This window comes from Eschscholzia californica, unplaced genomic scaffold (genome assembly GCF_041429995.1).
Source record: "Eschscholzia californica isolate CP2 unplaced genomic scaffold, dmEscCali1.0.p SCAF_3, whole genome shotgun sequence".
NCBI classification, from domain to species: Eukaryota; Viridiplantae; Streptophyta; class Magnoliopsida; order Ranunculales; family Papaveraceae; genus Eschscholzia; species Eschscholzia californica.
The window spans coordinates 52,568,516-52,712,694 of NW_028238420.1; the positions used below are offsets into that span (position 1 = coordinate 52,568,516).

Genomic DNA, 144,179 nt, shown 5'->3' on the forward strand with positions numbered 1-144,179 from the left:
AAAAAACTTGTGATGAAGAAGACAATAATATTTTTGTAGTCCAACAAGAACAATTTGTTCAACACAAACGTCAATTTTTTTCTAGACAAACAATATTTTGTTCGAGACAAACTGTTCGTGAGGAAAAACAGTTTTTGTTCAATACAAACTATTGTTTGCTTGGCACAAACTTTCTTTTCCCCAATACAAATTATTGTTTTCTCGATACAAACTGTTGGGCTAATGAGACAAACATGTTACCCGGAAAAGAATGATAACAGAAAAAAGTAATAATAACGAACAAGCAACAATTTGTTCAAGACAAACATCAAATTATTCAAGACAAATTAGCAGTTTATTTAAAACAAGCAATAATATGTTCAAGGCAAACAACTACTGTTAGTTCCATATAAACTGTTATGTGCACGTTACGATATGTTGATTGTTCAATAGAAACTATAGGGCTAATGGGATAAAATGTTACTTAGAATGAAAAAGAAAAAAAATAATAATTAAAAAGCAATAGTTTGTTCAAGGCAAACAATAGTTTGTTCATGCAAACAACAATTTGTTTGGTAGACAAACAGATTTTTTAATTTCGACACAAGTAGGAAAGAAACTATTTTTGTGATAAATAGAAAAATACGTTTTTTTTTTAGAGAATTCGACGACGATTTACGTTAGTCGCTACACGCCATTGATACATCATGAAGATGTGATAAGCACGACAACCGCCTAATTTAAACCATATGTGAAAGATGCCTAAAGTCCAACAACATGAAAGACGACTAAAACCCGACAAATTACTACATTATTTACTATATTTATAGCCTAAATTACATGGATAAGCAAATTGTTTCCACCTTGACTCGATCCCACGACCTCATGGGCTTAAGAGGGGTGTCCAACCACTGCACCAAAGACTGGTGGGGTGATAAATATGTTTTGATAATAACTTTTTGGTAAAAGAACAGACAAATACAAAAAGATGCTTCAGAAATTACAAAAAAAACAACAGTAAAAATGACAAAAAATATGTTAGAAAAAACAACAAAAACGTCTGAAAAATAAAATCAGTAAACGAAAAACAGTAAACACTGGAAGGAAATGTGACTAGGATAAATGTTATAGTACATTTGGAATTTTTTTGGTCATTACCTGTTTGTTTTGTCCATCTAATCTGCTATCGCGAAGGAGTGACTCACGTTGGGGCCGGCACGTGCCCTCACTACTCCGAGTTATGAGTCTAAGTTGGTCCAAAGATTTTGGGGACTTTTTCGTTAAAATAAAAGTAATTACTAAATTTAAACAGAAATCAATATTGCTCAATGGTGCCAGGTTTAGTTGTTCCCCATGTATGTTATGATCTGATTCCAATCATCCTATTCTTTTAGGTTTTTTTGATTAATTCGATTTCATAAGTTTAAAGACACTTCTATTTAGTATTAAAAGTGCCTCAGTCCTTCACAAACTTCCTCTCAAGGGGAGGCGCCATTAACTTTTACAAGGGGACTTCAAAATACTCCGTACAAAAAAGATCATTGGTACTTATTATTTGAGAGTGTTGCTTAACATATAAAGATCATTGGTTTGAACGACACATTATATATCTTTTTAGCAATTTGAATTTATAACTAATTTCTGTAGAGTTTCGTAATGGGGAAATGATAGAGTGACTTAGAAATTAGTACTTAGAGGGTGACATATTTCCTCATTTAGAAACAAAAGCGGTCCCCACCATAGTCAAACTTTGAAAAAACCTTGTCTTTTAGTGATTCCACATCAGCTGGGCATTAAAATGCCCAAAAAACTGGGCACTCTAGCATCTCCCTTCGTAATGAAGCTCCGCGAATCGTCATTGACGATGGTATTCTTTTTTGTTGTTTAATGTAATTGTGCTCCTAGGCCTGCCACTGCCTGTCGCCTCTGTAAATAAATACATTTGTATGGGTGTGTTGGTGAAAACACATTATTTTTCACCTATTGGGGTAACAAACGTTATTATTTTTTATGCATGTTCTAGGTAAAAAATTAGTCAAATAATGTGTTAAAAAAATTAGTCAAATTCTAATGGATGAGCTTTCCTTACGGAAAAATCAAGCTGTAATTCAAAGATTGGTGAAGCAATAAGATGATTTTTTGGCTCTCCACATAGTCGAAAAAACTCTGCAATGATGTCCCGGAGCATTACCAAAGCGTACATCACCGGTTCAAAATTGTGGTACGAAATCTTTTATGTCGCCAATAAATAGAAAAACAAAAGGGTAAAAGAGACTTGAAATGAAATTTCATTTGTATATTACATGAATATATTTATTTTATCTTATAAGTTACAATAGAAAAATTTGGCAATCTACCGATGTTTAATTAGTATTTGAAAGAATGAAAAAGAAATCCCATATAAAACTATTCGTACAACTTGTAATGTAGACGAGGGGTGAGGATGAGATCAAGAGGCGATGCTTTGTGGTTCACGTGTCCTTCTGGGCTCTCCGTTAGATCCACATTTTCTTCGTTTAGAGTATTCAAATCGTATCCGTGGATGAGGCGAGCAAGTACTAAATGCATGAATTGTAGTGCGAACGACACCCCAGGGCACACCCTTCGTCCTGCTCCAAATGGTAGCAACTCAAAATGCTGACCTCCAACATCTATATCCGCATTCTCGGACAGAAATCTTTCGGGTCTAAATTCTGTTGGATCAACCCATACATTTGGGTCTCGTTGCAACTTCCACACATTCACTAGCAACCTCGTCCCACCTTTGACATGGAACCCGCCGATCTCACAGTCCTCCTTAGTGTCGCGTTCGAGAAGAGTACCTAACGGGTACATTCTCATCGTTTCCTTAACGATAGCATTCATGTATACTAAATTCTTTAAATCTGAATCTTCAACTTGTCTGGCCTTTCCTACTATTGCATCTAACTCTTCTCGAGCTTTCTTCAAAGCATGGCGATTGTTCATTAATAAAGAAATGATCCATGTTAGACTTACAGCAGTAGTGTCTGTTCCACCCATAATCATTGCTAGGCAAGTAGCTTTAATGACAGTATCGGCATCGTGACCAGACAACTTGCTCTCGTTGGCAATTGACAACATAACATCCATGAAATCTTGCTCGCTTTCAGCAACTGAGTTCTTCTTCTTCCGATGCTCTTCCAACCAGTTCTCAAGGATTGCGTCTACCTTCTTGGCGTTTTGTTTCATGGCACTCAAGTTCCCTTGAAAGATGTCCAAGAAACCAAGTAAAGGAGCAAAATCCGAGAACATAGACAAGCTAGCGAGACGTAAGAGCTCATCCATGACCTTCTTGTAATGGATAGCTTCCTCCTCACCCTGCACAATCTTAGACCCAAAGTTTTGTCTCCCCACAATTACCCTCATCACCACGTTGTTCGACACCTCTTCGAACCATTTCTTCATATCGATCAAAATAGGAGCTGATCCACTTGGATTCTTACACTGGTCGTATAAGGATTTGAAGCAGACGTTTACCTCCGAGGCTCTTACGTCCTTGATGGCTTGGAGACGATGGTTGGATAGAAGTTTAAGAGTGGATATCTTTCTAATCTCACGCCAAAAAGGACCGTAAGGTGTAAAGGCAACCGACTCATTATCGTAAGTCATGAGTTGAAAAGCTTTAGTGGAAGGACGGTTAGAGAAGAGGGTATCGTTGGTAGTGAAACATTCTTTAACGATACGGGTATCACTCACAACTAGTGTTGTGTGTTTACCGAACTTCATCCTGAAGGCTGAGCCATACTTGTCAGCCATGGCAGCTAGCATTTTATGAGGCAATTCACCAGAACCAAAGAGATGGAGATGACCCAGAACCGGCCAAGCACCCGTTGCTATGGGTGCTGTCCTAATCTTCTTATTTTTAAGAGTACTTCTTGAAGAAAAGAGATTGTAGAGGAAAACAAAGGCAATAATAGAAGCAATGGAAAATGGAACCCAATAAGCAAGCATGAAGGAATCCATGTTTTTTCTTCTTCTTTTAGTACTGATATCTGTACCAATAACTGTAAGGAATTTGGAAGATTTAGAGGTTTTCTGTTTTGTTTGGAAATGTGAAATTTGGTTTCATTTATAGAGGGAGTGAGGGAGAGAGAGACAGAGTGACTGAGGTAGAACCCATTTGAGCTTCCCAGCAAATAACCCATATACTATTTTAATAAGGTCAAAGTTGGCAGGTCATCCAAGTGGACATTAATGACTTAATACCTCACTCAGTCTCCTCTTACTTACTTTACCAATTAATTTGTATCAATAACTTGAGACTGATTCAAAGTTTGAAGATCCCATTGTTGTATAATATTGATATTGCAACATTAGTTTTATCTTGGTCGAAACTTTGCAAAACGGTGACCAAGAGTCTAACTCAGAAGTCAATGTAGTCTAGTTTGACTAGATACTACACTCAGCTTTTCTTTTGAAATTAATTATATCAAGGTAAAGACTACACGAACAACAATTGTTTTCATCGCTTCTATATATGTTCTCATAACGCTTCTAAGTGAGGAATGAAATTTCAATTTCGGTGAAAATTTCGGTCAGTCGAAGAGTGAAAACATTTTGTTGAAATGTTTCGGCCTGTGAGAAAATTTCTAAATTTGTGAAAGTGATAGAAATATGATGCAATTGTGCATAACAAGTCTCCTTAACCATAATTAAGCATAAAATAATTAAATTGAGAGGCTAACTTGAATTATATTCAGTAAAATAGTTAGTTAGGGACCTAATTTGCAATAAAATAGTTAGTTTAGGGGGTTAAATTGTATTATTTAACATTAATAACACTAAAACAGTAAATTAGGAGCCTAATTTACAAAAAATAGTTAATTGTGGGCTAATAAAATATAAAATACTTGTTTATTAGTAAAAATAATCTTGCCTTAAGATAACCCTCATACCCTAAGATCCCAAAACATCAACCCTTACCGACTATAGAAGAGAAGAAACTCCAGAAAAACAGAAGATGTGAGAAGATTTGGTCAAGAAAGATAGAACAAATGAACAGAAAACATGAATCCAACTCAATTTCTTTTAAAAAATCTCTCATTTTCTGTTTCATTTTGTCAGACTTCAACTCAATTTCGAATCTTTCAAATTCAACTCAATTTCTTTCAAGTATTTGGTTGTCATTGTTACCATCTTTTGACTCCATACTTGAAAAACAAGTAGGACCCGAATATAAAAGTATTTATTGTGTTTACTTAGGAAATTGCGGTGATATTAATGACTAACGTAGATCGTAGTTGATTTCTCGAAAAAAAAATGGCAGTTGAAACAAAAATTATTTCACCAAATGGTAGTCCCGCTAGTTTTATTCACGAATGTGGTTGGTGTCTTCATTTAACAAAATTACCCTTTCGTTTGTTCTATTTCTTCTCCACCTCTTTCTCTTTCAGTTTTTCTGTTCTTCTTCCATCAATTAAGAGAACCAACTTGATTACAAAAAGAGTATGAACATCACTTTTCTTAATTTCTTCAAGCCACAAATGATACATATTAGAAGTTTTTCGATGAAGATCGATATAAAGAGATAAACGATATGGATGATATCTTTAAATTCTTAAGTGGACCGTTTCTTTCACTGGATTGTATAAACTGAGAAAAAACTTGTGATGAAGAAGACAATAATATTTTTGTAGTCCAACAAGAACAATTTGTTCAACACAAACGTCAGTTTTTTTCAAGACAAACAATATTTTGTTCGAGACAAACTGTTCGTGAGGAAAAACAGTTTTTGTTCAATACAAACTATTGTTTGCTTGACACAAACTTTCTTTTCCCCAATACAAATTATTGTTTTCTCGATACAAACTGTTGGCTAATGAGACAAACATGTTGCCCGGAAAAGAATGATAACAGAAAAAAGTAATAATAACGAACAAGCAACAATTTGTTCAAGACAAACATCAAATTAGCAGTTTATTTAAAACAAGCAATAATATGTTCAAGGCAAACAACTACTGTTAGTTCCATATAAACTGTTATACGTTACGATATGTTGATTGTTCAATAGAAACTATAGGGCTAATGGGATAAAATGTTACTTAGAATGAAAAAGAAAAAAAATAATAATTAAAAAGCAATAGTTTGTTCAAGGCAAACAATAGTTTGTTCATGCAAACAACAATTTGTTTGGTAGACAAACAAATTTTTTAATTTCGACACAAGTAGGAAAGAAACTATTTTTGTGACAAATAGAAAAATACGTTTTTTTTTTTAGAGAATTCGACGACGATTTACGTTAGTCGCTACACGCCATTGATACATCATGAAGATGTGATAAGCACGACAACCGCCTAATTTAAACCATATGTGAAAGATGCCTAAAGTCCAACAACATGAAAGACGACTAAAACCCGACAAATTATTACTCCCTCTGTCTCAAATTAAGAGACCCAGACCTAAAATCCTTCAAAATTTTCACGTATTTTTTCTTCCACTTATACCCTCATTTAATGTTCAGATTTGTGTGATTCTTTTTTTAGACTAAATCTAAAATGAATTTCTTTACCGAAAATAGGTGGAGGAAAATTGGATTTCAATTTAATGGTCAAATTATTTTGGGTAGCAGTATAAATTGTTCCTAATATTAGATGGTATTTTTATTTTAAATTGGATGGTATTTTTTCTTCCAAGTTAGATTGTTACCAATAATCAAGCAAATACAAATAGACTTCTATAGAATTCCTCCATTGACACAAATAATTTCACAAAAAAATTGTTGAAACTTGAAATTTTTTTTGGAGGTAAATTTAGATCCAACTTAGATTTAAATTTTTTGGAGGTAAAATTTGGTTGAAACTTAAATTTTGTTTTTGAGAGTAAAATTAGATTTAATCAATCAAAAAGTATGCCGCCAAAACTTGATTTAGACAAAGAATACAAAAATTTGAGCTCTATATATGTCATGACTTTCATCTTCATACACAGTGTACCCTTTAGCTAGAGTAATTTTTTGTTTACCAAACTAGAAATTCAAGTCCATACTTTCTAAATCTCTTTAGTTCTCGATGTCCGATCTCCACTTGAATCCCTCTAACTTTGGTTCTAAGAAAAAAGTTTCAAATCATGAACAAAATATTCATAGTAAAAAAAAATTAAGTAAGTATTCTTAGTTAAGTAATTTTGATTATTTACCTTTTTGGTTGTTGGCCAATATATATTTGAGCACAAACGTGTAATATAGAGATAAAGGGTAATGTTGGAAATTTAATGAATTTTATATGATAAAAAGGGAAATGGGACTCTTATTTTGAGACAAACCAAAAGGGAAACTGGGTCTCTTAATTTGAGACGGAGGGAGTACATTATTTACTATATTTATAGCCTAAATTACATGGATAAGCAAATTGTTTCCACCTTGACTTGATCCCACGACCTCATGGGCTTAAGAGGGGTGTCCAACCACTGCACCAAAGACTGGTGGGGTGATAAATATGTTTTGATAATAACTTTTTGGTAAAAGAACAGACAAATACAAAAAGATGCTTCAGAAATTACAAAAAAAACAACAGTAAAAATGACAAAAAATATGTTAGAAAAAACAACAAAAACGTCTGAAAAATAAAATCAGTAAACGAAAAACAGTAAACACTGGAAGGAAATGTGACTAGGATAAATGTTATTGTCCATTTGGAATTTTTTTGGTCATTACCTGTTTGTTTTGTCCATCTAATCTGCTATCGCGAAGGAGTGACTCACGTTGGGGCCGGCACGTGCCCTCACTACTCCGAGTTAAGAGTCTAAGTTGGTCCAAAGATTTTGGGGACTTTTTTCGTTAAAATAAAAGTAATTACTAAATTTAACCAGAAATCAATATTGCTCAATGGTGCCAGGTTTAGTTGTTCCCCATGTATGTTATGATCTGAATCCAATCATCCTATTCTTTTAGGTTTTTTTTATTAATTCGATTTCATAAGTTTAAAGACACTTCTATTTAGTATTAAAAGTGCCTCAGTCCTTCACAAACTTCCTCTCAAGGGGAGGCACCATTAACTTTTACAAGGGGACTTCAAAATACTCCGTACAAAAAAGATCATTGGTACTTATTATTTGAGAGTGTTGCTTAACATATAAAGATCATTGGTTTGAACGACACATTATATATCTTTTTAGCAATTTGAATTTATAACTAATTTCTATAGAGTTTCGTAATGGGGAAATGATAGAGTGACTTAGAAATTAGTACTTAGAGGGTGACATATTTCCTCATTTAGAAACAAAAGCGGTCCCCACCATAGTCAAACTTTGAAAAAACCTTGTCTTTTAGTGATTCCACGTCAGCTGGGCATTAAAATGCCCAAAAAACTGGGCACTCTAGCATCTCCCTTCGTAATGAAGCTCTCCGAATCGTCATTGACGATGGTATTCTTTTTTGTTGTTTAATGTAATTGTGTTCCTAGGCCTGCCCCTGCCTGTCGCCTCTGTAAATAAATACATTTGTATGGGTGTGTTGGTGAAAACACATTATTTTTCACCTATTGGGGTAACAAACATTATTATTTTTTATGCATGTTCTAGGTAAAAAATTAGTCAAATAATGTCTTAAAAAGAATTAGTCAAATTCTAATGGATGAACTTTCCTTACGGAAAAATCAAGCTGTAATTCAAAGATTGGTGAAGCAATAAGATGATTTTTTGGCTCTCCACATAGTCGAAAAAACTCTGCAATGATGTCCCGGAGCATTACCAAAGCGTACATCACCGGTTCAAAATTGTGGTACGAAATCTTTTATGTCGCCAATAAATAGAAAAACAAAAGGGTAAAAGAGACTTGAAATGAAATTTCATTTGTATATTACATGAATATATTTATTTTATCTTATAAGTTACAATAGAAAAATTTGGCAATCTACCGATGTTTAATTAGTATTTGAAAGAATGAAAAAGAAATCTCATATAAAACTATTCGTACAACTTGTAATGTAGACGAGGGGTGAGGATGAGATCAAGAGGCGATGCTTTGTGGTTCACGTGTCCTTCTGGGCTCTCCGTTAGATCCACATTTTCTTCGTTTAGAGTATTCAAATCGTATCCATGGATGAGGCGAGCTGATGAGACATGAAACATGTCTCATTTGAATCTCTTAACTCGGGTTAGTTAGTCCAGTTCGAGCAGTTACTCTGATGATTTGTTTGATTTTCTTTCTCAGGTCTCATTTACGGATTTCGATGCAAAAACATCGTGATAAAGACATATTTGAGGGCATTTTGGTCATTTTAATGACAAGGGTATTCTGGTCAATATTAGTGTTCATGTGAAAGTAGAGTCCAATACGAATCCAACGACGAAAACGGGAGTCGAATTGGAGTCCGGATCCGAAAGATAATCCAAGTCAAAGTTTTGTTCAAAATAAATTGACCAAGAACAAAGTGAGCCACGTGTTGACAACTAGCATGGAGAATCGGACGATCATTGGCGCATGTGGTATGCTGTCGGGATGTTTAGGAAGGTACTTGGGTGTGTTTTGGGACAACACTAGGCGCAAGATTCAGTACTTCCGAGCGCAAGATATTACCGTGTCCGGGAGATCATCTTGTCAAATCGAACGGCTTCTAAGTTTGCGACCCACATGCCTCCATCCGAGATAGTGCTGTCTCTTTATTTCATAGGCTTCAATGCACCGTATCAGTCTATCTTGACAGGAAACAAAAAAAGAGAAAGGAGGAAAGAAGAGAGAGAGAGAGGTCGTGAGTTAGAGAGAGAGAGAGAAAGTATTTTTCTTTGATGGAAAGAAAGAAAGGAGATAAACCGAGAAGGGAAAGAGAGATTTCGACTTCACATAGAAATGGAAAGAAGAAGAGAGAAGGAAAGAATGAGACAGAGATGGAAAGTGAACTAGTCAGAGATGGTAAGAGGAAAATAAAGAAGGATTTGGGAATCGGTTTTTCTTCTATTATAACCGAAGGATTAAAGAGAAAAGGGGGGGATACTCGGCTGGGAGACAGAGAAGAACAGTACATCATCATCACAAGAGGAGCTGGGTTTTGGAGTTCGACCATTAACAGAAAACCGAAAGGTTTAGAGAGAGAGAGAAGCTGCTCGGCCATTGTTAGAGCCGAGAGCTAGAGAGAGAGAAGGAGAGTTTGAATTTTCTTCTGTCTTTGTTTCTTTTTCGCATTTTAATTCTTCTGATTCCTATCTTAGTGAGAAAGAGAGAGAATTGGATTAAGAGAGTTGAGAGAGAGAGAGAGATATTGTAGAGAGAGAAAGATTGAATAAAAATTATAAATCCCCATTATCATCTTCTTCTTCTTCTTTCTTCATCATACTCGGTTATAACTATTAGAGAGTGTTCATAACTTCATTAGAGAGAGAAAGAGAGAAGTTTGGAAAGAAAAATAAGAGAAAACAGAGAAGGAAGAAGAAGAACCAGGGAAGGAAAATTATTTTCTCACCTGGAAATCGTTTCCGGGAAGATGAGAAAATAATTTTCCCTAAGGTTCTGTTTGGCTGCGCAGAAGAAAAAAAAAAAGCGAAAAAAGGTGTTTTCTTCTCCGAATCTTTTTCTTTCTTTAATGTTATTAATTTTTATCTCTCCCACCATGAATATGATCTCTTTAGTTATGAGTAACTAATTTATCTAATCTAGGGTTTCGATGAAATTATGATTTTGTGTAAATTTTCACTTAATATCTTAGTATTTTGATAAGCAACTCATGCATTGATTTTCCATAAATTCTCATGAATTCTTCTTCATTTATGTTTCCGAGTTGATTAGTCATATTTAGATAATCTCTTTAATGGCCAATACTCCTTAGTTAATAGGTGAATGTTGAAAACGTGTGTAAATCTTTCATTGTCTCTGCTTCATAAGTCTTGATTCGTCATATTTAGGTTAAGTCCTTTAATGAAGAATACTTGATAGTTGATAGGCAATAGTTAGAGTCGTAGAAAATCAATTATAGTGAGCCATACACGATATAAGATTTAGGTCGATATTTATGCCTAGTTATAATGGATTCAAACCCTAGACTTCCATCTCACTGATTTACTCTCATCGCTATTAATTGCCTTCGTTATTTTAGTATTTTAAGTATTTTATCACAAAGAAAAAAAAACCAATTTCAAGGAAAACCTTATTAGTCATAGGATTTAGAATAGATTAACTTAGTCTCTGAGGAACGAACCGGACTTACCGGAATTATCACTTGACGCCCGTATACTTGCGGGTAGTGACCTATTTAGGAAACTTTCTAGGCCCATCACGAGCAAGTACTAAATGCATGAATTGTAGTGCGAACGACACCCCAGGGCACACCCTTCGTCCTGCTCCAAATGGTAGCAACTCAAAATGCTGACCTCCAACATCTATATCCGCATTCTCGGACAGAAATCTTTCGGGTCTAAATTCTGTTGGATCAACCTGTTAAATTCACGATTATATAATAATCGGAGGTATGGATATAAAGTAAAGACACGATAATTTAACGTGGTTCGGTCGAATACTCAAGACCTACATCCACGGAGAAATAACTCTTTATTAATAATCACCACATACAATTGTATGTGGGTTTGATCGGTTACATTGGTCAGACATAACTCGATGAGTTTGAATCCTAGAACCCTCTCCTATTTATTGATGACTTAGGGTTTAGGGTTTCCTAGTTTCTGATTACTAAACTAGGAAATAATACAAAATCTATCTAATATTACCATTAGATAGTTACAAGAGATATTTTGAATATAAGAAACTAAATCTTCACATATTTTTAATATATCTTCAATATATCTTCAAATATCTTCAATATTCTGAATTCTTCTTGATCGTCGGATCTCGTCTTCTCGATCCGTCACGTACATACACGTATATTATTTCTGCAACTTATCTTGACCGCCAGATCTCCTATTTTCGATCCTCCTTATGTAACGTATCCTATTACCCCCCCGCAAGTTGGAGCACGTAAATTTTGAAGTGTCCGACTTGGAGAGAGAAAAAGGAAATACTTCTTGATTCGTCGTATTCGTCTTCTTGCAACTCTTGGATTATGGATGCGTTGGAAGATGATTGAACGATGATTAAGTCACAACCAAAAGGTTGGTAGTTGCGGTCAAAAAATTGAGCGAAAAATCAATGACAACGAAATTACATGTATTTTTCTCATGTATGTAAAGTTGGTCATTGTATGAAGAAAATGTGAACAACTAAAAAGTTGTGATGATCAATATCTTGTCGTATAAAAAACGTCAAGTAGGAACTTAAGTAATGACAACAAAGTAATGTTGTTTTGTTTAAAATCGACAAGAAATCACTGTCGGAATACCAAAAAAATATTGGATAAGGAACAACCAAAACGATGGTCGACATGAAATTCATTGCCAAAAAAGACAAGATCGCGGATATAATTCCGGAAAAGATAGAGATATTCAATTCGTGAAAGAGATACTTTATTCGTCGAAGATATACTCTATTAGGTGAAAGGAATTTCCAAAAATTGAACTTGGAAATAAATAAAGATTATCATAGACAAAGTATGATATTGAAAATATTACGGGTGAATCCGTGATTAAAAATCAAAATAGAAATATTCTATTTGTCGTAGAAAAAATCCAACATATATTGGTAAGAAATAGAAGTCATCATACCGAATGTATGGTTTTGGAAATGTCACGGATGAATCCGGAAGAGAAATAGATGAAATTAATCTATTTAGTGTCACATATCAAACTAGAAAAGGTGACAAAAGAATTGCGTCACAGATGGATATAAGTGACAGTAGAAAAATGGGTCACAACTATGAATAGTTGGATATAAGTGACAGTAAAGAAATATCTGTCACAAAAAAATTCCGACAGTTGAAACTGTGGCAAAAATTTGTCACACAAAACTGTGGCGAAAAACAAACTGTCACAAATATGTAATTTGGGAAATTAAATTTCTAACAAAGTTAGGGTTTTCCAAAACTGGATTGTCCTAAAACTAGGGTTTCTCAATCTCAAATTAGGAATCAAATTAAACGATAAAATCACATGTAATGTTTATGAGGTTCCTAATCCATGATTGGTATAAGCCATATCAATCAAACTCGGCTAAGAATTACCGTTGATGGATTGGTTTGTAGAGAGAGAAAGTCCCGATAATATGAATTTTCGGGTTATAAAAATGGTTGATTCTTCACCAAATCAAAAGGTAGATCTTTGGTGGTTAGTATATAACGTCCAAATCGATGGAATCAATCGATTGGGAATGAAAATTTCGCCGGCTAATGTCGCCGGAATCGAACCCTCGAGTTTGTCACGGGAAAGAAGAAGCTGCAGCTCGGGTATTGGGTGGTCAAAATTCATTGACTTGGTCAGCGAATTGTAGGAGCTGGTCTCGCGGGTCGGATTAGGGTTATAACTTAGTTCAAATCTGAGTGGACTCAAATCAGATTGGAAAACTGGAATCTGAGTGGACTCAAGGTTATACCTTCGGATTGGAGTCAATCTGAGTGGACTCGGGGATAAGGTGCCGGGTTTTTCTTTGAGTCAAACTTGGTAGGTATCTAAATCAAGTAATCAACTATTCAACTACTCCTAATAAACACAATCCATTGAATCCAAGCAAGTGGGTCTGGCCTCTGGGATGAACACGGTTTATAAGACACTTGAATACAAACGAAATCTGACTAGAGAAGTCTGATTGAAAAAAAAATGATATGGTGTTTGGATCTGACCTATTCCATTTAGTTGAAGCAATGGTCAAATCTAACTTGGACAAGTCTAATTCAAAAAACTAAAGAAATAGTTGAAAAATTATGAAAAGATGTAGACTGACCTTTGAGTTGAAGAAATCAATAAAACAGAAACTCCTTCATGCTTCTATGATGAGTAGAAATAAGTATCCAATAAATTGAAGTCTTCTCTAATACGATGTCGAAGGCCAATGAAACTTTTAATGTAAATCTTAGAAAATTTTCCATGTGGTTGAAAAGTAGAATCGCAATGAAAGAAACTCATTGGAAATAGCGGAAGCAAAAAAAATCGATTAAGCTAGATTGGTAAACCTGCTCATGATACCATGTTAAATTCACGATTATATAATAATCGGAGGTATGGATATAAAGTAAAGACACGATAATTTAACGTGGTTCGGTCGAATACTCAAGACCTACATCCACGGAGAAATAACTCTTTATTAATAATCACCACATACAATTGTATGTGGGTTTGATCGGTTACATTGGTCAGACATAACTCGATGAGTTTGAATCCTAGAACCCTCTCCTATTTATAGATGACTTAGGGTTTAGGGTTTCCTAGTTTCTGATTACTAAACTAGGAAATAATAAAAAATCTATCTAATATTACCATTAGATAGTTACAAGAGATATTCTGAATATAAGAAACTAAATCTTCACATATTTTTAATATATCTTCAATATATCTTCAAATATCTTCAATATTCTGAATTCTTCTTGATCGTCGGATCTCGTCTTCTCGATCCGTCACGTACATACACGTATATTATTTCTGCAACTTATCTTGACCGCCAGATCTCCTATTTTCGATCCTCCTTATGTAACGTATCCTATTACCATACATTTGGGTCTCGTTGCAACTTCCACACATTCACTAGCAACCTCATCCCACCTTTGACATGGAACCCGCCGATCTCACAGTCCTCCTTAGTATCGCGTTCGAGAAGAGTACCTAACGGGTACATTCTCATCGTTTCCTTAACGATAGCATTCATGTATACTAAATTCTTTAAATCTGAATCTTCAACTTGTCTGTCCTTTCCTACTATTGCATCTAACTCTTCTCGAGCTTTCTTCAAAGCATGGCGATTGTTCATTAATAAAGAAATGATCCATGTTAGACTTACAGCAGTAGTGTCTGTTCCACCCATAATCATTGCTAGGCAAGTAGCTTTAATGACAGTATCGGCATCGCGACCAGACAACTTGCTCTCGTTGGCAATTGACAACATAACATCCATGAAATCTTGCTCGCTTTCAGCAACTGAGTTCTTCTTCTTCCGATGCTCTTCCAACCAGTTCTCAAGGATTGCGTCTACCTTCTTGGCGTTTTGTTTCATGGCACTCAAGTTCCCTTGAAAGATGTCCAAGAAACCAAGTAAAGGAGCAAAATCCGAGAACATAGACAAGCTAGCGAGACGTAAGAGCTCATCCATGACCTTCTTGTAATGGATAGCTTCCTCCTCACCCTGCACAATCTTAGACCCAAAGTTTTGTCTCCCCACAATTACCCTCATCACCACGTTGTTCGACACCTCTTCGAACCATTTCTTCATATCGATCAAAATAGGAGCTGATCCACTTGGATTCTTACACTGGTCGTATAAGGTTTTGAAGCAGACGTTTACCTCCGAGGCTCTTACGTCCTTGATGGCTTGGAGACGATGGTTGGATAGAAGTTTAAGAGTGGATATCTTTCTAATCTCACGCCAAAAAGGACCGTAAGGTGTAAAGGCAACCGACTCATTATCGTAAGTCATGAGTTGAAAAGCTTTAGTGGAAGGACGGTTAGAGAAGAGGGTATCGTTGGTAGTGAAACATTCTTTAACGATACGGGTATCACTCACAACTAGTGTTGTGTGTTTACCGAACTTCATCCTGAAGGCTGAGCCATACTTGTCAGCCATGGCAGCTAGCATTTTATGAGGCAATTCACCAGAACCAAAGAGATGGAGATGACCAAGAACCGGCCAAGCACCCGTTGCCATGGGTGCTGTCCTAATCTTCTTATTTTTAAGAGTACTTCTTGAAGAAAAGAGATTGTAGAGGAAAACAAAGGCAATAATAGAAGCAATGGAAAATTGTGAAGAGGTTAGTACCTCTGTGATTAAGAGAGAAAACCGAGAAGAGAGAGAGAGATAGTTGGCCGAGAGAGAGTGATAGAGATAGAGTTAGAGAGAGATTTGAATCTGATTTCTCTTATATTATTTGGTTAAATGATTACAGTATATATAGATGAATACAAGTATTTGAAATTTGAATTATAAGATCTAAACTAAATCTTAACTATATAACTATCTATGACTAAATCAACCGGGTACTCGGGTGGCCGAGTATAGCCGGGCCTTGGAGGATCCGTTGGATCCTAATACTCCCCCTCAAGTTGGAGCGGAAATGGAGAGGACGCCCAACTTGCCAATTAACTTCTGAAACGGATCAGCTCCCAACGGTTTAGTGAAGATGTCTGCAAGTTGATCGGTTGACGGAGTAAACTTTGTTTCAATGGTGTTGTCTTTTAGTTTCTCGCGAACAAAATGGCAATCGATTTCGATATGTTTTGTTCTTTCGTGAAACACCGGGTTATCAGCAATGTGGAGAGTTGCCTTATTATCGCAATGAATCGTCATTGGAGAAGAGTGGTCAAATCCCAGATCTTTGAGAAGATATTTTAACCACTGAAGCTCACATGTAACAGTAGCAAGTGCTCTATATTCGGCTTCAGCCGATGATTTAGCTACCGTTGGTTGTTTCTTGGATTTCCAAGAAAGGGGACTGGAACCAATCATCGTGAAATATCCAGTGGTGGACCTTCTAGTGGTTGGACAACCAGCCCAGTCTGAGTCACAGTAGCCCGAAAGATGAAGGGAACTGGAAGCAGATAAAAAAATGCCTTTATCGAGGGAACCCTTAAGATAGCGGAGGATTCTATGAGCTGCGTCAAGATGAATTTGACTAGGAGATTGCATAAACTGACTTAAATTATTGACTGAGTATGTGATGTCAGGATGTGACAGTAAGATATAATAGTCGACCTATCAGACGACGATAGATGGTGGGGTCAGGCAAAGGATCTCCATCGGTAGGACGGAGATGTGACTTTTGTTCCATCGGAAAAGAGGATGGTTTAGAGGCAGTGAGGCCAGAGTCTTTTAAGATGTCAAGCGCATATTTGCGTTGGCATAAGAAAATTCCTTTAGAAGAACGAGAAACTTCAATACCTAAGAAGTATTGAAGGCGACCAAGATCCTTGAGAGAAAATGTTCGATCAAGGAATTGCTTAAAACTAGAGATCGCAGAATCATTGTTTCCAGTGATGATTATATCATCGACATAGACAAGGACGAAAATAGATGTAGAACCATTAATGAGGGTGAATAAAGAATAGTCGGCTTTAGATTGAAGAAAACCCTTTGAAATCAAAACAGAGGAGAATTTAGAGAACCATTGGCGAGAGGCCTGTTTGAGGCCATACAATGATTTATTTAGACGACACACACGAGACTCCCCCTGAACGGAAAAGCCAGGAGGAAGTTTCATAAAAACTTCTTCATTGAGATCGCCTTGAAGAAAGGCGTTGTTTACATCAAGTTGATGTAAGGACCATCCTTTAATAGCCGCAATGGAAAGGAGGACTCTTACCGTTACCAATTTCGCAACGGGAGCGAAAGTGTCATGATAGTCTAAACCCTCTATTTGGGTATAGCCTTTCGCGACGAGGCGGGCTTTATAACGTTCGATCGAACCGTCAGATTTAAATTTTACTTTATAAACCCATTTGCATCCTATGGGACGTTTATTAGGCGGAAGAGGAACAACAGACCATGTGTTGTTTGATTCGAGAGCCTTGATTTCTTTGGCCATGGCCTCACGCCAATGAGGAAATTTCATTGCATGGGCAAAAGACGTGGGTTCAGATGTAGAAAGAACCGATGACAAGAAGACTCGATGATGGGCAGACAAAGAATTAATAGAGAAATGTCGTTCAAGAGGATAGGGAACGGAACAGATGTAATCCGAGAGATGAGATGGAGGTCTTCGGGTTCGTTGAGACCGAACAAGCTGCTGGACAGGAGCTTCAGCGGTGTCTGCAGACAGAGGATCAACATTAGAGGTGGCGGGGGTGCCTGCAGACATGTCAGTGTCATTAGCCGGGCCCGAAGTAGAAACAGGAGTTGAAGGAGTGTCCCGAGAAGTAGGCTGGACCAGCGTATTAGAGTTGGGCGTGGGAACAGTAAAGTTGGAAGATTCTGAAGGCGCCCTACGTGCAACAGGAGAGTTAGGCACTATAGGCACTATCGGCTGGGAAGAGTGAGTTTCCAGAAGCCGAGTAGAAGGAGTGGTGGCGGAAGTGTGTAATGGTGATGGATATTGAAACGAGGTGTCATCCGAAATGGAGATAAAAGGGCGAGATGAAGAAGAAGTATTATTGTTAGATTTCATGGGGAAAATGTCTTCATGGAATGTGACATCACGAGACGTGAAACAACGACGAGAAATGGGATCGTAAATACGATATCCCTTTTGGCCGTGGGGATAGCCAATGAAGATTCCCGAAGTAGCACGGGAGTCCAATTTAGTTTTTACTAATGGATTACGAGCAAAGGATAAACATCCGAAAACTCTTAAGTGATTTAAATTTGGAGGTGAACCTAAAAGTTTCTCATGAGGTGAGATACCATTGAGAATTGGTGTCGGAAGCTTGTTTATTAGGTAAACCGCCGTAAGAACACACTCTCCCCAAAAGGAGAGAGGTAAATTTGCTTGAATACGAAGGGAACGGGCCACCTCTAAGATATGACGGTGTTTCCGTTCAACCACCCCATTTTGTTGAGGGGTGTATACACATGTACGTTGATGAATAACGCCATGATGATGAAAAAATTGTTGAAGTTCATTGTTGAGAAATTCCGATCCATTATCCGATCGGAATGTTTGAATTTGAGACAAAATGGGAGTTCCATTTTGTGACGTTAAAGTTGAGATTTTTGAATTAAATTGATTGTATACATAATGAAAGAAACGTATAACACACTTGGTAGTCTCCGATTTACAATGAAGAAGAAAAAGCCAAGTGCAACGCGAGAAGTCATCTACGATTGTCAAGAAATAGCGACAACCGGATAGGGAGGGGACCGAGAAGGGTCCCCATAAGTCGACATGAATAAGTTGGAACGGACGAGACGATAAAGATGTGCTAATAGGAAATGGTAATCGGGTATGTTTAGATTGTGGACATACGAAACACGGAGCTTTATTAACATTATTAAACGAAATTGATTTCATACATGGAAGTTTATTACGAAAGTACTTGAAGCGAGAAATAGAAGGATGACCTAATCTATAGTGCCATACATCGAAATTAACATTACTAGCACAATTATTAATCAAAGGAAGAACTAAAGAAATTCGAGGCTCCGTGCGAAGGAAATAGAGTCCATCTCGAGGATCACCAAGTCCAATCGTCGCTTTCGTTACTCGGTCCTGAAAAACACAAGAATCGGAATCAAACGAAACGCGACAATAAAGAGATGATGAGATTTCATATACGGATATTAGATTGAACTGAAATGAAGGTATATGTAATACATTCAATAAATAAAATGATTTTGAGAAATGGACCGAACCGATGTGAAGGACTCGAACACGAGTTCCGTCGGGTAAACGGACAAAATAATCCGGTGGAGCCGGAACATATGTAGAAAAACAAGAGAGGGACGAGAAAATATGCTTTGCTGCCCCGGAATCAATCACCCACGGATTAAAAAAGAGGTTCATACCTGTGAGGTTAATGTTCGGCTCAGGGGTGCCTGTAGACGGAGTTCCAACAGAAGCGTTTCTATTTGATGAGGTGCCTGCAGAGTGGTTGCCTTCAGCAGATCGTTGCTGGGCCAGTAAGTTAAGCAATGATTGGTACTGTTCTGGACTGAGAGAGGTCGCTAAAGGCACCGAAGATGAGCTTCCCATGGTGTCGATGGAGGCAGCAAGTGGACCGGAGTGTTCTTGAGGTCGAGGACGTGGACCATTGCGAGAAGGGTACCCATGTAATTGATAGCAAGTGGAGATGGTGTGACCATGATTCTTGCAATGTTCACAGTAAGGACGAGGCCTCTTGCCTCTTGGTTTGTCAACCCGAGAGTTGCCATTGGAATGACCGACGGCAAGAGCCGCTGATTCTACGCCGGGAAGAGGAGATGAAATAATATGTTGTTGGACTTCCTCTTGTTTTACGAGGGAATGGATTCGTAAAATAGAAGGGAAAGGATCCATCAAGAGAATTTGGCTCCTAATGGCCGAAAAACGATCATGGAGTCCTTGAAGGAACTCCATTGCTCGTTCTTGATTTGAACGTTCCAATATTGACTTACCGTGGCCACAAACGCATGGTTCAATAGCTAATAGAGAGTGTAGCTCATCTTGGAGAGATTTCAATTGAGTAAAGTATGAAGAAACGTCCGAACCATCTTGTTTGAGGTTAGAAATGGCGCGTTTGAGTTGGTAGATTTTCGGAGCATTAGTTTGGAAAAAACGATCATGCAAGTTTTTCCAAATGTCCGCAGCACTTTCATCATAAAGTATTGAAGAACGAATATCAGTAGCAACCGAATTCATGATCCAACTAGCAACAAGGTCGTTGCATCGTTCCCGTGAATGAATGTCGGTTGGAGATGAAGGCTTGGGAATGGAACCGTCCACAAAACCCAACTTATCTTTGGCTCGAAGTGCCATTTTCATGGCACGAGCCCATGATGAATAATTATCTCCAGAGAGAGGTGGAGTGATGAGAACCGTTGTAGGGGAATCGGAATGATGGACATCGAAACCCACACTGGATTGAGCAGAGATTGGATTAGTTTCAGAAGTTGTATCACCAGGATTAGTCATAATGAATCAATGAAAAAAAAATTGGTAGCTCTTATACCATGTGAAGAGGTTAGTACCTCTGTGATTAAGAGAGAAAACCGAGAAGAGAGAGAGAGATAGTTGGCCGAGAGAGAGTGATAGAGATAGAGTTAGAGAGAGATTTGAATCTGATTTCTCTTATATTATTTGGTTAAATGATTACAGTATATATAGATGAATACAAGTATTTGAAATTTGAATTATAAGATCTAAACTAAATCTTAACTATATAACTATCTATGACTAAATCAACCGGGTACTTGGGTGGCCGAGTATAGCCGGGCCTTGGAGGATCCGTTGGATCCTAATAAAAATGGAACCCAATAAGCAAGCATGAAGGAATCCATGTTTTTTCTTCTTCTTTTAGTACTGATATCTGTACCAATAACTGTAAGGAATTTGGAAGATTTAGAGGATTTCTGTTTTGTTTGGAAATGTGAAATTTGGTTTCATTTATAGAGGGAGTGAGGGAGAGAGAGACAGAGTGACTGAGGTAGAACCCATTTGAGCTTCCCAGCAAATAACCCATATACTATTTTAATAAGGTCAAAGTTGGCAGGTCATCCAAGCGGACATTAATGACTTAATACCTCACTCAGTCTCCTCTTACTTACTTTACCAATTAATTTGTATCAATAACTTGAGACTGATTCAAAGTTTGAAGATCCCATTGTTGTATAATATTGATATTGCAACATTAGTTTTATCTTCGTCGAAACTTTGCAAAACGGTGACCAAGAGTCTAACTCAGAAGTCAATGTAGTCTAGTTTGACTAGATACTACACTCAGCTCTTCTTTTGAAATTAATTATATCAAGGTAAAGACTACACGAACAACAATTGTTTTCATCGCTTCTATATATGTTCTCATAACGCTTCTAAGTGAGGAATGAAATTTCAATTTCGGTGAAAATTTCGGTCAGTCGAAGAGTGAAAACATTTTGTTGAAATGTTTCGGCCTGTGAGAAAATTTCTAAATTTGTGAAAGTGATAGAAATATGATGCAATTGTGCATAACAAGTCTCTTTAACCATAATTAAGCATAAAATAATTAAATTGAGAGGCTAACTTGAATTATATTCAGTAAAATAGTTAGTTAGGGACCTAATTTGCAATAAAATAGTTAGTTTAGGGGGTTAAATTGTATTATTTAACATTAATAACACTAAAACAGTAAATTAGGAGCCTAATTTACAAAAAATAGTTAATTGTGGGCTAATAAAATATAAAATACTTGTTTATTAGTAAAAATAATCTTGCCTTAAGATAACCCTCATACCCTAAGATCCCAAAACATCAACCCTTACCGACTATAGAAGAGAAGAAACTCCAGAAAAACAGAAGATGTGAGAAGATTTGGTCAAGAAAGATAGAACAAATGAACAGAAAACATGAATCCAACTCAATTTCCTTTAAAAAATCTCTCATTTTCTGTTTCATTTGTCAGACTTCAACTCAATTTCGAATCTTTCAAATTCAACTCAATTTCTTTCAAGTATTTGGTTGTCATTGTTACCATCTTTTGACTCCATACTTGAAAAACAAGTAGGACCCGAATATAAAGTTATCTTTGTGTTTACTTAGGAAATTGCGGTGATATTAATGACTAACGTAGATCGTAGTCGATTTCTCGAAAAAAAAATGGCAGTTGAAACAAAAATTATTTCACCAAATGGTAGTCCCGCTAGTTTTATTCACGAATGTGGTTGGTGTCTTCATTTAACAAAATTACCCTTTCGTTTGTTCTATTTCTTCTCTACCTCTTTCTCTCTCAGTTTTTCTGTTCTTCTTCCATCAATTAAGAGAACCAACTTGATTACAAAAAGAGTATGAACATCACTTTTCTTAATTTTTTCAAGCCACAAATGATACATATTAGAAGTTTTTCGATGAAGATCGATATAAAGAGATAAACGATATGGATGATATCTTTAAATTCTTAAGTGGACCGTTTCTTTCACTGGATTGTATAAACTGAGAAAAAACTTGTGATGAAGAAGACAATAATATTTTTGTAGTCCAACAAGAACAATTTGTTCAACACAAACGTCAGTTTTTTTCAAGACAAACAATATTTTGTTCGAGACAAACTGTTCGTGAGGAAAAACAGTTTTTGTTCAATACAAACTATTGTTTGCTTGGCACAAACTTTCTTTTCCCCAATACAAATTATTGTTTTCTCGATACAAACTGTTGGGCTCATGAGACAAACATGTTACCCGGAAAAGAATGATAACAGAAAAAAGTAATAATAACGAACAAGCAACAATTTGTTCAAGACAAACATCAAATCATTCAAGACAAATTAGCAGTTTATTTAAAACAAGCAATAATATGTTCAAGGCAAACAACTACTGTTAGTTCCATATAAACTGTTATGTGCTCGTTACGATATGTTGTTTGTTCAATAGAAACTATAGGGCTAATGGGATAAAATATTACTTAGAATGAAAAAGAAAAAAAAGAATAGTAATTAAAAAGCAATAGTTTGTTCAAGGAAAACAATAGTTTGTTCATGCAAACAACAATTTGTTTGGTAGACAAACAGATTTTTTTAATTTCGACACAAGTAGGAAAGAAACTATTTTTGTGACAAATAGAAAAATACGTTTTTTTTAGAGAATTCGACGACGATTTACGTTAGTCGCTACACGGCATTGATACATCATGAAGATGTGATAAGCATGACAACCGCCTAATTTAAACCATAAGTGAAAGATGCCTAAAGTCCAACAACATGAAAGACGCCTAAAACCGACAAATTATTACATTATTTACTATATTTATAGCCTAAATTACATGGATAAGCAAATTGTTTCCACCTTGACTCGATCCCACGACCTCATGGGCTTAAGAGGGGTGTCCAACCACTACACCAAAGACTGGTGGGGTGATAAATATGTTTTGATAATAACTTTTTGGTAAAAGAACAGACAAATACAAAAAGATGCTTCAGAAATTACAAAAAAAAAACAACAGTAAAAATGACAAAAAATATGTTAGAAAAAACAACAAAAATGTCTGAAAAATAAAATCAGTAAACGAAAAACAGTAAACACTGGAAGGAATTGTGACTAGGATAAATGTTATTGTCCATTTGGAATTTTTTTGGTCATTACCTGTTTGTTTTGTCCATCTAATCTGCTATCGCGAAGGAGTGACTCACGTTGAGGCCGGCACGTGGCCTCACTACTCCGAGTTAAGAGTCTAAGTTGGTCCAAAAATTTTGGGGACTTTTTTTTCGTTAAAATAAAAGTAATTACTAAATTTAACCAGAAATCAATATTGCTCATTGGTGCCAGGTTTAGTTGTTCCCCATGTATGTTATGATCCGAATCCAACCATCCTATTCTTTTAGGTTTTTTTGATTAATTTGTTTTCATAAGTTTAAAGACACTTCTATTTAGTATTAAAAGTGCCTCAGTCCTTCACAAACTTCCTCTCAAGGGGAGGCGCCATTAACTTTTACAAGGGGACTTCAAAATACTCCGTACAAAAAAGATCATTGGTACTTATTATTTGAGAGTGTTGCTTAACATATAAAGATCATTGGTTTGAACGACACATTATATATCTTTTTAGCAATTTGGATTTATAACTAATTTCTGTAGAGTTTCGTAATGAAGCGCCGCGAATCGTCAATGACGATGGTATTCTTTTTTGTTGTTTAATGTAATTGTGCTCCTAGGCCTGCCACTGCCTGTCGCCTCTGTAAATAAATACATTTGTATGGGTGTGTTGGTGAAAAGACATTATTTTTCACCTATTGGGGTAACAAACGTTATTATTTTTTATGCATGTTCTAGGTAAAAAATTAGTCAAATAATGTTTTAAAAAAAATTAGTCAAATTCTAATGGATGAGCTTTCCTTACGGAAAAATCAAGCTGTAATTCAAAGATTGGTGAAGCAATAAGATGATTTTTTGGCTCTCCACATAGTCGAAAAAACTCTGCAATGATATCCCGGAGCATTACCAAAGCGTACATCACCGGTTCAAAATTGTGGTACGAAATCTTTTATCTCGCCAATAAATAGAAAAACAAAAGGGTAAAAGAGACTTGAAATGAAATTTCATTTGTATATTACATGAATATATTTATTTTATCTTATAAGTTACAATAGAAAAATTTGGCAATCTACCGATGTTTAATTAGTATTTGAAAGAATGAAAAAGAAATCCCATATAAAACTATTCGTACAACTTGTAATGTAGACGAGGGGTGAGGATGAGATCAAGAGGCGATGCTTTGTGGTTCACGTGTCCTTCTGGGCTCTCCGTTAGATCCACATTTTCTTCGTTTAGAGTATTCAAATCGTATCCATGGATGAGGCGAGCAAGTACTAAATGCATGAATTGTAGTGCGAACGACACCCCAGGGCACACCCTTCGTCCTGCTCCAAATGGTAGCAACTCAAAATGCTGACCTCCAACATCTATATCCGCATTCTCGGACAGAAATCTTTCGGGTCTAAATTCTGTTGGATCAACCCATACATTTGGGTCTCGTTGCAACTTCCACACATTCACTAGCAACCTCGTCCCACCTTTGACATGGAACCCGCCGATCTCACAGTCCTCCTTAGTATCGCGTTCGAGAAGAGTACCTAACGGGTACATTCTCATCGTTTCCTTAACGATAGCATTCATGTATACTAAATTCTTTAAATCTGAATCTTCAACTTGTCTGTCCTTTCCTACTATTGCATCTAACTCTTCTCGAGCTTTCTTCAAAGCATGGCGATTGTTCATTAATAAAGAAATGATCCATGTTAGACTTACAGCAGTAGTGTCTGTTCCACCCATAATCATTGCTAGGCAAGTAGCTTTAATGACAGTATCGGCATCGTGACCAGACAACTTGCTCTCGTTGGCAATTGACAACATAACATCCATGAAATCTTGCTCGCTTTCAGCAACTGAGTTCTTCTTCCGATGCTCTTCCAACCAGTTCTCAAGGATTGCGTCTACCTTCTTGGCGTTTTGTTTCATGGCACTCAAGTTCCCTTGAAAGATGTCCAAGAAACCAAGTAAAGGAGCAAAATCCGAGAACATAGACAAGCTAGCGAGACGTAAGAGCTCATCCATGACCTTCTTGTAATGGATAGCTTCCTCCTCACCCTGCACAATCTTAGACCCAAAGTTTTGTCTCCCCACAATTACCCTCATCACCACGTTGTTCGACACCTCTTCGAACCATTTCTTCATATCGATCAAAATAGGAGCTGATCCACTTGGATTCTTACACTGGTCGTATAAGGTTTTGAAGCAGACGTTTACCTCCGAGGCTCTTACGTCCTTGATGGCTTGGAGACGATGGTTGGATAGAAGTTTAAGAGTGGATATCTTTCTAATCTCACGCCAAAAAGGACCGTAAGGTGTAAAGGCAACCGACTCATTATCGTAAGTCATGAGTTGAAAAGCTTTAGTGGAAGGACGGTTAGAGAAGAGGGTATCGTTGGTAGTGAAACATTCTTTAACGATACGGGTATCACTCACAACTAGTGTTGTGTGTTTACCGAACTTCATCCTGAAGGCTGAGCCATACTTGTCAGCCATGGCAGCTAGCATTTTATGAGGCAATTCACCAGAACCAAAGAGATGGAGATGACCAAGAACCGGCCAAGCACCCGTTGCCATGGGTGCTGTCCTAATCTTCTTATTTTTAAGAGTACTTCTTGAAGAAAAGAGATTGTAGAGGAAAACAAAGGCAATAATAGAAGCAATGGAAAATGGAACCCAATAAGCAAGCATGAAGGAATCCATGTTTTTTCTTCTTCTTTTAGTACTGATATCTGTACCAATAACTGTAAGGAATTTGGAAGATTTAGAGGATTTCTGTTTTGTTTGGAAATGTGAAATTTGGTTTCATTTATAGAGGGAGTGAGGGAGAGAGAGACAGAGTGACTGAGGTAGAACCCATTTGAGCTTCCCAGCAAATAACCCATATACTACTTTAATAAGGTCAAAGTTGGCAGGTCATCCAAGTGGACATTAATGACTTAATACCTCACTCAGTCTCCTCTTACTTACTTTACCAATTAATTTGTATCAATAACTTGAGACTGATTCAAAGTTTGAAGATCCCATTGTTGTATAATATTGATATTGCAACATTAGTTTTATCTTCCTCAAAACTTTGCAAAACGGTGACCAAGAGTCTAACTCAGAAGTCAATGTAGTCTAGTTTGACTAGATACTACACTCAGCTCTTCTTTTGAAATTAATTATATCAAGGTAAAGACTACACGAACAACAATTGTTTTCATCGCTTCTATATATGTTCTCATAACGCTTCTAAGTGAGGAATGAAATTTCAATTTCGGTGAAAATTTCGGTCAGTCGAAGAGTGAAAACATTTTGTTGAAATGTTTCGGCCTGTGAGAAAATTTCTAAATTTGTGAAAGTGATAGAAATATGATGCAATTGTGCATAACAAGTCTCTTTAACCATAATTAAGCATAAAATAATTAAATTGAGAGGCTAACTTGAATTATATTCAGTAAAATAGTTAGTTAGGGACCTAATTTGCAATAAAATAGTTAGTTTAGGGGGTTAAATTGTATTATTTAACATTAATAACACTAAAACAGTAAATTAGGAGCCTAATTTACAAAAAATAGTTAATTGTGGGCTAATAAAATATAAAATACTTGTTTATTAGTAAAAATAATCTTGCCTTAAGATAACCCTCATACCCTAAGATCCCAAAACATCAACCCTTACCGACTATAGAAGAGAAGAAACTCCAGAAAAACAGAAGATGTGAGAAGATTTGGTCAAGAAAGATAGAACAAATGAACAGAAAACATGAATCCAACTCAATTTCCTTTAAAAAATCTCTCATTTTCTGTTTCATTTGTCAGACTTCAACTCAATTTCGAATCTTTCAAATTCAACTCAATTTCTTTCAAGTATTTGGTTGTCATTGTTACCATCTTTTGACTCCATACTTGAAAAACAAGTAGGACCCGAATATAAAAGTTATCTTTGTGTTTACTTAGGAAATTGCGGTGATATTAATGACTAACGTAGATCGTAGTCGATTTCTCGAAAAAAAAAATGGCAGTTGAAACAAAAATTATTTCACCAAATGGTAGTCCCGCTAGTTTTATTCACGAATGTGGTTGGTGTCTTCATTTAACAAAATTACCCTTTCGTTTGTTCTATTTCTTCTCCACCTCTTTCTCTCTCAGTTTTTCTGTTCTTCTTCCATCAATTAAGAGAACCAACTTGATTACAAAAAGAGTATGAACATCACTTTTCTTAATTTCTTCAAGCCACAAATGATACATATTAGAAGTTTTTCGATGAAGATCGATATAAAGAGATAAACGATATGGATGATATCTTTAAATTCTTAAGTGGACCGTTTCTTTCACTGGATTGTATAAATTGAGAAAAAACTTGTGATGAAGAAGACAATAATATTTTTGTAGTCCAACAAGAACAATTTGTTCAACACAAACGTCAGTTTTTTTCAAGACAAACAGTATTTTGTTCGAGACAAACTGTTCGTGAGGAAAAACAGTTTTTGTTCAATACAAACTATTGTTTGCTTGGCACAAACTTTCTTTTCCCCAATACAAATTATTGTTTTCTCGATACAAACTGTTGGGCTAATGAGACAAACATGTTACCCGGAAAAGAATGATAACATAAAAAAGTAATAATAACGAACAAGCAACAATTTGTTCAAGACAAACATCAAATTATTCAAGACAAATTAGCAGTTTATTTAAAACAAGCAATAATATGTTCAAGACAAACAACTACTGTTAGTTCCATATAAACTGTTATGTGCTCGTTACGATATGTTGTTTGTTCAATAGAAACTATAGGGCTAATGGGATAAAATGTTACTTAGAATGAAAAAGAAAAAAAATAATAATTAAAAAGCAATAGTTTGTTCAAGGCAAACAATATGTTGTTCATGCAAACAACAATTTGTTTGGTAGACAAACAGATTTTTTTAATTTCGACACAAGTAGGAAAGAAACTATATTTGTGACAAATAGAAAAATACGTTTTTTTTTTAGAGAATTCGACGACGATTTACGTTAGTCGCTACACGGCATTGATACATCATGAAGATGTGATAAGCACGACAACCGCCTAATTTAAACCATAAGTGAAAGATGCCTAAAGTCCAACAACATGAAAGACGCCTAAAACCCGACAAATTATTACATTATTTACTATATTTATAGCCTAAATTACATGGATAAGCAAATTGTTTCCACCTTGACTCGATCCCACGACCTCATGGGCTTAAGAGGGGTGTCCAACCACTGCACCAAAGACTGGTGGGGTGATAAATATGTTTTGATAATAACTTTTTGGTAAAGAAAAGACAAATACAAAAAGATGCTTCAGAAATTACAAAAAAAAACAACAGTAAAAATGACAAAAAATATGTTAGAAAAAACAACAAAAACGTCTGAAAAATAAAATCAGTAAACGAAAAACAGTAAACACTGGAAGGAACTGTGACTAGGATAAATGTTATCGTCCATTTGGAATTTTTTTGGTCATTACCTGTTTGTTTTGTCCATCTAATCTGCTATCGCGAAGGAGTGACTCACGTTGGGGCCGGCACGTGGCCTCACTACTCCGAGTTAAGTCTAAGTTGGTCCAAAAATTTTGGGGACTTTTTTCGTTAAAATAAAAGTAATTACTAAATTTAACCAGAAATCAATATTGCTCAATGGTGTCAGGTTTAGTTGTTCCCCATGTATGTTATGATCCGAATCCAATCATCCTATTCTTTTAGGTTTTTTTGATTAATTCGTTTTCATAAGTTTAAAGACACTTCTATTGAGTATTAAAAGTGCCTCAATCCAATCATCCTATTCTTTTAATTTGTATCTATAACTTGAGACTGATTCAAAGTTTGAAGATCCCATCGTTGTATAATATTGATATTGCAATATTAGTTTTATCTTGGTCAAAACTTTGCAAAACGGTGACCAGAGTCTAACTCAGAAGTTAATGTAGTCTAGTTTGACCAGATACTACACTCAGCTATTCTTTTGAAATTAATTATATCAAGGTAAAGACTACACGAACAACATTTGTTTTCATCGCTTCTATGTTCTCATATCGCTTCTAAGTGAGGAATGAAATTTCAATTTCGGTGAAAATTTCGTTCAGTCGAAGAGTGAATACATTTTGTTGAAATGTTTCGTCCTGTGAGAAAATTTTTAAATTTGTGAAAGTGATAGAAATATGATGCAATTGTGCATAACAAGTCTCTTTAACCATAATTAAGCATAAAATAATTAAATTGAGAGGCTAACTTTAATTGTATATTCAATAAAATAGTTAGTTAGGGACTTAATTTGCAATAAAATAGTTAGTTTAGGGGGTTAAATTGTATTATTTAACATTAATAACACTAAAACAGTAAATTAGGAGCCTAATTTACAAAAAATAGTTAATTGTGGGCTAATAAAATATAAAATACTTGGTACAGGCGGGAATTTCTCTGTGACATAATTAAATCTTCAATGAAATCTGAATATTTGGTTATTCCTAGTATACTTCACGAAAAAGCTATAACAAAGAAGTACCGATCAAGATAACATTCAACTCAATTAAAGCATTTCTAGTTTTAGATTCTAGTATTTTATTTATTTAGAATTTATAAATTTAAGTTTGATTAAGTTCCGAAAGGAAGATTTGTTATTTGGACCCCCTTTTACTATATTGTCTGGTTGTTTGGACCCCTTTATTCAGTGTTGCACTTTGGACTCCCTTTTGATGGAACATTCTGAGAGTATTGTTATATTTAAAAAAATCTCACTTTACTGAATACTCACATAATCAATATTGTAATTTAAGTAGTTGATTGTTGCCACGTGTGCGGAGATGGTCGGGCAAAATTTTTGGCCCACATGACCGTTTGGACGGACTCAACCCATCTCTTCGTCTTCTATTTAACTCATCTTCTTCCTTCGTTTAACAACACAAACCACAGAAGGATAGCTAGTTATCAAGGTGGAGATTGTGTATCAAGTGTGACTGGTATCGTTGCTCGAGTTAGGAGGCCAACAAATCATCCGGTAGATGTCAATTAGGGTTCTGATTTCACGACATGGGTAGCAATTCACGAGCTGTTATATTTAACATTTTCGCAAAACTATAATACTTAACATTTTTCTGAAAAATGGAACCCATAGCGCAACACTGGAATAAAGGGGTCCAAACAACAAGTCAATTATAAGAAAGGGGTCCAAACAACAAATCTCTCAATTTTCGAGTTAGTCAAGTAGAGGGTAGAATAGTAATTTCCCCTATCATTTTGTTATATTTAACATTTTTTGAGAAAAATATCCAAAATGCAACACTAGAATGAAGAGATCCAAACACCAAATCTCTCGATGCGAAACCGGAATTTCCATATAAAGGAGATCAAATAGTTATTTAATTGATTCAATTCATTAATAAAATTATAATAGTTTTCCCTAGTCTTGGTGAGTTTTTGATTTTTCTATGTTTTGGATATACATCTAAAAATTTTCTGAGTTTTCTATTGTGTTTTTCTATTGTGTCACAAACATCTACTCTAAAGGATCCAATTACATATGAACCACACAAAATTTTTAGACCATTCTGCAAAAAGTATAAATCAATTCAAAATTTTCAATTCTAACATTTCTAATATATTATCCGTCAAGTAAATCAATTCAGATTTCATATCATTCTGTAGAAAGTATGAAAAGGATTTCATTTACAAATTGAAAAACATTAATACAATGTTATAGATTACTCATCAATCAATTAGTAATACAATTAACCAAATTATTTAATTTAGCTTTAGAGTAATTCATACCTCAAAAATAACAACATTTTCTCACAATCAATTTCTTCCCCACAATTCTATGGTACTTTCTTCTCCCTTCATTCCTTACATATAATTCAAGAACTCCAAAATTCCATATTAAAAGATGCAATTTTTTAATCTGAAATTGATTATGTGACAAGCAAAATTACAAACATAAATATATATATATTTCTTCTCAAAGTTCCCACAACAATACTAATGAAGTCCTTTTTTTTTCAATAAAAGTCAATAAGGTAATTTGTTGATACTATAGGACTATAAACCTTTGAGTTCTTGACTAGCCGAAAAACAGATGATATAACTTTTTATGTTTATCATTTCAAAAAGAGCCCGCTCGAAAGTAATTTCTCTTCTCTTAGTACTTTTTGTTAAGTTTTTGTTAATTTGGAAACATTTGAGACGGAGGCAACGATGTATCATACCCATTAGGTTCATGTTCGAAATGGCCCATTTGTGGGATATCTGGTAATTGTTCAGATACATTCCAAACCTTAACCGATTTATCCAAACTACCACTATAAACTATCCACCTTTGTTCACTCTTAATCGATTCTTGATCATCTTCGACGGCTAAACATTTAACCGGACCAGTATGCCCCGTTAAAACGGACAAACAAGTATGATGTCCCCCACTGTCTTTTCTCCAAACACAAATCGTTTTATCGGCCGATCCACTAAATACCAAATTACCAGCTGAAGCTAAACATAAAACAGCAAGTTTATGACCTTTTAGGGTTCCACCATGAGAGAGTTGGCCTTGATTTTCTCCACACCAAAAATTTAATAAACCATCAGAAGATCCACAATAAACAATTGACGCTTTCGGATTAATAGTTAACGCGGTTACTGCACATTCTTGTTTCAATAAATCTTGTACAAATGGATGTTTAATTGTTTTACTTTGAACTTCTCTTCTCCAAACTTTAACAGAACCGTCAGCTGATCCAGTAAATACTAATCCATTAAATCCAGATACAACAGAGTTAACTGCATCATCGTGAGCGTTGATCGATTCAATACATTTAGAATCAGAAACTCTCCAAACTTTTAGGGTTTTATCCCAAGAACCAGAGTAAAGTAAAGATTGATCTTCACTTAAACTTAAACAAGAAATAGCATCTGAATGTTTAATTTTTAAAGATCTATGACCTTTAAATGTAGATCTAATTAAATCTTTTAAAGATGGAAGAGTTCCTGCTCTTTTATGAAGACTTGGATTCTTAACAGAAACTTTCCAAACCCTAATTTTACCATCTTGATGACCAGTAAAGATTTTCTCACCTGAAATTACAATTGCTTTAACTAATCCACTAGCAGATTTAAAAGCAGAGAATTCTTTCAAATTTTTCCAAACTCGAATATTTTTCGAATCAGATCCAGTATAAAGAAGTTCACCTGAAGCAGCTAATGAATAAATATGACCTTCTTCACGAACAAGAGATCCGATTAATGAATTAGGTGCTGAATTTTCATCAGACCATGGAGATTTTGTGTAAGTTGATGTTTGATTCCATGGTGACATATTACAAGGGGAAACTTCACCGCTTAATCGATTTTGATCGTAAAAACCAGGTCCTGCTGCTGATGCACTACTATTTCTGATGGCAAAATCATCATCTGTCAGAGATGAAACTCCTGGATCTGAATGCATTACATTTCCAAATTTCGATCTCGAAATGCTGTTCGAATCTGCAAACATTGTACCAATTTAGAGAGAGAGAATTTGTAGAGAGAAAAAGAGGAGAATTTGTGTAGAGAGAAAGAGAGAGGAGAGGAGAAATGAGAAATTGAAGATGGAAGAAGGAAGGGGGGAAATATAAAAGAAGGGGGAAACTGAAAAGTTAGGTAAGAACGGTTGGAAAATGACGTTATAGAATGTAACACGTGTAGGGATGAAATTTATCAGTTACGAGATGGGGGGATTTGAAATATGATATGGTTAGCGGGAAAAGAGGGCCGACGTTCATTATTTATTCAAAAAATTGTTAATGGCTATTTTTATAAAGTTGGGTATTTTGGAGGCAAGAAGTTAGGAAGATGCTATTTGACCTGGCCTTGGCCCCCCAAGTAAAAAATCAATTCTCCAACTCATAATTATCAATGTCCGGCATGGGGGCCATTCCTAGTTGTGTATATATGTGAACTAAAGAGAGGTTGTTTTCGAGTCAGAGGAAAAATAAACTAAAAATTGATGATATTAATAATCTAAGATAATAATAAGTTAGAAAAATAAACTGAAAATTGATGAGGATGAAAAACATTGAATTCGTGATACTATAGATGTGATGCAAGTTACCAAAAATTTTGGAGATACAATTCTAATTTTATTTCAAAAGTTTGGAGATACAATTCTAATTTTATGGTGCGGACCAGCCTTCCGGGCTGCTAGTGATACTGTCCGCTTTGACACACTTAGGCCTCACGGTTTTAAAAGGCCTCACTAGGGAACGGTGCTTAACCTCTTAAGAGGAGCACCACACTCCTGTATCCCACCAATGTGGGATTGCTTTACAACACACCCTCCCAAGACCACATCGTAGTAGATTGAATCGCGCTGATAACGTGTTATAGGATGGTGCGGATTAGCCTTCCAGGCTGCTAGTGATACTGTCCGCTTTGGCACACTTGGACCTCACGGTTTTGAAAGGCCTCAGTAGTGAAGGGTGCTCCTGGGAAGGGTGCTTAACCTCTTAAGAGGAGCACCACACTCCTGTCTCCCACCAATGTGGGATTGTTTTACAACACACCCTCTCAAGACCACATCATAGTAGAGCGAATCGTGCTGATAACGGGTATAGGATAGTGAGGACCAGCCTTCTGGACCGCTAGTGATATTGTCCGCTTTGGCACACTTGGGCCTCACGGTTTTAAAAGGCCTCACTAAGGAAGGGTGTTTAACCTCTTAAGAGGAGCACCACACTCCATCTCACCACCAATGTGGGATTGCTTTACAACACTTATTACATTGATTTAGGTATTTAGGGGATTGGGAATCACCACCCCCTAGAGGGTTGAAGTTTATCCTCCAAATTTCTCCCATGAAATAAAGGTAGTTCCCTATTGCCACTAAGCTCCTTTGTATGACTTGTAGGGTCTTTTGTGTTGTTTATACAGGACCTTATGAACTTATTTCATCCTCCAATTTGTCAATCTCATATTATATAATGAATATGATGTGAACATTCCATATAATTATCAATATCTAATGATATTTAGACATTGTGCTCACTTATGCTTCTGATAACGTATCATGAATTTCATAATAAATTTTTTTTTATTTTTTATTTTCTTTTTCGATTAACCACATTTTGGATTACAATGTTGTTTATCTAAAAAAAACTACATCACTTGTTTGTTGGAAATAGAATGGATTAGAAATAAATAAATAATAAATGAAAATGTAGGTGGGCAAACAAATTCATGATATAAGCATAATGGGAAGTGTATCTTGAGAAGATACGAAGGTGAACCCTTTTTAGGGTTTTATGAAATTAAAAAGCTTATCTTACTAAAAACTGTACTTTTCTTAGAATGATTCATAACTGATATTGACACTTAATCACAAGTGGCACAATACGAAAATTACATGTGGCATTTCCCAATCTAAGTGAACAAATGGTTGGACAGATTAATGGCGAAGTTTTCAACTAAAGGTCAAATTATCCTAACTAAAAAAGTGAACAAATGAATTGATATCATTTCATATCTAAGAAAATAAAATAGTGTCAGGAGGAATCTTTTCTTACTTTCAACAAAAACAATCTTTCTTAAGATCTTATGTGTGTAGTATTTTTAGTTTTAGTCAGCCACAAATTATTTTGATAATAGATTATACTTAGGTCGGTCTTAGGCAGAGAAAAAAAAAAGAATTTATAACACTACAATTAACGAAGTCGAACCTAGTCATTAAAAGTTTATTGACCTACATATAAGTTCAACTGTTCAACCACAATATAAATCTTTAAAGTTACTTTCGAGTCACAAACTAGTAGATCAAGATTCAAGAAGACAAGAAAGTAACTTTCAAATTACTCTTTTGACTAATTTTATTCCACCAGAGATATACACTTTTATACTACGACAGAGAGAAGCTCTTCAGGTGTCGTAAGACTAAGATTGCTATTCCGCGAAATTTGGTCGGTTATTTATGGGGAAAGGGCCCCTATACTCACGGTTTATTCCCACAGTACTTACACCAAGTTTTACTTTTATACACTCACATTTCAAATATACATACATTTGACTCCAATTAACTTATGGATCTTCAATCTTCACCATCACCTTGCTCCAACACCACCTTCAGCCACCAGTGACCACCACCATGTCCGGCTACTAACACCACCTCTAGGCTCCAACCACCACCACTACCACTTGTTGGGTTTTCCTCTTAACGGGGAAACCTAGTTGGGTTTGGTTTAGAACAAATCCGAGTCCAAGTCGAGTTTTTTTTGGGTCGGTTACTTATGACGGTGGAATTAGGGTTAAGGGGTAGTCTATAAATACTTCCTTAATCTTAATTAGAAGTTGAGAACACAATTAAAAACGCACAAGAGAAGAAGGGAGAAAGAGGTTTGACGAGAAGAGTGGTGGTCGAGTAGTTTCAGCACGCACAGTGTTCGTTGTTCAGAAAATCCGACGGTAAGATCTTCTCCGATTGAGCTGAAATTTGGCAGAACTGTTCTTGACATATTCGTCTAGTATTTATATGGTGTGATTGTTGATTGGTAACCGGAATCCTAGTGAATTTAGGGTCGTTTTGGACTGTAAATTTCTGGACTGTTTTGTTCTTTCTTGTGAGGGTTTCTCCGTGTTTGAGATTGATTCCTTTTTGGGAGTCGGAGTCTCGGGTGGACGTGGTCTGTACCTACTTTGCTTATATAATTGATTTAGTTGGACTACGAGTCCCGTGATTTTTACTTCTCATCTTGAGGAGGTTTTTCACGTTAAAAGTCGTCTTATTTACTTTCCGTTCTTTGTTTATTTCTACCACTTATTCTTCTGTATTATCCTCGTAACTAATACAAAGGGGGAAAAACTTATATTTCGGCTGCGTCGACTCGACCCGTTTTTTCCAACACCACTACCACCCCAACGTTTCTCTTTCCTCGTATTTATTTTCTTACAAGTCAAAAGAGTGTCTCAAATTTTTATATTCGATCTCTTGTCATCTTATCTTCATCATTTTCATCTTCATCATCACCTGCTACACTTTCTCTCTCTTATCTTTATTTATCTATAATGGCCTCCACAAATGGGGATTCTTAAAAACAAAATTAAAATTACAAAGATTAAGATATATTCTCCCACTATTCTTCGTAAACATGTCCGTTTCATCTAAAGAGTTTTGATGAAAGAAATCCTTTTTTTTTTTTTTTTGCTGAAATAGAGAGTGATATGGTATAGTAGGCATGGGAAACGGGCACAAATGTTCTGTCTCGGACACTTTCCTTGTCTGGTCGGGTAGGTGGGGCACTAACTATTAGAGTACACCTACTGTCATCGGGCAGATAGGGGCGGATCTTTTCTAACTACTAACTGCCCATTGCCCGTATACAAAAACGAGCCTGCTCGGAGCGCGAGTAGCGGGTAACCCATGAAATAATAATATATTTTAGTACAAAAAGAAATTAAAAAAAAAAGTAATTTGTTAATAAACTTCATAGTCACTTCATATTCATGCTAACAACAAAAGTAAACAAAAATATACAACATACACATGTAAATATGTTATGTATTTCAAAATTTACAAAATAATGGTGCGGGAGTTCTTAATCTTCAAGTTCAACTTCAAAGGGAAGTGACCTCCACAATTTCTCAACAAAACCTGCACCATACATAAAGTAAAGATCATAAGTTTTATAGAAAGTGCAAGTTCAAACTAAACATGGACAGATCTATTTGAAACTTTAAGAGGTCAAGTAAAAGAAAAAATTAAAACCATCATTACTATTATATTTTACAGATATGTTCTCGTCTTCTATTAAAAGAAAAATCTTTAACGCATCACTTGATCTATAGATCATCAACGTTTTCACTCAGAAGAATCAAACACATCACATGTATACAACCACAAGACGAGAGATAAATTCAGAGATACATACCATTTCGACTTCTCTTTTGATTTATTTAACGTCCTTGGTTGCAGGACGTAACTATATAAGGGCCAAGAGGGCCCTTGGCCCCTCCTGACCCTTAAATTTTGCTACATTTTAGTGCATGCTGGAGTGAAATCTTTTATTTTTAAAGTACGTGGGCCCCCTCACAATTGTAACCCAACACCCAAGGCAAACCAACTTATTTTCTGCTTGTCAACCGTTGGTAGCCCAAGTGGTTCCAAGGTGTTCACATAAACTCTAGAAACCAGTGGCGTGGCCGAGAATTCGGGGGCCCGGTGCGACAAAATATTGGGGGCCCTTTCTCAGATAATGATAAAAAACAAATTTCTTTTCCAAATATAATGCATTTAGCAAAAATCCAAATAAATTAAGCTAGAAATTTTTTTCTTATCTCAGATGAATCTAAGTTGTCTATTTCTTTTCTCCCTAAAATTTCTTTAAGCAAAAAATTGTACACATAGAACTAAATTTATTCAATGAAAAAAAATTAACAATAAGTATCATACTTCACAATTAGTCTTTAAACAAAACTAGTGATTTATCTATGATTAATAGTTGTTATTACTATTAATAGTTCGGGAGAATAATGCATTGAGACAATAAACAAAAAAAAATTGATAAGGGGGGAGTGTATCGACCTCGAGACATGCTTGTTGTGCAAAATATTTACTAACTAAGCTACAATTCACTTTTTGAATCATTTTATATTTTCTTGTTATTAGACTTAATTAAGATTTAGGGGACTTCCAGTCTTTAAGAAAGGAGGAGTGTAAGAAAAAGAAAGATGACATGAAAGAGAGGAAAAAAACAAACATTATATATCTAGTTTTGTTCTTTTAGTTTTACCGCCATCTAACGCATCTAAATAAACATGTTTATGAAATAATAATGACATGTCGTTACAGTCCTAGTGGAACCAACTTACCCCATATCTACCTAAAATATCTACGTGGGGGCTACAAAATATTAATATTGGGCCTTATGACATCATGGCCCAAACCAAGTAGTCCAAGGGACTCGAACACGGGACCTTCATAGCATGGGGCAAGGCACAAGCCATCTGAGCTAACCTAATAACATGTATTACAGTGGATTTTAAATTTTATATTGGTTACTCAATTTGAATTTTCAGATATGGGGCCCTTGGGAAGAGGGGGGCCCGGTGCGACCGCACCGCTCGCACCCCCTCACCCACGCCCCTGCTAGAAACCCAGAAAAGGTGGAATCTTTGGTTATTTGAATGGAGATTATTAGGGTATAAATAATGTAATGTAGTAAAAAACTTATTTTCTGCCTAACCAAATACATAGTCCCCTAATCTAAACAACCCTAATTCCCACCGCCACAATTCCCTACACACCAACCAAATGACAATCACACCGCCCCGACTCTTCTTTTTTGTTGAACGCTTGCCCCGACTCAACAAAGATAATTACATGCCCCAAATATAGGGTTGTCAAGGGTTTAATAATTATTGTGTCTTAACTATTCAATTGATATTTCTAATTGTTCACTTATATTTATATCAAGTTTTAATCAGTAACTTATTTTAATTTTTTTTATATATTAATTTATGTCACTTTCAATCTTAAAGAGAAATCAATTATGCTCGTCTAAATTTTGATCTCTCATTAAGAATACTTGTTGTCTCTCCAATCGTTACTCGAGAAGAGATAAATTTATTAGAGAAAGAGTCTCTCTCTCTCTCTCTCTCTCTCTCTCTCTCTCTCTCTCTCTCTCTCTCTCTCTCTCTCTCTCTCTCTCTCTCTCTCTCTCTCTCTCTCTCCCCGTCCCTCTCTCCCTCTCTCCCTCTCTCTGTACCTATCTTTCTCCATCTCTGTACATTTAAAAAAAAAAAGGGTTAATTTCGTTTTGGCCCCCGACTTGTGACCAACTCGCCGTTTTGGCCCACATAAGTGTCCGACAGTTCGTTTTTGCCCCAAAAATTTCTTATTAGGCCCCAAATTTTATCCAACCTCCCGATTCTACCCCGATGGCATTTCTGTAATTTATATTTTTTCTTTTTGTTTGTCCACCTCATCTAATCTCTCCTCCACCACACCAGCTCTTTTCCACCTCACCCTTCTTCTCTGGCGAAATGTTGTCGGCCGGAATAAAAAATTTCGGCCGGGCACTTTATTAAAAAAAAATTCTCTATCTTCTTCCTCCTTTCTCTCTCTTCTTCCTCCTTTCTCTCTCTCTTTTCTCCTCATCTTCTCTCTCTCCCTCCTCTCTTTATCTCTCTCTATTCCGGAATTTTTAGTAAAGTGGTCGGCCGGAATTTTTTATTCCGGCCGGCAACATTCCGCCGGAGAAGAAGGGTGAGGTAGAGAGGAGGTGGTGTGGTGGAGGAGTGATAAGATGAGGTGGAGGATAAAGAAAGGTGTGATATGGTTTTTTTGGTTTTTAACTTTTTCACAAATAATTCAGTTTTGGCCCCCGAGGATAATTTCGTCAAAAATTTAGCCCTTGGGGCTAAAACGAACTGCCGGACACAATTGGGGGCCAAAATGGCCAGTTGGTCACAAATTGGGGGCCAAAACGGAATTAACCCAAAAAAAAAATTATTTTTAAATAGGTATAACTGTTCAAATGGCTAGTTGGAGCATTCAAATTACTATATAAATTTCTCAAATTAATTTATGACTAGAAAAGTTCGACCCCCCTCTAACAAAACTTCTGGTTCCGGCCTTGCTTGGTTGAGAGCTTCAGGAAACAATAACTATAAATCTATAACAAGTGAGGAGAGATGCACACTTGAAGAAGATTTAAGTTAGAGAGAGAAGGATGAGAGACCTTGGAGAAACAGATGCTAGAATAGAGGAGGCGATGAAAGAGTTGTTCTGGTAGTTTGGGGTATTTATAAACTAAAAGGAAGCTTCTAGGGTTTTATCTAACTGTTGAGATATAATCTTCAACAAGAATATGATCCCAACCGTTGAAGTATTAAATTTATCGAGTTATGAAGTGGGCGGGTCAGTCGAGCTTTACGTGGACGGGTGTTTCAGGGCGGGTAACGGGTGGGAGAACCTACCCGTCCTCCGACTACGAGTTCCCAAAAGATCGGGTCGGGCTTACCCTAATCGGGCATCGGTCGCCCATGGTGCACCTTCGAACCGGATTTACACGTGCGTGTTTCGGGTTCTCGGACCGTTTTCCCAACCCTATGGTACGCTGAGTGAAAAGTGACTTGTGAAAGTAAATTGACCAATTTATGTGAAATGTGAGTGAGAAAGTAAAAAAGATTGCAAGTGTATAAAATTTCCCAAAATGCATCCTATGAGGGCTTTATTCCGAGCCGGACCTTTAGGAAATAGTGAAAGGTGGAATCTCTGTACTGGCTATAGACCCCATTCTAAATGTTGTAAAAGTTTACATGGCATTGATGAAATAAACACACATTTAGTTCAACTTAATACTAATATAGGATTTTAAGTCAAAATAATAATTATAATAGATATTTAGTTCAAATTGACCCATCTCCATAGAAAAAACATATCTCTATCATTTCTGTTTAATCATAATACCCATTATAATCTTTTATATAAGAAAAAACTCACTTTTGAAAACCAATCTCCAGAATTCTCTTTGTTTTTCTCTCAGATTTTTCGATTAATTTCAAACTTACTATATGTCGCAATATACACGTTATTTAGTATCAATTATGTATATTTCTACAACAAAACACATTTAGTATAGCTAAAGTATGTCTAAATGTCAAAGCTACTGTATTTTTCTGTTTATTGATTCTTGTTTTGTTTCATAAATAACGTGTTATTTATTGTTAAAGTTTCATACTTTATTTCATTTTTTTTATATGTGTCATACATAACCCATTATGTATCAACAATGTTTCTTTTAAAAAGAAAAATGACTAAAATCCTTTTTTCTGAGAAGATTGGACTTTAATCCCTTTTTGAATTTTATTTTGGACTTAAAACCCGTAGACCCTTGATAAATCAAAAATATATTACATCTGAAATTGTATAAACTAAATAAGTATCATCTAAAAGACATAGTAAGCCCTAAGGCCCATATAACCTTAAGTCTGTCTTATGGAGCATAAAAGGCAACTTTGTTCATATATCTACCTTTTTTATTACAAAATTATGTTCATTTTTTTATTTGGTCCCTCCCTTAGTCCGCCTATTGATGTAGCGGTGCACGTCAACGATACAAACTGCATGGGGCAAGCAGGGACGGATTTAAGATTTTTGCTTAGGGGGTGCGGATTTATATGCTTAAATAATTTTTTATTTACAAACACAGTAATTAACAAAATATTTATATTAATACATTAACGATCACAAACGCAATTCACGTCATGAGAGTTCATATTTTGAAATGTTCGCAAAATCGACTAATGGTTAATTTCACTAAAACCTTATTTTTCAATAAAAACTACTAAACTATCATTTAGCCACGGATCACTCTCTTGTTTCTTAAGCATGTTATAACTGGCTACATATCTGAAAAAATTCTTCAACGGAAGCAATTGCAACCGGCAAAGTTAGTGCTAAAGTGATAAAAAAATAAACTAAATGATATGTTTTATATCTCTTAGTTTCTCCTCAATGTTCTAGCAAGAGCTCCAATCTCATCTAAATTTGAGAAATCGTCATTCTGCCTCATATCGTAAATGTAGTTTTCAAGCTGAGAACTAAGAAATTCTGATAGATGAATTGAAGTGTATAAGGTCTAAGGTAGACAAATTGAATTTTATATGACTTAAATTAGATCGATTGACGTTTGTAGGGATTTATGGTATATGAGTTGAAGTTTATAGGGTTTCGGGTGGATATATTGAATATTATAGGGTTTATGTTAGATGAATTAAAGTTCATAAGATTTATGGTAGATGAATTGAATTCTATAGGTTTAGAATAGTTGAATCAAATTTTGTAGAGATTTAGGATAGTTTTTTAATAAAACCCAGAATATCAAAACAAATAGAGTACTACAAACAGGATCACAAAAAGATGAAACGATAGAATATAGGACCTAAAAATAACAAAACGGACAACAAACGGTTTAATTTTGTAATTAAATAATTTCAATACATGTAAAAGTTATATAATTAGACTCAAAACCCGAAACCTCAAGTTCCCTCTCCATCACAACCTAAAACCTTCACCACTAGACTAGAGTCTTCTTGGTGCTAACAAACACACTGATGGTATGTATAGATATAAATGCATATATGTAAAAAAAAACATTAAAAATGTCTGTAGGGGAACTCGAACTCATTTTCTCACACAGTCACAGCTTCACCACAACCCACTCCTCCACCAGTACACCAACACCTTTGTTGTGTCATCTAAATACATCATCGGTACATATTTATTTATACATGTACAAAAAAAGTTATTACTATTATTTTCTTTTCTCGGGAGGATCCATGGGGTGCGGCCGCACCCCCATGGATCCGCCCCTGGGGGCAAGTGAAGAGAGGAACTCATTTCTTTCTTTCTTTTTTTTTTTTTGAGAATTCGACAACGATCTACGTTCGTCGTTACAAGGCATTGATGCATCATAGAGATGTAATAAGCACGATAACCGCCTAACTTAAACCGAGAATGAAAGAGGCTTAAAGTCCGACAACGAAGAGGCCTAAAGCCCGACAAATTATTACATTATTTATAGCCTAAATTACATAGGATAAATCTTGATGGCAACTGCTTCCACCGAGACTCGATCCCACGACCTCATGGACTTAAGAGGGGTGTCCAACCGTTACACCAAAGGGTGGTGGACAAGGAACTCATTTCATAATAAGGTTTATCACAACTGTGCCCTTTTACTATTTAGATCATTGAATTAAGGAACCATTGTATCATTCCCTCATCTTGGGGAGAATGATATTGTAGTGCTCCTACTAATATTTAGGGTGCCTATAGTAACACCCATTTAATACCCCACTTCATAGAAACCCTAGCCCCTCTTTGTCCCCTCCTTTTCCTTTCTTTCTTTTGAAACTTTAGCAGCCTCATTTTGGGTTAGAGAGAGAGAAATAAAGATTTTGGGATTTTCTAGTGAGAGAAAGTTAGAGGAAGAAGAAGGGTTTGGAGCTTGGTGATTTATCTTTCTTGTTCTTCACTTGGGGCTTATTTTGCTTGGGATCTAAGGTAGATTTCTATCTCTCTAGGGCTTGAATAGCCATTTTTATAGATAAACCTAGACAAATTAGATGAAACTAAAAACCCTAGATTTTAGTATTACTTGAACATAGACTAGGGTTCTTGACACAAATATATATACTAGAAGTAGTAGATTTATATTCCTACAAACTTATTTTTTTGGGTCTCTTTGAATCTCATCTATGTGTTAGATTTTGAGATTATTTGCTATAATGACATACTTGATGAACCATACAATCTTCATTTACATTTTCATGCTAGATTCATGTATTACAATAATATTTAGGGCTAGACCTCTTTATTTGCCATGATTTTAGTATACAACTCTTATAATTAGATGCCTCTCACTATTGGACAATACTCTTTATATAGATACATGAACATGTGTTAAAACTCAACATGATATGAGAATTTTAGGCTATTATCATCATTGATTCATTACTTGCAAACATTATAAATATGAAACTCGTATGTCGTAACATACTAATAAATATGATTTTGATTTATGTATGTTATGGTGTGATGCTAATGTATGTGTGACGTGATGGAGTTGGTGAAGGGTTGTAAGAGTTATGTGGTTGGTTCGACCCTCTCTACCGGATGTGATATAGGTATTGAGCGTATGGGGTCGGCGCTAAAACAATGGATGACCTTGTGGACCACATTCTCATACAACGTAGATACCAACTTGTCACATTGCTTTTGGTTGTTTATTACAAATGGTGTGATATTATGTATGTGTGACGTGATGGAGTTGGTGAAGGGTTGTAAGAGTTATGTGGTTGGTTCGACCCTCTCTACCGGATGTGATATAGGTATGGAGCGTATGGGGTCGGCGCTAACACAATGGATGACCTTGTGGACAACACTCTTACATAAGGTGGACACCAACTCGTCATGTCGCTTTTTGTTGTTTGTTACATATGTCGTACACTTTATTTCTAATGGTCACAACTCGGATACTATGCTTGGACATCTTTACATGATATGTGGTTGTCTATTTATTTTGGTAGCTCTTGAAACTGTCTATTGAGGCTTTAGAGGTTTCGAAATCTACTTGTTGGGGTCTGACCCAACCTTTTATTTTTCAGGACAAGGAAATCGGGAAGTGCCACCTGCTTGAGTCATAGTTAGCCTTGGAGGAGTTTCTTTAGTGGTTTTCGGTCTTTCTTTAGGTAGTTATTTAGGAGTTGTATCTTCTAAACACTTGGTGTTATTTATGTTTTATCTTGTCCGACATTTGTGTCGATGACTTAGAGACATCCTGTGAGTTTTGAGAAACTTGGTAAAATTTTATTAGATGATTTATTGTTACTTTTTGAGCTTCATGTTCGATACTATTTGTCTCCTTGATGAGTATATCGTATATGTTTACTGTTCTGCGGAGAAATGCTTTAAGTTTAGGTTTTCATGGCGGCCGACGTGGAAATCTGGATTTGGGGTGTTACAGATATTTTGATAGTATTGTTAGTTATTGGAAGAAAAGGTTTTGATTCATGTATTACCAACTCATCTATGGATAAGATTTTCAAGGAGTGAAGTTTCTTGAAACTGATGTTTTGCTAATGCTATTTGTAGTACTGTTGAGCTTATGAAAATACGAAGAGTTTCTGGCTATTTGTAGTTTGGATTCAGTTTTCTTTGGACTATTTTAATTTGAGGCTATATATAGTTCACATTCATTTGATTCAAATTATTTTCAGTTTCATCCTATTTGTGGTACAGATTCAGTTTGTTTCATACTATTTCAGATTCAATCTGAGGCTATCTATAGTTCAAATGCAAATTTGGTTTTAGAAACTTTTAGTTTTATACTTATTGCATTTCACATTTTTGAGACACATTCAGTTTCAGACATTGATTTTGAGACATTTTCAATTTGGAACACTTGTGGCTTTTAAGTCTATCAAGTGCAGACGTACCTTTGATACCATGTTATGTCAATTGACAATAAGTGGAAATGACCTAGACAATATGTACCCTTCTTCTGTGTGGGACTATTCTCACAACATTCAGTTTTTAGACTATATATAGTTCAGATTTAGTTTAATGCAAACTATTTTAACTTCAAATTGTAGTTCAAATGCAGTTTTAGTCCAAACGATTCAACTTTGATACCATGTTAAGTCAATTGCCAATAAGTGGAGAAGACCTAGACATTATATATTCTTCTTCTACGTGGGACTATTCTCACAATATTCAGTTTTTAGACTATACATAGTTCAGATTTAGTTTAATGCAAATTATTTTATTTTCAGATTGTAGTTCAAATGTTGTTTTAGTCCAAACGATTCAACTTTGATACCATGTTAAGTCAATTGACAATAAGTGGAAAAGACCTAGACATTATATACCCTTCTTATGTGTGAGACTATTCTCACAACATTCAGTTTTTAGATTATATATAGTTCAGATTTAATTTAATGCAAACTATTTTAACTTCAGATTGTAGTTCAAATGCAGTTTTAGTCTAAACGATTCAAATTTCAAAGTATTTATAGTTTAAATTATGAATTTCAGACTATCTGTAATTCAGATTCAGTTTGATTCAGACTTGTTCATTTTGTGACTATTTGTAGTTCAAATGCAGTTTGATTTTAGAAGATTTCAGTCTCCAGATATTTGTAGTTATGATTCTGTTTGACTCGGACATTATAAATTTCAGACTATATGTTTGTCAACTTGAGTTGGATTCAAACTATTTCTATTTGAGACTACTTTTAGTTCACATGCAGTTTGGTTCAAGCGGATTTCAGTTTCAATAAATCAAATTTAGTTTAATTTATTATGAATTTCAGACAATGAAACTGGGATCCAGTTTGATTCAGACTTTCTCAATTTGAAATTATTTCAAACTTTAATTCCAAATTTCTGTAATCTTGTAAATCCACTTGATACACTATTTGGTTCTTTTATTCAGATAAATTTACAATTTTTGAATAACAAATTCCTTATCTGTTATTCAAAATACTTTGTCCTCCATTGTAAATACCTAAATTTATAATGAATTGAAACAAATCTCAAAGATTAGAACTCTAAATACTTTGTCCTCCATTGTAAATACCTAAATCTCATTTAAAACACCATATCATCGAATTGAAACAAAAAAAACATTAATACGGATAAGATCATCGCTCACAAACAACTTACAAGTATCTATACGACAAAGAAAAAGGGTTCTAAATAGAGAGAAAACCTAAGAACTGGTTCCAAGATTGGAAGGGGCACTCTGAGAATCAAACATAAAATAAAACTCCTATAAAATAAGTTGTCAAACACGGTCGGTTTAATAGAAATTTGTGGGCTTCGAGTTCGCGGAATCTAAAATAAAATAAAACTTCTTTAGTTGTCCGGACTAATTTTATTTTTATTCAAACTCTGTTTAACAAAAATTCGTGGGATAAAGATGATATTTTCCCGAGTTTATCTCCAATGCCCCTAGCCTCTGTACCACGTTTCTTAGTCAGTTTAGTCTTCCTCTGTGACTATATATTTTGGCCAAAATTAACAAAGAACACACAGAAAAAATTATCATCTTCCTCTGCTTACTATGTTCTTTCTACTATCTCCAATACTGTGCGAGAAAGAAACAGTAGATGTGGTAAATTAATCCTTGGAGATTGACTGGAGTTATACAATTTGCACCTAGATTATTGTGAAATCACTTTGAAGTCAGTGGTCTCCGTACCACGACATAACAAGCTATAATCTGATTTCTCCATTGATTTATTCTTATGTTTCCAGCAATGCACACTTCATGTAACGCATATGATAGATACGTCTGTGCCTGACTGACATAGGTTATATCCTAGTTTACAAACATTTTCGAATATAAGAAAAATTGTAGATTACTATTTGGAAAATTGTGCTCAAATTTTTTTTTACTGCATTACATTTAGGATACAAAAAAGTTAGTTTAGTGGTTTGCTTATTACTTGTGTCATAGAAGAAACTTGAGTTAAATTGAACAAAAATTGTTTCACTAACAAATACACGAAAACAACATTTGCAAATGATATAAGGAATAAAAAGAGATGTTTATGGAATATAGATTAGCATGGAAAACATGCATATGATGACCTGAATTATTCTCCTTTGGTGGTTGAAATATGTAATGCTCTGACTCTACGCGTTTTTGACCTAACTACACCAAGGAAGGGTCAATTTTAACAGTCCCCATGTCGACTTTTCTATATGCTTTAACTTTTTTTTTTTTTTGTTGAAGAGTTCTATATGCTTTAACTGACCAATCCATCATTTTTGGTGGCATCAAAAAAAGTTTAAAAGGGACATTCCTCAATATTTCTTTTCATTCCACAATGATGCAGAGGAGTGGTCCAGATATTCATAGAATAAGTTTGATGTTGTCAAATATAAAGACAAATGGTTGAAACTGTCAAAATTGAAGCTGTACATGTTTTTTTTTGTGGAATTTCAACTTCATTGATAGACTGGTTAAGCAGTAATGAGATAGAAAGTCAAGAAGTTAAATTAAAACAACAGAAAGACAAAAGGAAAACCACTAACGGGCCAAATATCTTTGGGCCACTGCGTGGGCCTCGCCATTGCTGGAACTAAAGTAGTGAGAGATTAGTGGGTGTGTAACTACCCACTTCTTTACTACCCCTGCCCATGATCAGTGGAGAACGTCTATGGTCGGTAACTGCTGTCGATTGATCACCATCGTCCGGTAGTATCTCCTCTTCCGATTGATCACCATCGTCCGGTAGTATCTCATTTGAACATTTTGAATTTTGGTTATGTTTTCACTCTCCCACAAAGTCAATACTTTGAATTCAAGAGGATGTTTGGGTTGCATCTTTGCCATAACTATCTCTCGTTGTTTATCAGCGAGATTTTTCTCTAGTAACTCCATTAATTTCATTCTAGATGGACATAATTCAAATGCATGCCCCAGATAACCACCATAGAAACAAAATTTGCATATTCTCACAAATCTTAAAGTAACCTGGTGTGTTTGGCCTCCCGTAATTTGGAGAATTACTTCTCTTGGTAGAGGTGATGAGATATTAACCTTAACTTTGATTCTGTCATAAACCGACCACTTTGATTCTGCCATAAACTCCCAATGGTTGTCTATGATCAAACACTTTATCCCGGAGAAATACGAAAAAATAACAAATAAAGATCCTAAAGATCAACGAAACAGGTCCTAAAGACCAACAAGGAAATAACCTTTATTTAAGGACAAAGAAAAAGAAACCCGGCGAAGGGTCCTCCCTTCGCCGGAGGAGCAAAGAATACCCTGAAAGAAAAACTCAAGAAAACGGTTATGGGGAGAGAGTAGAGAGAGAAAATGGAGGAAGGAAGCTATACATAGTTGGAATTGAATCAAATTTTAAGTGTTAGTGTCTTTTGTGCATGGTTGTTGTTTGCGCCACAAAAGCTTTATTTTGACCGTCAAAATCCATCATTTATGTCTTGAAATTGACTTTTAGTAGTTTGTTTAACCATTTTAATATGAATTTTTGGGCACATAAATTATGTATTATTTATTTACCATTACGTGTATTTTTCACCCAAAACAGTAGCCTTGATAAGTTTACCAAACTACCCAAAACCTTCAAATGTTGTAGAGTACATGTAATTTACGAAACTGTACATGTAATTTATAATACAATATATGATTTTTTTTTTTCTTTAATGTATGTGTATTTATGTGTGTAGATTCGATATACCAGATGAAATTTCAAAGAGAATCATCAAATCAAAGTGAGTCAACGAAACTAATGGAGAGTACATGGGCACCATTTTTGAACCAAAGAAGATTTTGTACTTTTTTTTGTAACAGAATGTAAAGGATGTGTAATGTAAAAGAAATTATGTGTAATTTATTGAACAAGACCTACATACATTTGATAAATTATGTTGTATACTTGACAAATGATGGTTTCCTCGTCATAAATAATACATAATTTACGTATTTGTTTCATCATTTGTATTCTATGTGTATTTATGTATGAGTAAAAACGAAAACATATGTTGCTTTAATGTTCCCAGAAAAATATACTATTTCCAAATCTGAAAGTTAAGTGAGAGAAAGTGATATATATGTTTTGTATATTAACCCCCAAATCACGCTAAATTGATCCTAGAAAATATACTATTTCCAAATCTGAAAGTGAAAATTGATTTGAATGGAAAAAAATTTACATAGTAAGAGAGAGAAAATTGATTTGGTTACGATTTTTTTTTAATTGATTTGGAAATAGATTTGCTTTCCAAAATGGTTAGAAGATAGAGAAAATCAATTTCGGATTTATACGTTAGCTGCTTTAAATCCCCTAAATCACCCCCACATTAGAAACATTCCAAATTCACCCTGGAAAATTAAAAATCTCGTGATTTTTGTAGGAGGGACATGGACGGTAGTTATTTCATAAAGAATGAGTTATTATGTCCGTAATGTAAAAGGACTAAATATCCATGTTTTGGGAAGATTGGATCATAAACCTTTTTTGAATATACCCACGGACCCTTTTAATATTTTTATTTTAATAAGTTCATTAGCTATTTATTTAGAAGTTTTTTTTTGTTGAGAATATTCATTTAGAAGTTGTTGATTTGAATTTGATAAGATTTGGGAAACTCTAAAACTATATAAAAGATATAGTAGTTGTTTAGTTCATTCAATATATCAATGAAATTACAATAGTTTCTCTGTGAGTTTATTATTTATCTAATTTTAGATATTGATTTCAAATTTTTTTGAGTTTTTCGTTGCGCCACATAAGAGAAAGACGAGAGAAGTAACAAAGAGAGAGAGAAGAAGAAGAGAGAAAGAGAAAGGAGAATAATATTTTCTTTATTTAGTTTGAGGGTCGGCAAAAAGTTTGGTCGGCCGACGACCTTAATCGGAGAAGACGATGAGGTGGCGAGAGATATGACGTGGAAGAGAGAGGTGATGATATGGAAGAAAGATGAGGTGTCTTTAATTTTTTTAAAATGAATTCCATATTGGTCTCCTATTTTGTTTTAAACAAAGTTAGAATTTTGAAGAATTAATCCGTATTTAAAAGGTGACCAATCTTGAATTTTAAAATCACTTTACAAAAAGAGCAATTATCGAAACAAAAAAAAAATCATTACAATATACAGACAGTACCAACAAAATGGGATTAATTTTGAGTTTATGAAAAATATAGGGTAAAAAGGAACTGATCATAAAGTAGGAGGCCGAAAAGAAATAAGTCAACATATAAATGGTATGATTGATGATTTGAGACTATAAATGGAACTCCAAGAAAAAAGTTATTTATGGAACTCTTTACTGGATTATCAAAGTATAACATAGTTTTTTTGTTGAAAAAAAGTATAACATAGAATCGACTAAAATGAGACTTCAAAATAATTCTTTGTAACTCCCAATATACAAGTTTATTTATATTTTAACCCTGAGTATATCTCAATTAAATAACATATACCTTATACAAGTTACGGGGGATAAAATTGAGAATCTCCCAACACCTACAATAGTTTATCAAACCCAAGTTTCGAGACCGACAACTGATACACGCCTCAGTCAGTTCTTTTTTATTATAAGGAGGAGAAAAACACTGAATGTAGGACTTCTGATTCTCGGTTTTGATTCAGGTTGATTTTTTTTTTATTAAAAGCTGGCCCGTTTAACAGAAGTTAGAGTTACAGCATAACCCAATGCTGTTTTTTCAGCTTCACAATCAAAAGTGTCGTAACGGAGAAACAACTCAACAACCAGAAGCCTAGAAGCCAATACAATAAAATCTTTCCCAGCACATTGTTTATTCTCCACCGTCGGATTATCCGTTTCAGGTCCGTTGGACCACAAAACATGTTTCAACAATTTTTCTCCTTCTCCCATGAAACGGTCTGGTACAAACTCTTCACCTCTCTCAAATATCTTAGGATCTTTGGTTGCGAACGGCTGAAATCCATACAAAAGTTCACCCTCTTTAACCTCAAATGCCGAATCATGACTTTCTAGTACAAAATCACGTTTCGCTCTTGCGTACTGTGCTGGTACGGGTGGTTCCATTCGTAACGCTTCGTAAACTACTGACTTCATTAACGGCATTTTCTCCATTACTCCCATCGTTACTTTACCTCCGTTAGATTTAACCGCAGATCTAATTTCTTCTGCTAATTTAGCATGCAACTTCACACCAGATCGACCAATCCATTTAACCATATTGGGGAAAAAAAGTTTCATTCCCCCAAATGAATTAAAGCATGTGGTAAAAAGAAGATTATGACAAGCTTCATCCCTCTTAATACCCATTTTTTCCCCCTCATCTAAAATCCCACCTGAAGCCTCATAAAAGAAATCATAAAGTCTTTGATAATCTTTTTTTACTAAAAATGGTGGAAGAGGAAAAGTATGAATTAAGGGATCTTCAAGAAACCAAGGTAACCCAAGAGTAAGAAGTGGGCCTAGTTGAAACAAGATCCATTTAGCTATCAATTTTGGCCCATCTCGGCCCAATTTAGTGTCGGCCGGGTTCTTACCGTATAATGACCGGGCCAAGAAATTAAAACAAGCTTGATCACTCGGAGCACAGAAATCGGCTTTGGCTTTAGAAGCTAACTCGGTTTCAACTGAATCAAACAACTCGGAAAAGCAAGATCTAAACTCGGGTATAACTCGGTCTCGACTAGACATAAGAAGGAAGAAGATGAGTTTTTTGAGTTTAGAGTGATTCGGTTCAGACGGGTCAAGATAAGATAAAACTCGGTAACCGCCGGTAAGTTCAGTTGACGGCATATAAGTTCCGGTAAAAACATCTTTCTTTTCAACTTTTGATAAATCAAAAAGAACAGGAAATGATTTACCATCAAGAAGAACAATAACTTTAGGGTTGGAAGATATGAAATTACCTGGTGGCATATTAGCTCGAAAAACAGTAGACCCATATTTCTGGATTTTAGATTTAAAGTAAAGATCTCGACCCTGAAAGTAAAAATAATCAAGTCGATCTTTAGTTGGACTGATTAATGGGATACCATAGTTTCCTGGGATTTTTTTGATTGGGAATTTGGGTTTTTCTTGTTCTAATGATGATGATGATGAGTTTTTTTCTGAAATAGAAACTGAAACAGGACGGAATAGTGAGAGATGGGTAGAGATGTTTTTTTTGTGATTTGATGGTAGTTTGAATTGAAGAGAAGGGGAAGGAACTAAAGATGAAGAAGAAGAGAAGGAAGCCATTTTTTCTGACTGGAATCAATTTTCCAACTACCTACTTCTATTTATTTGCGATGGAACTGAAATTTAATAAGAAAATTGAATCAAGTAGGTCTTTATTGTGTCTGTAGTTGAGGGAGTTTGTGTATTTAAATGAATTTTTTTTCTCGGCATTTGACCATCTAAGGCATATAGGTCACTTTCCACTTCCCTCCAATACGAGTAATTACAAGGGCGGCCATATGTTTTTATCGTTCACTAAAAATGTTGCTATATGTAAGAACAATTTTATTTTTACAATAAAGATTAAATTAACTACCGGCTCAAAATGAAAGTTCCTTACTCTTTTTGGATGGTCTCAAAATGAAAGTCTCATACCATATATAGCCTATAATATCTAATATTATAGAAATATATACTTCTCTTTAATTTTAATATCAAGTGCATTTATTAGAAAAGATAATGCATGTACTACTTTTGTTCAATAAAATTCACTGGATTGAATGACACTAAATGTCAATATTCTTATTTAACAAAGTAAATATAGAAACACAAAACAAAAATAGATCTAGTGAATGGATTGTGAATACGAGACCGCCCTATCTTTGTTGTTTGTTAAGTGATAAACAACTTTGTAACATATTCGACTCCCTTGTCATTGTTGTTTGATGAATTTTTTTTTTTCAAGTGCCACTTCATTTTCAACAAAAAAAAAAAAAGTGCCACTTCATTACACTTCAAATTTTAAGTCAATTGATAATTTTACTTAATACTTTTTTCCCATTTTGACTCTCATCTCAAAAGTAAAAGTGAGTGGGAATGGACGGTAGAGTTGAAGGAGATCCAACCGTAGTTAGAATATAATCCGTGGGCTGATGGGCAGATAGAATGTGGCAGACATGTGTATGTGCACATCACATCATTTAAAATTGAGTAAGATTTTGCATCTCTACTACCGTTGGATTATTTTAATCATGTGAATAAACAAATAGACTCGTGGTAAGGGAAAAGAATCTCAAACTTTAAAATAAAAGCACGTGGTCGGTCCGGCTTATTATATGTCTCAATTCAAGAGCACTATTAAAGAAAAAACTCGGTACTTTTCCCATTACCTATGTAAGAAAAGCCCAAGATTTGGATCCAAATACGAAAAAAACCCACTCGGGAATAATAATTTTAAAAAAATCCAATTTTTAAACTGTTGGCAACACTTTTGAAACTATTACAACACTTTTGAAACTGTGACAACATATATAATTATGTGTGAACAAAAACAAATTTGTTCATACATTTACAAAATTGTTGAGAGCAAATACAAAATTGTCGAGAGCAAATTGTGTTTTGTTCAGAAATTTTCATAAATGTTTTGTAATTTCAAATTTTGGGTTTTTTTTGCATTATTATTCCGGGTTGGGCTTCATTTGCTATTTTGACCCGAATTTTGGGCCTTATAATTTTCCTCTCTTTTTTTTTTTATCAAAGTTGGTGACATTAATAACAATAATCAATTTAAATGATTACACTGTTCTTGAAGTAATTACAATTACAAAGAAGTAGAACAAGGAGTACTTTTGTGCAATCTTGTTTTGTTTGGCTATACAATGAGGGAAGGCTAATATAATGTTTAATAAGCAACTAACCGTTTGCCCACCGACCTTTCAGGGAGTTATTTGCTTCTCCGGAGAAGGGTCTCCCCTTCGCCGGATTCCTTTCTTCACTTCAAATAGAGATCTAAACACCAACAACGATGTCAGGCGACTCAGCCAATCACACAATTCTTTCCGTTGCCGACCAGTTTGTCAGCCAAAGTTCATCCCGTTGTCATCTTCAACATCTGCGATTGTTATGTGAGGCGTCCAGATCAAGCAGAGAGGGTGATTGGTACTCTTCTTGGTTCAGTTCTTCCTGATGGAACCGTCGATATTAGGAACTCCTATGTTGGTCCATATTACGAATCTTCCGGTCAGGTGGCATTGGATATTGATTATCACCATAACATGTTGATATCTCACCAGAAGGTGAACCCTAAAGACGTCTTTGTTGGATGGCACTCAACCGACTTCGGGGTCTAAGGTGGTAGTGCACTGATCCATGAATTTTATTCAAGAGAAATACAAAATCCTGTTCATTTAACTGTTGATACTGGATTCAAGAACGGTGAAGCCAGCATCAAAACTTTTGTTTGATTCATTTGACTTTAGGAGATCGACAGCTTGCAGCACAATTTCAGGAAATTCTTCTTGATCTTCGCATGATTGAAGCGGAAAGAGTTGGGTTTTCTTCTATGGTGGCGGTGGTTTTCCGGTGATAGTGGCGGTTTTCTAGTGACAGAGGCGGTCATCCGGTAAAGGAGGTGATTTTTCCGGAGACAGCGTTGGTTGTTTTAGTTTTATCCAGTTTTTGTCGACCTTTAGGGTCTTTTCATTCTCGATCTTTGGGATCTTTTCATTTGTCGACTTTTAGGGTCATTTTATTGAGTCGGTGTCTTGGCAATTTCTTTCCCTTTATGAGGCACTTTACATTTAAAGGTATATAACTCTCATAAAGTTTTTAAAGAAGAGAAATAAGAATTCTCATCCATGTAACATTGTGATTTTACCACTTATGAATGAAATTGGTTTCGCATGGTTTCAAAAAAAAAAAAAAAAAAACAAAACAAAAAGAACCTAAGAGGTAGTAGTGGAACAAGATTCACAAAAGAGGTACTAGTTGACCAAGATCTTGTTTTGCTCAGCTAAAAGTTTTTCTCAAAATATTTTATTGCTCAAAATTACAGCATCCTCACCCGAATTGAGGCCATTTGTGGATGTAGACAATGGAATTTGATTAGAAAGAATGATATTCTTGGAATTTGATTAGCAATAAATCACTACATTAATTCTTGGAATTTGATTATCAATAAATCACTACATTAATTCGCGCAATTAGTGTTATAACTTAAATTAGATATTATATGAATCTAAAGGTCACAATTGACTCTCACTTGTACGTTTAGGAATTCTCTTTCGAAAACATATCATTCTTTTGATAGTCCCACTCAGTTTTTTTTGTTGTTGAGATTATAGTCACCCTCAGTTAGAGATCAAAGACAAACATATTACTACCACTAATTCACTCAAAGCAAGAAATAAACCACACAATTATTTTAAGTGTGAGAAGTAATAGGATAATTGAATACTTATGGTATCTGTTTACTCTGTTTTCATGATGACATGACCTATAGTGATTCATAAGATAATTGTACTTTTTTTCTTTTGAAAAATGACTACGATAGTTATTACAATGACATTAATGCAATAATCTAAACAAACAGTAAATACTGTAATAAATTTGTCGGGCCTCAAGCCCCTTTCACTCATGGTTTAAATTAGGTGGTTATCGTGTATGTCACATCTTCATGATGTATCAATGTCATCTATCGACTAACATAGATCGTAGTCGTGTTCTCCAAAAAAAAGTTGAGGTAATTAATGGAAACTAAAATTCAGAAGACATGTTGCGAAAGAGTTCATAAACTTAAATGCTAAAAATTCAGACACAATAACTCAGATACTCTAATGACTTTTAAAACGACTATAATCTAAAAAAAATAGTTGGCAAGCACTGGGCAACTAAGGATGATAATCCAAGAAGACTGAACTAGTATAAACAATGCAAACTACAAACGGTAGGAAAAACAATGAACATGTCTTCTTTCTCACTGTCCGCGTTTCTATTTCTCTAACATTTCACATAGTGAAATATATGCGAGGTGAACCTTTTCAATCTAGTTTTTGGGTTGAGAGAAGCCAATACCACACAAAGAGAGTGAGAGCCCGAATTGAATCGAAAAAAATGTGCAAAAATTAAACTAAACCAAACAGCAAAAGCCAAAAAGAAAGAAGAAGAAGAAAAGCACTGTCCTTTGTGGGTCCTCTGTTGTTTTTTCTCATGTTTTTGCAGCTGGTTCCCATAACTGCAATTCCAGTAAACTTCGATTTTATCGCTCAACCGACTTATTCTTCTTCCGATCTCAGACATCTTAATGACAACGTGGGCATTACCGTAATCTTGATGTTCTCGGTATGATTATTGATACTTTTCCGATAAAGCCTGTTGGCAGTGCTAGTCTCTCGCTACGACAAGACCGAGAGACCGCCCCCGTAGGATGATGATACCTGACAGCTCTCTAAACTCTGCTAAAATCTCCAATCTCTTCAATCCGTTACTATTTCAGAAGGTCCACGTTACTTATGGAAGAGCGATCGATGGTAAGCTGGAAAACTTCGGAGAATTCCTTGACTAAGGATTCATGAACTGCATCCATCAGCTGAGAAGCACTGATATCTATGGAAGGCCTTGATTCCTTTAGTAGTGACTGAACACTCCCAACCTCACGGTCACGAATACCACATGGCACTATGTGTTGAAAGGGAGTTAGATCTGTGGTTACATTTAGAGCTAGACCATGATATGTTATCCATCGAGAAACCCGTATTCCAATGGCGGCAATCTTCTGATTTCCTTATAATGAAGCAAAATAAAGAAAAAAACAGATGAGAACCTTATTGATTTTGATCCGATTTAGCCATGAACATAGACACGATAAAGGAGCAATTAAGTCCATACAAAGAACAGTAGGAAGCCTTACCAACCCAAGTGCCAGTTAAACCCTCAAGACGAGAAGCCTTAATCGCGAATGTTGAGGAAAGAACTCGTATGACTACTTCCTCGAGTGCCCTTAGATACCAATGAAGATCCATCTTATGGTAGCGCAGATTGATAATAGGGTACATGACAAGCTATAGAGAAGCAGAATTTTATCACAAGATAGAAAAGATAGCTCAAACATGTAACTCAATTAGGTGGGGCTAGGTCAATTATAACCCATGATCAAAACATTTTGCCAAGTCAATCATCAAATTTGGACAAAAACGAGGAAAAGTACTAGAATGGAGGAATTATGATCTAAACAATTCATTAATTCTTCAAAATAGTAAAACAGTCACACTGGTTTACACTTCAAACAGTAGTAATTCCATACATTGAATCTTTCGATTAAACTAAAGTAGCTCTCTTTCTCATTCTAATCTAATATCCATTCTGGATTTGTTACAACAGGTAACGAAGTTTAGTAGGGTGACCGTAAACAAAGTGGATAATTTGATTCTAAACAGCTGAGAAAGTAATATGGTGATCAGAAAAAACTAAATCAAACGATGAATTTACTTAATTTGCAATTAGAGCTTCTGGATTGTTAGAGCTCACTGCACCAAACTCTCCTTGAAAACTGGCTTGCAAAGAAATTTACCTACTTTGCAAATTCTAATGCCCATGCGATGTGGGACGATGTTAAAACCTCCCCTCACTGCCAAGGCTCAAGTCACTCGTCACTCGGCAATCCCCATCCCCGCAGGGCTAACGTCACAAAGTCCCCACCCATCCCTAACGCACTAGTCTGATACCACGTTAGAGACAATTGAGCCTAGCTCCCCTTCAAAACCAGCTTGTAGGGAATGTATTGAACAAGACTTATATACTTTGCAAATTCTAATGCCTAGTTCATGCGGAATAATGCTATTCTAGTTATAGATTTTCAAAACTATAAAGAAAATGGCAGACATGAAGAATACAAAATGTAGCAAATTAATAAGAACAAGATAAGTGAAATAAACACCTGTCCAGGCCCATGGTAAGTAACCTCCCCACCTCGTTCCGTCCGAAAAATATCCAAAGGAGGATCTTTACTATTAAACTTGAAATGATCTTCTGAACTAGCAGTACCCAATGTATAAACAGGATTATGTTGAAGTATAATTAGGGTATCTGAGGAATCATCACCTCCATCAATCAAAGCATGTCTCTGCTTAACAATGGATTTTTGCCATGACCATGCTTTTTCATAAGGAACAAGTTCTTTATAAAAATCAAAGCATTCACATCTGAAACATGGCAAAGTAGTGATTGGTTTATATTCAAATCGGTAAAGCTAATGACATTTTAATTGAAAGAATCTTATTTTGAAAATATTGGGTAAGAACTGTTTGTGAAAATGCCAAAGATAAGAACTTACCTTCTCTGTATCTGCTTTTTAGAGCTGGGTTGTGCAGAGTTGGAATCTTTGATTTTGTTTGATTTCTCTGAGAGAGCACTGGGATGGCGGTTCTTGTACGCTCTCCTTCTATGGAATTGAGGTAAGCTAGGGTTCGGGGATAATGATATAATCATTCTCTCTCTCTCTCTCTCTCTCTCTCTCTCTGGAAACACCCCGAACTCTAGCAAAATGAACTCTAGATGAATGATGCACTGACTTCTCAAACTGGCAGATAATGCCCAATTTTCCTAATCAACATCATCAATCTAAAAAGAAGGGGCCATGAGTAAAACAACAAAAATAAAGAGTATATGTTAATAAAAAATGATGCCCAAATTTTCTAATCAACCTCATTAATCTAGATCTAGCACGTCCAAGGGTTTCGACCAGGATATTAACCGGGCATAGTATCACAGTCGTATGTTAATTTGGTTTGAAAAGAAAAAAAGAAAAATACATCATAAAGACAGTGAGGTAAAGTTACGGAGGAGATAATTACTTTCGCATAATTACGCGGATGCCCCCACGGATAGAGAATATGTAAAATGGTGACCAATACACGGACAACCGTTTTTCTTATATGGACAACTATCTTATGTGGACAACGCAAAAAAATTAAATTTTTATATGGACATCAGTTTCTAAGGGGACAACTCTCTATTATTTTCACTCAAGTCCTCTTAGAATCAGATGTATTATTTGATGACCTCTCTCTTTCTCCATAAACCCTAGGTTAGTTTAGTCTTCATCTCTTCTATTACTTGTTCTTCATCATCACCCAAATTTCTAGAGAGAGAAACTCCTTGGAGAAGCATTGGTGGTTATGGCATCAAACAAAGGCAAGGGAGTTGTTGTAGAATCTCCCCAAAGACAAAGGTTAGAACCCTAAAACTCTAAAACTAACCATTAAGAAGAAGATGGTACTGATGGCAGAGAAAATTAGAGAAGATGTGGAAGAAGAAGATGAATCTGTTGGTTCCGACTCTGAAAACAATGGTGAAGAGGAAGATGAATCTGGTAATTCGGGTTGTGCAAAAATATGGCATAACAGAACATCACTTGCGACGAAAATCTGGCATAATCAAAAAATTTGCCAGATTTTTGTCGCAACTTAGCTTCTGTTATGCAATATTTTCGTCGGTTTTCTCCGAAAATATGGCATAACAGAAGCTAAGTTGCTACGAAAATCTGAAAAATTGTCTGATTTTGTCAGATTTTCGTCGCAAGTTATGTTCTGTTTTACTTCATCAATGTCACTAATGCCCTATTATAGAAACGTCCGGAAAAACTTCTTCAGGTGCAGATTGAGGGATTTTGTCTTCTTCATCCATCTAGGGTTTGATAAAAAAAATGGTAGAAACTACAGTTTACTTTTAGTAGAAGTGAAGAAAGAAGAATAATACTAAGAAGAGATTTTGTCTTCTTCATCCATCTAGGGTTTGATAAAAAAGATGGTAGAAACTACAGTTTACTTTTAGTAGAAGTGAAGAAAGAAGAATAAGACTAAGAAGAAGGAAGAAGCTGAAGAAGAAGACAGTTTAGGTTTTCAATCTTTAACTATTATTTTTGTTAGTAGTCCACAAGTTACTAATTATTAGTATTTAAGACTTTATGGAGTTGTCCCCTTATTAAATCAAAGTCAAGTAAGTCAAGCATAGTTGACTCGCATCGGGCCCGAAAATAGTTATCCATATAAGAAAAACGGTTGTCCGCGTACTGGCCACCATGTAAAATTTGAGTAAAAAATAAATTTCAGCCGTCATAATTCATTTTGATTTCACATCATTGTTTTTTCTATCTTCAGTTATTTGATCTTTGTGTTGCAGGAAACTAGTTTTATAAGCATATCTTAATTTTTTATCATGTTCAACACAACTTTTTAATTTTTTGGTACTTGGATCCATTTATTTTATTTTTTTTGGGTGAACTTGGATCCATTTATCTAGTTGCATATCACAAATTCTGATAGATTTTGGGTTCTTACATTTTAGTTATATTTATTTATTTTAGGTGCGCATAAACACTTTTTTTTTTTTTAGGTGCGCATATTTATTTATTTTAGGTGCGCATAAACACTTGTACGTGCAAAGAAATATTTTTACCGTGCACGTTATCATTCATGTGGCGTATAGTCTATTTTGTAATGTGCACAAAGTTTTTCTTTCACAAAGATAGATTAAAAGGATAGTAGTTGAACACAAATGTCCCCCTTAATTAAACAAAGTTTTTTTCTGGTCCCCGTAAAGTACGGGTGGGAATCGGTCTGGACGGACGAGAAACTGACACTAACTCAACCGGTCAGGGCGGAACGGATACAAGTCCTAAGTGTGCACTCTGACATCCATACAAAACGGGCAGACATTTCAGATTTTCTCCAACAAAGTGCCCGTCCCGTGGCCGTTTGATAGTTCGGCAAACCGGATACCGATCGGTCGGGCACCAGTCACTAATGAACAAATAAAGAAATTTTTATTCGAAAGTAAAACTGTTTAGTAGTTAAATACAACTTTCTAAACTCCCACTTTACAATTCCGAAAAGTAAATGAATACAAAATTAAAAGATGATCATTTAAATTTCTCATGGATTACTATTGGTTTTATTCTTCTTCTCGTGGATCGTATCAGTGTATCGTGGATTCTTGGGTTACTGATGAGATATTGAGATTTTAGACGAGAGAGACAGAGACTAGAGAAGTAGAGAGGCGAAGACAAGATTAAGAAAAGTGATTTATAGGGTTATATATTGTTACTCTTAAAATTTAACAATTGTAGCTAACTCTACAAATTTAAAGGCTTAAAATCAATCATATAGACGGACGGGTATAACGAGTAGGATAAACGGACAGGTTCGGTCGGACGGACTATTATAAGCAGGTGGACTTGGCCGGATCACCGGGTAAGGACCTATGCATGTGTCTGTCCGCTTAAGCTCTTTCAGTCGGGCGGGTACAGATGATAGGCCCAAAATAGGTCTATTTCCGCAAGTATACGGGGTCAAGTTATAGTATTGAAAATAAGATCGAGTATCGTCCCAAGGAATAGGTAGGTAACTTCGGATGTTGAATGCGGGTTTAACCCAATAATCAAGATGTCAATATCTAACTTAGACTAAAACACACACCCCTCATAAATTTGATGATTGATATGTAAGAAATAAGAAAACAAATGAAACTAATTAAACTATCTAAGAGAGGGGAGAGGATATCTAAGGTTATAAAATCCACCGCATAACTTCACTTTATAAAACAAGCACTTAATTACTTAAATCTCTTTTGTATTTACTCGGGGTCCAATATAATGAACTATTTGGATTCCGGATGATGTTCTAGATAAAACAATTTTATAATCACTAATTCTAATTGTCTTCCTTATAAAGATTCGGATCACTTAACTATTATTCATCATCTAAAAAGCATACCCCATCTAACAACTTAACGAAAGTATGAAATATCTAATTATGAGGCATGAGTAATGGAAAGAAAATCCAATCCATATAGATAAACAATCAATAGACATTAAAGCACATCAAAGGATTTAATTAATCAAGAACAAATAATATAAAGATCCAAAATGGGTTTCATTCACAACCTTAGATTGCTAAGTTAACTATACATGAAATCTAGAGTAACATTCATTGAATTTATAAAGTAAATGAAAATACTAAGAAATTAATGGAAAGAAATCACCAAGAATGTTCAAAATCCATATTCCCATGTATCTCCATTTTATCCAAGATTTGCTCCATTTGTGCTCAAGAATTTTACTCCAAGAAATCCAAGTAATAGTTATTTTATTGCCACCCAAATAAGAAAAAGAAAGAGAATGAAGAAATTAGATCTAGAAAGAAGTTGGAAAGAAGAGATGAAGAGGGTAAAGATGATAGAAGAATATGGAAGGAAGAAGGAGAAGACTATTAATGGAAGAAAGAATAGTGGTAGAGAAGAAGTAGTAGAGAAAGATGGAAGAAGAATGGAAAAGATGGATTTAATAGTAGAGAAGAAAGAAAGAAATAAGTAAGAAGAGGTATAGGTTGAGTAGAGAAGAGGAATATTGAGAGGGTTTGCAAGTCTAGGTTTTAATGGAGGAGAAAGGTGCTATTTATAGATGGGTTAGGGTTTTGGTTGGGTTAAATGGTAAAAAGAATTAAAAGGAAGGGTTACTTTTGGAATTTAATGGGTTAAAAGGACAAAACCAGGTGGCTAGGGTTTTATGTTGGAAATTCGGATGTTATGGTGCTTCTCGGTCGATCAGTTGAGGTGCGGCATCAAGCTTGGACCGTTAGATGAAGGAAACACGGAGATGGAGAGATGATACAAGGCCACGTGTCCCGGAAGCATGATTTTAAGTTGTTTCAGGTGCATGGAAATATAAGAAAATGGGTCAGACGCTCAGCAACCGTTAGATCTCGAAAACGCGGAAGGTTGCGGCTGAGATTAAAAGGTGAGATCGGGGCTACCAAATTAAGATGCGACGCGCTACATTGGATCATGCTTTAGGGTCCTACTTCGCTGCTCAGCGGAAACACGGGATTTGGATGCACCGGCCTCCGTCCTTCGACACGTTTCGGCTATTGGTGCGGCATCAACTTCATCCGTTAGATCAAAGAAACGCGGAAGCCAACGAACCAGATTAAATCGTTGGTTCCTTTTCGATATTCAGCATAAACACGAAACCCCGATGTGACGACCTCCACATCGCGCCACGTGCCAAAAGTATACCGCGAGCCCGAAACTATGCCCGACATCGTCCCGCTAGTCAACCTGATTTGACTCCATCTTTGACTTTGCCTAGTTCGCTCATCCGAACTCCGATTTGACTTCCGTTTTCTCCTACGGGCTCGTCTCGACCTCTACTTTTCAACCACGCACTAACCTTGGCCAAATTACCAGAATGTCCTTGACTCCAAATGACCAAAATACCCTTCATGCATCTTTTCCTCGTTTTTAACCGTTTTTCACACCTAACTCTGCAAAAGACACCTAATCAAGAAAACCAACCATTTTATTATAATAAAGACTCGAAACCGACTAACTTGTCTAAATTAACCGACTTAGATGGGACATTTTCATGACCCATCAAACATCCCCAAACTTAGATTTTGCTAGTCCTCGAGCAAAACAAAAGAAAAGAAAAGACCTAACTCACTTTCGGAGGAATCCCGGTTGCATTTAGCATATGCAACAAGCCGTTAAACCCCTAGGTTGCCCTAGTGGACGAGTGTGGTCTCGTGAGGGTTTCCATAGATGACACCCACAAACATCATGGTTTCAAATACACAAGGGTTCAACAACCACATCGCAAATAAGCATGGTTCATATAGTGAAGGGTTTAAGCATGTCAAAACATAATGAATCAAGTATGCAAGTTCATGTGAAAGCTAAAGATCTCTTCACTAATGGTCTTACCCTAAAATGCAAGTGTCATACCATAATAAGCACATCTATGTTCCGAAGTCACAAAACCTTGATTCCCAAGTTAGTACATTTCGCCTCGACTTCGGCCTCACAGACATACACTCCAAATATGAAATCACTCAAGAATGGTTCGCTCGTATGTGTGAGTGTGATCACTTAAATAGGACTCAACACATAAAAAGGGGTGAGGATAACATTTGGAACAAATGATCTTCGAAAAGGAATTAGCCACTAAATAGAGTGGGGAAGCTCACTCGCCCTTCTCACCCATAGAGGATACAATAGATGATGTGATGGTGGTGGATTCCCGAGAATTTCGACCTCTTCATTATGGTAGAACCTCTTAAGCATCTCAACATTTGTTTCTTGCTTCGAATACTTATTCATGAACAAAAACACCAACACATATATACAATCACATCACTCACACAAAAGAGCCAACACATGCTCAAACATACACAAAAATCACTTTATTTCACTCTTTTTCTTTTTTTCTTCTTTTTTTCATATCACTTTTTTTTCATTTTTCATTTTTTTTTTCATAACACAAATACAATCAACCAAAATAAAATACTACACACATAACTCTATTCTTGCAATCAACTTTTCATTTCATACTTGCTTTTGACATTCTTCATTCTTCTATCTCATGTCTTCATTCTCGGGATATAAGATGATGGATGGTGATGGAGTATCCGCTTTCCTCTAGTTGGCACTCTCATTGGGTTTCATGGACTACAAGGGCAAGGTTAATTCGCTATCCTAATGTCACTCCTAGTGGCTAAGGAAATTGAGCACACGAGATCAAATGAGCTCTTTTATAAGTTACGAGGTTGAGTAGCTCTTCATTCTACTCGGAGTTAGCGCGGAAGAGTACACTCGAATGGCAATTTAGGCTTTGAGCTCTCACATGGGTTAAGTCTCCACTAATGACTACTTTAGGTCTCTTAGAAATGTTTCTTCTTCACTAAGATGTAACTCACATGGCACAACACAAACACTAAAAAACTCGACTTTCATGCAAAGGCCATTAGCAATCACAAAACTCGTCAACTCGACACATATGCATCAACATTCTTAAAACTATCACTAGAATCACATGCAAATCTACTTAAAATGTTCAAAATTTTCAAATTTTGACTAATTTGAACCTTTTTGTCTTTGAAACCCATGGTCATGCATTGGTTATGGTCATATCCCGCATCCCCAAACTTAAAACTAACATTGTCCTCAATGTTCTAAGCATATACTCACCAAAAGATAAAGAGACACATCAATCTAAAGAGAAGAGTGGAGAGATATTACCATAACCGAAGGAGATAAAAGATGATACTACCAAGGCCCATGTATAAAGAGGTTCCAAGTTGATGTCAAGCTCGCGTCATCCCCAAACTTGGAACAAACCACGCCTTAGAAGTAAAACATATAAGAATTGCTCCTAAAATATCAACAAATATCATGAGAATGAATCACATAAAAGACATGACCACATACAAAATCTACCACTAACGTGGGTATACACGATTGCATTGAGCTATGCAATTAGCCTTTGATTCTCTTGATTTTACACAAGAACACGAGTTATGTCTCGTGGAGGGTTTCCAGAGATGATACCCACAAACATCAAGACCCATCTCAATCGGCCTAATGATCATAAAGCAAAAGACGGAATATTTGGGGGTCAACCCAAAGAAAGCTATATACAAATGGTAATCGTCTCACAACTATATACAAACTATAAAGTGCAAGTAAGACGATTGAAGAAAATAAGTCATCCCCAAACTTAGTGGATGCACGGTCCACTAAGTAAGCATAAATGCTAGGGGCGACGACTAAGAAGTCGTCAAAAGGGTCGACACAAAAGTGAAAGGCTAAGAGGTCAGTCGAAGGCAAAAAGTCATCTGGAAGCTTAGTGGATAGAACATCCACTATGTCCATAGACGTCTTCGGGAACACGTCTGAAATGTCCCAAAAGGGATCATCGACCGAGTCTGAGATCACGTGAAAAGTGGAACTGGACTCTAAGGGTAAGGCAATAGGCTCAGGGACCAAGTCAAGGTCCATGATTTCCTTAGGTAAATAGTCCGACAAACTATCCAACATGTCTCTAACTACTACGTCATCAATATCCTCAAAGGCATCTGGAGCCTCGCAGTCAGTTATAACATCATGTCTGGCATCTAAGACTGACTCCTTACAAGTGTCGAAAATCGGAAAGTTCAAAATAGTGTCATTCCCAAACTTATTCATAGAGCCATCATCCTGAATCTCAAAGTCTAATGTAGTCCTATCATGATGAGATGACACATGGTGAGGAAACGAGACAACAAGGTTATCAGTTTGTTCAAGCTCTTGGGTCCTCTCAGTTGATTCGTCGACATTTAACTTAGTACTAGGGTTAGACGTATTACCCTCGCCATCGGACCTAGTACCCTCTTGAGTTTGGGGTGGTAAAACCCCTTCCTCGTCGGCTAATAACTGTGACATCATCATCTCTAATGGATGATTTAGAGATTTCTAATTGATGATTTAGAGGCTCAAACCTCTGATGTAACTCTTGTTGCATTTGAATCTGCGTCTGTTCAAATCGATCTTGTGTCTCTTCAAGTTGTAACATCATTTCAGTCAGACGACTTACAGACTCTAATTGAGATTTATCTTCAAGAGTCTCTTCATGATAAGGCTCACAAGTGTAATTAAATGAAGACTCTTGATAATAACTCCCACCGTACATACTAGGATCATACCTGCCTCTAAAATCATTGGTCTTAGAAAAGTGTGAAATGTAAGGTCTCTCATACATATTTGATGTCGGACCATATCTATCACTAATCTGATCGTCTCTACACATCCATCAGTATTCTCCTAGGGTCATACGAGATCGGTCAGACTCAAATGGTCTATTCCCCTCACTAATCGGAGCATCCCTACACATCCTTTGGTATTCACCTAAGGTCATATCAGGTCGGTTAGTGCGGGGAATCCTCGAAATAAGCTCATCATCATCATCAACTGGCCAACCGTTATAAGAACGGGCCATGATCTCACAGTATTCAAAGATGGTAACACATAATCACAAAATGGGAACTAACAATTATAGAACTAAACAATCACACAAGTAAGAAGGAAGAGATAGAATGCGATACTATCGACTTTTCGCTTTACTTCTCGATTCCTTCCTTTCCTTCGCTCTTATGTCTCTTCTGGCTATTTCCTTGAAATGGTACCTTAAAAAAAATAAACTTAAGAAAATAGAAAAACAAATAAAGCAAAAATGTCTAAGTAAGAAATTAACATTAAACTAATGAACAAACCAACAAACTATATCCAAACTACTAAACCTATCCCCGGCAGCGGCGTCAAAAACTTGATAGGCCCAAAATAGGTCTATTCCCGCAAGTATACGGGGTCAAGTTATAGTATTTATAATAAGATCGAGTATCATCCCAAGGGATAAGTAGGCAATTTCGGATATTGACAGCAAGTTTAGCCCAATAATCAAAATGTCAATATCTAACTTAGACTAAAACACACACACACCCCACTCATAAATTTGATGATTGATTTGAAAAAACTAAGAAAATAAATAAAACTAACTAAACTATCTATAAGAAAGAGCTGAGAAGATATCTAAGATTATGAAATCCGCCGCACAATTTCACTTTATAAAACAAACACTTAAATACTTAAATCTCTTTTGTATTTACTCGGGATCCAATATAATGAACTATTTGGATTCCGGATGATGTTCTAGTTAAAACAATTTTATAATTACTAATTCTAATTGTCTACCTTATAGAGATTCAGATTGCTAAACTATTATTCATCATCTAAAAAGCATACTCCATCTAACAACTTAACGAAAGTATGAAATATCTAATTATGAGGCTATGAGGCATGAGTAATGGAAAGAAAATCCAATCCATATAGATAAACAATCAATAGACATTAAAGCACATCAAAGGATTTAATTAATCAAGAACAAGTATTATAAAGATCCAAAATGGGTTTCATTCACAACCTTAGATTGCTAAGTTAACTATACATGGAATTTAGAGTAACATTCATTGACATTGTAAAATAAATGAAAATACTAAGAAATTAATGGAAAGAGATCACCAAGAATGTTCAAAATCCATATTCCCATGTATCTTCATTTTATCCAAGATTTGCTCCATTTGTGTTCAAGAATTGTACTCCAAGAAATCCAAGTAATAGCTATTTTATTGCAACCCAAATAAGAAAAAAGAAAGAGAAGGAAGAAATTAGATCTAGAAAGAAGTTGGAAAGAAGAGATGAAGAGGGTAAAGATGATAGAAGAACATGGAAGAAAGAAGGAGAATACTATTAATGGAAGGATAATAGTGGTAGAGAAGAAGTAGTAGTAGTAGTAGAGAAAGATAGAAAAAGAATGGAAAAGATGGATTAGGTTGGAAAAATAGATAATAGGTTAGAGGAAGAAAAGTAGAGAAGAGAAGGTAAGGGAATAGAGAAGAAGGATATTGAGAGGGTTTGCAAGTCTCGGTTTTAATGGAGGAGAAAGGGACTTATTTATAGGTGGGTTAGGGTTTTTGGTGGGTTAAATTGGTAAAAAGTGGAAAGCTGAGGGTCAAAATTGGAATTCTAGGGGTTAAAAGCACAATCTGGTCGGCGGCTAGGGTTTCCAATGAGTTTCGGTCGCTAAGATACTCCCGGATCTATAAAGTTAAGCTGCGTCGCGCACAGGAGCCGTCGGATCTTCAAGGCACGGATCTGGAAGGACAGGAGAGTGACACGCGTCCGGGAGCATGCAAGCTAATATGCTTCGGGCACACGGAAAAGGAGTAAAAGGAGCGGATGCACATGAGCCGTCCGATCTCAAAAACACGGAAGGGAGAGGAGGCTAAGATCAAAACGTGAGATCGGGGCTACCGGATTAAGTTGCAACGGGATGTACGGGATCATGCTCTAAGGGTCCTATTTCGCTGCTCAGCAGAAACATCGGATTTGGATGCGACGACCTTCGGCAAGCGGCACGTATTCCGCAGAATCCCGCACGCCCGTATGTGTACCGAATGTGTCCCACCTAGTCAACAAAATTTGACCCACCTTTGACTTTGATTTATTCCTTCGTCCGGACTCCGATTTGACTTCTGTTTTCTCCTACGAACTCGTCTCGACCTCTACTTTTCAACCACGCACTGACCTTGGCCAAATTACCAGATTGTCCTTGACTCCAAATGACCAAAATACCCTTCATGCATCTTTTCCTCGTTTTTAACCGTTTTTCACACCTAACTCTTCAAAAGACACCTAATCAAGAAAACCAACCATTTTATTATAATAAAGACTCGAAACCGACTAACTTGGCTAAATTAAACGACTTAGATGGGACAGTTTCATGACCCATCAACAGACAGAGGCATCAGAAGGTCACGGACCCTTCGGACTCGGATAGTCGTGGCCGGGTTCCGGGCCGAAATCCCACCCCTCCCTTAAAGGTGATAAATTTCACCAAAATGATCCCCTAAAGATGGCCAACTTTCAAAATAATCCCTGTTGCATTCAATCAACCAACTGTTTTCGAACATATTTCTCCTTCCTATCATTCTGTGTTTCTTCGTCTTAGGCAGTCGACCGTCCAACCACATATCAGCAATTCTTCTTCTTATTCATCTTCATCCTCCTCATCTTCACACACGAGTACGCGCGCGCACACACCCACACTCCTGCCTTCTTCTCCCCTCCTCCTCCTCCTCCTCGGTCCTTCTCTCTCTTCTCCTCCTTCTCCACCTCTCTTTGTCCATCTCTTCTCCTCATTTCCTATCTCTAATTCATATTGGGGTTTCAAGTTTTAAAGCCCATCGAGTTGCAGGAATCGAAGAAACCCCAGGTTGGGTGTTGGGGTTCCATCATGGGGTTTCTCCAGAGACGAGAAACCCTTGACCAGGGTTCCTTTATCAAACCCTAAATGTGGGTGTTTCACAAAGGAAGGGGTTTTTTCGATGCTTTCAACGTTAGAGAAGTGACACATGAAGAGGCGTATAAGAATATAGTCTCACATGGAAAAAGGTACAAAATTTTATTACTAAGAGTACGATATTTTAAGAAGTAAATTCTCTCAACTAATAGTCAAATAATTTTGAGTCGGATATCCACAAACTTTAACCATGGTTAATTAAGCCACATATTAGAGCGGGATATTTCCAGTCCGAGGATTTGTTCTAGGATTTAATTTTTTTTCTTCTTTACGTTTGTGTTTTTGAAGTTTTTGGCCATGTTAGAAAGAAGTTTCATATTTATCGGATGAACAAGTATTAGCAATGACCAGTCTCTATAATCACTAAAAAAGTGGCACATCATTCCTTATCAAAATTCTTTCTCCCCCACATCCTTTGCAAGCAAATCAGGGTCTCATGCCCAATTTTTTAGGACACACAACCTATAAATACTACACAATTTACTATCAACAAACACAAAGACCTACTCTCTCTCTTTCTCCCTTTCTCTTGGTCTCTTCTTTCTCCTCAAAGAAAAACTGCAACTTCCTTAATTACTATAGATTGGAGAAAGGATAAAACAATGGGAAGAATAATGGAGTACCTAGCCATGAAAACAGATCCATCCATCAATGAGTTGATCAATTCGGATCTCAATGAGTTTGGCATTGCTGCTAAGAGACTTGCTGATGATGTTTTGATGCTTGGATCCCCAGGATTTGGTGCCACATTTCTCAAATGGATGGCAGTTCTTGCTGCCATGTATGTCTCTATTAGTTAATTAACGTGGCGGTAGTTGTTTTTTTTTTTGTCTGAGTTCTGACTCGTCTAAATTTAACTAGTTGTAATTAGAATTTAGAAGTACAATTGTAATTTCTAGATATTTTACATAGTGGCTAAGTATGAGTTAGCCATTCAGACGAATTAGACATAACTGTGCCTCTATTACAAATGCAGCTATTTGTTGATCCTGGACCGGACTAACTGGAAGACTAACATGTTGACTTCTCTTTTAGTTCCTTACATATTCTTCAGTTTTCCCCAAGGGATATTCGCCGTATTGAGGTGATTATCTTTATTTTTTCTTTTTCACTTTTTAAAATGTTAGATTTTCTTTTCTGCTTCACAAATCATTTAAGTTTTGCTTATTGTGGGCCATATGATTATTGTGTGCCAGAGGAGAGCCTGGAAAATGGATTGCCTTGGTTGCAGTTGTCTTACGCCTTTTCTTCCCACGACATTTTCCAGGTACGTAAAAAGGAGTTCTAGAATTTCGCAAAATAACATGTTTAGATGGTCAGACGTGAAAAAAGGTCGCGCTGAAATAGTTCGAAACTAACTCTGCTCATCAAACCTCAAGTCATATTTCAAATCTGACTGTTCTAGCTTATATGAGTAATTGCAGAGTGTATGGAGATGCCTGCATCCTTGATTCTTCTTCTAGTGGTGGCTCCAGGATTTTTCGCAGTGACAGTTAGGGAAAGTTGGATGAACATTCTAATATGTCTTATAATAGGATTTTACCTACTCCAACAACACATCAGGGGATCTGGTGGATTCAAAAACTCATTCACTCAGAGCAATGGTATCTCAAACACATTTGGAATTGTTCTTTTGTTGGTCTATCCTGTCTGGGCTTTGATTCTCCACTTCCTATAGGCTTTTTCTCCTATTATCTAGTCTTCTTTCATGGTTCATGTTGTATTTTGTTTGGTTTTGGTGGGCGTAGTTGAAAATGTTTATCCTAATTATCTTCAGCCTGAGAATGTTGGATTTAGGTAACACAATCACTGAAGATAAGATAAAATTCTGTATTGTAAGGGGAAATGAGTCTAAACAGGGTTTCTTGCATTTATATAGTATTATGCTCTTGGACCTTGGTCATGAGATATGTTGTTACCTATGTGGGACTGACTCTTTACATGTGCTCTCTACAACACTTTCTAAGTGTAAATTTTTTTTAGTCTAATGTATATATTTTAGTTTTTGTTGGTGGGAGAATAGTCTTACTTGGGAGAAGGGGTAACTAGCAACCAAGAATATAATGTATAGGTACTCTCCACTCATTGCCAATTTGTTTTGAGTTAGGATGACCACAAACTTAACATGGTATCAAAGCTAGGCCCACACGTAATAGGCTTAAAAGCAACACGTGCTCTATGTTAGCCGAAAAAAAAATGAGTGTTAAGCTAATCGCGCCACACGTGAGGGGACATGTGAGAATAGTCCCACATGGAAGAGGAGTACCTAACACCTAAAAATACAATATATAAGTCTCTCCACACTCCGCTCATTCATTACCAATTGAGTTTGAGTTGGATGACCACAATCTTAACAGTGGGCGATGTAGAACACATGACTGTTGTGCTAGCCATCAGAGTTGGGCCTAGATGAAATTTTCATAACTATTATGCAATGATTGGAGACCCTTAATATTGTATTAAACTATGGCCAAGTGACACAAGACTCTTTACTCTTATTCATCCAAAATACCCTTAATATTATATCAAGTCACTTCGCCTTAGGGCCATTCACTGAAGTTAATTTCAAAAAAAAAAAAAAAAACGTGTTGAAGACACACTCAACCAAGCATATATCTAGTACATTGTCTGATAATCTTCCACCATTTTGTCACTTGTTGGATCATAGAGGAATAGCTAATTAAGCTTAATCCCGAACAGTTCGTAAGCGTATTTCCAAAGGATTCATATGGATTTATGTCATTCAATCATGACATATTCAAAAAAAATGATACCACTAAGACAAGAAAAGTTTGAGGGAGGGTCTACCTAAGAATATATTGTCTATACATATTTCTTGTTGTTCTTGTGATTATGAATCGAGCTCACTTTATCTACGTCTTAACTTGATCAAGACAAAGTCTGGATTAAATTAGGGAACTTCCTTTCTCTAAGTTATAGAGAGGTGGACAATAAGTGAATACTGACATTTTAGTAATCCTTCTTTCAGATTAATCGAGATAGACAAAATTAATGGAGGGTAAAAAGAAAAATTTATGGAGTCGAGGCGAGAATAATTTCTCTTTCCTTAAAACATTTTAGACACCCGTAACAATACTAACAGTTAGGATGTATGCCTTCGGGATACAACGGCTATCCTTTTAGAATTTTAAGACGGTACTTTTAAATTCTAAAAGCGAGCGAACCTTCTCAAACAATATGAACTCTTGGAATGATGCAATGAATCTTCTAGACACTTGAATGCGATTTTCTAGACATTTGAATGTTATAACTTCAGTCAGATATTTCTGTCTTCGAAATTCCAACAAACAAGAATATTTATAAAATCAAAATTATATTCCAGACACACCAGAATACTGATTTCAGAAGAGAAGAGAAGAATGAATTGAATGATTCTTGGAATGAATTTGGATTGTTTATATATAAATCGAATAGACACACTTCATTAGTGACACATCAATTAATTTTTTTGGACATGTCCCTTGGATTTTTGGGACACAACTCTTGAAATGAGTTGGTTTGGGAATTTTCGGCTGCACTTTGGAGCGTCTGATTTGACTAGAAAACGCGGAGAAACACCAACCGTTGGATGAATTTGAGTTATTAAATGTATAAATACTAATAAGTTTGCCAGACTTGAGGTCTAGGCAGTTATCATGCTTATCACATCTTGATGATGTATCAATGACTTGTAATGGCTAACGTAGTCAGATTTATCAGAAATAAATAAAAATGTAGTGATAAAATTAGAGGGTGCAATGACTTGTAATGGCTAACGTAGTCAGATTTATCAGAAATAAATAAAAATGTGTAGTGATTAAATTAGAGGGTGGAAAATTGGATGCCTAACAAAACAAAATTTATACCACACGTGGGATATGAAAAATAACCGATTAGGTTCAGGTGTGAGCTGTATATTATAAGGAAGTTTGTTAGCAAGTTATATATTTTTCTGTTGGGATCCTAAAACTCATCGAATATTTCATTTTAACGAATCGCAAAAACGCTTTATCTCAATCCCACACACACACAAAGAGAGAGAGAGAGAGAGAGAGAGAAAGAAAGATTACACCAAATAAAAACAAGAAGACGATCTAAAAAAAACAAACAGAGAATTTCTTTCTATTCATCCGAAGAAATAAAAAAAAAAAAACTCCAAATCTCTTCTTGTTCTTGATCATTTCAATGTTAGTTATTCTCTTCTTCTTCATCATCATTTCTTTCTCCATGATCGAATTTTACAAATCTTTAATGTGTTTTAATTTATTGCAGATGATTAATTCCCCTTCAAACAACAAGAAGAAGATAAACGCTTGAATTCCGATCTCAGAAGGTAATAACAGAGTTCAATTTTTTCTTTCTCCCTTATAAGTTTTTTTAATTTCCAATGGTAGATTTTTAAAACCTAGAAAGAGATAGAGATAAAAGATCTAGAGATAGAGAGGTCATTAATGCAAGAAACAAACCAAGAAAATCATATTCCATAGAAATCTAGATAGAAAAAAGATCTAGGGAGTTCTTTTATAATTCTCTCTGATATTTTATTGATGGGTTTTTTTAGTAGTAGAGTGATCAACAATGGCATCATCATCAAGTTCACCATGTGCAGCTTGCAAATTTCTTCGTCGAAAATGCACACAAGAATGTGTATTTGCACCGTATTTTCCACCAGATCAACCTCAAAAATTTGCTTGTGTTCATAGAGTTTTCGGTGCGAGTAATGTGGCTAAAATTCTAAGCGACATATCGACGGCTCAGAGAGAAGAAGCTGTTAATTCTTTAGCTTATGAAGCCCAAGCAAGACTTCAAGATCCAATTTATGGTTGTGTTGGTGGTATCATGTACCTTCAGAATGAACTCAAACAAATTCAAATGGAACTTTTTAATGCTAAGAAAGAATTATCTACTTATATGGCTCAATCACCACCTGGTACTACTATTCCAATTGGTCATCATCCTCATTCCTTTTTGGGTCAATCTCAAAACCCTAATTCTATGATGGGATTATTTGGGGTTTCTCCATTGGGATTAGGGCTTCAAACTCATCAACCACAGCAGCTAATAATTCAGGAACCACCACAACCATTACTACAATTACAAGAAGACAATCAAGAACAACATAACCAACAGCAACTACAGATGATTGAGGCACATCATTTGGCAAATATTGTAGCTGCTAGGGAACAAGATTTGATGAGAAATTATGAACAACAGGGACAAGAGCAGCTAGTTAGATTTAATAGCGGGTTTGATCCGATTACTGGTGGTGGTGCTGATGCTGGACCTAGTAGTGGTATTAGGCAATTCAATCTAATAAATGAGGATGGGGCTTCTACATATGAACAGTATGAAGCTCAACAAGAGCAACAACAACAACACATGCTGATGCACCACCACCAGCACCACCAGCACCACTTCCGCCACCATCAACCGACTCAACCTCCTTCTCATATTCCTCATGCGCAGCTACTACTCCAATCTCAAGAGCCGCCGCAGCAGCAACAACAACAGCAGCATCATAGAGTAGGGAGTGATGAAGGTACTAGTGGTGGCCCATTTTTATGATATGGGGAAGGTTAATTCTTCTCTGTTATTCTCACTCTCTCACATGCTAGCTAGGTACAATTCTCTCTCTCTCTCTCTACTCATTTTCTCTCACTACTTTAACTCTACCATGACTCTTTAATATGAAGAAGTAGAAAAGGTTTGACTTTTAAGTGATATGCATGTGTATATAGAGTCGTGCAAATTAGAGGGAAGTTTGCATGAGAGGTTCCTTATTTGGAAGAATTATGGTTTCCTCTTTATGTGTATATTTTTTATTGTTTTTAGGGTTCTTGAAGTATAACAAAGTCAAAATCTGTTAGAGTTTTAGGATCAATTGGCTGGTGAGGGAAGAAATGTCGGATCATGTCATGTTTTACTTTACCCACACAGAATTCACCAAACTATTATGGGTAAGCTATATTTTCCCCAATCATGACATCAAGAGAGAGAGAGAGAGAGGAGAACTATACCTTATATGATGTTAATGTCATTGTATCTATATTTTGTGGCTAGCTATATTTTCCCCAATCATGACATCAAGAGAGATAGAGGAGAATTATACATTTATACCTAATATGTTCATGTCATTGTAGCTATATTTTCGAGTGCAATTCGTCTTTATATACAAACTTCTCACATGGAATATGAATGTATAGAAAACAATTTTGCATCTCTATATGTAATATGTTCATATGTTATTGTAGCTATGGTGCATCATTTTGGTGCTTGTTTTTTTAACTAGACTAAAGCTTACCATAGAAGAAACTATCTTCGGTCGAATTTATATGACAAATGCTCCTTTCTTTCATACTCTCAGTCAAAATTTGTTTCGGAAGCTTATTTGGGGACAACTTCCTAAGTAGATATTATTTTTCAATATTTTTGTGAATATTTCAATAATTTTAAACGAATTATTGAAGCACATTGTCAAACCTTACGTATTTGTAACATTTCCTCGTCTATACCTTTAACTCCAAACTAGCGTACTCCTATTAAAAGATTTACGTGTAAGGTATGGAAGAGAAAATAATGTTTTAAGCCTTTTTTTTTTATGCAGGTTCATGTAGTACTCTTCCATAACAAGCTAAAAAAACTCATCCGGAAACGAGGATCGATGGAAAAGGAGATTGCAGAAGCACAACTGTGGGAAAGAGACACCGGCCGATCAGCTTTTGATCTCTTCAAAATTTGAAGCGTAAGAGGAAGAAAAAATGAAGAGTCTATACACAAGGAATTAGACATTTAATGATTCAATAAACACTCTCCATTTTTCATTTGTTTTTCAGGTGATATTGAAGAAACAATTACATACATAAAGAGTTGGTTAGAAACATTTCAGTCATGGAACACTTAATTAAGCAGTCTTCATTGAATTCATCTCTTTTTTTTTTACCTTGTTTGTTTTGTTTTCGACTAGATTATATTAGTTTGACTCCAGTTATAGGTCTTGACCTTTTAGATGAAATCTGAATAAATATAAGTTCTTTTGTTTTTTCCATTCTATCTTATTCAGTTAGATCTCAATTTTAAATATACAAATTTTCATTTATAAATATGTCAAGATTTGAATAAGTACTTGTCTTAAGATCTATTCATAATTATAGGTTTTTTTTTCATTGTAGCGAGTAATTAAAAACTAGAGAATTTCTTTATAAGATGCGGCTTTTTTATTTGATTGTACGATAATAAGAGAGGTGAGTAATGACCACATTACTTTCAAATCTATCTCTCCCTCTTGTCCTATTATCTACATGGTCAAGTGAGTCGGCAACCGAGCATTGGTGAGTTTATAATATGTTAAAAGATAAAAATGTCAAAGACATATTAAATCAGTAACGATTGACTGAGACATACAAGCACTTCTCCACAATATGTGTGGATGAGTTAAGTGCACTAAATGTAACACTGGTGTCTGAAATAAGTGCACAAGAGACGACTTGACAATTCACAGACAAGACTAAATGCTGCTTTCTTTGTAAATCTAATTAACCGAAGAAAGCTTTGTGAAATCTGTCACAAAAAAAGATATACACTTCCATTTTAAACAAATAGCGAAAGCTAAAACAACTTAAACCAACTCAAAAACTTAGGTTCAAACATCAACCACAAGAACCCTTTTAACCAACACTACACAAGTCTATAAATTCATATAGAACCTATAATGATACACACAAATGATGTAATACTCAATATTTGATGAATGACATCGAAGTGGCTTTGCGCCACGACACCAGGAAGCCAAGATCTTCCATTGATTTTGCACTGCACTCGAACTACTAACGAGGTATTTGAACACTAGGAAGTGGTTGATAACTCACCGACACGAGTTACATTGATAGAAGAGTTCAAAACAAACGGCACAGGACTCCGTTCAGGGTCTGGAGTATAAGTGTATACTCAAATGGAAAAAGTGTTGAGGCCTTCTGGTTGGCTCGTAAAGCCTTTGCCAACAAAAAAATTCCTTATGTGTTGGGCTTGGACTTAGGTGTCTAAAGCTAAGACGATGCCAAAGTTTGGGGACTCACATTAAGTGAAATGTCTTCTTTAGACTTTGAGTCATCTTGCTTTACCCCAAACAGTGAACAACTCTAATTCTTCGAATAAAATATGAGGAAACTCCACTAGTGAGTGGATTAACTAAAAGATTTTTACCTTTTAATTTGGATGGTCTACTTGTATATGCTTTATCTAAATTTTGAACCACTTTTGTGAAGTTTATGTTAATTGGTAGATTAGAAGACATAAACTGAAATAAATAACACAATAGTTTACGTGGTTCGGTCAGAGGATCACGACCTACATCCACGGAGAAAGTCAGAACCGCTACATACTTTATTATTCACAATTGGGGAGATTCGTTACAATGATTGATTAGTAATCAAATACTTAAACTCCTAGAACTCATCTCTTATTTATAGGGTTTAGGCTTTCTCCTAACTAAACTAGGAAACAATATAATCTCTACTCAATATTACTATTAAATAGTTACAAGAGATATCTTAAATATATATTTGATATTTTTCATATCTTTAATATCTTGGACTCATCATGGTCGTCGGATCTCTTGATGTCGATCCTCCTCATCTTCATATATCTCGGACGGTTGATCTTGGTCCATATATCTTAACAACTTTCAACAAAAATAAAGATAAAAAATAATCTATATAACAAAACAGGGAAGTTTCAAGCTGACTAGGACAAAATAAATGCTGTTGACTGGGATAAAATAAATGCATTCTCATACTTATTGAGACAAACCCAATGCTTACTTGGACAAATACACCTACACTCAAATTATTTGGGTTGTTAAAAACAATATGAAGGGGCGCTTGAAGAACGACCCTTTCAGCTACTATTATCATTGGTCTTCTTTTCCTATTTCCCTCTTCCTCCATTAATCATAACTGTTACTTCAAAAGACTTTCAATATTTAGTATCATTCAACTTCCATTACAACCTTTCAACATTCTATATTTCTTAGTTTTCTTCTTCCTTACTTCATTTTTCTTCTTCATTTAGATGTCTTTCTCTCTTCAAAACAGTTGCATGTTTTAATATGCAATTCAATTTAGCCTCCTGAAACCTATAATTCCCCATAATTTACCCCAGCAATGACTACTGTTACAGAAAATGAAGAATCATATATTCTTTTAAATCATTTAATTTTTGTGCTTATAGTTCTCCAATTATTCTTCAATAGTTCTGAAGATTTTATATTGCCTGCTAATTTCTTCATATTATTATGTTTTTTGGGTTTTCTGTGCTGCTAACTGGATTGTCTTCTCCAAGGTAAACTATTCCTCTTTTTCTTTTCCCAATTTCAATTGTAGTCAGTTAACAAAATGTTTTAAGAGAAAGTGATTCATTGTTGTTCGCTAAAATGTCCAAGTGAAGTAATTTTATATCTAACAATTTACCACTGTATCTATCTTCCTGCGTTTGTTGCTACTTGATTCACTTTCCTTAACTATATAGAACAATTTTCATCTTTTAACAAAAAAAAAATATAGAACAATTTTCAGTAATTCAAATGAAATTGTGTCTTCTTCCTAATCTTGTGTCCTTCCTCATATTAGCAACTACAATGATTGACTTGACTGAAAATTGTGTAACTACTCATGGATTATATGTAATACATTGATGCTAGCTTAGACCCCTTAACTGTTGCCACTTGTGATTATTTCCCTTACTCGTGAAAGTCATAAAATAGAAATTATGATCATCAATGAAGTATATATAATTGATCATCAATGCCAATCAGTACTTGCATCACAAAATTTCAACCCCAACTCTCAATATTAAAAATCTATGATTACTAAATTTATTTGAAAGACCAACCCTAGAGAGCTAAGTATTACTAAATTTCTATCAGTATGCTCAATTTTTGTAAATTTATTAGAAAGTTAAGTATTAATTGGTATGAGCCAAATTACCTCCAATGAAACTTAAAAACTGAGTTAAGAAGGTATAAATTTGATCTTTGTAGACATACCCAACAGTGGCATATCACCGACAATCTTAGTTTCATGTGATGCACTTGTAACAACACTCCCTAACAAAAGCCCAACACCAATCTCTGTTTATAAACTCTATGTGTGCCCCCGTTTTCATAGAAATTGTTCGGATGTCAGAAGCGCGGAAGGTGTTAGCATGTCATACGTGAAGGTCTATTGCACACCATGCAATTGAAAGTTCACTATCATCAGTGTCAATGTCAAGACCAGAAAACCTATCTATTATTCGAACTCGCTTACAGGTCTAAATACGTCAAAATGGCGTCGTGGGTAACATAAGCAACACTTAATGTTCATATTATTTTTATCGCTAATATGTTTTATTCCATATATGTCTCTACTATTTGTGTTTCATTAAAATAATGAATCAATTTTGCTTTCCTTTGATTTGTGGTGTGAGTTTTCATCTCTTTGCTTAGTCATCACTTAATTTTCTCTATTGCCCATGATGACATTAATACCATAGTCAATTGTTCGATACACCAATTTTCGAAGGAATGTTATATTTGAAGAATATAATTAATCTATGACTATATTTTCTATTATATTACTCTACTTAACATATTTTGCTTGTGCAGGAAGCTAATGTTGATTACAAAGAGTTAATATTCATTATCAGATTAGGGTGGTATGGAAATTTTATTTTTCTATTATGCACTACGGATTGCACTATTGCAGTAGCTTATCAAAGTGAAGTTAGAGCTTAAACCTTTTAGGTACTTGGGATAACATTCGTTAGCTTGACAACACCCAACCATAAATTTTCATAAATTGAATTTTCTTGATCTCTACATTTTTACCATGCACTCTCATGAAATTATTGGTATTTTTCTCTCTAAGCTTTGTTGTGACCTCTTTTTCTTTCTTCTAGAAGATGGTTATATGGATGGGAAGTATAATTGTATTCATTATCTATTTATATGTTTCACGTATCATACATCGCTAAACTCATTTTGTAACTTGTGATGAAATAAGAAAAATTTGGTATTGATATGAATTAAGGAATAAACTAAGATTGAGTTCATAGTTTATTCTGCTTTTTCTAATTGGATTTATCTTTTTACGAATAAAGTATAAAATTTACAGATTGATGATGAACTAAAAAAATTGGTGACCTTGGATCAAAACTTCGGAAAAATTGTAAAAATTTGATTACATACTCGTTGACATATATAATACTGTTGAAAATGTGATGACAATATTTTGAGCTAATAGACGTAATTTAGAAAGGATCCAAATTTTTCATAAAAACAAAGTTAAGGATTCAAATTCTTTCATATTCTTGACTTTTTTTTTTTGAAATTTATTACGTCTATGGTGTGTTTGGACCAACTAGGGTTTTTTTTAATTCTTGGTTAGCTCTTTCTACTTGCTAAAAAAATAAGAATATGGTGTGTTTGGACCAACTAGGGTTGTTAACATTTAACATGTAAATAAGGAATTACAACGGTTTGCAAAATCTTTGGAGTAAGAAGTACCTAACATGGACCAAATGACTTTAAAAAATCGTAAATTATTTTCTTCCTCCACGATATTGTGATGCACAAAGTGCTTTACAATATTGTTACTCCGTGTCGAAGGCACGGGTCATGCCTAGTTTTAACAAATAATTAGAGATCAATTAGGTCTTACAGCATCCCCAATGCAAAATTAAAAAACAAAATATTTGCTTTATGTGTCGCGTCTCAATTGAGATTCTCTTTTATAAGACTAAATTGAGTATCTCTAATTCAAGTCCTTCTCCAATACAACACTCAAAAATTTGAATAGTAAATTACACATGTCACATATACATTTAATAAGAAACAGGTAGTTGAGAGAGAAAAACTTTCTATTGGTTCCCTAATGGCCCCCAACTTTGTGACCATCTTCCCGCCTAGCCCCCTACTTTACGAGAAATACCCATATGGCCCCCTTCCGTTATAACACCGTTACTCTCTCTCTTCTATCTCATTTCTCTCTCTGCCACATCATCTCACCTCGCCACATCATCATCTTCTCCGGCAGGAGTCGTCGGTCGGCCACATTTCCGGCCGGCGACCTTCAAATAAAAAAAAAGTATTTTTCTCTCTCCCCTCTCTCTCTAGAATTTTTTTTTTTTTTATTTCCTCACCTCTCTCTCTCTCTAAAACTCCGGCGAAGGGGTTTCCCTTCGCCGGAGTTTTAGAGAGAGAGGTGAGGAAATTTTAAAAAAAAAATCTATAGAGAGAGAGGAGAGAGAAAATTAGAATTTTTTTTTATTTGTAGTCGCCGGCCGGAAATTTGGCCGGCGACCCTGCCGGAGAAGATGATGATGGGGCGAGGTGAGATGATGTGGCAGAGAAAGAAAATGAGATAGAAGAGAGAGAGTAACGGTGTTATAACGGAAGGGGGCCATACGAGTATTTCTCGTAAAGTAGGGTGCCAGGCGGGAAGCTGGTCACAAAGTTGGGGGCCATTAGGAAAATAACCCTAAAATTAAATTTGATGACTAGGATATTTAAGACTCTTAAAAGAGATCTCAAAAATAGAGTTTGTAATTGAGACATCTTAAAATTAAATGTTTCTAAATCATCTTAAGATCTCAATTGAGTTTTGTTATCACTTTTTTTCGGTTCAATTACGTTTTTTGTTACCTTTAGCGACGTTTTTGGGCTGCTTGTTAGGAAAAAGAATTTCTGTTTTTTTTATGATCTAATGGAGCTTCCGGCTCCATTTTAATGTATTAAAAGACCGTGAGTCTCTCTAGTTGACTCTTTATGTAAACTTCAATAATAAAAGCCCTAATTAAGATGATGAAGGTCGATGATACTCAAATCGACTTGTGTGATAATGGTTGATCCTGACATGGGTATGCCAAATATGCAACTTATCGATCAATATGAGACTGTTACAAATTTGGGTTGGGTAGAACCAGGGTTTCTGAGGGATAAGCAAACAAGTGACATTTTCGTCGTTAAATACATCAAAAGAGGCGAATTGGTAACTCATCATCAGTTCATTCAATTATGATTCTAAATCAATATAACTTGAAAATTCCATTTTTTCCTTTTCATGGGGTTTTTTTTAATTCTGCTAATTTATGAACCAGATAGATGAAACTGTAAAAAGGGAAATAATCAAGCATAGATCTCTGATACACCCAAATATCATCAAATTCAAAGAGGTTTATTCTGATATATTTTTTTTATAATGTCTATTATTATGAATCTTGAGTTTTGTAAGAAACTGAGCTAGTTGTGCTGTTAATTCTGATTTAGGTTATATTAACACCAACCCATCTTGTCATTGTGATGGAGTATGCCTCTGGTATGGAACTTTTTGAGCATATCCGAAAAAATGGTCGATTCAATGAGGATGAGGTTTTTCTCTTATAAACACAATCCCTTGGTTTTGTTTTACCTTTTAGAATCTCAGCATTGAATTAATGAGTTCTTGTTCCTTGTCGTTGATGTAGGCTCGTTTATTGTTCCAACAACTTGTATCCGGAGTTCGCTATTGTCATTCTATGGTATTTAAACAACTAATCTATCTCAAGTTTCATTGATTGATTTCCTTCATTATATGTTCTAAATGATTCATTTCGCGTTTTTATTGACTTCGTGAAGGAAGTATTTGATCGTTATCTTAGGTTGAATCGAACAATGTTGGATGGAAGCCCAACTCCTCGTTTGAAAATATGCGAATTTGGATACTCTAATGTAGGTGTTTGTCCTCTTCGTTAACGTTCTTAGTATATACAAGTATTTGGTTCACTAGCACCATTTGTTTCACTACAAATCTTCAGATTTCAGCTTGACTTTACTCGTACGGTTCTTTTTAAGAAAATAATTGTTAGTTTCAAGAGAAGAGGTGCCCTATCGTATCTTCTGACTTATATCTTTCAATTGAATTGCTTCAACAGTCTTCTGTGATGTGCTCACCACCAAATCGAACTGTCAACACACCTATAGACGTTGCTCCAGAAATATTGAATACGAGGGAATACGATCCGAAGGTAAAATCCTTACGTTAGTGGTGTTCGATTGTTTGCTTCTTTGTATTGTCCGAGGCTACCTCGCGTGAGTCTAACTTGTCATAAAATGAGTCGTCTGAGCTTGACTTGTTTTGCTTAGGGGAATAATAACCATTTGAGATTATTTGAGACAATGAACTAAATTCGTACTTATTTGACTCAAAAAGTAAAATCGCTAGTCCAAAAGGGTTTGATTATACAATTTCGGTTTGATACAATTAGAGTTGAATTTTATCTAGAGTTGAATTTTATCTTTGTCAAGATGATTCCACTAGACAAAATCATACTCCAATTTTACGTCACTAACATGTACTAATTTTGATACATGAACGCGTTCTAGATTGCCGATGTTTGGTCATGTGGTGTAATCTTGTATGTCATGTTGGTGGGTGAATGTCCTTTTGCCGATCCAGACGAGCCCAAGAACTTCAGGAAGACAATTCAGGTTTTAAACCAACTAGTTGAGTTTTGTTCTTGCATTATGCCTAGTTAGTTGACTTGAAAGATCTTTTTGTTTAATGGGCAGAGAATTTTGAGTGTTCAATATTCAATTCCAGATGATGTTAACGTATCTACGGCGTGTCGGCATCTCATTTCGCGGATATTTTCCGACTCCCCCTCAACGGTTAGTGTGTTTTGCTTTATTTAATTTTTGTTGAGATAAAATCATGTCGGTCTGCACATCACCTTTCTGCAACAAATTCTTTATTCTGATTATCTATCTGTTTGTTGAGTATTACATATACCAGAGGATAACAATGGCTGAGATTCTGAACAATGAGTGGTTTCTACAAAACCTACCAGCAGATCTTATGGATGAGAGCAACCAATTTGTAGTACTCGAGCAACCGAAGCAGAGTATTGATGAAATCATCGAGATCATAGCCGAAGCCACCATACCTGAAGCTGTATAACAGGGGACTGAATAATTATCTGACTGGTTTGGGCTTTGACATTGACAAGCAGGATTTGAAGGCGGTGGCTTTCAAAGACTCGAACCGATAGATAGACGTGGAGATTCCATTGCTTTTGTCGCTTGAACAGTTTTCTGTTCAGGATTGTTTTTCTTAAGAGAAATATGTTATGGCATCTGAATTGATTATGTCTGGTAGATGGATAAAATAATTTTGTATCCAAAACTAAGTCACAACTCACAGCTAATGAAGTATTTCAAGTCCAAAACTGTTGGCAAATATTTCAAATATTGGCTAAAATGACAAGTCATTTGTCAAAACACTAATTTTGTGAAGAAGGCTACGATCATGTTTGGTTCGCGAAAGAAGAATAATCACCGGACAATTGCGATTCTTGATCATTGTTATAACTCCTTTTACTGGTTGGTTTGGTTAGAACTTAGAATTATGATGGGCAGAGATTGATTTTGTCCGTAAGCATCTATGATTCTACGATTGCAATGGCAATTGCCATGCACCAAATATACATTTAGCATTTTTCACATAAAAAGTAAGTCCAATAAAAAGTAAGTCCAAAGATTTCAAAATACTCATCTTCATATGACTTGATGTCTGAGTTATGTGAATGTATGATTTTATTTAATTGCGGGAACATTTAGGCAAGAGGATTCAGACCACGAGAATGACAAAAAAAAGACACCATCAAAGTAAGTTCTGAAAGAAATGCTGTTCCACTAAGGTAGTACTACTTTAAATTGTAAAATTTGAATTTAGAAGTATCATAAGATGAGTTTCCATCTTTTTTTTTTGGATGAGAGATGAGTTTCCATCTTGAATGCACAAGTTTATAACTAAAAACAATGTCTTACCTCAAGACTTCATGTATTCATCATCGTTTAAATATTGACACACATTATGTTACATCCCAAGCCCTAGGGTCTATTGGTATTATTCTTGCGCTTGACACTCACATTGAAACAAATGGTAGGGGGTTCTGGGAAAGACCACAAGAGCACACTCAATAAGCGAGCACACGCAACAAGCGTATTTAATAAACGCGAGACGATCACATCGCCTCCTTAACTCTGAAATCACCTATGACAACTCAAACATCAACAGTTTGTATATTGTCTCTATTTTACACACAGAAGCCGTAGCGACCGCTCCATGAGGTCACCGAAAAGATTTCTACGCGTACTAAGCATGAGCTTGCACAAAATGTGTGGGACTATCACATATAAAGTGAACAACAATATCATTTTTAAGTAAAATTGGTAAACACAGTAAAGCACTGCAATTCCTAATAAAATTGGTAAACCCATGCTAGTTGATCAGTTAAAACAAACTAAAAAATAGCACGACGGGCCTTCTTCACACGATACAATTTTAAGACCGTCACAGTCTGACTCAGTATTGGATCATAATTTTCACATATGTCTGGATAGTTTAATCTGCCCACAGGTGCTGGTTGATTTTAAAAACTCTCCATCAAATCACATAGGAAAAGTGATTAAATACCAGAAGAGTTCAGAGCCATCATCTTGCATTGTTCGTTCATGGCGACCAGCTGCGCCTCTTTCTTGTCTAGCATAGCAGTTAACCTCACATTCTCCGACATGAGTTTCTGAACTTCTGCTTCTTTCTGCATCTTCTCCCCTTCTAATTGACTTGTCTTCACAACTAGCCTGTTTCAATCAAAAACCCAATTCATCTTTATCAATTACAAGATCATTTATAGGTCATCATATATAACAATTCTTTCAAGTGTTTCGTCGACTAGATGAACAAAGGTAGCTTTTTTTAACTTGAAATATACTCTAGGTTGAGCTAGAGAAATGACAATATTATGTACTCATCTAATGACAGATAAATGAAAAAATCAAATGTATATTGTGCTTCCAATTGCTTATGCTTCTTTTTCTTTCTGCACTATTCAACCATCTCGCTCATAAACAAATAAAGCATAGATGCTCATTATGCAACTATGCCATAAGAAATTCAATGGACGATGACCAATTTATGTGGATAAGTATTGAAGTAATTACCGATATATAAGAAAAGGCAAAGAAGTATAGAAGCAAGAATGTGAATATGTTGTAAGCCCCAACAAGAGAAGAGAAGCAAATTAGAAAACACACCTCTCGAAAAGTCTCTCAATTGTTTGAAACTGCTTCTCTGAAGAAAGAAGGGTTTCTCTTACGCTGATAAGACTACTAACATAAGATCTCAGTGACTCAAAATCCTGCTTTACACGACAAAGCTCTTGCTCGTTTTCTGAAGCCCGTTCCCTTTGTCTAGATGTTTCATGCACCATATCTTCTACCTTCTGACGCATTTCATTCAGAATACAATTTGTATTTCGTGCAAACTTCTCCATCTCCTCTACTTTTGCAGACATGCTTTCTATTTGAAGAGCTTTCCTTTTAATTTCTTCTTGACCCAAATTTACCTTTTCCTTCTCAATAGATGTTTCTGTTTCTGCCATAATAACCCTCTTAACAAGAACCTCCATCACATCTGTGACCATTCGTACAGACTTCAGTATTTCAGCAATATAAGCTTCATGCTGTTCGTCGACGCAAAAGTGCCCGTTATCAATTTGAATCCATGTCTCCTCGACTGGATCGTCAGATGAAGAAAGATTTGCATCCTTCGACCAACCAGATAATGGTGTACCATTCTTGTCCACAATTCCAACACCTTCTTCATATCTGATCCCACAAGAAGCATTGGCTAAATGTGGAACCGCCAAGATTCTTGCCCTAGATTTCAAGTAAGATAGCAAGGTTGCAGTAGCTTTGATCCTTCTCCAAGCTAGTTCTATTTCTTTCTTTGGATCTACTTCAGATCCTTGGATATAAGCCTCTACTTCCATAACCTTTTCTTGCAACTTATCTACTTCGGACTTATCATATTCGGTTTCCTTACAAGAACTACTTGTATCAGTCAGCTGAGAGTTAAGAGTTGAGCAGTCCACAATCCCCTCCACTTCCGTCGCCATTACTTCCCCCTATACAGAAGTCAAGTCCACTAAGTTAAAAAAAATTAGATAATCCAATTACATACTAAGCAGCCAAAACAAATGACTGAAAGAGTACAGTAATATGAAGTGTTCTATGATAATAGGTGATTCTTAATCCTTTACTATGTAAGAAGTCGAGTTGAATAACCTCTATATCAACATTTTCATGAATTAAGGAGCTAAAAGCTAGTCTATATCATGAAAACAAAAGAGACCTAAAATTCGGTGCCGGCGGTTGTATGAATTTTATCTATTCTGGTATTTGCGGATGACATGTAGTCTCCCGTCTCCTCTTCCTTTACGGATCCACAAGGATACAAGTACAATCACTAGTTTTCCGAATTGAGTTTCTTAAGTAGTATTGGAAATGGAAAGAATCCCTTCGAGGCAGATTTCATAGACGCCCACAAGGTTCCCCATCTCAACAATTGTTTAGGCAATTTTATCTTAAAATCACTATGTGATGACCTTTTTTGAACAAGTGATTGAAAGAGGTGATCAGATCAATCCATAGATAGACCGACAGAAGCAAATTAGTGCCCTCAATCTTATTAACTACTATGAATAGCTCAAATCCCAAAGAAATTAGGGTTACCCAGTTGAAACCCAAACCACTTAGATTACCAAATAATTCAAAGATCTCATCTTCTCCATCAAATGATCAGTTCAAACAAAAAAATTAGACGTTCATTAACATTCAAAGTCTTAATCAGGTAATCATAAAACGTTAACTCCAAAATCGCATTTCTCTTAACAGCTTTAAAATTGAAAACCAGAGAAATGTTAAGAATCATAATAATCTATATGTTAACAGTTCATGTTGGTAACGATCAAAACCCTAACCCTAATTTTGAAAATAAAAAAATCGCTGCTCAAACTAAAAAACAAGATCAAACAATCAATAAATTGGTACAGAAGTAAGATTTGGATCGAGAGATTACCTAATCGAAGAATTTCAAAGGGGTTTACAGCCCAAAAAAAGTTTGAAGATTCTGATGATTTTGATGGTTGTATCAGAAGAAGAGGAGGGAGGAAGAAGGGATTTGTTTTGGTTTTTTGGTGCCTCTTGGATTTTGTTTTCTTGGTTGGTTGGTCCTCAAGGGAAATTTGTGTGGCAGGTGAGTTTATTCTTTAATCTATGATTACGCCTTTAATCTCAACCGTTGATCACTGATAAAGTTGAAGCCATATACGGGGAATTCAGGGATACCTCCTCACCAACACTAGTGCAAGTGTGTAATGGCCCCAAGCTTGCCAAACAAAAAATATTGAAATGAGTACTGTTATAGGATGGTGCGAATCAGCCTTCCGGATTGCTAGTGACACTGTCCGCTTTGGCACACCTCCTCACCTGGGCCTTACGGTTTTAAAAGGCCTCACTAGGGAAGGATGTTTAACCTCTTAAGAGGAGCACCACACTTCGTCTCCCACTAATGTGGGATTGTTGTCACAACAAGTACAAAATTTTGGATGGAAGAAAATTTTGTTTTTTTCGTTCGCCTAAGCTCCCATCATCCTTTTCATCTCTTCATTCCCATGAGGATCGCACCCACCTTACAGGAAGAATGTCTCATCTTCTTCTTCTGATCCTTCACCCCGCCACCTCTGTCTACCTCCAAAAATTTTTCCTCTTTCTTTCTCACCCCTCCTCGTCTCTATCTCTGTTAAGACAGAGGAAGGGTCTCCTCTGCAGGAACTCGCTTTCTATTTTAAAAATTTATTCCAAACTAAAAGACAATTTGATTTGGAGGAATCGGTGTTATGACGTCTCGATTGGTACAATTATCAATCGTTTAAATAAGATTGACCAAGGGCAAGAGATAATGACTAGTGGCGACTGTAGGGTTTTATACCCTTCTACTAGTGTTTATAGCGGAAATATGACATCTAATGTCTACACTAGTATTCCCAGGATCACATGCAAAACTAGTAATTAATCTAATGGAGATAGTGGATTACCTTAATCGCTTTTCCCTCAAACTAGTTGAATTGATTGAAGAAGACCAAGAGCTTCAAGTGTAGCTCCTCTACTTGGGACACGAGCAATCAATTTGATCTCCCACCTTGTTGTATAGCTAGCACACCAATGGTGGTTGGATAATAAGAAGACCTTCTTCTTGCTTGACTAGATAGATAGTTAATGGGAATTAGCTCACTTTCTCCTCTCTACTTGATGTGGTAGAGTAAGAAAGCTTAGAGAGAAATTCCACACCTTATTCTCTGCCCTAAGAGTGTTTATATAGAACCCTAATAAGAATCCACCTCCTTTTAGGTTTCCCAAAACACCCTTTAGAATAAGATTTAGGGAAATAGTCGAAAATAGCAACTATTGGTATTTTCTCAATTCCCTAAGGAGATGACGTCCAAACCCAGCCAAAATTGGCAGATTTAATGTTCATAACATAAGGAAACGTCCCTCCAAAAATCAGCCCAATCCGAGCCCTAAAAGTGCCCGAATCGGCCTAGGCCCAAAAACCCTGCTTTTGGCCTTTTTGTACTATCTTTGCCTAATTCCTTTTTAGGCCTATGAGATATGTTTATGGGACACTCCCATGATTATATCTCACTCCCACTAGTCATATCCTAGATCAATTTGTCACTCTTATGTGTAACCCGTTGTAGGATCCGATCGAAGTTAGCCGCGAATTACTTCGTAATTCGACGATCGTAGTTGGTCTCTAGCTACAACTCTACGATCCCTAAATCAATCGGACTTGATGATCTTCCACATCAATTGTCCTATCCGACAAATTGTTCGCATTGTCACCTTGGTCGAAGGACATCTCCTTCAACTCCTTCAGACTCCCACTTGGACTTAGAACAAGTGCAATGCCTCGATTCCCGTGTCAATTTAGTATCCCATCTGATACGTCACGTCATTCAGACTTTCTTGATATCCGAGTACAACTGTAAAAGACAAACGATTAACTTTTAATCCGTTTGAGCGCGGCCACGCATTTTCAGTTGCTACTCATCAAGTGGCCTTGAGACACTTTGTACCTAATGTGATTAGGGTGACACAATCCATTCTTGCGCTCCCACTTAACTTCATGTCTATCCTGTCCTTCCCAGTGTCCGCCTTTATAACCTCCTTTTACGGCGCGGCGTTTAACGGAACCAAAGTCGGGCATTCCTTACATAAGATGAGTGGAGCACTCATGTTTTGAGGAATCTCTCCAATTGTCTTTATGAGAAGTATTGACGTTCATCACGAGTGATGTACTTCTCATTTGAGGGTTATCCAGTGTATAAACCTTTTACACACTCACGTAGTCGAATAGAATATACTATTCCTATAGCCCATGAAACTGCGCTATCCCATCGACTCCCGTGCTAGTCTTCGTGAGTCATTGTTGTCCATGCAATGACCTGGACCAGGGATTCGATAATAAATATTCCAAGTTCACTTAATAGGGTTTCATTCATCAGATCACGTATCTGACAAACCTATTCGGAATGTTTTATCATCAATGGACTGTCGTTTAAATACTAAACCAAATTTAGACGACTTGTGAAATAACTCTATTATTTCTGATAACGAGAGTTGTAAATCTGAGCCTCTTCCGTAAAACTCTTTTTACCCACTCAGTTTTACTCGTCGAGGTTTAAAATTATACCTTATGCCTTAGACTGTGTATGAATCTCATACTATGTCTTAGGTGACAGTTCAGTTTGACTACCGTGGTAGTCGGTTTTAAACTTTGCTAATTATCAATTAATTTGAAGACGGTTATCTTCAACCTTGATAATTTCTAATAACTTTTACTAGAGTTAAGGCTTTTAATTCTTTATGTAGTATTTGCAACAGTTCCCGGCTTAAACACTTTTAGCCTACTTTCCTTCCATGTCTGAAAGTTTGCTACGATGACATGTTCAATTTTGTACTACTTCATCCTTTAGCCTTCTAGGATGTACTAAGTAGTGTTTCGGTTTTCCAATCCGAATTCGGATGTTTAAATGCTAATCATGTCCAACATGATTGACTTTATGTTTTCGAACATAAATGTCTCTCTCATGCGTGCTAGCTCATCGGTGTCTTTTCAGACTCCGATTTTTGCAACGCCCTCTGTCATGAGTTTTTGGGTCGAAATTCTTTTAGACTTTCCGAGTCTTAGATTTTCTGTTTCGGATCTCAAGCATCTCAGCGTACTGAGTCTCTCTAATCCTATCATCCTTTTGATCTATGCTTATAGATCTTCAGATGCCCAAAATGGCATTTTATCCTTTTATGTGTGGTCCTTTATTGAGTCAGTTCGTTACTGTTATACAACACCTTATGTCGTACTCAATCTTTTGTATGTACTCTGCATACGGACCCGGAAGGTTTGTTTACTCCCACTTACCTTCTTGAAATTTCGTGATTCAAGATTTTCTTCATTCCTCAGGAATCAAACTTCTTTGATTGCCTTTTGAATCGAAGATTCTAACTCTTGCGTGCTTTTAATCCGTCGATAGATTTCTTAAGCATGCTTGTGGACATAACTTGATTGAAAGAATCTTATTCTTCTTGTCTAGTTTCGGGAAATATGAATGTTTCCATCCTTCTCAGTTTTCTACTTTGGAAAACCAATTTAGGTCTTCTGTTGACTTAAATTATCAAGCTTCATGTCTTGACGAGATATGGATTCCACGATGATTTTGGCTTCTAGCCAAAATCTAGAGTCAGTTTCCGTTTCTGCGCAGGTCTTTTATCTCTTCAGAAAAAACCTTTATTTTCTGTGTCTTTGAGATTTGACCTTTTAGGGCTTTTGAACAACAATTTGGAATTTTCTCAACTACTTTGAGATATTCCTTTAGAGACACTTTCACTTGTTTTGAGAGTTCTCCGGCGAATGACATTCGCTTTTGTGCGGTGGGTTTGTAAGATTATATCTTTAACCTTTCCTTTTCCAAGGAGTCGCAGTTTGTTGCTCTTGGTCGAATTTAATCGACTTGTACAAGTTTCATGATTGTTCTTCATGACCCTCCATGATTTTTCTCATGATCGAATTAAATCGACTTGTACTTTTCTCCCACTTATTCTTGTAATAATTAGTGTTTTCTCCCAGACTACTAGGTGTGCTAATTATTAGAAGAATACTATCATGAGCAACAAACACTTTGTTCTCTTGATTGGTTATGGAAGAAGCCCAAATTTCTTTTAAAAAAGAAATTGCGTCAGATATTAGCTAGTTTTGTAATGCTTTTACAAATTTAGCTTTAGACGGAATTTTGGTAAGTGTGAAAACAATCGTTTATAGAATATGTCCCAAAATATTCGGAAGACTGGCTTAAACCCATCTTTGATCGAATTATGCATAGCAATGTTCGATTGCTCCCACTGAATCCACCATCCGTCGGATGTGTTCCATGGAGCAGAGTTGGGAAACTGTTTCTCAACTCCTTTGATGGTTATCAAGTGTTTGACTCAAGTTTTCACTATCTTGTCAAAGTGATTCTTTACTTCGGTTTGTACTTTGTTTGAACCTTTCAAACATTCTGACTTATACTTTATGATTTGTACGTTTCCATACTTCATGAAGTTGTCAGAGTACGTATTTGAAGTTTCTCTCGTTAGCTTCTGCAAGTAAACTTATAGGTCTGCATAACACCGTATGAGTCCTAATAGATTACTAGTCTTTATGCCTTTTGAAAAGGGTGACTTTGTCAATTAGTCCTTAAGACCCAATTTACAATGCTGAAGTTTAATGAATTTGAATCTCTTGATTTTAGCCATTATCAATGTTAACCTTCAGTTAATTTTATCACTGGTTTAAAACATCAGACGTTTCTAGAAGAACAAAATAATCACTATTAAGTTCTAAGCTAGATCAGTGTCTAAAAGAAGACTTCGATCCCTTTCAGCATCCCTAGCATCACTGCTTCTGCTCCCTCTTGGATCTTTACTTCTTTTAGTCAAGTATGTGATTTCCTTGAGCTCCCACTGAGCCGCTCATCTGGTCTTAAATACCTGATGAAGGAATTTTACGATACTTGTTTTTAACTTTGTTAACAAGGATACGGAATCGGAATTCATAATTCCATTCCTTTTGTCCTCCAAGTGCTAAAGGTAGTTTCCTTTTAAATGGTCTAGCCATTGTTCAGAAACATTCACAGTAATGAGAAATACTCTTGACCATGTACTCGGTAGCTGCTTTTCTTTGATCAAATGTTTGTCTCACTTGACTGATCCTTTTGCCCTTTTGAATCTGTTTCTTAGATTCTTTGTACCAAATCTCAAGAACCTTTCTTAGACTGGATATTCCCGTATGTTCTGCTCAGTTTGTTTGTAACAACCTGAGTGACTCATCTAAGGTCTTATCTATCTTTGTTCAATCAATATTGAATTGGGTGATAGATGTATTCTGTTGTCTTCCGTTAGGATGACTTTCAGATTGCCTTGGAGGTCTCGTACCTCTCCATTTATGACTTCTGTGGGAAATTCTTCCTCAGTTTGTCTTAATGGTTATGCTAGCATTCATTATTCTTCCAAAGAGAATGTTATACGATTGCTTGCAAATGGCTTTTGACCTTCTCTTGTATGAGTCAACATTGGGATTGGGTATTCTAGTGACCTTCCTTTTGAATCTGAGAATTATTCTCGGATTCATTCTTCCATTCTAGGAAGTGGATCAACACCTCCCTTAGGTGTGATTCAATGTTGAAATCGTTTGTGTCATCTTAAAACTACATAAAGAAATGGCAAAGTTTTAAAACTCGTTATCGTTTTTGAAAAACATTAGTTTTCCCACATTATTCAATAAAAATCGTCCCCGATTGAATAAGTGATTCCAAGACCCCAGTTCTTCGAAGTAAAGCGGACGAAGGCCCTACCCTTTGACTCCGTCGTTCCGGGTAAGTGAATTCCTTCACTGATCATACCTTATGACTCTTGGTTAATAGATTTCATTAATGAATGACTAATCTATCCTTTTGCCTCGAGTATCCAAGACTCTCTTGCTGATCTCGTTGAGTAGAACCATTTAGACGTGTAGGCCTCTTCTATAGACCTACCCGCATTGTCCCAAGGTAGAGGAGGTACTCTGCGAAGGCCGACCCACCTTCCTCGAACAAGGGCGCAACGAGTGTCTTAATCTGGATAGGCGATTACTCAAGATTACTTTTGGGGACTTTTACGCTAGTCTGGCGTTTGTTATAGTGAACTATTTAGCCTAACTAACATCCACGACATAAAGCGTAAATAAGTAAGTAAATGCGCGCGAGAAAGTAAATCAAGCAGATATGGATCCTAGTATGGCCCCTAACCTAGAAGATCTAATCTCCCTTGGTTTTCTTCTTATTTCGCCTTTTGGTTCGTCTTAGATCGCCATCTTTGAACCTCCATTGATTTCTCCCACTCGCCTTTGGATTTCATCCTCGAGTTTCTTCAATGGACTCATAGACCCTAAACTCTAATTACAAGGCTCTAACGATTCGCAGATCGTATAAACTTGAAATTAAAATTAATTACAAAGCATGCACCCATCCGTGCTTAAAACAAGAATAAAGAAATAAATCTATGGCCATACTAGTTTCCCGCATTCATATCACATGCAATCATATAATATATCAAGGCTAAGAATTATATATGCATGATTATCTTGGGAGATACTTTTGTTGACATCACATGTCACATTACGGACCTTAAGTCTAAATTCGAAGAATTCAACTAGTGGTGCGTTCCGGTTTTATCTTTTATGATTTCTAAAATCATCTTTAAGAAAAACTCCGTTTCGGGTTTTGAAAGCCCGGGTCAATTTCGGAAAAACATTGGTTCGATTCTTAATGATTTCATAAATCAATTTAAAGAGAAATCCGTTTTGGCCTTCTGGATGGCCCGGATTGATTTTGGAATTATTTGGTTGGAATCGGAAGAAATTTTGGCAAAAACTCCCACTCGAATGATGGTTCCTTTTTATGGTCCGAAAAGCCTCGAAAAAGCCCGGGACAAGTCCTAGACAAGTCCCGGCCCAAGCCCAGAAAAGGGCTCGGACAAGGTCCGGACATAGCACGGCCCATAGGCCGGCATGTCCTGGCCGAAACCTATCAAGGCCTGGTCTCGTCCTGGCCGGAGCCAGGACGCTAGTCCATGTACCAGACGCGTCCTAGACGTGTCTGGTGCTGGACCGGACCAGCACTAGGTGTCTCGGACTAGTCCGAGACACCCAGAACCTCCCAGACGCGTCTCCAAGACGCGTCTGGTCGAGTGCTCTGGACGCGTCCTAGACGCGTCCAGGAAGCTCCCTCCGCAGCTGCTGGTCGCGTCTCCAAGACGCGTCCCAACAGCTGCTCTGGACGCGTCTTCAAGACGCGTCCAGAAGCTTCTGTCGCAGCTGCTGGTCGCGTCCTAGACGCGTCTCAGCAGCTGCTCTGGATGCGTCCAGAGGACGCATCCAGGAGCTCCCGGTCCGGCCAGGAAGCTTCCTGGCCGGACACTAGGGTTTTTCAAAACCCTAGTTTCCAAAAATTTTTTTTTTTTCTTTTGCAACTCTAAGTTGCTATTTTCCAAATTTAAAACTTTTCTTAAAATTTTGAAATCTTTTAGAACACTTCTAAAATTTTTACAAAACTTGTAGAAACTTTTAAAATTTCCAAATTTTGTTTTGAGAGTTTCCCAAAACTCAAAACACTTCTTTTTAGAACACTTCTAAAATTCCAAAAATTTTTGTTTTTCAAAAGTTTCCAAAACTTGAAAACAACTCTTAATCAAACCAATTTTGGATCAAAGTCTAGGTTTTTGAAAACTTTTTCAAAGAACAATTTTGAAATCTATTTGAAAAATTCTTGAATCCCATTCAAAATCAATCAATTTCTTATGTTTAAAACTCTTTTAAACATAACTATCAACTTAATCAAGCATGGATTAGTCCGAAATTCAATCTAATTGAGTTTTAAAACACTTTTAATCATCAATTTGATTCTTAATTTGAAATTCATTGAATCCCATTCAATATTATCAAATTGTGAGTTTAAATAGTTTTAAAACACTTTTAAAATATTTTTATAAACTCAATTTATCAAACTATCAATTATATCTAATATGAACTAGTTCGATTCTTAGCAAAAACTAGTTAATAGCAAGAGGCTCTGACGCCACTGTAGGGTTTTATACCCTTCTACTAGTGTTTATAGCGGAAATATGACATCTAATGTCTACACTAGTATTCCCAGGATCACATGCAAAACTAGTAATTAATCTAATGGAGATAGTGGATTACCTTAATCGCTTTTCCCTCAAACTAGTTGAATTGATTGAAGAAGACCAAGAGCTTCAAGTGTAGCTCCTCTACTTGGGACACGAGCAATCAATTTGATCTCCCACCTTGTTGTATAGCTAGCACACCAATGGTGGTTGGATAATAAGAAGACCTTCTTCTTGCTTGACTAGATAGATAGTTAATGGGAATTAGCTCACTTTCTCCTCTCTACTTGATGTGGTAGAGTAAGAAAGCTTAGAGAGAAATTCCACACCTTATTCTCTGCCCTAAGAGTGTTTATATAGAACCCTAATAAGAATCCACCTCCTTTTAGGTTTCCCAAAACACCCTTTAGAATAAGATTTAGGGAAATAGTCGAAAATAGCAACTATTGGTATTTTCTCAATTCCCTAAGGAGATGACGTCCAAACCCAGCCAAAATTGGCAGATTTAATGTTCATAACATAAGGAAACGTCCCTCCAAAAATCAGCCCAATCCGAGCCCTAAAAGTGCCCGAATCGGCCTAGGCCCAAAAACCCTGCTTTTGGCCTTTTTGTACTATCTTTGCCTAATTCCTTTTTAGGCCTATGAGATATGTTTATGGGACACTCCCATGATTATATCTCACTCCCACTAGTCATATCCTAGATCAATTTGTCACTCTTATGTGTAACCCGTTGTAGGATCCGATCGAAGTTAGCCGCGAATTACTTCGTAATTCGACGATCGTAGTTGGTCTCTAGCTACAACTCTACGATCCCTAAATCAATCGGACTTGATGATCTTCCACATCAATTGTCCTATCCGACAAATTGTTCGCATTGTCACCTTGGTCGAAGGACATCTCCTTCAACTCCTTCAGCGACATCACCATGATTATGACGTCTCGATTTGTACAAGTATCGGTGCTCTGTTCTATCGAATAGGACGTCAGGGTAGACTCGTAGTCTGATGGGTCTACGGAGTGCGTCGTCCAGATAGGTTTGTAGGATGTCGAAAGAGTAGATTAGCAAAGATCACGAGGAACATAGGGCTTCTAATAAGTTTGAACAAAAGTGTAGTAGAGAATTCTAGTGGGAATCCTTTCCCGTGGTTTAGCTAGGTACGAGATGATCGGAGAACAAGAAGATTTTTGGTAAGTTAATCGCAGACTAAGTAATAGAGGTATTAGTGTGAGAGTTTCCAAAACCCTTTCCACGAAAGGGCCCATCTCTTATTATAGAGACTAGAATGTGAGTAATGGCCCTTGGGGGTGTGGGGCTTATCATATCTAGAATAGTGGGAACCTACTAGGGTTTTCTAAGACCTTATGATTTCGTGGAGAGTAGTTTTCCATAAACATTTTACAGAATCAGAAAGAAGATATTTTAAATACGAAGTATACCCAAATAAGAGACCCTTTCCTTATTACAACAACAAAAACGTGGTTTCATCTAAGCCGATGGATCTTTGCCGCATCATCTCAACCACTTCCGACAGTCGGTCAATCGAGCAAAAAATCAACAAGTTCACCCTAATCGATAATCGAAGGTTCAATTTCTAAACAAAGACTTTGAATTCAATTCTTTAATTGGGTAAACACCTTTATTGACTTGTGCATCAGATATGTTTATATTTTTTTTGCAGGTTCTGTCTCAGAATCACAAAGAGCAATTCACTATTTGGTTTGCTAAATCTTCATATCCTTAGTGATAACCTAAAAACCAAATTTAGACACCATTACGGTTAGTGAAAAATTTCCAGATAAGGAGTTCAAAAAGATTCATTAAGATATATGCATCATGAAATATTTCAAAGGAGTATAAATGCCCTGTTTGTAAAAGAAAAATGCGTTATCTTTAGGGGATCATCTTGGAAAATGGTCAAAATAAGGGGGCCATTGCGAGGAGTTGGTCATATTTAGGGGCCTAAAATGGAATTTAACCAATAAAATTTCAAATGTGTGTGACGTGTTGCTGGGTTGGAGTAGATCACGACGGGCTAGGAGGTCTATAAAAGAAATCATTGTTCCCTCTTGATGTAGAAATACTAAAGATCCATAAGTAGAGAAAAAAGATGAGAAGCATAACGTTTTCTCAGTCAAATTCTTCGATTTTCCAATCCAGAAACAACAAAACCATCATCCAACAACAACCCACAAAAACCCCACATTCGTCTCTACTTCATCTCAATTCAAACCCCAAATCATTAAGAACAAATCAATTCCCATCCTTTTCAATCAATTCCTCAAATACCCAAACCCCAATAACTGATAATTCAAATTACCCACCATTAGTTGTTGTTGGATCAGCAAATGCAGATATATATGTTGAGATTGATAGACTCCCTAAAGAAGGAGAAACCATCTCTGCTAAAACTGGTCAAACCCTAGCTGGTGGTAAAGGTGCTAATCAAGCTGTTTGCAGTGGAAAACTATCTTACCCAACTTATTTTTTAGGGCAAGTTGGTGAAGATGCTCATGGGAATTTGATAACAGAAGCTCTAAAAGATTGTGGGGTTCATCTTGATCATCTTAATATTGTTTCTGCTGCTCCTACTGGACATGCTGTTGTAATGTTGCAATCTGATGGGCAGAATTCAATTATTATTGTTGGTGGTGCTAATATGTGTTGTTGGCCTGAAAAACTCTCTCATCAGGATTTAGAAATTATCAAGAACGCTGGAATTGTCTTGCTTCAAAGGGAGATCCCTGATTCTGTTAACATTGAAGTTGCAAAGGTTTGAACTTTATGGTTTATATATCTTCCTTTGAATTGGATTTGAAGGTATTCATAGTTTTTATGGTTAGATCATCATGATTGTTGGTTAAGTGAGCTTCTTTAACTGCCTAAGTTGATTTTATCTAACACTCCTGGTAAGAACATTATCTTTTGGGTGTTATTGTCAAGAAGTTATTCAATTTACCGCCGGAGGTGACTGTGTAATTTTTAATACCCTCTCACACTAATAGATTATGTTAATTCGTCATATACATCATTTTTATGATTCATTATGGTTTAATAATCTTGTTATATGCAATTGCATCGTATTTCTATCATTTCCATCAATTTGCTAAGTTTCCGCTGAAACCGACTGAATTTTATTCCTTGGTTGATTCTTCATGAAATTGGGCTTAAGACTGAAATTTTTGATGCCCTTGCTGAAAAGACATGTAGATATTTTTTTTTTAAGCTGGGCTCTCTGTGCATATATGTGCAAACTGTGCAAAGCCGTGCAAACTATGTGTGAATATGTGCAAACCTTACGTAGGGAGGCGATCCTAAGAAAATTTAGCTCATGGAGTTCTGTCCGATTTGATTCTTTCCGTACATGCTTCAATCGCTCCTACTTTACTTTCTCCTATTGATATTTCTCGCCTCCTTTTGTATTGTTTATAATTTAGATTTCTATCAAGTCATTTTGGACTCATTATATCTATATCTTCGTCAATCAGAAACCCAAAAAATCAATTTCCTATCTTGCCCTGACATCTTTTCTATGCATTGGTACATATTGCACCATCCTTGCTCCTCCGTCCTCCTACCTGTGTAACTAGGACTAAAGGCATAACACAGAGCTTAGAAGCGAGAAGCTGGAGAAATCTTACCTGATACTCTGCCCCCTTGGCCAGCTCTGTATCTAATGCCTCTTACCATTTTTGGGTACTTCGGGGACCAGTGCTCCAAATTTGGGAATGTATTGTTAACATTAATTCAAATCACTTTTTATGTAACAATCTATGGGCTTAAATAGTTGAATAGTTTCTGCAGGACTTTTAGTTAACTAGTCAAGGTTCTAAGGTTTAGGGAGATGGAATGTTCAAGAGTAAGTAAATCTATTTTACGTGCCTTGGAGATGACATATATTGCCTAGGGAAATAATCCAACCCACATGGTGTCTTGAAATAGTGTAAGGAAGAGGTATGCCCCTATCATACCGCATAAGAAACATTGTAGAGTATTGTGTTCCGATGCCCATACCGTATAGGTGAGTGATACATGTTCCAGGTAACATTGAGCTGGAGCACGAAGGGATCAGGTTTTTGGGACAGGACTACTTAGAAGTTTGATTCTCAATTTCGGAGCTTTTGCGTTAATCTAATTTAAAGATTTATTGATGTTTATTTTAATGTTTGAAATGAAATAGAATGTTTAGGTTCCATGAACAACCACTGACATTTCGCAATATCTTTGGACTCGAATCTGTGTTTAGTGCAGCATTATTTGGTCTAATAATCAGAAAAACTATCCTACTTTTGAGCAATCGACCTTCTATATTCTAAGTTCTAACTAAAAATCACGAATCTATGAGGGTTTGGCCTTCGAAGTCGTCTCAAGAATTTAGCTTTTAAAGCGTGATAGAATTTTAAGTGTCTCTTACCATCTACTATTTCTTATTTCAAGTTAAAGTTTCGTCTAAAATTCTTAATGTATATAATCTTTTCAGTTACTGGTTTTACCAATTTTTATGTCAATATTATTCATTTGACTCGAAACTTTCAGGCTGCAAGAAGTGCTGGTGTTCCAGTGATTCTAGATACTGGGGGAATGGAAGGACCAATTCCTCTGGAACTACTAACTCATGTCAATATTCTAAGCCCAAATGAAACTGAATTGGCACGTTTGACGGAAATGCCAACTGAAACTTTTGAACAGATCAGTCAAGCTGTTGCAAAATGCCATCAAATGGTAAGGTCCCTAATTTGGAAGATACTTGGTAGAAATGACTAGCAACCCGTTACCAATCATGATCCTCCACTTGTTACTTCTCTAATCTTTGTTTTGACCAACTCTAGTTGTGAAGCTTAAAATTTTTATCGGGTTTTAGTGTAGGAGATAGTAGAAAATCGAGGTTTTAATTTTGAGTAATATTTAAAGCTTAATTAAGAGTCTAGAACAAAAACATCGAGGAAGTTCAATCTCAAGAAAAAAAAGTACATATGTAAAGAGAGAATCTGGTTAGAGTTAAAGAAGTTAAACTTTAGAGGAGTTGAATTCATGAATATTGCATATTTTGATATCCTATTCACTTCCGTCGAACAATAAGTTTAAAAACTTTAGCTATTATCTATCATTTTATGCAGGGAGCCAAACAAGTTTTGGTAAAACTCGGAATGAAAGGATCTGCATTATTTGTTGAGGGAGAAGAACCCATTAAACAGCCTGTTATTCCGGCCAAGAAAGTCCTCGACACAACTGGAGCTGGTGATACATTTACTGCTGCTTTCTCAGTTGCACTAGTGGAGGGCAAATCCAAAAAGGAATGCTTGAGATTTGCTGGTATTGACAATTTCCTTTGTTTTTCTATCGTTTTGCTTTTCTTGCTTTCTTTTCTCAACCAATGGAACGGAACTCACTCATTCGTTTGCCGAAACTCATTTGTTTGCCTATTACTCTTGTTGTTGTTCCAGCTGCAGCAGCTTCTCTCTGTGTTCAAGTCAAAGGAGCCATTCCAAGCATGCCTGAAAGAGAAGCTGTTTTGAATCTTCTTCAATCTCTGTGAGGATATATATATATATATGTTGAAGCAAGTATTCATTAAAATGGTAGATTAGTTTGTTATAGAACAATAGAGCTACCACATTTCTCAATAATAAGTGCTTGATCATCTTCCTCTTATCATTTTAATGTTGATTTCAGCGAAATTCTTCGAACAAAATCATGTTTTTTCTGTTTAGTTATCCATTGCAGCAACTTTTGTGAATTTCTGTTTATTTTGTTTAGATCTTAGAACTATGTAGTTCTTTGTTTTCTTACTCGGAAATGTATTTACATGAAATGTGAATATGATTAACGAAATCTTCGTGAGTATGCTTGTCTTATTTCCACTCAATTGCTTCGATAGGGATGGTGACAAGAATCCGGCTTACCGGATATATTCTTGGAGCCAGTGATCTGGTTTTAGCAAACATATAGCCTGATTGGAATTTAAAAGGCTTTCAATTTGCACCATTTGGTCTTGGTGGTTCATACTAGCTAAAATTCTTCACTATGACTTTGACTGCCAGAGCAGGAGAAAGAAGCTTTTGGAACTGGAAGAAATAATTGTTAAAAATCGACCTAAAAAACACTTTGTATGCAAATTGAAAGCCTAGATGTCTACCAGCACAACAACTTAAGTAAAAGAAGTCAAGTAACCCCACCAATCTGTATTACACACCCTATAGATGTCTACCATCTCTAAAAAAAAAGAGTTCTCTCAATCACTCCTCTTTGCCAGAGACAAAGTAAAGAGAGAAAAGAAAGAGAAAAGGAAGAGAGAGGAAAAAAAAGGGAGATGATGGACAAAAAGAAGAAAGCAACAAATCTTTTTGGGGTTAGAAGTTTGGACGGTTAGCAACCTTTTGGCGGAGAAGAAGGGTGAATGAGGCATATAAAGTGGAGGATACACATGTTGAAGTAGAAGAGAGAAATGAAGATGATGTGGATATTTATGTTTTAACATTTTTGAGAAATAATTCTATTTTGACTCATAAGAAAATTTCTAAAAAAAAAAATTGCACTTTTTTGTTTTTGTGACCTAAAAGAAGAATTAGTCACAAATTAGGAGCCAAAACGAAAATAACATAACCTCTTAAAAAAAATCAGAAATAAACTATATTAAAACTCCCACTAAAAAATGCTGTAGAAAACAACGAAAAATCGGTCAAAAAGTGAAATAAAGTTAAGATATAGACATCAAATATATTGGATTTTTGTGATATTTTAAAATTGTAATGGTTTTTTCCACACTTGGAAAATAAATGGTCTAACCCAACGTCACTCCTTTGACATAGCATTTTGAATTTTTGATGAAGACATTAACAATGTCCTTCATGATGTGGTGATGTCCACAAAATAGTGAAGTCTTGGAATAGCATAGATGACTTGAGAACAATATCAATAATATAAAAGAAATTTTGAACACCCAAACATAATTTTATTTGAATTTGATAAACAAATACAATAATTATCTCACCTTACAAAAGTTATGACCATTAAACAACACCAATAATTCTGACGACCATACTTTATAATTGAAGATGACCATAGTTTTTTTTTTTGAAAGATGACCATAGTTGAACATATAAAATGAAATAATTAATACATAGAAAGAGTGAAGAAGTTAATAGTCATAAAGACTAGAATGAAGACGAGGGGTGAGGATGAGATCAAGAGGCGATGCTTTGTGGTTCACATGTCCTTCTGGGCTTTCAGTTAGATCCACATTTTCTTCGTTTAGAGTATTCAAATCGTATCCATGGATGAGACGAGCAAGTACTAAATGCATAAATTGTAGTGCGAACGACACCCCAGGACACACCCTTCTTCCTGCTCCAAATGGTAGTAACTCGAAATGTTGACCTCCAACATCTATATCTGCATTCTCGGTTAGAAATCTTTCAGGTCTAAATTCTGTTGGATCAACCCATACATTTGGGTCTCGTTGCAACTTCCACACATTCACTAGCAACCTCGTCCCGCCTTTGACATGGAATCCGCCGATCTCACAGTCCTCCTTAGTATCACGTTCAAGAAGAGTACCTAAAGGGTACATTCTCATTGTTTCCTTAACGATAGCATTCATGTATACTAAATTCTTCAAATCTGAATCTTCAACTTGTCTGTCCTTTCCTACTAGTGCATCTAATTCTTCTCGAGCTTTCTTCAAAGCATGGCGATTGTTCATTAATAAAGAAATGATCCATGTTAGACTCACAGCAGTAGTGTCTGTTCCACCCATAATCATTGCTAGGCAAGTAGCTTTAATGACAGTATCGGCATCGTGACCAGACAACTTGCTCTCGTTGGCAATTGACAACATAACATCCATGAAATCTTGCTCGCTTTCAGCAACTGAGTTCTTCTTCTTCCGATGCTCTTCCAACCAGTTCTCGAGGATTGCGTCAACCTTCTTGGCGTTTCGTTTCATGGCACTCAAGTTTCCTTGGAAGATGTCCAAGAAACTAAGTAAAGGAGCAAAATCTGAGAACATAGACAAACTAGCAAGACGCAAGAGCTCATCCATGACCTTCTTGTATTGCATAGCTTCCTCCTCACCTTGCACAATCTTAGACCCGAAATTTTGTCTCCCAACAATTACCCTCATCACCACGTTGTTCGATACCTCTTCGAACCATTTCTTCATATCAATCAAAATAGGAGCTCCACTTGGATTTTTACACTGATCGTATAAGCTTTTGAAGCATACGTTTACCTCCGAGGCTCTAACGTCCTTGATGGCTTGGAGACGATGGTTGGATAGAAGTTTAAGAGTGGATATCTTTCTAAGCTCACGCCAGTAAGGACCATAAGGTGTGAAGGCAACCGACTCATTATCGTAAGTCATGAGTTGAAAAGCTTTAGTGGAAGGACGGTTGGAGAAGAGGGTATCGTTGGTAGTGAAACATTCTTTAACGATACGGGTATCACTCACAACTAGAGTTGTGTGTCTACCAAACTTCATCCTGAAGGCTGAGCCATACTTGTCAGCCATGGTAGCTAGCATTTTATGAGGTAATTCACCTGAACCAAAGAGATGGAGATGACCAAGAATTGGCCATGCACCATTTGCCATGGGTGAAGTCTTAATCTTCTTATCTTTAAGAGTTCTTGAGGAAAGTAAGACTTTGTAAAGGAAAACTAGGGTTAAAACAGAAGCAATTGATATCGGAAACCAATTGGTAAGGATTAAGGAATCCATTTTAATATTTTGTAGACTGATCAAAAGGATGAAGGAAATGAGAGATTATTTAAGGTTTTGAGTTGTGAATGAAAATGGGGAGTTTTGGTTTGAATTTATAGGATTTTGAGAAGCTGAGTTAAATTGACTGAGAAATTAAGTTGTGAATATTAATTGTGTATAGGTCGACCCACGCCACGACTCTAACAGGGAAGGTAGACAAAGTAATTGTCTAAATCGTCAACTTGGACTTCTTAATTTCCAATCTTCACACTCAAATAAAATAATCAAATCAATAATGCGTGCATTATATATATATTATAGTTTCGATCTTTTTCTTTGGTTGAAAATTAAATTTTTTACCTATTACAACCTTTTCAATAACGAATGAAAGCAGGAAATTTCTACTTAATGGATAGTTGATATCTATCACTATATATAACAAATAGATTTTACGCCTAATGGGACAAATAGCCATGATACATATGGTCTTTCTTACATTTAATATTCAATCGTGACCAACAAATCGATTAGATTTATTATTATATTAATTTCTTCTATACCTTAATACTAGAAATTATCATTGACATCCTTAATCTACACATTAATACTTTTTTTCTCCCTTACTTCCTTCTCTATTACTCTCATTTTCCATGTACAAGCTATCCATTTTTTTCCTTCATCCACAAATCAACCTATTTCCAGACACTTTCTCTCTACTTTTCCATTCTTTATCTTACTAAAGTTCGTGTTAGGCTCTCTTGATTTTGATCTTTCTAATTATTTTCGGTGTCTGAATTTGTACAATGTTACAACTTCTTTTTTGTATGTTTGTGTTAGTTTTATGTCTTCAAATCAACTTATGTAATTGATTCACGTTGTAAGTTTTGTTATATATAATAGATAATATAGATTTGTAAGTTTACGTTGTAAGATAAGTAATATATAAATTGTTATGTTCAGCAATTATGTCGTATTCAATTTAAGAACAAGAAGAAGATTATGAGATATTCTTCTTATTTTAGTACCAATTCAAACTTTAATGGGCAATTTAGCGATACTTCTTCACCACTGATGTTCAATTATTAGGATAGGCGGGTTGCCTATCCGACCCGACTGGGTCCACCGAGCTGGTCGGTTAGAGACCATGCATTATGGTTATCATTATTAGGATAACCATCAAGCTAATGTTGTATTTTATCTAAATAGTAATAGTGTTTGTATTAGGATTAAACTCCCATTACTATAAATAGGGATGTAATCTCATTGTTAATGTATAAGAAAATATTTTAACCAAGCTCTCTCTCTCTGCCATATCTCTCTCTCGGCCGAGTCTCTCTCTCTCGTCCATCTCTCTCTCTTACGGTATTTACTACGTGAGTGAGAATTTCACACCAATTAGTGATACCTCTTTTTCTAATTGGATATTAGTGAAACCCCATTTTTTTCAATTAAAAGTACGCAATAACTCTACACTTTATATATTTTCTTTTCCCCTCTCATATCACTATGACCGACATAAAACTCTAACTTCGGTCTTCCTATAAATTTTTCTATTTAATTTGTAAGTACGATTAATACTTTCTCTTCTAACTTTTTAAGTTTTTGTTCAATTCAAAATTTGAATTTGCATTTGTATTCTTTGTGATTTATTGATTCTAAAATTTTCGATAAATGGTGTTGGGAAAGTAGAAAAAGATGGATAAGAGAAAAAAGTAGGTATGAGAATTGAAGATTCGTCGGCAAAACATAACATCGAAGAGGTATGGAAGATCGAAAAAAAAAATAAAAATAAAAAGATAAAGATATTCTCGTACTTTAAATGCAGAAAAGAGGGTTTCACTAATATTCAATTAAAAAAGAGAGAATCGCTAATTAGACATTAATGGTAAAGCTAACCAACTTTAATTTCTAAAATTTATCTATTTTTGCATACGGGTCAAATGCTATAATAAAAGGAAAAAATGGGTCAAAGGTCCAAAATCACCCCCTTACTATGAAATTCCCCACTGTAAACGGAAAACCAAAAATCAGATTGCGTACTTTTCAGCCGGCTTTTTCCTTTTCTTTTTTTTTGTGGTCTTCTTGTAATACCCCTATATGGTACAAAAACCAGTTAACTTTCCTTTTTTATGGAGATGACACGACACAATTAATTTTCATTTATTGTTTCTCTATCTTAATTTTCTTCACTATCTTTCTTTTTCTCTAAATTTAACTTTTATTTCTGCTTTCTCTCTAAAATTTTATCTATAAATCACTGAAGTGAAGATTAATGGGGTCTTAAGAACAAATATGAAGGATGCAACATCAAATCAAGATTTTATTTCTTCTTCCTCTCTCTCTCACTCTAAATTTTTTTACTGAAATCTTCTGTTCTTTTTTTTTCTTTTGACAGAGACTTCTATTGCGTGCATTACATATATTATACTTTAGATATTTTTCTTTGGTTGAAAATCAAAATTTTGACTTATTACAACCTTTTCGATAACCAATGAAGGCAGGAAATTTCTACTTAATGGATAGTTGATATCTATCACTGTAATATATAACAAACTGATTTTGCGCCTACTGAGACAATAGCCATGATAAATCATGGTCTTTCTTACATTTAATATTCAATCGTGACCATAGATTTATTATTATATTAATTTCTTCTATACCTTAATACTAGATATTATTGATATCAATTATTAATACTATCAATTATCATTGACATCCATTAAGTAGAAATTTCCTGCCTGTTATTAATTATCATTGACATCCTTTATTTACCCATCAATACCCTTTGCTCCCCAACTTCCTTCTCTATGACTCTCATTTTCTTTGTATAACCTATCGGTTTTTTCCTACATCCACAAATCCACCTATTTCGAGATATTTTCTCTCTATATTCCGTTCTTTCTCTTACTAAAATTCATGTTGGGTTCTCTCAATTTTGATCTTTGTACTTTTTTTCAATGTCTCAATTTTTACGATGTTATAATTTTTTATTTTTTATGTTTGTGTTAATTTTATTTTTTTCAATTCAATCCTAGAGGTCTCGCCTTGATACCACTTAGACTATCAATTGTTTACAAATTACGGCCCTCCTGTATTTCGCCATTTATGGTGGTAATTTAATGTAGTCAGAGGTTAACTCACACTCAAATATGTTGTAGTTTGGACACCTGTTAAGTGTCAGACTTTGGATTGGAATGAATCAGAGGAGTTGAGTTGATTATTCAACTGCCTATTTTCAATTTTTGATTAAAGTTTTGATAAAAGGACAACAACAGGAGTTGACAAGGGCTAAACACATGGGTCAACAGTCAGATTGGTATTTATCCATGTTTTTGGGATGCAAATTTAGAATTACCCAACTAACCCGCCAGACCATTTGTGGTTGAAGAATTCAAAATGGCCCATTGTTATATTATGTGGTTGAAACCAAAACAAAGCCTTATTAAATACGATCATCGGGGGTTTTATTAACCTCACATTTCTGTAACATGATTAATGAATTCATCAAAAACTACCCAAGGTGATCTATCGATTGCCGTACTTAATTATGTGGCTGTTGTAAACCTGATAAGAAACATGTTATCTTTAATTTTAGTTAATGTGAACTTATTTGGTCGGATAACCCTAGATAATCTAGTCATGGCGAGTCCTATCTCAATCCATTTGGGACTAAGAAACTTAATGACGCCATTCTGGTTGATTTGTGAGTTAAGGCTTCCTCAGTCATCTCCATCCACTGTTATTGGTGGTCTATCCTCAAGGACATAGAACGAAAGGACACTTGATCTCAAGGATGGAATAATAAAAACAGTGGAGAGAAGATGCAAGAGAACCAAATTATAACCGCCTGTAACCTCCCTAAACCGCTAAGGACGGAGGAACTGGTGGCTCCACCCTCAGCCCGAAATCCCTCCGCTACAGAGCATTTCTAATAATTCTATCTGACGTTGTACAAAGTCCTTAAACTCTATGTATCCTCATATAAACTTCCGCTACTATCAATATTAATGAACCCTTCCCTAAGAGATCCGACGTTGTACAAAGTCCTTAAACTCTATATGTCATCAAATAAACTTCCGCTATTATCAATATTAATGAACCCTTCTCCGAGAGGGTTGGTTTAAAGTTGTCAAACACCGAATTAATTAGTGTTGAACTCCGTCTAGAACGTCTTCCTCGATTTTGTTCGTCTTGCAGACGAATAGGCCATTCTATAACTTTTTGTCCTTTTACTGTACAACTCGGGGACTTACTAGAACCTAAATACTCGGATTTATTCAAAGTCCCTTTAATAGGATACGTTACATAAGACGGATCGAAAATTGGAGATCCGACGGTCAAGATAAGTTGCAGAAATAATATACGTGTGTAACACGTGTATGTACGTGACGGATCGAGAAGACTAGATCCGATGATCAAGAAGAATTTAGAATATTGAAGATATTTGAAGATATATTGAAGATATGTTGAAGATATGTGAAGATTTAGTTTCTTATATTCAGAATATCTCTTGTAACTATCTAATGGTAATATTAGATAGATTTTGTATTATTTCCTAGTTTAGTAATTAGAAACTAGGAAACCCTAACCCTAAGTCACCTATAAATAAACAGGAGAGGGTTCTGGGAATTAAAATCATCGAGTTATCGAGTTATGTAACCGATCAACCCCACATACAATTGTATGTGGTGATTATTAATAATGAAGTAATTTCTCCGTGGATGTAGGTCTTGAGTATCCGACAGAACCACGTTAAATATCTGTCATTATTTTATATTTATCTATCCGATTATATATTAATCGTGACTTTATCATATCTCCGATTATCACATAATCGTGAATTTAACACCTTTCAATTCTAGGATAGTAATAAGTCGAGCAATGGGTTCTTTCTCTGGGGTTGATCATCCACCCCATGATGGTTTATTAGGAAATTTTCCTAATATGGACCCTAACCAAGATGAGACATCATGACGTCTAAATATGTCTACAGATCAAGAATGACTACCTCTCTGGATCCAGAACATCCGCCCTGGGCCCCCACCTCAAATGGTCCATTTTAAATTTTACTAATGTTTAATGATATGAAGTGCGATTGCAATACTAACATTAACGCAGGAAGTGGCCCCACGACGGTTCCTCTATCTCGGGAGTCAGACATCATGGGTTTGACCATCATCATGGCCAATTTTTCGATTTATTTGTAAGTGCTATTACAAATCAAATATTCTACGAACTTATCAAGGGTTCTATTTTCATTTTTAGTTTGTTATATCTTGTTATATTTCTATAATTATTTTTATAACGATCTAAGTAATTTTTAAATTGTAACTTTCTAACCGTTCCACTAACTATTAAAGAACAAAACAAAAATATGTATTAGGTGATTCCACAGGAAAATTGTCCTTAAAATGATTTTAAAAGCATTAATTCGCGAGATAGAATTTAAGTCACAACATGTTTCTACTATTATCACTAACATTCATTATGTTTTCTTTGATCATCTAAGAACCTAATTACTTAGTTGCAATAGTGCTTGCATGTCAAAAAAAATTTAAAAATAATTTAAGCGATCATTCAGAAATATCATAAACGAGTTTTGCTTCGTCAACAATTTAATACTATACTATTGAATCCTTTTGAACTTTTGTTTATTGATATATAAAGTAATTTTTTTTTTTTTACTTTATGTTATTACACAAGAAGGCCTCTGGTAAAGTTTGGCACCGGGTCCCCAAATTCTCAGCTACGGCTCTGGATTCAACATTCTCACTTATCTGTATTTATCTTAGGGAGCGGATCCCGCTCTACAAAACACGGATTTGGTACACGAAAACGATGGAGAGGAGTGTTTGCCTAGGCAACTAAAGCGTTTGACTAGACAAATATCAAACTCAACAGTGCAATCGATTTCGACTACCGTAAAGACAGTGGAAGAATGAGTATTTTTCTTGAAATTCTCGTGCTTTAGAGAACTACACGAAAAAAAAAATCACTTTATCAGTTCCTTAAGGCCATTAGGCCCCTTATTGTTTTTATTCCTGAATCTAACCTAAGTAATATGTCTAATGTACCAAAGTACGATCAATTTGACCTACAAAAGTCATTTCAGGTCGTATCCCGAGGAAGAGGGTTGTGTCTGTTATTATATTGGTCGGACTCAATAAATTTAACTATTTACTATTACTCTAATAATCTTACACATCTCACTGTTTTTTTTTTGAAATGGTCAGCGGGGATTAAAGGGACCCCGACCCATACATCTCACTGTTTCATGTATCGCATTTCACCCTTCATGAGACTTATTTTGTGTATATGGCCCACCGATGGTACAAGATAGGCCACAGTTCTAAAGCGATTTACTTCATAAAATTTCTACCATAACCATATCGTTCCACTGCATTGGCGATATGAACGCCATGAGCGCCCTCAGATAAATGGGGCGGCTCTTCTCACATTCCTTTCTTGGCAGAATTCCAACAATTTATTCAAAATGGTGGCTTAATTGATATTGGTTTTAACGGGTCGGCATATACACGGATAAATAATAGATCGTGACATCACCTAACTAGATAACGTCTCGACAGAGCATTGTGAAACACAACATGGCTGGTCCAATTTTTAGAATCTGGGCTACTTCATTTACCTCGATACTCCAGTGATCATGCCCCTGTACTTCTAAAAGCAAAGGTACAAGGTCATCCAACAACCAAAATTCAGCCCTTTGAAGCATACTGGATAAACCACCATGATTATAAAGAGATCTTCAAAGATAATTGGGACCCTACAACTGGTCGGTTTTATGAGATAAAGTTCAATCTTTTAACAACTTAACAAGATATTGATTAAAAACAGACTAGTATTTTTAAAGAACAAGTTAGTACAAATTCAATCACTAAACCTAACAGGAGAATCTATCTATAAAAAGTAGTTTTCAAGAGGAAATAGAGAAAATCAAGTTAGAGCAAGGAGCTAAACAGAAATGGGGTCAAAAGGGTGATCGAAATTCAAAGGCATCTCACGTGGCAATGTCACTCGGGAGATGCTAGAGAGCCCAAATTTTTTGGGCATTTTAGTGCCCAGCTGATGTGGAATCACTAAAAGACAAGGTTTTTTCAAAGTTTGACTACGGTGGGGACCGCTTTTATTTCTAAATGAGGAAATATGTCACCCTCTAAGTACCAATTTCTAAGTCATTCTATCATTTCCCATGTCACAAAGACGCCAAAAGTATTAAATTCACGGTCATATTATAATCGGAGATATGGACATAATGTAAAGACACGATAATTTAACGTGGTTCGGTCGATTACTCAAGACCTACATCCACGGAGAAATAATTCTTTATTAATAATTCACCACATACAATTGTATGTGGGAGTTGATCGGTTACATTGATCAGACATAACTCGATGGGTTTGATTCCTAGAACCCTCTCCTATTTATAGATGACTTAGGGTTTAGGGTTTCCTAGTTTCTGATTACTAAACTAGGAAATAATACAAAATCTATCTAATATTACCATTAGATAGTTACAAGAAATATTCTGAATATATTATACTAATATTACATATCTTCTAATATCTTCACATATCTTCAAATATATTCCGAATTCTTCTTCATCGTCGGATCTCGTCTTCTCGACCCGTCACGTACATACACGTGTTACACACGTATATTGTTTCAATCTCATCTTGACCGCCGGTTCTCTTATTTACGATCCGTCTTATATCTTGTATTCTATTAATAAGAACTACATTCATCAGTTAACTCTTCAATCAGGAAATACCACTACAAACACTAACGAAATAACAGAAGACTTAACTAATTAATTTCAAAATTTACTTACGGCATAATGCGGTTGTAGACGATACTTATCAAATAGAATGATGACAAATTCCAAACTCAAGGAGAAAAATGATATTTTTGCAAAGAAACTTCATTTCATTAATGTTGAATAGTATAAAACATCTTTCATTAATGTTTTTTTTGTTGAATAATCTTTCATTAATGTTGACTATTATAAAATCATCTTCCGTGAGTTTAATTACATAATGAGAAAACATTATCAAACTACATCATGATGATTGATTGGGCACGGTACTTCCATCACACACATACACCCTTAAACATAATTGTAAGGTCAAAATGGTCATAAACATCCCCTCAAAGGCAATACCAAAATCTAATGAGGCCCTTTCACCAAATAAAATAAAATAAATCTAATAAGGCCTATATTTCACTCATACCATAAATCACATAATTTGAATATGAGGATAAAGAATATCACCCATATGAATGGAAATTGTAACCTTTTGGATTGCAGAGTACATAACTAATGAAGCAAAACAACAGAGATATCAAAACACTATTAAGATTTTATGATCGGTTAAATCATAACAAAGCAAAAAAGTTTGAAATATACAACCATTTTTTTTTTCAAATAAATACCGAGTTGTTTCAATATACATGATATTAGGGGCGAGTCCACGTACAGGTCGTGGGGGCACGACACGTGCCACCACAGGTCCGAATGTGAATTCATTTAGTCTGTGGGGAGTGCCTTTAATGTGTGACCAAATTTCTTTAATTTTCAACCCGTAACCATTAATTTGTGCCCAAATTTCTTTAATTTTCGACCCGTAACCAAAGAAACTTCAGCCCATCATTAATTATAGAAATTAAGAGTAGAATTCAAATGGTCCACCCACTTATCATGTCCAGTTCACAAACCAACTGACTACAACCCACACATCCCACCAAACTCATTAATTACAGAAGCTCAAAACTTGATTATCCTGTACTAATTTAAATTCTTCATAGATGTTTCAGTGTTAGTTAAAACCGACGTTCTGTTCAATTATCTTATACTAGTTTAAATCCTAATTCCAACACAAATACAAAACAAAGAAAAATACAAAAACTTATAAACTTTTGTAATAAGTTTTTTTTTATGAAAATAGGTATATGATTTTTCTTTGTTGTTCTCATCTTATTTAGATTATATTGAAATTCATAACATCTTTAATTCATTTCATTCGAAACTATGGTATCCTTTATTCTCTATCTCCTTTTCTCTCTAAATTACAAAATATTTTAACGATTAATTTCTTATAGATTAAGTTCAAAGTAATTTTAATTTACTAGTAGTATTAATTTTGAAATTATTACTTTATGTTTATGTTTGCTAATGATTAGTGATTATTAATATCCTTTTCAATGTGCTTCAGTTTTTCAATCCACGAAAAAGATATTGGTAAAAGGACTTAAACATATTTACCATAGTAACTTTTTTTGTTGTGGTATATGAATATTTTATATTTGCAACACTTGTTATTTACTTTTACTTAAACGTGCACCAATATCAAAAAAAGTTCTGGCATCGCCACTGCATGATATATATTTGTAATATACAATAGAATAATAAAACCGAATATTTTTATTTTAAAAATTAAAATAAAAAAATGAAAAAAAAACCCTACAACAACATAAATACAAAAATTTATATTTTATTAAATTTTATCTCTCAATTGTATTTTTCTTTTCTTTTCTTTTCAGTTCTCGGGCCAAACTTTTTCCACACAAAGTACAACACAACCTAACCAAAGTATTATTTGCACTAGAGTAAAATCTAACATCGAAATAATGGATTTTTGCTACTATAGGTTTAATCAAGTCATTTATCTTTACAAAATCTTTTTAGTAAAATTGACAACAAAGTGTAGTGTTATGTTATAGGCCCCATAAAAGACATTTTTGACCTGTCTAGGGATATAGCAAAAGAAGTACAATCCTAAACTACTATTAATATGCAAATTCATTGTAATTAAAAATTATTTCCAACAATTAAGATAATAGTTGTGGTATACAGGGGCTCCTTTTACCCATAAACCCCTCATGAATTTTGGGTGGAGCTCCATTAGCAATAAATTGGGCGCTTTCAAAACTCTCCTTAATATATAGCTACATATTTTTATGTTTGGTTCATATGTCATTAAATTGGATCACCATGAAATGAGTAATAAAACGTCAGACAACTGGCAAAAATTATGTACTAGTAGGTGCCATTCCTCTTGTTAGTTGACAAGTAAACTCTTTTGTTCTGTTTGAAGATAAATTGATGTCAGCCAGGATACGTATATTATGTATTTTTGATAAGAATAACTATTTTTTTTTTTTAACAAGTTAATTTTTTTTCGACATCTTTGTGAATTAATTAATTTAATTACAAAATTTTCACGATAAGAATTAGTGGTGGGTAATTTTTAGATATAAAATTTAAATGGAACAAAATCTAACATGTCAAGACTGAGCAGAAAAACCTAACTACACTAGTTTTTTTTTTTTTTGTTGTTGAAAGTCCTAACTACACTAGTTAGTAATAACTAATAAAACACCAGCAAAATAGCACTTAATACAAGGCTTTTTTGGTATACCCCTGCTAGTACTCCAAAGTCCAAAGTGTACACTTACAAGTTACAAGTTGATAGTGAAGTAACAAAGTTTTGGTAAGTTTGAGATCAATCAACAGAGTTTGATACGTGTAAACCCAAAACACCATAAAGAAAACTCAAACTTAAAGATGATAAGATGTGAGGGTTGAATATTTGAAAGATAAGTTACAAAAATGAAATCCGAAATTGGAAAGTAAACCGCACGAGATAGGTGTCCAGGATCTGAGATCATCATGACGGTTACTCAAATAGATTAAGGAGTTAATCATTACTTTTCACAGTCGAACTCGAGATAAAAAAATCTGAAAAGAATGATGTTTCAGATACGATACTAAGAGATAAGGGAATCGAGCATTACACTTGTTCTAGGACAAGCGGGAGATAGAAGAGATGTCCTTCTACCAAGATGTTAATGCGATCAATTTATCGAACATAATAAATGATGATCAACAAGTTTGGTCGCTTTAGGGATCTTAATGTTTAATTAGAAATCAACTACATTTAGAGTTTCGTATCGATCAGAAAACATGACTAAAGGGAATCAACCATAAGAGCGGATTAGATCCGTCCAAGGAATATCAAAAAGGGCATGTTAGACGTCGGCCCCCGATAGTTGATGACCAAGTCTGGTTGATGTAGAGGTAGCGGAATAATTAAAGAACAATAAAATAAACTAAGAATAATTAAAGAAAACTGTAAGAAACGATAAAATAAACTTAAATTCTTAATAACTTCAATGGTTTTTCTCTTCAAGGTGAATAATAACATAGACTAGATCTCCTTTTATAAGATAATAAACCTTCCTAGATAGACTCAAACTATGATTCCTAAAATAATAAACTACTCAAACATAAAAAAAACTTTAAAAATAAAGAAATATCAAATTAAAGTAACTTCTCCTATACTAAATAAACTACTATTATAACCAAATAGGATGTGGGCACGCGTGGACGTGGGCCCACACGCTTATGCGCCTGCATCACTGGTGCTCGTGCCAAAAAGGATTGGTCGGGTGCATGGCTCGGGACAATCACCTGGCCATTTGGGCCTAGAGTCCGAAAGAATGAGACTCTCCAGGATCGACCACATTAAGGCCATGTTTGGCGCGCGGGAATGGCGTGGGAATGGAATGTGATTCCCACATTCCCAGGAATCACATTCTAGATCATTGTTTGGCTTGTGGGAATGATGTGGGCCCGGGAATGTGATTCCCTCAAAAAGGGGTAATAGCAAACCCAGGGGATGTGGGTTTGGGATTCTCATTCCCTCGGAATCACATATATTGTTATTTATTGACAAATATATCCTTAACAAAATATTGAATTACCATTTTATTTTTTTGTAGAATTTGGTATTAATAAGTACTATTTATGTTAATGAACAAAATTTAATTTTAGATAAACTCCTATTTAGATTAACGAAAAAAATTTATTTTAGATAAATTTTTATTAAGATATTTATTTATTATCTTTAAATTCTTACCCTTTGATGTATCGTGTTATTATTTCATATCTACGAATTTGAAAAAATAATACTGATTTTAATATACAACAAAGTTGATGTGTATATTTTACGCTAAAAAAATAGTTGATGTATTTTATGCTAAAAAAAAGGGTTGATGTGTATTTTATGTAGTTTAAGTAAGGGTAAAAGTGAACTTTTACAAATATTTACATTCTCATTCCTATACGAACCAAACACCTAATTAGGAATATGTCAGGAATCAAATTCTCATTCCCTGTCAAACCAAACATCAAACTATAGTAATCTAAAAGAAAGATAAAATAACTATAACTAGATTGGGTTTTCTCTTCAACATTTCCATAAACAAAGGCTAGACCTCCTTTTATAGAATACTAAACTTTCCTAGATAAACACAAACTGGATTTTCCAAAATAATAAAAATACTAAAACGTCCTAAACCTAGATCCGTTATGAATCCTTCTAAATTAGGACTCTCCTATACTTCTAGAACGGCCGACTAGGCCGCGGGCGCGCGGGTTTGCGGGCCCGTCCCGTATGCGCCTGCATCAGCTCCCCATTCCCTAGAAGGTTTGTCCCGAACCGTTTCGATGAAGAAAACAATGGGATGCACCCGCAGACGATAACTTTCGCTATACCGATCTTTAATTCCCATTTTTCAAGAAAGTAGCCGAAAATTCGAAGAAGACAATGATGGACTAACGAACCCACTATAATTCGGACCCCTTAATATGACAAGATTCTTAAAATCAACTGTAGGGAAGAAACATCCCACAAATTGTGACAACGACCGTCATCTTTTAGTGGGATGAAGATGATTCCGAACACCACATATTCCTCCATGAAAATTCGAACCTTCAAATTCAACTTCCAACCCATCACGAGCCCGCGTTCACCAAAAGTAAGAAAGTAAACTGGTGGCGAGATACATTTCTTTTTCTTCACATTACTCTTTTCGTTTAATCCCAACAAAGCAGCAAAACTAGTTCCCGGATAAATAACACCAACAATTTCAACCATCTCGTATGTTGGTATAGTAGTCTTGAAGCTGTAGTTACGCAGGTCCCATAAGTTCACTATCTTGTCTGTTATAGTGTTGACCAAGGTCCACTCATTCTCAAATACAACCAATGAAGTTACAGCCGAGAAATGCTTTTTTAGCACAATCACACTTTTCCTTCCTACAAGATCCCAAACTCTAATTGTTGTACCATCACTTTCAGAGAACAACAACATAAGATGAGGATCAAGATGGAACATAATACTAGTAACAAAACCTTTGTTTTTCCAAGCAACTATATTTCGAAGCTCATCTCTTTTCCACATGTATACTTCACTTGCACATGTAACATATTTTCGATCTGCAATAACTGATGCTGATATTTGACTGTTTGTGTTCTGAAAACTTCTAAATTTCTGAATGATGGTAGTACCCTCTTAGACCCGAATCCGAGAAGCAGCAGAGGTAATCAATACTTCAGAAGGATTACCTGGATCGAACTGGAATCCGGTTATGTTTTTAGCTTGTGATTCTTTTCTCGTTTGAACGGCTATCATCTCCTTTTGAAGTAGTTTGCTCCCAGATGTGTCGTATAAGACGCAAGTCCCTTTATGTGAACCAACCAAAGCACCTTGCCCATCAGGAGTATAGCAAGCAGCAGTAACCATTTCGTGTAGACCTGTCCATGACAACTGTCGGTCTGGTGTACTCCATAATCAAACTTTAGCATCAAGTGAACCACTTATGAAGTAGGTATCGTCGATTGGGCTGAAGCTTATACAAGTTACATAATCATTGTGTGCAAATAGCTTCCAACAACTTTGTTTTCAGTGTCCCATAACCTAACAGTGTCCATTGAGGACGAAAGCCATTGCTGTGATTTAGACCAAGAGAGATCCAAGAGGTCATCCAACTGACCATGGAAAGAGCAAATAGGTTTATCTTTCAATGAGAAAACATCTCTGGCACAACAATATAATCAGGGATTTTCCCCTTTGTACTAGAAGAAGCTTTCCCTCTTTTCTTCCTCTCTATATTGTCCACTTGCTGAAAAGTGGTGAAAGAGTTGTCGACAATTCCAGTGCGACCATATAAACTAATAACCTGAGTCGAACATCGTTCATGATCAAGAAGAGATTCAAATTTTTCTAGAAAAGAAGGAATTCTATGAAAAGGTTTGTAATTTTTGAGTTTTGACATTGCAGTCAAAAAAGTGGTTCCATTGAGATGACCATTGGGATGGAGAAACGCGGTTCGGCAAACATCGAGATTTTTGGGATCATCTTCATCATCGAGTAGTGGACCAAAATATTGGAGTTTTTTATTAGTAAGTTCAGTATTCACCATTGCTAGGTTTTTGGTTGACAGTTGGAAGGACGGCGGAGGTGATTGATCTTTAGTAGGGTTGGAATCAGAACCAACCTCATATTTTCTTCTGTTATCTTCGAGCTTCTCTTCTTCTACTTCGAAGGAAAAGTCATCTTCTTCTTCTGCAACTTCAACTTCTTCGTAATCTTCTTTTTCTATTTCTTTTTCTTGATGGAACGATAAAATAGGCGAGGAAGATGGTTGACGTATTATTGTTCCGAAGTCGTCACACATATGCTGAGTCTTAGGTAAATCTGATAATAGTAATGGAACCGCGTCGGCAGAAGTCGGTTGTGGTGGTGGTGGTGAATAGGAAAGAGAAGATGATTGTGTTGGTGGTGGCAGTGAATACGGTGGTGAATAATAAGAGTACGGAGGTGGTGGTGGTGGTGGTGATTCTGGTGTTGGATTGTAATAAGATGGCGGTGATGGTGTATAACACACTGGTGATGGTACTGATGGTTCGTATTGAGAAGGAGAAGGTTGTGGTGTATAATTAGAGTATGGAGGTGGTGGTGAAGACGGTGGTAAATATGGTGTATAATAAGGGTACGGTGGTTCGGAGGATGGTGTCGGATAATAATAGGATGGAGGTTGTGATGAGTTTTCTCGTACGGTTTCTCCCGGATTCCAATGATAATCGTACGAATCTCTATTCGCATGCCAACATGATGCGCATAAGCATCGATTCATTATTCTTCATGAGTATAATCTGATTGATTATAATCTTCTTGAGGAATAGAATATGATTGAGAGTGATTTAACTCATTTAAAAAAAAAATCTAGAATCATTCACCCAAAACTTTGGTGGCTCTGAATACCACATGATGTAGAACGCAGCGGAATTAAAAGTAGACAATAAAATAAACGAAGAACGATAAAATAACGATAAAAGAAAGATAAAATAACTATAACTTGATTAAACTAGATTGGGTTTTCTCTTCAACATATCCATAAACAAAGACTAGACCTCCTTTTATAGACTACTAAACTTTCCTTGATAAACACAAACTGGACTTTCTAAAATAATAGAAATACTAAAACTTCCTAAACCTAGATTCATTATGAATCCTTCTAAATTAGGACTCTCCTATACTTCTAGAACGACCGACTAGGCCGCGGGCGCGCGGGTTTGCGGGTTTGCGGGCCCGTCCCGTATGCGCCTGCATCAGAAAGACATGGTGGTCCCTTGGATTCAAGTATTTGTATAACAAGGGGATTCGTGTTCAAGTAATACTTAGGGGGTTATTAAAGTGCTCCCTTCCTGCTCTAGCCCCAAATGGTGATGTCGGAAAGTGCTCGTTTATTTTCCTCATGATTGAGACCTATGGTCAGATGATGAATTTTCTTCTAAGTTTTAATTGAATCTATATGGCTAGAGCTTACAAAAAACAAAGGAAGGACCTTGACGCTCAAGTCAGTGAGGTGTTTTTTGAAGTTTAAGCAAAATATTTAAAGTCTGAGTTTAGGATATGATCTCAATCTTGTTCCTGCGCAATCCTGATATGCTTATATAGGATCGGATGAGCTGGGGTACGACTGAGATGATGCGGTAATAACACACAGGTCTTGATGATTGCCACGTGTACATGTCCGTCTGGAGGATAATATTAGATAAGTGTGTATCTTCTAACACTAACAAATCCTCTTACACATAATTGTTTGTGTATGAGAAGTGGTTATTTAGCTTTGTCTGGCCTTCCACATCGGTGGTTTTTTTTTTCAGTCAGAGCAGAGCTTTGAGGAACCGAGCCCAGCGAGACTCACTCTCGTTGATCTTGTTACTTTGTGTCTCTGATCAAATTATAACTCAGGTCGCGAAGCCTGACTCAGATCCACTTTCTGTCTTGCCTTAAAGCACAGTAGGTCTCAAGGTGCCGAGCTGACTTCGACAGACCTCCCTCCTTTGTTCCTAAACCAATTTGCAGAACTCTTACTTGAGCCAGTTCAGTTTGTCTTCTTGTTTGTCTTTAGGCCAGCGCAGGGTTCAAAGTGCGTATGAGACTCGTGTCGACCAATATAAAGGCCCAGGTGGTAGAGTTTCATGGATCCACCTTCTTGATGCTTCTACGAGTGTATGCTCATGTATTTCTTCGGTCAGACTGTTAATTTCTTAATTTTGTCAAAGCTAACTAATATCTGGCTTAGCAATAGTCAAAATCATCACACATTGTGAGTCGTGGAGTAGGTCACGAATCAAACCACGTGAATCTCTTGTGTTTATGTGACTTTTTTTTTTTAACTTCTGATGGTGTTTTTCTTGATTTGCTTGATCTTCGTCATAACACTTACGAGTGTATGTCTTCAATTTAAAATGTGAATGTGAATTGCAAATAACCCTACCAAAGATTACAAAATATATTTTATATGATTTTTAATCCATATAAAATGTATGACTTTTGTTTAATGAAATTAGCTGATTTATATAGTACATCTCATTTACTGAAAGTAATAAAAGTGATACGAAGAAATTGGAATGTTAACCTGACCATGCAGTGTTCTGAGTTTACTCCCTCGTCATTAATCGGTAATTGAGTTTACCCTCCTCAATGATGGATAATTGACCACGTAAGAAATGGGTAGTAGGAAATTATCGGTTGATTATGTTTTTCTTAGTGAATAAGAAAATACTTACAAAAGATATACTAAGTTTTTTTTTTTTTTATATATTATCCCTCACAAACCAATTGAATGATCACAACTGGACACTTAAAAGAAGAAAACAAAATCTAGTAACCATATAAATTAGCGTCGAGTCGAGGACTGAGGAGGAGATCGAGAGGAGTTGCTTTGTGATTTGTATGACCTTGAGTACTTTCAGTTAAATCAACAACCGCATCATTTCGGGTGCTCAAATCATATCCATGAATGAGTCGAGCAAGAACCAAGTGCAAAAACTGCAATGCAAACGATACTGCAGGGCACACTCTTCTACCTACACCAAATGGTATCAGTTCGAAATGTTGTCCACCAACATCTATATCGAATTTCTCATTTAGAAATCTTTCTGGTTTAAACTCATTAGGGTCTACCCATACGGATGGGTCTCGTTGTACCATCCATACATTAACTAACAAACGTGTGCCACGTTCAATGTGGAACCGTCCGACTTGACAGTCATTTTTGGTTTCACGTTCAAGAAGAGCACCCAATGGATATAATCGCATTGTTTCTTTCACAATAGCGTTCAAGTAAACCAAATTCTTCAGATCTGAATCTTCGACTTGTCTATCTTTTCCCACATGCATATCTAGTTCTTCTTGAGCTTTTCTCAGTACATGGCGATTGTTCATTAACAAAGAAGTGATCCATGTTAGAGTCACTGCAGTTGTATCTGTCGCGCCCATAATCATGGCCTACATTATTATTATTATTATTATTAGTCGAAACAAAATTAGTACTCCGTATATAGCTAATTACTAATAAATGAATGATCACAACTGAACACTTGGAAGAAGATATACATACCAAACATGTAGCTTTAATGACCGTATCAGAATCGTAGTTAGAGAATTTGTTTTCCTCGACCACAGATAACAAGACATCCACAAAATCTTGATCTTCCTCCGCAACGGAACTTTTATTTATGCGACGTTCGTCTAACCACCTCTGCAATAAGATGTCAAGTTTTTTACCGTTTTGTTTCATCAAACGTATGTTTCCTTGAAAGAAATCAATCCAACCAAGCGACGGAACCATATCAGATAACAAATTAAAACTAGCTAAACGTAAGAGTTTGTCCATGATTGTTTTGTATTCAATAGCTTCTTCATCTTCACCATTCGCAATCCTAGTCCCAAAATTATGTTTTCCCACTATTACTCTCATTGCTACATTATTTGATACCTCTTCGAACCATTTTTTCATATCCACCAAAACCCTGACCCTATTTTCACCAAAATTACTAACACTAGCTTTACTCGTTTCGTTCTTCCATAAGTCGTATATACGTCTAAAACAGACATTAACTTCGTCTAGTCGGAGTTTCTTGATGGTTTGAAGATGACGGTTAGATAGAAGTTTGAGAGTGGATATCTTTCGAAGCTCACGCCAATAAGGACTATAAGGTGTAAAAGCTAAAGAGAGAGGAGAGTAAGTCATAAGATCAAAGGCTTTAGTAGAAGGACGATTCGAGAATAGGGTATCATTAGTAGTAAAACATTCTTTAACAACTCGAGGATCGCTCACAACTAGTGATTTGCGTTGACCTAATTTTATGATAAAGGCTGGTCCATATTTATCAGATAGTGTTTTCAGCATGTAGTGAGGTAACTCACCTTCTTTGAAGAGATGAAGATGACCTAGAATTGGCCATGCTCCAGCTACTACAGGGGGTTTCTGAATTCTGCTTTTTGGTGGGTTCTTGAAGAGATTGTAAAGGAAAATAAAAGCAAGAAGGGTAGCAATGAAAGAGACTAACCAGGTCCAAGGGAGAAGAGAAAAAAGCTAATGACAGTGACTCCATTATGCTAATTGCTAATGACACTGGTAATGGTGGTTTATGGGTGTCCATTTATAGATTTTGTGGGAGCATTTTAAAGAAAAAGCTGCCCAAAATACAAGCCTAATATAGAGATAGAAAGTCCATTAAGAGAGAGAGAAAATGAAGGCCCTTGGTGGCATTTTAGGCTAATCTTGGTCTTATTTTCCAAAAAATTATATACTACCATGCATGTAATAAGAAATAATCTATATAATAAGGGAGGAAGGTATCTTTCCCCCTATGTTACATAAACAGATATTGAAATGATCATCATCCTTGTGTTTTTTTTGTCTTTTTCCATTTTTATCCATAAGATTCATTTTATTTTATTTTTGATGAAAATAAGATTCATTTTATGTAAACATAATCTTTTTTTTCTTGTTTTATCTCTCTCTATACATAAAAAAAAAAGCTTTTCTTGCTTTGTCTGTCTGTAATCATTGAAATACTGGATTTATGTAAAAGATTAATTAGTGACTATCTATACAAGATATAATTATCTAAGGAATAACTAAAAGCAATAAAAAGTTTTCTCTGTCACAATTGGTATATCTTGGCCTAAACAATGAGCTTATTTAGTATAAACCATTAGGACTGATTTCTCATCGACAGTAACTGCGACGTTATTCAATGTATTTCAAATCTCACTAATGGTGTGTTTGGATGGTGGAATCATTAATCCGCAGATTCATGAGTCTTTGAGATACATTAATCCAAGTAATATTTTTTGACTTGTTTGGCAACTAAGAATCCTATGATTTATTATTATTTGAGTATTTTTAAACGTCTTTACAAAAAATATGATTTTTGAAAAAAATAATGATTTTGAAAAAAATAATGATTTTGTAGAAGGAAATATTTTTTTTGTTGATTTTAAGTTTGAAATTTAGGTTCGTTAATCCAAAATTCTAGCAAATCCTAGGGGGTAGGGTGGGATTTTGGTCCAATACAAATTTTGAAATTATGAATCCTTAGGATTCAAGAGTCCTAGGATTCTTGGTAGCCAATCAGACCAAGGATTCATGATTCCTACCAAATTCCACTTTTGATAGGAATCCTACTAAGGAATCTTGCAACCAAACACACCATAACTAAACTTTTAAGAAAAAAATTAGTACAATTTTTTGAGTTGGACGTTGCTAAAAGCCAAAATGCTATAAGTGGGTAGGCCTATTACCAGGCGTCGTTACAATTATAAAGCCTAGAGGGGTCCGAGAATTTGTAAGCACCCAACACCTTTAACTATTCCACTTTAAAGCCGCTCCCGTTCAACATTCTCTCTCTAACCAAACTCAATTTACCCCTTATTACTTATATATATGTTAATAAGATTAGTCTTTGGAAGATAGGTTTGTCTTCATTGACAAAAAAAAATATCAATTCTCTTATGAAATTTGGGGTGTAAACCATATTATTCTAAATATTTTAGTGGTTTTTGAAAGCACTTTTATTCCCCTAAGGAATTTAAATAGACAATTGTTGTACACACAAACTGTTCTCAATACCTTATCGGGTTTATTAACTTTCACTCTGGAATATACATATTTATTTACGTGTATTAATGCAAATACTAATTTATAATTATTTACCTCTTTTAATCGCATATTTATTTTGTGATATGAATACTCAAACTTAATGATTGAATATCAATTAAATCATCGTGACTAGGGATGGGAAAACGGTCCGGAAACCCGCGATCCGGCCCGTTCGGCCCGAACCGTGAGAGACCGATGACCGAAGCAGCCCCGAGCCGGGCTAGCCCGGCCCGATATAACGGGCTAATAGGGTCGGGGCTCGGACAGGTTCTCAATTCCGAGTCCCGGCCCGTTAAGCCCGTCCGAGTCCCGGCCCGATGCATAGCCCGACTACAAGCCCGACGACAGAGCCCGACAGATAGCCCGACAGGGTACCCGTGAGTATCTGCGTGTCATTTTAAATCCAACGGCTGAGATAGGGCGCCCCTTCAAATCACATCTCAGCCGTTGGATTAAGTCGAAGAGTCTATAAAAACCCTCAGCCGAACCCTAACTCCTCTCTCCTTCTCCGCCTCTCTCTCCCTCTCCGCCTCTCTCTCTCTCCTACCACCATCCTCCGAACCTAACCCTCACAGCCGAACCCTAAAGCCATTAACGTAAATGAAAGCTCTCTCTCCGCCTCTCTCTCTCTCTCTCTACCAGTAACCCTAGTAGCACTTTTAGTCTTCATCTCACCTTCATCATCCAACAGATCTGAGTGTTCAACAAAAATGGTTAGTATTTTTTTTAACTACTTTAAGTCTTCTAGTCTTTCTACTTCTGCATGCGAATATGCGATTGGGTTTCGAGTTTGGACTTCGGAGAAAGGCGATCTACTTCTGAGTTCTGATGATGTTCGGTTAATGGTATAGGCCGATGATCTTTCAGATCAAATGAAGCGGTTAAGCCTTCGAACTCATCTTAGATAGGTTTTTGATTTTTATTTTGTGTTATTAATTTGTTATTTGTTTTTTATTTGAGAAAAGTAATATTATTTTGTTATTAGATCTTAGATAGGTTGTTTATTCTTAAAATGTTAACAGATCTCTGTTTGATCAGACAGATCAAAGTTCTAAACCTTTGATCTGTCTGATCAAAAGGGTCTGTTTCCTGTTGTAATTTTTTTTTTTGTGGTTGATGAATGATGACATGAAGTCGATGTAAGATGTACAGATACATAAATTAGTGGAAAAGATTTTTTTTTTTTTAGTTCTGAAACAGAACACTCATTTGAGTTTGATCTGTTTAATCAGACAGATCTGACTATCGATCTGTCTGATTAAACAGATCCGAGTGTTCTGTTTCAGAACTATTAGATAATACATAGATCATAGATAAAAATTTTATGTTTTAGTTCTGAAACAGAACACAATCATTCGAGTTTGATCTGTTTAATCAGACAGATCTGAGTCATCTGACTATCGATCTGTCTGATTAAACAGATCCGAGTGTTCTGTTTCAGAACCATTAGATAATATTTATAAGTAGATCTCTTTTTTTAAACAACTCAGTCAGACACTCATACTTGATCATAGATCATAGATAATATTGATAAATAGATCCGAGAGTTCATACTCCATATCAACATAATGATCTTGCCTTCATGTTCAGGACAATTAAATTTTTTTTTTTCAACCTTTTTTTCTTTTCTTTTTAAACAACTTGTTTTGCAAATCATTTTTCTCTTTCTTTCTTTTTCAAAACAAATCTTTTTTAAAACTATTTCTCTTCTTTCTGTTTTTCAAAACTACTCTTCTTCTTCTCTCTTTCTTTCTTTTTTAAAACAAGTTTTCTAACCTTCACTTCTCTTTACTTTCTTTTTCTAAAACAAATCTTTTTTAAAACTACTTCTCTTCTTTCTGTTTTTCAAAACTACTCTTCTTCTTCTCTCTTTCTTTCTTTTTTAAAACAAGTTTTCTAACCTTCACTTCTCTTTACTTTCTTCTTCTAAAACAATTCTTTTTTAAAACTACTTCTCTTCTTTCTGTTTTTCAAAACTACTCTTCTTCTTCTCTCTTTCTTTTTTAAAACAAGTTTTCTAACCTTCACTTCTATTTACTTTCTTTTTCTAAAACAAATCTTTTTTAAAACTACTTCTCTTCTTTCTGTTTTTCAAAACTACTCTTCTTCTTCTCTCTTTCTTTCTTTTTTAAAACAAGTTTTCTAACCTTCACTTCTATTTACTTTCTTTTTTTAAAACAAATCTTTTTTAAAACTACTTCTCTTCTTTCTGTTTTTCAAAACTACTCTTCTTCTTCTCTCTTTTTTTCTTTTTTAAAACAAGTTTTCTAACCTTCACTTCTATTTACTTTCTTTTTCTAAAACAAATCTTTTTTAAAACTACTTCTCTTCTTTCTGTTTTTCAAAACTACTCTTCTTCTTCTCTCTTTCTTTCTTTTTTAAAACAAGTTTTCTAACCTTCACTTCTCTTTACGTTCTTTTTCTAAAACAACTTATCTTCTAAGTTCTTAAACTTATTTGTTTCTGAACTTGTCTATTTCTAACTTCTATGCTTCTTACCTTCTCTGTAGGACTCATAATTTCAGACTGGATCACTTGTCATTCCAGTTTTGGATGCTTTGTTTAAACACTTAGAAAGACCGAATTGATGAAGAACCTAAATGGTTCTCCCAATTGTGGACACTTCTTTGTTGTTAGAACACTGTAACCAAAATGGGTGATTCAAGGAAGCTGGTTAGAAATTGAATGTCCGAACGAAAGATGTTCCTACAAACCGATGATGAATTTCGTTATCTTAGTTCTCTTCACATGAACTTAGCTTAGTAGAATGACTTTCTATGTTGGTTGTGGTTCTACTTAGGTTGATTTGACGGAGAGTCAGAGTGGTGCTCATGGAGAATCATCTCCTGCTGGTACTGCTGATCCTCCTGTTCCTGGTGTGTCTGCTCCTGCTGGTTCTCCGGCAGGCGAAGTAGATGTGCCGACTGGAACATCAACCTGTACGAGAGGCAGAACTTCTAAGGTTTGGGACTTTTATTCCTTTCATGATGCTCCTGATCCTAAAAATGGAGGCAAGATCATTAAAATGGCCAAATGCAACTTTTGTGGTGTTTCTAGAAATTCGAAATCTTCTAATGGGACAACACATTTCAAGAGACACACATTTAAGTGTGCAAAAGCACTAAAAATCGACTTAACTCAATCAAAGTTGATACAAGATCCAAACAGCGGAAATATGGGTTCATTTCAATTTAGTCAGTCGAGAGCTCGCAAAAACACGATCAAGCTTTTAATCCTTCGCGAGTTGCCGATGCAATTTGTGGAGGACCCTTTCTTTCAATTTTATATCACTGATTCCTTCCATCCTGGGTTCAAGTCATTTTCCAGGAGCACAGTTAGAAATGATATCCTTAAATACTTTAAGGAAGAAAAAGATGCACTCAGAAATGCTTTACTTAGTGCTCCTGGTCGAATTGCTCTTACTTCTGATATCTGGTCTTCGAACCAGAGGCTTAGTTACATGTGCATAACTGCGCATTACATCGATGAGATTTGGTGTATCCAAAAGAGAATCATCTCTTACATTTTGTTGGACAAGTCTCATACTGGGGAACACATTGCCAATGTTTTGTATGATAAGTTAACTAATGATTGGATGATATCTGGCAAAGTATTTTCCTTGTCAATGGATAATGCCAGTGCAAATACTGTGTCTGTTTCTCGATTAATCGAGTTAATGCCTCATTTACCATTGAGAGGCGAATTGTTTCATGTTCGATGTTGCTGTCATATCTTGAACTTAGTTGTCCAGGATGGTTTTAAAGTTCCTCAGTTTAAAGAAATGCTTACACGGTTGAAAGGTTGTCTTGAATATATCTCTGCATCGGAGACTCGAAATGCACAATTTCGAACACATTGTGAATCGAAGAACTATTCTCCTAAAAAATTGCAGTTGGATGTAAAACATCGTTGGAATTCAACCTATCTTATGTTGAGAAGTGCCCTTCCGTTTAAGGATCCGATTGACTCGTTCTTATCTGATCGATCTCCACCTTTTGTCTTATCGAGTAGTGATTGGCAGCATGCCAATTTGTTGTACAAGTTTTTGAAGCCTTTTTATGAGGCAACCAACTTCTTTTCTGGTGTTGATTATGTGACTTCTAACTCCGTCTTGGAGTATTTGGTTGATATTGGGATGGTATTTTTGGATAATCGACATGATCCTATGTTTGCGGGCATTATTCATTCGATGGAGGCTAAATTTTGCAAGTATTGGGGTGAAACTCCCGTATTGTTTGGTGTTGAATGTATTTTAGATCCAAGGATCAAAATGAAAGTTGATATGCTCTTAACCGAACTTGAGAATTGTTTCGATACTTCGGCTCATGTTATCAAGTGTTCTACTGAGCAATTTGTCACCATGATCGGCAAGTTACGTGAATTATTTAAAGAGTATACGGCTGATTTGAGTGTGACTACATCCGTTTCTTCGTCGTCTACTGTTGATCAACCCCAGAGCCCGATGGACCGTCTAGGCGTGGTGCTTTTTGGAGAAGTATTAAGAGAGTCCGAAAGGACCCTATAGCTACCGCTTCCGAAGAAATATCTAGATATGAGTCTGAGCCAGATCCTGCGGTCGATAATATTGAAAAGTTCGATTTTTTGGGTTGGTTCTCGAATAGCACGTGATGTTCTTGCTGTCCCGGTTTCGACAGTTGCTTCTGAGTCGGCTTTCTCTTTAGGTAAAAGAATTTTGGGGGACTATCGGAGTAGCCTAACTCCGGAAATGTTGGAGTGTTGTGTTTGTCTTAAGGATTGGTGGAAACATGAGCTTAATGTTACTTTGAAGGAGTTTGATCCGTTAAACGACGGGTTTTCCGAACCAACTCCTAGTCCTAGCATTTCTCAAGTTCAATTGCTCGATTAATGAATGAGGGAAATGTAACTTTTTGTTTATATTTTGGACTTTTTGTTATTAAAATATTGGAGGGAAATGTACTTTTTTGTTATTAAAATGGGTGATTATGTAATTTTGTTTATGATATAATCTGATAATCATATATATAATGGTTGGTATTTTAATTAATTATTGTTTCTTTATTAAATTATTGTTTTATTATTAATTTATTGTTTTTTTTTTAAATAATTCATTAAAACTCGAGCCCGCCCGACCCGAGCCCGTTGAAACCCGTTCGGGTAGCCGGGCTCGGACGGGCTACGGGCACTTCAAGTCTTTGATTCGCCCGGCCCGATCCGCCAGGCTCACTACCTCGGGCTCGGCTTATCCGAGCCCGATCCGCCCGAGCCCGGCACTTGGTAGCCCGAGCCCGACCGAGCCCGCCCGATTCCCACCCCTATTCGTGACTGATCATTGTAGCAGTCTAGCAGAGAATTCTAATTTTGATATACAATTGCACTTTTAAAAAATTTAAGTAAATTAGTTATGCAAATTATAAATTCAAGCGTAACAAAAACCTTGGATAAGAACCACAAGGGACTTTTCTTTCTCCCGATCATGGATGACACATCTGGACTCTCTTGTTTAGAATGCCAAGGTAATGTTATATTAGACGGTTAAACAACAGGAACCAAAACCTTCAGTTTCTTCCTAGGCAGGGAAAACCCCTCGAGAGTTACATGTCACGCAGATGACAAGTCGTGCAGTAAAAATGACGTTTTTCTCTCCTTTGAAGTAGACTCGGGTACTTCCTCTGCAGATGAAAATAATTAGCAAAACTGATGCATTTAAGAAAACAAAGTCGCAATAAATTGTGGCAAGGAAGGTGAATTGGGGTTTAGAGTGACTTACTAGTGGCAAGGAAGGTGAATTGGGGTTTAGAGTGACTTACCAAACAGAGTAAGTCATAGTCCAGCCTCGTCCAGCTTCCACTTAGCTAAGAAAGCGGGATTGAAGATGATGGTCCCAAAGAGATAGAAGTGAGATCGACAAGTTAAACTTTGCTCTGCTCGATTGAATGATAGTTATGCAGGAGACTAGATAACGCCAAAAATCCGCTTTCCTAATTAGAGTCGTTACTGACAAAAAGTCATCTGGTCACGATTAGTGATTCTTACCTTGTACGTCCATTCTTTATAGCTATACATTAATGAAGGTCAATGAGTCTTATTGTTTTCTCATACATATTGCACAAGATAGTCCTTAGACTAGCTGACTAGGCACGATCGTTGAATATACAGTAGCAGTTAGGATGTCTAACTTAGAGTCGAGAATAGTTCGAAATCAATAATGGACCCCAAGTAACATGTACATGGATATCTTGATGGAATCCTGAATTCCTTGACCTCTCTCACATTTGGAAATAAAACCCTAGCCTCCCAATAGACCATGGGCAACAAGGTCAAAATGGTAGTTGTTTTGTTCTTTATTGCATCACTTAATGCCTAATAAATTAGTCGACCCGTTTTGGATCTTGTGCACAGGCTTTTAGGTGGCCAGCGCTTTAGGGAAAGTTAAATAGTTTCCGGGGTGTGAAGACTTGGTCAAAAATTGGTCAATTTTGTTTGACAATTTTATTTAGGGGGAAAGCAAAATAGCTTCTCCACCTCAGCTCTCTCTCTATCCACCTCACTTCTCTCTCCCTACCATTCTCCCTCTCTCTTCTACGATTAGGTCACCGGTCGGAAAATTTTCCGGCCGGCGACCAAGAAAAAAAATTCACTCTCTCTCTCTAGAAACTCCGGCGAAGGGGTTTCCCTTTGCCGGAGTTCCGGTCTGTTGAAGAACAGACCAGACCAGATCGGTCTGTTGAAGAACAGACCGGAACTCCGACGAAGGGAAACCCCTTCGTCGGAGTTTCTAGAGTGAAAAAAAAAAATTCATGGTCGCCGGCCAGAAAATTTTCTGGTCGGCGACCTAATCGGAGAAGACAAAGAGGTGGAGAGAGAGTGAGGTGAGGTGGAGTGTTTTTTTTTTTATTTCTCCGGAAAATTTCTAAAATTCTACATATTCCCTTTAAAGTTTCACACCTAGGGGTGTCAATGGGTCGGTTCCGGTTCGGGTATCTCACTACCCAGAACCGGAACCTATTAAAAGTTACAGTTCTGGTTCTTAGCGGTTCCGGGTCCGGTTCCATAATTTAAGGATCCAGAACCGAAACCTATAAAAAATGCGGGTACTCATCGGGTATCGGATACTTATCGGTTCTTTTTAGGACTTCTTATTTAATCGTTTTTAACACTAATTAGTAAGGTCATACTTCATCCAAAAACTCAAATATTTTTTGTAAAACTATTAAATAAAAGATACATGAATGAGTAATTAAATTTTTTGACAAATCTGATTATTTTATAATTTAAGTTGCTATAAAATTTGTTATTAAATATAGTGTGATTGTCGATTAAGAATGTTTTTTTTTTTTTGTTGAAAGGTAAAATATATTAACTAACACAAAAGAGTCTTATTACAATATAACTTAGAAATCATAAAAGGAACATTCTTCCAAAATTGGGACTTCCTCCTCTTTCTCGCCCACTTCGCTAACTTGTCAGCTACTCGATTGAATTTCCTGTTTGTATAGGAGAATTTGACTTTATCTAGTTTGCACTTTATTTCCTGTATTTTCTTTATATGAATCTTAGATTGCCATTGAATTTCATTACTCTGATTTATAAGATGATTGATGATATTCTGATTATCACTTTCGATGATAATATTTTTGTAGTTATGGGATTCAGCCCATATCAGCCCATTAAGAATTGCGATAGCTTCGCTTTCTTCTGCATTTCTGCTTCTCGAGATAGTTGCACTAGCTTCAATAAATTTAGATTCATTGTTGTGAACCACCAAGCTTGTACCTATGTCATGATGAATGTCTAGGAATGAAGCATCAACGTTGATTTTTAAAGTGGAGCTGTCAGGGGGGAACCATTTTCCTGACGTTATTTTGGTTTTAGTCGGGGTATTATCTGTGTATTGAGGGAAAGTGTAAATCATATTAATAATTTTGTCCAGGTTATTTATCTCATGTTGAAAGCAATGATCGCACCGAATTTTCCATATAATCCATAATATATTGGCGAAGTGAATTTTATCAGATGTAATACTAATTTGAGATTCCTGCTCCCACGTGAAAATCCAATCTGTAACCGATGGAATTTGAATAGATTGTATATTGAAATAAAACCAAATGTTTCTGGCCAAGGGGCAATGAAGCAGAGCATGTTCGATCGTTTCGGTTTCAGGACAATTAGGACAAGAGATATTATTGTCAATGTATTTGCCTATTCTTGCCCTCACCGGGAGAGCTTTAGAGCAAATTTTCCACAAGAAGAGTTTAACTCGGGGGATGACCGGGATAGTCCAAATGTATTTCCAATTGGGAGAGAGGGGTAGAGGAGAATTCATACTGGTGCAGAGATTATGGTACAGAGATTTAACCGTAAATTTACCTGATTTTGTTAAAGTCCATTTTCTTTGGTCTTCTTCGTTGTCTGCTAAGGGAATAGAGAGAATTAAGTTAGTCGTGTAGCTATCAAAAGTATTGTTCAGCAGGGCTTCATTCCATTTGGATTCCTCTATCAGCTGCGAAACTTTAGAAAGATTTGAGTTAGTGCTATTAGTGATAGGTTGTTGTAAAGTGGGAATCCAGTTATCCTTCCATATGTCGATTTTCTTACCATTGTGGACTTCCCAAGCTATATGTTTCTCTATGTTATTCAGCTGTTTGCTGATATTCTTCCAGTGCCATGAGTGATGTGATTTAGCTGGCAAGGGGTTTTCTGCATTGTTGTAGTATTTGGCTTTAAGGAACTGGACCCAAATAGCATTAGGTTCAGCTTTGATTCTCCAAGCAAGCTTACTTAACATGGCTTGGTTATCGAGCTCAGGGGTATGGATACCAAGCCCACCTAAGTTTTTAGGTCGACAAATCGTGGACCAACTTTTCGTGCAAATACCTTTAGACTTACCCCACCAGAAAGACTTTTGCAAAGTTGAAATGCTCTTGCATATACCCTTTGGAAGGGTAAAACATTGCATCTGGTATCGGGGTACGGCAGCCGCTATTGTCGAAACAACAATAGTGCGCCCAGCTTGAGAAAGGAAATTGTGATTCCATTTCTCTAATTTCTTTTTAATCTTAAGAAGGATATCATTGAAAACCTTCTTCTTATTCGCCCCAATGAATAACTGGGCGCCAAGATATTTTTCCGAAGTCGAGGCATATTTGACTTTAAGCATTTTCATGATAAGACGCTTAAATTTCGGATGGGAGTTCTTGGAATAGAAAATATTAGACTTACTATAGTTGATCATTTGGCCTGATGCATCGCAGAAGGTTTTGAGAATTAGTTTAAGAGTTTGTATGTTGTCTATAGAATTCCTACCAAAGATTATACAGTCATCAGCGAAAAGGAGATGAGAGATTTCTAAGTTAGGGTTGTTGGTAGGGAAACCTATGAATTTAATACCTTCATGGTCGGCATTGATCAGCCGGCTAAGGCCTTCCATAGCTATGGTGAATAGAAAAGGAGAGAGGGGGTCACCTTGCCTGATACCCCTAGTGGGGAAGAAAGTGGTGCCCGGCCGGCCATTGATGAGAACCGCCATAGAGGAAGTGGAGATGCAGTGAGTGATCATCCTGATCCAATGATCCGAGTAACCTAATTTTTCCATAATGTTGGTCAGAAAGTTCCACTCGATTCTATCGAACGCTTTAGACATGTCTAATTTCAATCCAAAGTAACCTGTGGAACCTTTCATGGTTTTGAGAGAATGAATGATTTCCTGACCAATTATGACATTATCCGTGATTTGTCTGCCTGGGATGTAGGCAGCTTGAAGAGGGGAAATAACGTTTTGAAGGGAGTATTTAAGGCGATCCGCCATGATTTTCGTGATGACTTTATACGTGGTGTTAAGAAGACTAATGGGTCTGTAGTCCGCTGGCGTTTGGGGGGAAGTGGTTTTGGGGATCAGGCATATATGGGTGTGGTTAGCTTCCGGGGGGAGCTCAGCAGAGTTGAAGAAGTTTTGGACTAATTTATGTATGTTGGGGCCAACTGTATCCCAGTTCGACTGAAAAAAGAAAGGGGGGTAGCCATCGGGACCCGGGGCCGCCTCCGTTTTCAGATGTTTAATAGCTCTATCTATTTCTTCCTGTTCAGGGATTCTAACTAGCTCCAGATTTTGTTCATCTGTAATAGTTGGGTGGAAAAGGTTGTGGTTGTCTAGGTTCGGGTTGTTGCTAGTGGAAGAGCTAATGGACTGTAAGTGTCGAGTGAAGGTCTCCTGAATGTACTCACTATCCTCAAGCCAGTCCCCATCCGAGTTCTTGATAGCTTTAATCTTATTGTTCCTATTATGTTGGATAGCTTGGGAGTGGAAAAATTTCGTGTTTTTGTCACCGACCGCCAGGAAATTGTTTCTAGATTTCTCTTTCCATAAACTTTCTTGCTGCTTGTAGCATTCTTCTAGTTTGTGGTTTAAATGGATAAACTCATCTTTATTAGTAGTGACATTAATCTTGTTGATGATGTTTTTTATGTTATTCTCTATGTTACCAAACACCGTCTTATTCCATTTAGTTAAATGTCTACTAAGTTTTTTGAGGTTTACTTGAATATTGTTATGATGGGTCCATTTGTTCGCAATAAAGTTATGGCAGTCAGGGTGAGACATCCACGTGCGCAGGAATTTAAAGGGTTTCGGTTTGTCATTATGATCTTCTTTCTCTGTCAGAAAAATGGGGAGGTGATCGGAGCCGACCGTCTCTAAATGACTGACGCTATATTTCTTGTTGATACGGAGCCACGAGAGGTTAGCTAGTCCCCTATCTAACCTCTCTTGGATGAAATTATCCCCAAATTGACGATTATTCCATGTGAAGGGGGAGCCTATGAAGCCTATATCTAGCAAATTCAGATTATTGATATAATGCATCACTTTAGGGATATGAGAGTTAGACGCTACCGATCCGCCTACTTTTTCTTGGTCGTCTAATATGGTATTGAGGTCTCCTAAGACTATCCAAGGAATATCACTGTTAGTGGCAAGAGACTCTAAGGTTTTCCACGGCTTAAGTTTGTTATGGTGGTGAGGGCAACCATAAAACCCCGTTATAATGTAGTGAGAATTGTCCTTAGTGTTATCTACTTTCATGTGAATAATATTGTTATCCGAATAAGTCACCTCTAGGTTAATATTATGCTTCCAATATAAGGCTAAACCACCTCCTTTCCTAATCGGTTCTACGAAATGATTATTATAGTGTTTCTTGAGCTTGATATATTTGTTGATGTTTATAGATTTAGTTTTGGTCTCGGCCAGAAAGACGATGTCGGGATTCAGTTTGTTTATCATGTGCATCAGATGTTTCCGAGTACTAAAGGAGGAGATACCCCTCACGTTCCAGCTGAGAATCGTGGGGCTGTTATTCTCTAAAGCCATCTAGAAGTGGGCTGAAGGGGTGCCTAGAGGACTAAAGGAGAAAGTCAAGTCTGAGGTCTAAAGTTGACCTCGAGGGTGCCCCTACCCACCAGAACCTAGAGAAAGGAAATTAAAGGCGCCCCTCCCAGCTCAAGATTACTAGTTTGAACTGGGCCCCGAGCCCACTACCGATTCTGCAGACCCCTAGATGAGCTCTCTTACTACTCCTAAGCGAAGAACAGAGAGGGAGGTCCGAGAGGAAGAAGAGCAGGGAAAGAAAAAGGTGGAGAGACCACCTCAACTATGAGATTAATAATGAAATTATGCTAGCAGTAAGAGAGATATAAGATAATACCAGAAAATAAACTTAAGAGTCCATTAACTAATTACATCATATAGCAACGATTACTATTAATTAACTAACAGCATGATTTCTACTTAGGATAGCTAACAACTAAAAACACTTATCTACTATACCATCAAGCAAAAATCAAAAGAGAGAGTCCTAATACTTTAGGATTAACAAAAAACAAGCTATTAACCATGCAAGTAAATAAACTTAATTAACAAGAACTTGACTGAACCGAGGACAGGCTACCCATTGCTACCTTCGACTTGCTCATCTGATAGTTGGCCAGGGGATTCCATGAGTGAATCAGCAAATAAATGCCTACGTCGCTCCTCCAAACTATCAACTGATTCAGGTGGAGGCGTATACCAGCTAGAAGGACCATACCCTGTGATGGAAGAGGATCTCGAAGTACTACCACTATGCTGACTGCCCATGATAGGAGAAAAATGGCCCATCCTATGATCCTTCGACCTCTTGCTCATCGACTGCTGTTGATAACCTTCTTCAATCTTAACCTCCACTAGTCTTTCCAAATCTTTCCTTTTACCTTTCTGCTGGAATAACTCGTGGGGAGGGATTGGATGAGAGTGAGCTTGAGAGGGAGGGACCACAGTTAGGGCCCAATTGTCTGCAGGGCCATGAGCTACGAAATTGACCTCCATGGGGACATTATCTAGGTGGGGATGAACTTGCATGCAGGGAGTAATGGGGTGCTCTACGATTCTACATTTGTGACAGATAGCTTTTGGGAATTTAAAGTAGCTAAAGTTAACAGGTTTCCCACCATCTGTAAAGATAGAATGAAGAGTAGATAACAGTGGCGTGCGAACATCATACATGAACTGAACCCGGATATTAGAGTTGGTAACCATGCTAAAATTCTTGGGTTGAATCTGAATGATGAAACCCATACAAGAAAATATGATCTCTAGATCATGTCGATTTTGAATTGACGAGGGTAAGCTAGAAAAGCTGCACCACATTGGTTCCTGCATGAGAGCAGGGACTTCTCCATGTAGTGGAAGATCAACTTCCCGTAAGACCACTAGATACCCTCGTATAATCCATGGACGGCCAAGATTTATCTCGTTCATAGCTATCAAGTTTCTTGGCTTGATCAGGAAATGATTAGGCCCCGTAGCAGAAGGAGTGATTCGACTTTCTCTAAAAAACCTAGATTGGGCTGAGAGATGCTTGCGAATGAAACCTATCCCGTAGTCATATTGGCAACAGAGACGACCTAAGTAGCCAGAGGAGATAACCTGCATCTCTTTGTTTTCAGAAGGCTTAGGGTAGTTTATAGTGAGCTTGCCATAATCTGACATGGTTAACTGGATCGACATGAGTTGGGCTAGTTCTTCTATGTTGTCTTTAGGGTTAGTCGACATGGGAGAAGAAGGGAGGAGAAAGAAGAAGATGGTGATAGAGAGAACCCTACAGATGAAACCCTTATATATAGAGGGGAGAAGAGACTTAAACTCAACTTGACTTTTGGGGAAGACGCTCCTTCCTACCATTAAACTGCACTGATCGACCAACACGTGGGGAACGAAAACCCTCAGTTCTCTAGAATCCTCTTGGGACTGTTTCTGTTATGATCCAAGTGTAAGAAACCCTAACCAGATGATAGAGTGGGTAGCCGAACGTCACTTAAACCATAGAATCCGGCGCATGCGTGAAGGGGAATGAGTAGCCTTTCTCGGTTCTGCAACTTAGTTCTGCCACATGTTGTTTAACCTAGAAAATTAAAACAGATGTAATTAAAGGGTAGAGGGTGAAGATAACCTAACCTGGTTTAGCTTCCTTTCTTTATCTTTGATCTTCCCGAGAACGTTTCTCTGTTCTTGATAAGCCTGGTTGTATTACCCAAGTCTAAAAGCAACGATTTGTCTTTATTCCTCTTTATTGTAGTTAAATCATCCCCAAGAGATCAAGCAGTCATCCAATCGGGTTTATTCTTGCAGATTCGTATCTTTTAATTCTTTGCATGCGAATTTAAGGCTGTAATTAAGAGAGAGAGTGGAAGGATGTGAAGCTACTTAGGGTTTCTGAGTGAAAAAATCAATATGACATGACTATAACATAATTAACATAAAATAAGTGATTAAGACCTTAAAATTTGTGAAAGAATCGACTAATTATGCATTAAATTCGGGTATCGGGTACCCATCGGGTACCCGTCAGATATACCCAATAAGTACTGTGATCTTATCGGTTCTTATCAGGTAATACCCGTCGGGTATTAAATTCTTATCGGGTATGAAAATGAGGATCCAGAACCGGCGTAAACAGTTCTGGTTTCGGTTCGGTTCCGGGTAAATGGGTACCCATTGCCACCCCTATTCACACCCCGGAAACTATTTAGCTTTCCCCAAAGCGCTGGCCTTTTAGGTTTAGCCCACTGATTTTACTGTTTGTGTAAGAGGCAGTTTCTAAAAATTGAAGAGGAGGTTTAAGAGGCAGCAATAGGCAGTTTCCAAATTGGGATGGTTTCCAATTTTTTGGCTCAATAGGCAGTTTCCAATTTTTTGGCTTATAATATATATAAATAGGGGTTGAGTGCTTTGTAATCAACACACCAACACAAGCAACAACAACTCTTCTTTAGAGAGAGCTAAAGAGAGAGAGCAAGTGAGAGAGAAATTTTTTGTTCATAGTTTTGAGCGGTGTTTAATTTCTCGGTTGTTGAAGATCTAGTATAGAAGGTTTAATTCTATACGGTACCATCTTGGGACGAACTTGCGGGTTGTGTTAGTCGTCTTCATCTATCCTTCAATAAAGGTTTCTTGTTCGCCCGAGGACGTAGGCTTTAAAGCCGAACCTCGTTAAATTCTGTTCGCATATTTGATTTTGACTTAGCTTTTCGATTAATCTTCATAGTCGGATCAATTTCTAGGTAGGTTCGATAGCTTCCGCGACTTTTAGTTCTAACAATTGGTACCAGAGCCTTGTTGAGATTGAACGAAGAGAAGATGGGATCGAGAAGTGGTACGGTCAAATCAGGGAAATATGAGATAGAGAAGTTCAATGGGAAAAACGATTTTTCTTATTGGCAGTTGCAGATGAAGAATCTGTTAATCTCGCAGAAATTACATAAGACGTTGACGGGAAAGAAACCAGGAGATATGTCAGATGAGGATTGGGAAGAGTTAGATCTCGAAGCACGGGCTACCATTATGTTGTGTCTTGAGAGGGACGTGGCGTTCCTAGTAGACGGAGAAGCAACGGCGGCGAGTGTGTGGTTAAAGCTAGAAAGCAGTTTCATGACGAAAACTTTAACAAATCGGGTCTACCTAAAATCTAAATTATTCACATGTAGAATGGAAGAGGGTTCTTCTATTCAGGAATATGTGAATAGGTTTGACAGGATTATCTCAGATTTGAAGGATATTGATGTTAAGGTTGAGGATGAGGACCAAGCCCTCATATTGTTACTTTCATTGCCTAAATCCTATGAGAACCTTGTTCAAACTTTGATGCTTGTTGGTGATAGTCTAAGCATGGAAGAGACGAGAAATTCGCTATTAGCGGATGACCTTCGTAAGGTTGCTACTAGCAGTATGGCGTCGGGTGGAGTAGACAAAGAACAAGCACAAGGGTTGTTTGTAACGAGGGGGAGGAGTAATGAAAGGGGAAAGGGAAAGGGCGGGAAATCTAGATCCAAATCTAGAGGCTCTTTCAAGAAAACGTGCTTTAGTTGTGATGAGCTTGGCCACTTTAAAGCGGCTTGTCCAAAGAGAAAGTTGAAGCAAAAGAACGAAGGCTACAAGGAGAAACAAGAGATGCAAGAGGCGGGATATGTGTCAGAAGAGGCGGACGAATGTTTCTCGGTGACAGAGGTGTCTGAGAAGATCTTCGATAAGTGGATGCTTGATTCAGGGGCGTCACACCATATGTGCCCAAATAGGGAGTGGTTTACTACCTATAGGAGTATAGATGGTGGTACAGTTATACTGGGTGATGATAGTATATGTAAAACTGTGGGACTCGGAACAATACGGATCAAGATGCACGATGGAGTGGTGAGAACATTGACGGACGTAAGACACATACCCGATTTGCGGAAAAATCTAATTTCCCTTGGTGTGTTGGAGCGGAACGGCTGTAAGATAATTATAGAGAATGGCTCCATAAAAGTCGTTAAGGGTTCTTTGGTGGTAATGAGAGGTACTCGTTACGGTAATTTATACAAACTTTTGGGGACAACAATTACAGGAGATGTAGCAGTAGGAATCAATGGAAGGGATCCAACGGCTTGTACGAGGCTTTGGCATATGCGCCTTGGGCATATGTCAGAAAAGGGTCTATCTTTGATGTGCGGGAAAGGCTTGTTGAAGGACATGAAGAAGCCTTGCATGGAATTTTGTGAGCATTGTGTGTTCGGGAAGGCACACACGGTGACGTTCTCTACAAGCAAGCACAGGAGCAAAGAGGTATTAGACTACGTACATACCGATGTCTGGGGACCGGCAAAGTTACCTTCCAAGGGTGGTTCCAGGTATTTTGTTACATTCGTTGATGATCATTCGAGATTTGTCTGGCTTTATTTTCTAAAGCATAAGAATGAGGTATTCAACACATTCCTGGTGTGGAAAGCAATGGTTGAGAACAAAACTGGTCGAAAGCTGAAGACGTTAAGGTCGGATAATGGGACCGAGTACACGGATGGGGCATTCAAGGAGTTTTGTAATCAGGAAGGCATTGTGAGGCACTGGACAGTAGTAAACACACCTCAACAGAATGGAGTCGCAGAGAGATTGAACCGTACACTACTTGAGAAGGCTAGATGTATGCGCTCCAATTCGGGATTAGGCGTAGAATGGTGGGCAGAATCTGTTGCTACAGCTTGTTATATTGTGAACAGGTCTCCACATTCTTCTTTAGATGGCGGCATACCTTACGAGGTGTGGTCAGGTGAACATGCAGATTACGGGAGACTTAAGGTTTTCGGTTGTACGGCCTATTACCATGTTAAAGGTAACAAACTTGACAATAGAGCAAAGAAGGCAATTTTCTTAGGATATGCTACAGGAGTCAAGGGTTATCGGTTATGGTGTACGGAAGACAAGAAGTTTGTAATCAGCAGAGATGTGGTGTTTGATGAGTCATCTATTGTAGCTATGGCGAAAGCTACGGTGCCTAGTTGTGGTGATGTTGGGTCTACTAAAGCTCAAGTAGTGGAAGTAGAAGCCGAAGACCAACGGGTTTCTAGGAATCATGATCAGGTGGAGCATCAGGATAATACTCAGGATGAGGAAATTGATGAACCCGATCATGAGGAGGTTCAAGGGGAAGGTACACAAGTTTTACAACAACAGCAGCAGGATGTTTCGGTACACACTAGGCCGAAACGGTTATATAAGCCGGTACAGAGGTTAGGGTCAGACAAACCTCTTAGGCATTACGGGCAGGCAAATCTGGTTGAATATGCACTCTCGGTGGAAGACGACGAGCCGGTCACCTTCAAACAAGCTATTACCGCGGAGGAAAGAGAGAGTTGGTTGGTTGCTATGCAAGAAGAGATGAAGTCTCTTCACAAGAACAAGACATGGGAGGTTGTCCCATTGCCCGAAGGTAAGTCTGTTATTGGTTGTAAATGGGTGTACAAGAAGAAAGAGGATTCTTCCGAAATCAAGGGTACAAGGTATAAGGCAAGACTAGTGGCCAAGGGTTATGCACAGAAAGAAGGGGTCGACTACAATGAGATTTTCTCACCGGTCGTGAAACATACTTCTATTCGGGTGCTATTGAGTATTGTTGCTCACAGGGATCTTGAGCTGGAACAACTCGATGTTAAAACCGCCTTCTTGCACGGAGATTTGGAAGAAGAAATTTATATGGCTCAACCAGAGGGATACAAGGTTGAGGGCAAAGAAAATCAAGTATGTCGTTTGAGGAAATCTCTTTATGGATTAAAACAATCCCCTCGCCAATGGTACAAACGATTTGATTTTTTCATGCTAAAGCATGGTTTTCGCAGAAGTGACTATGATTGTTGTGTATACATCAAGAAACTTCGCGAAGGTGACTTTATTTATCTCCTTTTGTATGTGGATGACATGCTCAT

At 36.2% G+C, this 144,179-nt stretch overlaps 8 protein-coding genes, 1 long non-coding RNA gene and 8 pseudogenes across 16 annotated transcripts; 6 read left to right on the plus strand and 11 right to left on the minus strand.

Moving 5' to 3' along the window:
* Window positions 1-2,289: 2,289 nt before the first annotated feature.
* LOC147551725 (protopine 6-monooxygenase pseudogene) lies at window positions 2,290-4,023 on the minus strand (annotated as a pseudogene).
* Window positions 4,024-14,509: 10,486 nt separating this feature from the next.
* On the minus strand, window positions 14,510-15,752 carry LOC147551726 (protopine 6-monooxygenase pseudogene; annotated as a pseudogene).
* Window positions 15,753-19,049: 3,297 nt separating this feature from the next.
* LOC147551727 (uncharacterized) lies at window positions 19,050-20,558 on the minus strand. Its single transcript, XM_086668593.1, has 2 exons — window positions 19,454-20,558; window positions 19,050-19,157 (listed from the first exon to the last, which is right to left on the minus strand). Exons 1-2 carry the CDS (start codon window positions 20,556-20,558, stop codon window positions 19,123-19,125), a joined length of 1,140 nt encoding a protein of 379 aa, XP_086524719.1. The 3' UTR covers window positions 19,050-19,122.
* A 4,077-nt stretch (window positions 20,559-24,635) lies between these two features.
* On the minus strand, window positions 24,636-26,432 carry LOC147551728 (protopine 6-monooxygenase pseudogene; annotated as a pseudogene). Its single transcript, XR_015238969.1, has one exon. The product of XR_015238969.1 is annotated as a protopine 6-monooxygenase pseudogene (transcript).
* Window positions 26,433-31,278: 4,846 nt separating this feature from the next.
* Window positions 31,279-33,204, minus strand: LOC147551729 (protein JINGUBANG pseudogene; annotated as a pseudogene). Its single transcript, XR_015238822.1, has one exon. The product of XR_015238822.1 is annotated as a protein JINGUBANG pseudogene (transcript).
* A 10,277-nt stretch (window positions 33,205-43,481) lies between these two features.
* Window positions 43,482-45,365, plus strand: LOC147551730 (uncharacterized). The gene is made up of 2 exons (XR_015238095.1): window positions 43,482-43,662; window positions 44,766-45,365. It is a non-coding gene; the product is annotated as an uncharacterized LOC147551730 (long non-coding RNA).
* A 5,684-nt stretch (window positions 45,366-51,049) lies between these two features.
* Window positions 51,050-53,070, minus strand: LOC147551731 (allene oxide synthase 1, chloroplastic-like). Its single transcript, XM_086670508.1, has one exon. The coding sequence runs from the start codon at window positions 52,877-52,879 to the stop codon at window positions 51,305-51,307; it is 1,575 nt and encodes a 524-aa protein (XP_086526634.1). The 5' UTR covers window positions 52,880-53,070; the 3' UTR covers window positions 51,050-51,304.
* A 1,405-nt stretch (window positions 53,071-54,475) lies between these two features.
* LOC147551732 (eukaryotic translation initiation factor 3 subunit F pseudogene) lies at window positions 54,476-55,163 on the plus strand (annotated as a pseudogene).
* A 1,186-nt stretch (window positions 55,164-56,349) lies between these two features.
* LOC147551733 (octanoyltransferase LIP2p, chloroplastic-like) lies at window positions 56,350-59,297 on the minus strand. Of its 2 annotated transcripts, XR_015238566.1 has the most exons (5): window positions 58,908-59,297; window positions 58,512-58,776; window positions 57,486-57,636; window positions 56,468-57,358; window positions 56,350-56,428 (listed from the first exon to the last, which is right to left on the minus strand). XR_015238566.1 is itself a non-coding variant. In XM_086671702.1 (4 exons), exons 1-4 carry the CDS (start codon window positions 59,060-59,062, stop codon window positions 57,063-57,065), a joined length of 867 nt encoding a protein of 288 aa, XP_086527828.1. In that variant the 5' UTR covers window positions 59,063-59,297; the 3' UTR covers window positions 56,350-57,062. The 2 variants fall into 2 exon arrangements, 1 of the variants encoding a protein (XP_086527828.1); XM_086671702.1 differs by having other exon boundaries at window positions 56,350-57,358.
* Window positions 59,298-70,800: 11,503 nt separating this feature from the next.
* LOC147551734 (cold-regulated 413 plasma membrane protein 2-like) lies at window positions 70,801-72,197 on the plus strand. The gene is made up of 4 exons (XM_086669107.1): window positions 70,801-71,082; window positions 71,278-71,385; window positions 71,498-71,568; window positions 71,726-72,197. The coding sequence occupies exons 1-4, from the start codon at window positions 70,904-70,906 to the stop codon at window positions 71,977-71,979; spliced, it is 612 nt and encodes a 203-aa protein (XP_086525233.1). The 5' UTR covers window positions 70,801-70,903; the 3' UTR covers window positions 71,980-72,197.
* A 2,048-nt stretch (window positions 72,198-74,245) lies between these two features.
* On the plus strand, window positions 74,246-77,344 carry LOC147551735 (LOB domain-containing protein 10-like). 3 transcript variants are annotated; one of them, XM_086671334.1, is made up of 5 exons: window positions 74,274-74,488; window positions 74,574-74,634; window positions 74,863-75,920; window positions 76,906-77,043; window positions 77,135-77,344. In XM_086671334.1, the coding sequence occupies exon 3, from the start codon at window positions 74,880-74,882 to the stop codon at window positions 75,864-75,866; it is 987 nt and encodes a 328-aa protein (XP_086527460.1). In that variant the 5' UTR covers window positions 74,274-74,488; window positions 74,574-74,634; window positions 74,863-74,879; the 3' UTR covers window positions 75,867-75,920; window positions 76,906-77,043; window positions 77,135-77,344. The 3 variants fall into 3 exon arrangements, with proteins under 3 accessions (XP_086527458.1, XP_086527459.1, XP_086527460.1); XM_086671332.1 differs by having other exon boundaries at window positions 74,246-74,488; window positions 76,906-77,344; XM_086671333.1 differs by having other exon boundaries at window positions 74,259-74,488; window positions 74,866-75,920; window positions 76,906-77,344.
* Window positions 77,345-83,098: 5,754 nt separating this feature from the next.
* Window positions 83,099-85,538, plus strand: LOC147551736 (serine/threonine-protein kinase SRK2E-like; annotated as a pseudogene). The gene is made up of 9 exons (XR_015237604.1): window positions 83,099-83,323; window positions 83,433-83,507; window positions 83,602-83,703; window positions 83,799-83,852; window positions 83,950-84,042; window positions 84,246-84,338; window positions 84,697-84,801; window positions 84,883-84,981; window positions 85,106-85,538. The product of XR_015237604.1 is annotated as a serine/threonine-protein kinase SRK2E-like (transcript).
* A 970-nt stretch (window positions 85,539-86,508) lies between these two features.
* LOC147551737 (uncharacterized) lies at window positions 86,509-90,502 on the minus strand. Its single transcript, XM_086669157.1, has 3 exons — window positions 89,234-90,502; window positions 87,409-88,280; window positions 86,509-86,955 (listed from the first exon to the last, which is right to left on the minus strand). The coding sequence occupies exons 2-3, from the start codon at window positions 88,269-88,271 to the stop codon at window positions 86,781-86,783; spliced, it is 1,038 nt and encodes a 345-aa protein (XP_086525283.1). The 5' UTR covers window positions 88,272-88,280; window positions 89,234-90,502; the 3' UTR covers window positions 86,509-86,780.
* Window positions 90,503-99,423: 8,921 nt separating this feature from the next.
* LOC147551738 (pfkB-like carbohydrate kinase family protein) lies at window positions 99,424-103,246 on the plus strand. The gene is made up of 4 exons (XM_086670986.1): window positions 99,424-100,187; window positions 101,951-102,136; window positions 102,532-102,727; window positions 102,859-103,246. Exons 1-4 carry the CDS (start codon window positions 99,525-99,527, stop codon window positions 102,948-102,950), a joined length of 1,137 nt encoding a protein of 378 aa, XP_086527112.1. The 5' UTR covers window positions 99,424-99,524; the 3' UTR covers window positions 102,951-103,246.
* A 1,098-nt stretch (window positions 103,247-104,344) lies between these two features.
* LOC147551739 (protopine 6-monooxygenase pseudogene) lies at window positions 104,345-106,221 on the minus strand (annotated as a pseudogene). The gene has a single exon (XR_015238321.1). The product of XR_015238321.1 is annotated as a protopine 6-monooxygenase pseudogene (transcript).
* Window positions 106,222-119,993: 13,772 nt separating this feature from the next.
* On the minus strand, window positions 119,994-120,395 carry LOC147551740 (small ribosomal subunit protein mS86 (rPPR1)-like). The gene has a single exon (XM_086668595.1). The coding sequence runs from the start codon at window positions 120,393-120,395 to the stop codon at window positions 119,994-119,996; it is 402 nt and encodes a 133-aa protein (XP_086524721.1).
* A 2,750-nt stretch (window positions 120,396-123,145) lies between these two features.
* On the minus strand, window positions 123,146-128,951 carry LOC147551741 (protopine 6-monooxygenase pseudogene; annotated as a pseudogene).
* Window positions 128,952-144,179: the final 15,228 nt, after the last annotated feature.

Bases quoted from the DNA above. Each gene is read 5' to 3' on its own strand.
- LOC147551735 (XM_086671332.1), top strand. From the start codon at position 74,880: ATGGCATCATCATCAAGTTCACCATGTGCAGCTTGCAAATTTCTTCGT.
- LOC147551727 (XM_086668593.1), bottom strand. From the start codon at position 20,558: ATGACTAATCCTGGTGATACAACTTCTGAAACTAATCCAATCTCTGCT. The intron at 19,158-19,453 runs GTATGAACCTCT...TGTGTTTTTCAG, and splicing joins GCCGAACATTAACCTCACAG to GACCGAGTAACGAAAGCGAC.
- LOC147551733 (XM_086671702.1), bottom strand. From the start codon at position 59,062: ATGATTATATCATTATCCCCGAACCCTAGCTTACCTCAATTCCATAGA. The intron at 57,637-58,511 runs GTGTTTATTTCA...GCTTCTCTATAG, and splicing joins CTTACCATGGGCCTGGACAG to CTTGTCATGTACCCTATTAT. The intron at 57,359-57,485 runs GTAAGGCTTCCT...CTTCATTATAAG, and splicing joins TTTAACTGGCACTTGGGTTG to GAAATCAGAAGATTGCCGCC.
- LOC147551734 (XM_086669107.1), top strand. From the start codon at position 70,904: ATGGGAAGAATAATGGAGTACCTAGCCATGAAAACAGATCCATCCATC. The intron at 71,083-71,277 runs GTATGTCTCTAT...TTACAAATGCAG, and splicing joins ATGGCAGTTCTTGCTGCCAT to CTATTTGTTGATCCTGGACC. The intron at 71,569-71,725 runs GTACGTAAAAAG...GAGTAATTGCAG, and splicing joins CTTCCCACGACATTTTCCAG to AGTGTATGGAGATGCCTGCA.
- LOC147551737 (XM_086669157.1), bottom strand. From the start codon at position 88,271: ATGGCGACGGAAGTGGAGGGGATTGTGGACTGCTCAACTCTTAACTCT. The intron at 86,956-87,408 runs GTGTGTTTTCTA...TGATTGAAACAG, and splicing joins ATTGAGAGACTTTTCGAGAG to GCTAGTTGTGAAGACAAGTC.
- LOC147551738 (XM_086670986.1), top strand. From the start codon at position 99,525: ATGAGAAGCATAACGTTTTCTCAGTCAAATTCTTCGATTTTCCAATCC. The intron at 102,137-102,531 runs GTAAGGTCCCTA...CATTTTATGCAG, and splicing joins TTGCAAAATGCCATCAAATG to GGAGCCAAACAAGTTTTGGT. The intron at 102,728-102,858 runs GTATTGACAATT...TTGTTGTTCCAG, and splicing joins GGAATGCTTGAGATTTGCTG to CTGCAGCAGCTTCTCTCTGT.
- LOC147551740 (XM_086668595.1), bottom strand. From the start codon at position 120,395: ATGGTGAATACTGAACTTACTAATAAAAAACTCCAATATTTTGGTCCA.
- LOC147551731 (XM_086670508.1), bottom strand. From the start codon at position 52,879: ATGGCTTCCTTCTCTTCTTCTTCATCTTTAGTTCCTTCCCCTTCTCTT.